This window comes from Conger conger, chromosome 9 (assembly GCF_963514075.1).
Source record: "Conger conger chromosome 9, fConCon1.1, whole genome shotgun sequence".
In the NCBI taxonomy this organism is placed as follows: domain Eukaryota; kingdom Metazoa; phylum Chordata; class Actinopteri; order Anguilliformes; family Congridae; genus Conger; species Conger conger.
This window is the reverse complement of record NC_083768.1, coordinates 26,206,981-26,351,159: the sequence shown is the minus strand read 5'-3', so window position 1 is coordinate 26,351,159 and position 144,179 is coordinate 26,206,981. Positions and strand designations below refer to the sequence as shown.

The 144,179-nt window shown below is 38.2% G+C and overlaps 3 protein-coding genes across 15 annotated transcripts in view; 1 reads left to right on the top strand and 2 right to left on the bottom strand.

Moving 5' to 3' along the window:
- The window catches only part of mapre2 (microtubule-associated protein, RP/EB family, member 2), a 32,763-nt gene extending 9,402 nt beyond the window's left edge, over positions 1 to 23,361 (bottom strand). Inside the window, exons 1-6 of one of the 3 annotated variants that reach the window (XM_061253692.1) lie at positions 23,138 to 23,361; positions 21,167 to 21,217; positions 7,763 to 7,841; positions 7,310 to 7,437; positions 1,131 to 1,276; positions 215 to 431 (exon numbers count right to left, since the gene is read on the bottom strand). In XM_061253692.1, the coding sequence (XP_061109676.1) occupies positions 215 to 431; positions 1,131 to 1,276; positions 7,310 to 7,437; positions 7,763 to 7,767 (496 nt within the window). In that variant the 5' untranslated portion in view covers positions 7,768 to 7,841; positions 21,167 to 21,217; positions 23,138 to 23,361. Of the gene's footprint in view, positions 1 to 214; positions 432 to 1,130; positions 1,277 to 7,309; positions 7,438 to 7,762; positions 7,842 to 15,164; positions 15,398 to 21,166; positions 21,218 to 23,137 lie in introns of those variants that run through there. The other 2 variants (XM_061253693.1, XM_061253691.1) reach the window with 2 other exon arrangements.
- Positions 23,362 to 27,498: 4,137 nt separating this feature from the next.
- dtna (dystrobrevin, alpha) lies at positions 27,499 to 102,162 on the bottom strand. Of its 11 annotated transcripts, XM_061253465.1 has the most exons (24): positions 93,872 to 94,051; positions 77,306 to 77,373; positions 76,211 to 76,291; positions 74,336 to 74,549; positions 74,064 to 74,149; positions 71,946 to 72,100; positions 69,436 to 69,541; positions 67,894 to 68,060; positions 66,543 to 66,667; positions 62,581 to 62,664; positions 61,019 to 61,105; positions 57,059 to 57,139; positions 53,134 to 53,226; positions 50,485 to 50,572; positions 49,706 to 49,809; positions 45,799 to 45,912; positions 45,352 to 45,448; positions 44,104 to 44,124; positions 39,954 to 40,119; positions 37,819 to 37,908; positions 37,161 to 37,284; positions 36,553 to 36,682; positions 36,201 to 36,239; positions 27,499 to 33,509 (listed from the first exon to the last, which is right to left on the bottom strand). In XM_061253465.1, exons 1-23 carry the CDS (start codon positions 93,886 to 93,888, stop codon positions 36,222 to 36,224), a joined length of 2,316 nt encoding a protein of 771 aa, XP_061109449.1. In that variant the 5' UTR covers positions 93,889 to 94,051; the 3' UTR covers positions 27,499 to 33,509; positions 36,201 to 36,221. The 11 variants fall into 11 exon arrangements, with proteins under 11 accessions (XP_061109449.1, XP_061109447.1, XP_061109446.1 ...); XM_061253463.1 differs by lacking the exons at positions 36,201 to 36,239; positions 93,872 to 94,051 and adding an exon at positions 102,000 to 102,162; XM_061253462.1 differs by lacking the exon at positions 36,201 to 36,239.
- An 8,806-nt stretch (positions 102,163 to 110,968) lies between these two features.
- LOC133137612 (nucleolar protein 4-like) lies at positions 110,969 to 134,673 on the top strand. The gene is made up of 10 exons (XM_061255955.1): positions 110,969 to 111,220; positions 119,041 to 119,190; positions 119,487 to 119,598; positions 122,448 to 122,560; positions 124,469 to 124,598; positions 125,694 to 125,950; positions 126,753 to 126,929; positions 130,048 to 130,161; positions 132,419 to 132,581; positions 134,480 to 134,673. Exons 1-10 carry the CDS (start codon positions 110,969 to 110,971, stop codon positions 134,671 to 134,673), a joined length of 1,662 nt encoding a protein of 553 aa, XP_061111939.1.
- The last annotated feature ends 9,506 nt before the right edge of the window (positions 134,674 to 144,179 follow it).

Below are 144,179 nucleotides of genomic sequence, written 5' to 3'. Positions count from 1 at the left end.
TGTGTCGCACTCACCTAGGTGTTGCATGGCAGCCATTATGCACCAGAGCAGTCTGCACATCAGCTGAGGTGGTGAGGGAGGGATTTACTCACCCAGTTCAACTGGGGGATGATTAAATGGCGAGATTGAGAAATCCCATTGGAGATGTATAAATGAAACAGCTCCCATGAGGAGCAAGCACTCGTACTAGCCAGCTGTAGCAGAGGCAGCTTACCTGCTGTGGGGGAGCTCGCTGCGTGGTGGGACTTCTTCGGCAGATTGAAGATCTGTTCACCGGGGTCTGGGGGAGGAATGGCATCTTGGCCTTGCCTGGCCTGAATTGGATTATACTCCTTGCCATCGTAGTTGGCGTCGAAAAACTTCTTGAACCACTGGATGAAATCTAGGTTATCCTGAAATCGGCCTTTGACCAGCTTCTCCACAGGGATAATCTGAAGGAAGCAGTGTCACAGGGTCAGTCTTTAATCACACCTTTCAATTTCCCCGATTGGCGCATACAAAAAATTCTGTACGCTGTTAGAATTCTAACTGGATTCAACATGATATTATCATGTTAATATGTCTACCTAAAGTAATGTGTCACATGCCGAGATTTTGGAGTTTTGTTCTCCAACAAACCCATTTTGGATGAGTAATCAATCCATTTTTATTTGTATAGCGCTTTTAACAAAGGGGCTTTGTCACAAAGCAGCTTTACAGAGAACCTGCCTCCAAGAGTAGACCTAGGGCAACAGTGGCAAGGAAAAACTCCCTAGCTAAGGAAGAAACCTTGAGCAGAACTCAGTGGGGGAACCCATCTGCCGCTTGGTTGACACCGGTTTGTTGTAGAAATGGTTGTAAATATAAAAATATGAATTATAGTACAAAAATCTACAATCTGAATTAATTGAGTCAAGGCAGAAATGACTCCGGTCAAGTGGAGAATATGAGCTCTATGTTTGTTTTGCATAGATTACTAAAATATTCACTGCATGCAAGCCCACAGTCAATGCCCTGTTTAACGCATTTCCAGAAACAGCGTATGTACAGTATATTAGCTGAACACCATGTTCCGTGCACTGCACTGTAATATAATGTGCAGTTGAGCACTTGCTAAACTGTATTGTGTATTTGGTAACTTATCCACTAACCTTATCCACATTCATCCTCTTGAAGGAAGCCTGCAGCAGCTTGAAGTTGTGAATGTACTCATGCTCCAGTTTGGCCTGAAACTTGACCTTCTTCAGACTGATGCAGCCAGGAAAAAGCATGTCCATGAACTGACAATAGGCTGCTCCTGTAAAATGAAATATCAGGCTCAGTCAATTGGTCTTTATGACCGGGACCTCTGCAGTGCACTGCTATGAACCATCACATGCATGGACACGTTACAGTTGGTCTTATCCACATTTTATGAATCCAGGCACAGTGCAGCCCAAATGAGTGAGCACTCAACCACTTTGCCAGACTACAGTACACAGCAGGGACAGTCCCCAATCCATCAACACCTGGATAACTTCAATCCGCCAACACAGTTCAGTTGGCTGCCTACCGAGTAAACATGCACAGGTTTCTGAGTGAGTGTACTAGCAAAATAATATAAAGCTACAATATAAAAATCTTCAAAATAAATTTAAGTAAATTAACGAGTGGCTCATACCACTAAAAGGCAGTAACAAAACGTACAATAACAAGGTTTCAGTATCTAGTCTTGAGGCTTCCTTGACTGTGAGGTGGAGGGGGGGGGGGGGGGGGAGAAGAAGAAAGAAAAAAGAAAAAGAAAAAAACAGTCGGAGACATAGGCCCAACAATAGGCTTGCTGAAACAAACTGGAATATCATGAAGAAGAACAGACTGCAGACAGTAATCACTGACACTACACTTGTTTGTGGATTTTTATTAATTATGGTGAGAATTCTTTGGTCATCAACTGTTGAGGTCTTCCTTGGCCTAACCAGCACCATTGCAATTACTGAGCTCACTAGTGCGATCTTTCTTCTTAATGATGATTTTTCCCATTTTATGATTTCATGTATAAAAGATAATAGTTATGAGGATAGACTTAAGATGCTTAATCTCTTTAAGTTTAATAAAAGGAGGATTTGATTGAGGCTTTTAAACTCATTAAAGGGACTAACAAAGTGAACTATAGGCGATTCTTCAGGGTGAGCTCGGTTAGCAGAACGAGGGCACAAATAGAAATTGCCAAAGGAGAAGTTCCTTACAGATATTAGGACTCCAAAGACAATCAAAAGCCTAGAATCAAGACAAGATACTTAAAGCTTTCTTATATCCCCACTAAGGAATGTAATTCCTACACTGATCATCCAAAATGGATTTTAAAACCCTCAAATTGAAGGCCATTTCTGGGACTGCCCTTTCTGGGTTTATGTCCTACCTAGCAGACAGGTCCTACCAGGTTACCCGGAGGGGGTCGGTCTCTGCTTCTTATCCCCTTCTCACAGGAGTCCCACAGGGCTCTGCTCTGGGGCCTCTGCTGTTTTCCCTTTACAATAAATCTCATGGCTCAATGATTGCCTCACATGTCTTTTCATATCACTGTTATGCTGCTGATACTCAACCTTTCCTGTCTGTTGGCCAGGCATCACCTGAAGCTCAACCTCAACGAGACGGAGCTGCTCATAGAGCATCCCTACTACAAGGACTCTCAGTATCTGTTGACGGTACTACATTGACTGCCTCCCGCTCTGCTTGGAACCAGTTGCTGCTAGGATCAGATTCAAAGTTCTGACCATTGCTGCAGCCAACAAGCCAGACTGCGCAGATTCTCCACCCTAGCTCCCCAGGGGTGGAACAACCTCCCAATCCCATAAGAACTGCTCACTCGCTGCCCATTATCCTCTGCAGTCTGAAGACTCATCTCTTTACACTGTACCTTAACTCCTCTGCAGGAGTTCCCTAACCCACTGTCACTTGTTTTTCACTGGTCTATCTTTACCCCCTTGTATTTTTTACCTTAACCTAGGACGTTTGAATTTGTACTTCTTGGTACTATATTTTGGCCTATCTATCTTGTGTACTAGACATATGTTCATAGCCTAAATCATATACGAATTGTACCTTATCTGGCGTGTTCGGTTATTTGTTGTATGACCTTAATATGGATGGTTTGTTATGTTAAATGTAAATGTACAGTAATGTAATGTAATGTAAACTGAAGTTGGCAGTTTGCCCTTTATTTCAAATCTAATGTGCCAGGGTACAGAGCTGAAACAACAGAAATTGTACCACTGTCCAAATACTTATGGACTTCCTTGCAGAAAGAAAAGAAAAGCACGATCTAAAACTACTTTCATTAACATAGTATCTGTACTTCCAGGGCCTTATTATTAGACAAGTCCTTGTCTAATAATACTTGTCTAATAATAACAACAAATGTGGAATTCATACCCTATTAGCACTACATGTTACATTAAAATAAAATTAAAAAAGAACACAAACACTTAATCCATTATGATGCATAACAGGGGAGCATAACCATTATTATGTGTAAACCTACCACTGAACCTTAATGAATATGAAATAACACTTTTGGTATGAGTAATACACTACCTTTCTCTTCTGTAACACAGACATACTGTATACACATGAAGGAGAATTTTTGAATGTTACAAATAGTGTTCAACTTTAACATTTCTCTCTATTAACACAAGCAAACCACCAGGCCTCTATAGAATTTCTGCTAAAAACTGATAATATGCAACATGAAGAAACAGGCCCACATTGCTTTGGGATATTGCTTGGGTAGTTTCTGTGAAACACATTGATGAAGGTTGAGCTGTAAATGAATAATCAATATATCAATAATCGTGCTTTTTAGATATTTATACAGAATGTATGAGTTGTGCATGTGAGTAAATTGGCTTTTAACATGGAAAATGTTTTGCTGAGATATCAGAACTGAGGAGCTATGCAGGAACTTAACATTCATGAGGAAAGGCAGGGGGCTTTAACAACACTGTTTAACAGTCATCACATAGTCTGTCAGTCATACTCACTGCTCATAGTCAACCTTTAGATAATAGGCACTTTTGTTTTGATGGGAAGACATCTCTCAGGCCAAAATGGCCCCAAGTACAACAGGAATGCTCAAAATGTTTAATGAATAAAGGAATATAGTCATTCAGTATAATTTTTATTATATCCATTTATTATTTTACTTTAAGCTGGGGTTTTTTGGGTCATAAGTCCTTCATGTATATAGCTTTGCAAAAGGTTTCTGATGGGCATCTTATTTGAAAAACAAACAGATTTGAATATAAACTGTTGAAAATGATTCAGTTGTGCTCTTTGTTTCAAGAAAGTAGTTCTGCAATATCTGGTTTCATAATCTTTATGAATCTATAATTAGGTCACTGTGGGTGCAGAAATCAATGCTGTAATGTTGGACAAGCCTGATCCCCACTGACGTTTAGGTAGTAAAAGAAACTCCAGCCTCTAGTGTTAAGCAATGGCATTTGCTTCCTTGCTTTGCTTATTTCCAAACCTCCCAGTTTTCATTGATTGCAGTGCATGAATCAATTATAAAACCTAAAATGCATGCCTGTGAGTAAAGAGATGGAAGGAACACAAGCAGTGGTCTATTGAGCAGTGGGTAAAAATGTAATATGGTCAGATGAGTCATCCTTCATCCTGTTCTCAACAAGCAAGTGCATGCGTGGTGCCCAACAAAACACCTACAGGCCTGAGTGCTTGTTGACCATTCGATAGGAACTTAATTATTATATTATGCAAATGTTCACTAGTGCAAAATAATCGTAAGCTTACTAGCTAAAGAATACTAGGTAGCCAATAGGTTGTCCAGACTGGCTGGTCATTTTGTTCACAATATAAAAATGTGACATGAATTAAGAACTGCATCAGTTGGGTCACTGCTCAAAAATCTAATGTCACAATGAATAATGAAAATGTGGACTTTTACAATTTAATGTAATCATACCTATTATTTATCTTCACTGACGCAATACATCTGGCAAAAAGCTGGCCAAAAAAATAATAATAATAATATCCCAGTGAACGTTTTTGTGGTGGCATGGCGGCAACACCATATCAGCATTCAGGTGAAAACCCGGCTAGATTTTGTTCAAAAGTGAAAGTTTCCCAGCAAACTAGGACACAGCCAGGTGAAACCGGAGCAATATTGGGGTTAAACTTTTATGTCAAACCTCTCTCCACCTAGACTTCCACCCCTCTGGATATCTAGAATCTGGCTTTTACTCACTGGGATAGTTTGTGGCCTGAGTACCACTTTGTAAAAATAATTGTGGGGAGAACCCTGAAAGCCAAGATGGAAGAACTACTCCTAATGCTTCCCCTTCAGCCATTTCATAAAAAAAATAAAGCAAATGTGCCTCATGAAAACACATTGTACAACTGCTTAAATATCCATCACAATGACAATTTCAAGTGATATCAAAATGAATGTGTCAGTGTGACACCTTCGCTGTTGTCTGTTCCTTCTCAACCTGTGCTGCAATGATTTTGCGCGATGGTATATTCTGGCTTCCATGGGGTCAATAAAACCCCTCTCTCAACTATGTAATGTTACTTTCTGTGTCTTTTTTCCCCTCACTATCCGTTTATTTTTTTCATAAGGACGTTACTTTCTCAATTATCCATTTAATTTTCTGATCTTATTCGGGAACGGTATATTTGTGATTCTGTGATTCATGAAATACAATTAAACATGTTAAATTTTCCAATAAATCATTGTCCACATACAATGTGTACCCTTAGCATCAAATGAAGATGCTGGAGGGTTTCTATTGAAGTCAATGGGGATATCGACGGCATCCAGAAGGCCCCTTTTTGCATCAATAGGGTAACATCTGCCCAAACGTCAATATTTCATAAGTTGGGAGTGAGGCTAGGCTATGCTTGCAGATGCAGGAATAAACCAATCACCTGTTATTCATAATTTAAACCCAGACTTATGTTACCTATTTATTATAAACTATTTATAACACTTGCAATGATGGATATTAAATGTAAGTTATGGTGCTTCAGCTGTTTCCATTAAAAGCTTCATACTTTTGATTAACTTAGATGCCCCAAGACTGAAAAAGCAGCAGCTCTGTTTTTGTTAAACATTCTTCAGCATTTCCTTTTCCAAAGCTCACACTTCTCACAGGGTAGAAAAGTAAGGATGTTACTTTCTCAATTATCCATTTAATTTTCTGATCTTATTCCTTGGTTTTTTCTCACTCCATTTCCCTCCTCTCTCTCTCTCTCTCTCTCTCTCTCTCTCTCTCTCTCTCTCTCTCTCTCTCTCTCTCTCTCCTCCCAACATGCAGGTAACCATGGAAACGATACATTTGGTACAATCTAGTCCCACCCTCCAGTTCCCACAGAGATCTATGCAAATGCAAAGAGATTTTTGCATCACTTGTACGACAACCTGAAAATATGATATCCAGATTCTGGTGATGTTGATAGGTCACAGACTTCAGGAACTCATGACATGCAAACAATATGCAACCAAATACAAAACATGACTATTTTATTTGACATTATGTTAATTTCTATTAAACACTGAAATGCTGGGCTATGCATAAAAACTACTGTAATTACTACATGGTGAAACCAATATGTACATAAATACCCTTTAATAAAAGCTAAGAATCTGCACTTCGACCACGTATGAATTGTTTGATTACAAACAGAGAAAATAAAACATTAATAGGAAAAAGCAGAAAAAGGCTAGGTGTTTCCAAACTGTATGTAGCTATATGTACTGTAAAAGATGTGAGACTTTTACATTTTGTTTGCATTTAATATTAAAAGTCTGATGAGCACATCTTAGTCAAAAGTTATATATTTGTCATAAAGTGCATTGTCCATCCATCCATCCATTATCTGAACCTGCTTATCCTGATCAGGGTCGCAGGGGGGCTGGAGCCTATCCCAGCATACATTGGGCGAAAGGCAGGAATACACCCTGGACAGGTCGCCAGTCTATCTCAGGGCACACACACCATTCACTCACACACTCATACCTACGGGCAATTTAGACTCTCCAATCAGCCTAACGTGCATGTCTTTGGACTGTGGGAGGAAACCGGAGTACCCGGAGGAAACCCACGCAGACACGGGGAGAACATGCAAACTCCGCACAGAGAGGCCCCGGCCGACGGGGATTCGAACCCAGGACCTCCTTGCTGTGAGGCGGCAGTGCTACCCACTGCACCATCCGTGCCGCCCATAAAGTGCATTGTGCAATATATTAATGGTAAATAATGTTCATTACAATCTTGCAAATATGTTAATTGTCAATATGCTAAAGTAAACCAAGGCAAAAGTCTTCTCTTACCCGAGGACAACTGCTCCACTTTAGTATAGTTTAGACAGACAATGTCATTGACCCAGGCCGTGATGTCATGTCTGCTCATAGTCTCCTGGGTTATTGAGGTAGAATACACGTTGACCGCCATCCCCCAGCTGCAAACAAGAACAAAGAAATATTAAGTGATGAAAAAGTCTCATACATGCACACTTGTAAAGGTATTACTGTCAATGCAACAACCACCCAGGTAAGTAAAGTGCAGTGAGAAAGAAGGTGATATGAATACACCACGTGGGAGATTGTAGAGTTCTGCTAAATATATAGTCTCTACAAGGAAGACTATTGTGTTTATAGACAGAGGCAGAAACAGACAGATAATAACAGTGCATTGCCATTACTGACAGCCAAGCTAAACCCTCTACAGCAGGGAGATGTAAGTGAACACATTCCCTAAGGATGGATACAGAGTTGAGTACTTGCATCATGCAGGAGGAATCCTTTACTGATTCCGATGACACTGCTACTGTTACTCAGGTCCCAAGACAGATCCATGGCTTGTCTGTGTACAAAGTGATAATGAGGACCAATAATTGGAGGAAGCTATCTCATCAAATTTTATAGTTCGCCTGGAGGAACTCGCCATTTTAAGTCTAAAGTCTGAAGACTATTTTTTGACCACTAATAATTTTGTAAATGCATGTACATAAATACTCTTAATCTGCATGTATTCCCTTAAATAAAATTTAACCTGCAACTATGTGTGTGATTGTGTGATAATGATAATGATTGTGTGTTTTCTGAGTGGCTCAGTCTGTACGGCGTTTGTTCCCAGAGCAGGCATAACCCTGCCTGTCCAGGTGTCCCCATAACATAGCCCTTTTGTAAGTATTTTAACAGGTGTGGCAATACTTCAAAATGTATCCTCATATTTTTCAGGCTGCATATAGCAAAATAATCACACAACGTGTGATTTAGGCAGGCATACATTGGCATCATATGAAAACAGGAATAGCCTCCAGGCTCATGACTTAACGTAACATTGCACACACACAAAAAAAAGGTATGAGCCAAAGTGACTCAATTATCCTGCTTTTTCAGCATCCTACTTAACCCATGTCATGACAGTGCTTTCCAGCACAGAACTTTCCAAGCATAGAAATTTTCAAGGGAGGCATAATTCTACATTAAGTGCACATATAAAAGAGTGTTTACAGCGCATTGTGTTATACAGAACATCTCATACCAGGATCTCAAAGCCTTTATCTCCTGACAGTCTTTGGATATGCAGCTGAAAAATGTATTCAATGAAATTCCCTTATTATTTATTACCTTTATAAGTACCACTTATCAATAAAAAAAAATCAAATCAATGCTCAATAAGAATAGTACATGACATTTTAAATGGGATTTAAGCTGCAGCCAACTGAACCTTGCACCTTTCAGTTAAGGACCTGCAATGCCCAAAATCTTCTTCATCTGTATGTCCCACTGTGAACGGTCTCTCAGTAAACACAGGAAAAAAAGTTGAGACTTTTTCTCATCGGTTTAAAGGTTGTAGTTTTAGAACTAAAATGGATTTTGCAATGCCTTGCAAGTTTAAACATTGTTGACTCCACAGCAGAGGAGATGGACTTGATCCCATTTTAGATTGGTGAATGTGTTTGATATATTGATGGGGGTGGGGTATGACCTCACATCAATCACTGGAACTCAATAAATGGATTAGTAAAGCAGATAGCGAAGGCTTTCATAATCTTTATGAATTAGGAAGGGTGACAGGAAGGGGAAGAGAAAGCTAATTTCCAATATAATATCCAACTAGTACCATAAATAAGTAATATAGCAAATATTTAGTTTTGATTACACTGCGTGGAAAAGGACTCTTCTCCCCAGTTTTAATTGGCACTCCGACTCAGCGGTTCTCAGTTAGAGATAACCCTGTGGGCTATGTGGTAGTAATGAACCTACGCCTAAAATGAACTTCAGATCATGCAAGTAGATGTTAAAGGAAAACTGCAATACACGCACATCCTTAATACACACAAATGTGTTGCAGAAATGTGAAATTCTGTTTATGGTTCAGTATCTGATTTTCGTAATATAATTTACTTTATTGCCAATTAAAAATATTCAGTTGCTATTCAGGCTTCTTCCAGATTGGCTTCAGTGTGTTAGTTATCCAGAACTACTTTTGCCACCTCCTTCATGATAAGGGGCAGGGCATACACAGCCAGCTAGACTGACATTAACATTCGCTGCAATCAGTTGCAATTATTCAACCCCCATTGCACATTAGGTTTATTGGCAAAATATACAATTACTCAGCTGTTTGCAATTAACAAATTACACAAGAACTGTTTAAGTAGTTCAATGAAACATAATATTACAAAATATTACAAGGGTTTTTATCCACATTCAACACAAAATGCTACTTTTAATCACTACTGCAGTCTCAAAATTATTAAATCCCCTGTCTCAAAATGATTCTACCCCCTGTCTCAAGCACACCTGGTGCAACTAATTAGTTCAGGTGTGCTTGAGATAAAACACATAAATACCTGGACTGGCTAGGGGTTTGTTGAGAGTGACGTTTGATTGCATGTTAGAAATATGGCTAAGTCAAAAGAATTGTCCAAAAAGTTCATAGAAGAGATTATTGCCTTGCACAAACAAGGAAAAGGATACAAAAAGATAGCAAAAGCACTGAATGTTCCTAGAGCTACAGTTGGAAGCATAGTTCGCAAGTTTAAAGTTAAAGGAACAGTGGCTACACTACCTGGACGTGGCAGAAAGAGGAAGCTATCAGCGGCTGCCACCAGATTCCTGAGGAGGCAAGTGGTCAAAAACCCTAGAGTGACTGCAAAACACCTGCAGCAAGACTTGGTGGCAGCAGGCACTGCGGTTTCAGTTTGCACAGTAAGACGCATACTGAACACTGAAGGGCGCCATGCCCGGACTGCAAGACGTACACCACTACTGACCCAAAATGACCCACAAGAAAAGTAGGCTCCAATATGCTCAAAACCATCTAAATAAGCCACAGAAGTTTTGAAATTCTGTTCTGTGGAGCGAACTTCCGGCCTATGGATCAGCGGTATGTCTGGAGGAAGAAGAATGAAGCATAAGCATATGATGTGATGCTCTGGGGCTGCTTTGCTGCCTCTGGCACTGGAAACCTGCAGCGTGTGGAGGGCATGATGGATTCAGTCAAGTATCAGGAAATCTTAGGGCCGCCTGTGATGAAGCTGAAGCTTGGGCGTCGTTGGACCTTCCAGCAGGACAATGATCCCAAGCATACCTCAAAGTCCACCAAGGCTCGGTTTCAGAAGAAGAAATGGAAGATTCTAGAGTGGCCGTCGCGACTGACTTGAACCCCATAGAAAATCTCTGGTGGGATTTGAGGAAGGCGGTTGCCAAACGCGTGCCAAACGCGTGGCGGCACGGATGGTGCAGTGGGTAGCACTGCCGCCTCACAGCAAGGAGGTCCTGGGTTCGAATCCCCGTCGGCCGAGGCCTCTCTGTGCGGAGTTTGCATGTTCTCCCCGTGTCTGCGTGGGTTTCCTCCGGGTACTCCGGTTTCCTCCCACAGTCCAAAGACATGCACGTTAGGCTGATTGGAGAGTCTAAATTGCCCGTAGGTATGAGTGTGTGAGTGAATGGTGTGTGTGCCCTGCAATAGACTGGCGACCTGTCCAGGGTGTATTCCTGCCTTTCGCCCAATGTATGCTGGGATAGGCTCCAGCCCCCCTGCGACCCTGATCAGGATAAGCGGGTTCAGATAATGGATGGATGGTTGCCAAACGCACACCCAAGAATATTACTGAACTGGAGGCCATTGCCCATGAGGAAAGGGCTAAGATTCCTCAGGAACGCTGTCAGAAGCTGGTGTCTGGCTATGCATCGCGTTTGCAGCAGGTCATAACAGCAAAAGGGTGCTCTACTAAGTACTGAAGATGCTTGTCATGAAGGGGTTGAATAATTTTGAGACTGCAGTAGTCATTAAAAGTAGCATTTTGTGTTGAATGTTGATAAAAACCCTTGTAATATTCTGTAATACTATGTTTCATTGAACTACTTAAACAGTTCTTGTGTAATTTGCTTATTGCAAACAGCTGAGAAATTGTATACTTTGCCAATAAACCTAATGTGCAATGGGGGTTGAATAATTTTGATTGCAACTGTAGACAAAGACTGAGGGAGACACTGGTTATGTAGCAATGTCAAGGTGCCGAATGTCGCAATCGGCAGCTAAATGTCACAATCCCCAGTTAAATTCAGCAGTATCCTTGTTTTTGTTGCGGTCCATTGATTTATTATTGCAAGTGTCATTTCCTTGAGTGTAGAATACCCCTTTCTTTAGTTTGACCATTGTAGTTAGACTAACAGACCGATGAAAACTACTTGTCAGGATGCATCTGAGCTTTGTAAAATGCTCAGTTTCTTGAACTCATCCTTTAAAATCAAAGAGTCTTGTGTCACGTTATACAGTCCACAATACTATAGACTGCTCTTCATGCACTATGGTGTTCATAAAAGGCCTGTATGAGACAATAGAGAATACATAGGAACTGGAGAGGGTAGGAGGGGGCAGGCGGCAAAGCCTAGGAAGCAAGAGGAAACAGCCTCTACTGTGAATGTTCAGTGCAGAAGAGCTTGTTACTCATTGAATTCAATGTAGAAAATCAAGGTCACCAAGGTGAACAACCAAAAAAAATATCATAGGTCAATTTTTGTGATCATAAGCTTCATTATGTGTAACAGCTTTTTTGGTTCAGTTTTGTGGAAATATTTATTGATTTAATTTGCATAATGTATATTATTTACAACGTATTACACATCTGCCTTTCATATGAAATGGAACAATCATTAACCACAATTCAAAATACCACTAGGGGAAATCTTGTTATGCCTTCAAAAGCATGATATTCACTTCAAAGGGAGCTCCAATGTTTTGCCCTACATGTGTAGTACAGGTTTACTTCTGGGGATTCACAAGCTTATGATAGCTCCAGGGTCCGCAACCTTGGTCCTAGAGTGCCGCAGGGTGTGCTGGATTTTATTTCTTAAAATAAGCAACCAATTCAGACCAAAGAAACAAGTTTATGTGAGTTAACTAATGAACTGTTTTCATTGATTCAATTAAGTTCTGAGTGTAAACAAAAGCCAGCACACCCTGCGGCTCTCCAGGACCTGGGTTGCTGAGCCCTGGGTTAGCTGAAGGTGCACTTGCCTGTTGAGTTAAATATGCATTTCTATTAGGGATGGGCATGGTTAATCGATTAACCGGTTAACCAAAGTGGACTCTTAACCAGTTAACCCTTTTTTTTTCTTTTTTTTTTTATTAAATCTGGCATTACAGATAGCAGTAGCTATAATTACTTTCAGTGGAAGAGGTATAAGTGTTAAGTTAGCCGCAATGACACAGCAAACCGGCCATGCTTAGGCACCAGATAAGCTGCTTTTTTAGCCAGGAAAAACCACTGCCATTGCCACCTGGGTACCTCAAAAAGGCAGGCCAAATCCCAATATTACCTGTCCAACAGCATGACTACTCCAAAATTGAAGACAGTACTTCCATTTAAGATGTATGAGATAATTGAACGAAAGCAAATCAGGGCCCCTGAAAGCATCCTGAGGGCAGGAGCTACATTCCATAAATGGCATCAGGCTAGCTTGATAGGTTTCTATTGACACAATTTACAAATGAAAGGTACTGAGATATGCCGCTAACATGATTACCATTACAGAGCAAAATGCATACAGTTTACCACTGTTACTTTTTTCCCCAGTGTGGTAATGAAATCAGGACCATGACATACCTAATCACTACTCAGTAAGAAGCAGTACTTAGTGGTCATTTTTAGAGAATGCTCAGTGTCAATGATACAGTACATGTGGAATTTACAAAGGGCATATGTGGGGAATTGCTACATTTGTATGGGATTCAAATAAAGATGGAAACTGATGACAGACTGTCATGTTACTGGTTTCTCTTTTGCTCACCTTTTTAAAGGTCAAATGACTTTAGCTTTACAAGATTGAGATTGGAACGCCTTTTTATCAATGGCATGGCACTCAGTCCATCATACTCGTTTTCTTCCAAGGAGCCCAAGTTATTTGCCGTTAAATGTATTTTAATTATTTTCATTAATAAATCGCTCTTCTTTCCACGAAAGTGAGAAATTCACACTTGCATTTTGCATTATCACTACCATCTGTGATGGTGGAAGCCACTGTTTCTCACATTGTGACATTAAAAGGGATGGTTTTTAAGCTTTCAAGGATGGAAACTTATGAAAATAAGGTCTGTTGTTGCATGCTGTGGATATCAGGATAGATGCTTCCCGACACCCAATCAAACTAATCCCATGATGCTCATGGCAATTAGCCCCACAGAAGGTACAGAAGGAATCCATTACAGTTGAATTCCTTCTGCACATTTTTCAGGCATTTCTGTTACATGTTGCTTAAATATCAAGGACACTGTGCAATTATTAATAACATGAACATGATTACGAATTAAATTAATCCCTATCTATACATATACAACGGGCATGATTCATAAAAGCAATGCAGTAAAACACAGAATTATATCTAGAGTTGTATTTTAAGTCAGTAAGAATCCAACAGAGCAGCATGCAGTAGAATGTATATCCAGAAGGTATTTACAAGTGGGGAAAGCCAACAGCAAGATCAACATTTACAAATAGTAACTATTGTACAACATTAAAAGTTGCAAGTTGTATAAACATTAAAAACACTGATCGGACAGCTGTTTTGCAGACATTACGTTTGAGACGACTGCAAAAAAAACACAGTAGGCCAACTCAACCATGGAAAGAATCATAGTCCTAACCTATTTAAACAAACAAACTGCTCTTTTAAATGTTAAAATGTATTAAGAACTAAACATGGGCACAAGCGATTACAATTTATTCACGTGCAGTAAAATTTGCAACAATATGGAGTACTAACAAAAGAATATTAACCATGCCGTGTGCCAAAAGCTTAACCTACGTGCTTTCCTCTTTCAACCTTGAAGACATTTAACGTGCACATCCTTCAGTACCAATTATTAGTATCGAGAAGGGAAATATTTCAACCGTTAGGCTGAACAGCATTTCCCATCCAACTGCATTTAGCAAACGTTATTCGTAAACATTGTGCACCGACCTTTTCAAACTCCAGAAACCGCTATGCTCTATGACTACTGAAGCTCTGTAGCCCACGACTAAAAAAAAGAAAGAAATACATCTCCCAGGCAAATGAAAGGAATAAAAATTACACGTATATTTGGATTAATATAATTAACCAAACCACAGTGGTTTCAGTGACCTCCACTGTCACAGAGGCGCACGCCTTACAAAAAACATCATTCTTTCAATTCAGGCCAATATCAAATCCTCTAATTCCTGAATACGTACAAGAACGATCCATTCTAGCCAGCTTGTCGTTTCAGCATGATACGAGAACATTGATTAAACGGATCAATATTTATTTATTTTCACAAAGACAAAAGCGAGTATTTTGCAATATCCCTGCATGAAAGGCCTTTCGGCGAATTGCGCCATTGAAATGGAATCAGAAGCTAATCGCCACATAGAGAAAAATGATGGGGACGTGCATCCGAATAACCATGTCAATAACGCCCACTGTACAATAAAACGAATTATGAGAAATATGATGGCAAACTGTGATACACATAGCCCTATTCTGGTGCACAATTTGACTAACAGTGCTAAATTATAACAAACAAAACCATAAATGTTATGTAATGACTGCATTTCCTGATTTCACTGCAGCCCTGTTTACGATAGCTAAACGAGCTAGCTGGTTAGCTTGCAAGCTAAACCGCACATAATGCAGCACTGCGCCCGTTTACCTGTAGGCGCGCTCCCCTCGCACTGTATTTTTTCTGTAGGGAATGATGTTGGTTCCGTTGTCCGGGATAATGTCGTTATTATTCTCTCCATTTGGGGACAGTGCTTGGGTGGGACCAGGCATTGGGGCTTTCCAAGCTGGACCGATTCCTGTTCACTCTGTGCGGAAAGTACGCTATGCTAAAGCACTGCTCGCTGTTTTACTGCTTATTCTTCACAAATCCTTGACGTCAAGCGCTGCCCCCAAAGCAGTAGCACAAGAGTCATGTGACTGTGGGGGTGGGGGTTCGCTATAGCAACCGGCGAATTCATCATCATCAAATGGAGGCTAGAATCCTGGGGCCTATTTGATACAGTGCATCAAACTCAACAACGGCTTGATTTAAAACAGACTTAAAACAAAACAAAAGTAATAGAAATAGCAAATGGAAAGTGTCGATGTAAAATAAGCGACCTGTTCTATAAAAAGTAATCTTTCTGGAATTTTCCGACGTCTACTTTTTAGGCATTTAGCACATGAGCGCATCCTGAGTGATACAGCTTACATTACTTTTACATACGAAATCAATGGTTACGTACTGAAGAGAATATAAGGGTACAATGGCACGGCTTCTCCTGGGAATCAAAACTATAAGCTATCCTTGGAGGTGCAAAGTGTACGCGTTTAGTGTTTTATTATCCCAGACAGTTTTTGTGTGCCATAATGGAAATTTAGATACAGAAGCTAATAATGGCTTGTGCATCTAGATGCTGTACACATTACGTGAATGTCAGTGTTTATTCACAATTATGAACATAAATAGGTTTTAAAATCCTGCTGGTGTAGCATCCTATGGTATACCATCCTGCTGCAATTTCTATGACATAAATTACACCTGTTATATCGCAACCATGAATTCATGTGCAAAACCCATTTGGAATAAATACATATATATATATATATGTATATATATACATAATACACATATACACACATTATGTATATATATACATAATGGTGTATATATAGTACAGACATGGTTCAAAGCTTGAAATAAAGAGCACATTGGTACCAAAACTCCCCTACAGGAGTCTCACTCAGGAAGCATACAAGACATATTTATTCTGAAAAAGAAATCCCAAAATAATTTGGGGTTTTCTGTATTCTGTAGCGATTACATGTACCATGTACTTCTGATCCTGGATAAAACCAGATTTCATTTTCCAATCATACCCTAGGATGCCAACATCAGGAAAAAGGTTTGTAGTCGAATAAACAAACAAAGCAGTAAAATAAGACATGTTCTACAGAAGGCGAGTCCAAAGTGTCCAAAACATCTCCAAATGGCAGCAGACCTCTCTAACCTCTCTCTTGTAACATGAATATCTTTCACCTCCAGAAGCTCATTTCAAATTAAGTGTGGCACCCTCTGGCACCACAGAAACCACATAACAATAATAATAATAATAATAATAATAATACAAATAATAATAGGAATAATAATGGTACTGAAGCTTATACAGGAATGCCAAAGGGAAGAGTGAAGTGAGATAGCTTGTGTCTGTTCCAAAATGCAACAGTTACATGCAGGCAGACACGTACGTGCACACGCACAAGCGAGCAGGCAGTGCTCTCTACATTATCTCAGTTGATTGGGCTGTAACCTGTCAATTGAAATAATAGACCGGTCCACGGTCCAGTATTGTAAAACCCTGCCAGTGGCATAGCTCATAGGGTTATAGAGGTATGCAAGCCTCCAAGTTACGCAGCCAAAACCAGGATGACTGTAATAATAAAACCATAAATCGCAGCTATGAACAAAGCAGGGTCCAAAAATTCTCACATGAAATGTGGATTCGCATTAGTATGAGCTTAATGAAAAATAATACATCAGTTTCTTCCAGTTCCTCTGTGAAAAAGACGGGAACATTTTTTTTTTGTTCCTTATTATGCGTGTTATGAGGCCACACTCAAAATACACGATTGCTACACGTCAGGCAAATAAAATCAATTAAAATAAATTAAGCATATGACCGATGTTTAACTTTTAACGCACATACTCACATATAAACGGATAATGGACTGGTTGAACCAGTTTTGGCCTTTCTAATGTTTTGCATTTCTGCATTATAATCTTTGTCCTCTGGTCTATAGATAAGTTCCAGGGTGTGCAAAATAAATGAAATATGTCAGTATGCAATGTACCAGCAAAATATTATTTTACTCTGCTGTTTGTCTTGACCTCCCTTGTAAGTTTCACTTCTACAGTTATGCAACAGGCTCATTTTATTCTTCTGCACTGATGAACACCATACTTGACAATTAGTCATGTACCCAGCAACAACATTATTAATGATTGCAAATGCTCAATTGTATTCAGAGACTGTAGAATAAGTACAATCGCTTTCATTAGAGAGAGCAGAAAAGCCTTCTTCAATGTATGTGAAGCAAGTTACCGCAGGGGTTTAGCCAACTATGAAGGATGCTTAACAGGGTTAAGCTTTGTAGTTTTTGCGCAACCTGGCTGCACAAAACCAAACAACAGCAACTGGCCTTAACCAATATCACAAAGGTGGTCATCAACTTGCTAAGTGAAGATGGGCTTGGTTAACCAGGAGCTGTGTGTCCCATGAAAGTGGTCTGCAAAAAACTGAAGCCTTGGACATATACAAAAAACATAAAACACTCCAAGGTCAAAGGCAAAAAAGTAACTTCTGCCACCAAGGGTTGGCAAAAATAGCAAATAAAGTTGGTTACTGTATTCTCTCCATTGAGAAACTGACCTAGGCTGTATAACCATGGAGAAAGCCGGCCTTGAATTTGGGCTCTGCCCAGCGAAAACACCTCCAAACTCTACAGGAACCTCCTAGAGAGATGCCCATTTTGAACAGCTTGATTGGTCAAAGGGCACTGTTTCTAGAAATTTCAATCTGAACCCCGTAATCTTGCTTCGCAGTGCAACCCCCACCTGAGGGGCACAGTCCTGCAGTTACTTGTGCAGGAAAACAACAGGCACCCGGTCGACTAGAAGGGTATTGTCACAGAATGAGAATGAGCCAATTACAGGCACGGTCAAGACTTTACTCCAGATAGTGGGCTGCATCACAAAAATTATGTACATCAATACAGAACCAGTGATTCAGCAAGAGGAACCATGCTGCGGCACAAAGTTTTCCAGCATCATAATAGTATGTTTTGAGAAATTTGTGCTAACAAACAGACAGTCCGAAAAGTCTCATTGCTTCAGTAAGCAGCGAGTCAGAGCCTTCCAGGCTGCAGTAGATTGGGCTCCTAATAAATATGTGCATTAGTTTATCTGTGTGTTCATGAATAAATACATGCAGGCATAAAACGTGCATTAGTGCCGCCGTGTGTATATAAAATGAAATGCACCAGAGAATAAATATAAACCTACTCAATGAGCAATTTATTAAGTAGACCTGTACACCAGCTTGTAAATGCAAATATTTAATCAGCCAATCACGTGGCTGCAACTAAAGAGTAAATGCACATGGTAAATGGTTGGCATTTATATAGCGCCTTTATCCAAAGTGCTGTACAATCGATGCTTTTCATTCACCCATTCATACACACACACACACCAACGGCGATTGGCTGCCATGCAAGGCACAAACCATCTCGTCAGGAGCATTTAGGGGTTAGGCGTCTTGCTTAGGGACACTTCGACACACCAAGGGCGGGATCGAACCAGCAACCCTCTGACTGCCAGACGACTGCTCTTACCACCTGAGCCAATGTTGCCTATAAATGCATAAATGCATAAAAGCATGCAGACGTGGTCAAGAGGTGCAGCTGTACAGAAATGTCAGAATGGGGAGGAAATGTGGTTTGAGTATCTCAGAGACTGCTGATCTCCCGTGATTTTCATACACAACAGTCTCTAGGGTTTGCAGAGAATGTTGTAAAAAAAAACACATAAAAAACACCCAGCGAGCAGCAGTTCTGCGGGCAAAAGAATGCTGTTAATGAGAGAGGTCAGTAGAGAATGGCCAGACTGGTCAAAGCTGACAGGAAGGTAACAGTAATGCAAATAATCATGCATTACAACAGTGGCACTGCAGGCAGAAGAGCATCTCAAAACACACAATGTGTCAAATCTCTAAGTGGATAAGCTACAGCAGCAGAAGACCAATAAGTAAAAAATAGGTCTCATAAATACCTAATAAAATGCATTTATATGCATTTTGAGTGTATATGCATCCAGAAAATATCTGTCCAGAAAACTCCACATATTTGAGAAGATACACTACCCTTCAAAAGTTTGGAATTAGATAAATTGATACTTTTATTCACCAATTGAAAAATGCATATAAAAATACAGCCAAGACATGAAGAATATTACAAGTTACTATTGCCGTTTGAAATATGCGTTTTTCAATCCAATCTTTACATATGATTACAAAGCCCCATTTCAAACAGTCATTACTCTAGTCTGTATAACAGACTAGATTACTTCAGTCAGTGTACCAACAACACTGTTGTTGGTACATTGTAGTTGGTACACTAGAGTAATGGTGATAACAAGATGACACTTGTACCGTGTTACCTCATCATGCTAAAGGTAATCATGCTACTGTGCCATGTGGTAATCTACCATTTCTATTAGAATTCTGGTATAAAAATAGCCAAAAAGAAACAGCCTTCTCTAGAAACGAATTTGTTGTTGTTTTGAGAGAAGAAGGCTATTCCAAGCATTAGACTGCAAAGAACCTGGAGATTTCAAACAAGATTGGCTTTAAAAGAAGAGCACAAATTGGATCAAACCAGGACAGAAAGAGAAGTGGAAAGTCCAGATGTACAACTGAGGTCTAATCCATCAGTCTCTAGTTTGAGAAATGGACACAGGTCCTCAGCTGGCAGCTTCATGGTCCAGTCCCCAACAAACATTAGTGTAATCTGCAAGAGTGAAGAGACAACTCCAGGATGCTGAATTTATGGCCTTATACCACCTTGTGTTATTTACCCCATTTTGCCCATTTTCTTCTTGTTTGCCAGTTTAGAAGCAGCTTTTCCTTTGAAACTGCCATTCCTTTTTGGCAATCTTTTTCAAAAATTGAACTTCAGAAAAGTGTACTAGACAGTGGAGTGTTGGCTGCTGAAAATGGGGCTTTGCAATTATTCATATGTAAAGATTGAACTAATAAAGTAATTTCAAACAAAAATTGTCATTTGTAACATTATCAATGTCTCAGCTGTATTTTTAAAATCTATTTAATGCTACCTTGGTGAGGGGGGGGGGATAAAAAATAAAAATAAAAATAATTCTCAGTGATTCAAAACTTTTGAATGATAGTGTAAAACAAACCTGCTTGAGCATCAACATGTATGACTATTACACACATAACTCACTAATAATGCATATACCTGCTCCATCGTATCATTGTAAAATTCAGATCCTAAGAATGGTTAGCTCCACCATTTTCTAACAATAAAGCAAGCTGGTAAGTGTTGCACTTAGCTATTGTGAAGTGGTCCATTTCAACGAACATGGATTATATTACTATGCTATTGGTACTCACTCTCAAATTAAGACTGCACAAAAAAAAAAATTAGCACCTGAGAGGACATGAAATTAGGATCTGATAGGATTAATGTCATTCTTATTGTCATTTGGACAGAATATTATTTAGATGGATTTGTACAACTACTCTGCCAAAGGGCCATGGGGTTCTACAAAACAGCCCAACTGAGGATATTTACTTCTTGGTGTTTTCTGGATTCATTCACAACATACCAAAATTCAAACTGACGTTTTTTTTAAAGTGCCATGCCACCAACCTCATTTTACCTCTATATACAGTATATACCTCACATAGCCTTGATTAACATATTCATCAATTCTACTGATGAGCTCCCAAATCTTGACATCATGTGAACAGTTCAACTTGAGTTTAGGTTATAGTTTAATATCTAGACTTGGGAACTCAGGATAAAATAACTCTGATCTTCTGTTTACTGTTAATCTCGAATGAAACGTCTATTTTAGAATATAGTTCCACTCACCCTTTTCACCTCTTCCACCCAATGCACTGTGGTTATGTGTCCTCCACGGATCTGAAAGAAATTATACAGCCCTTGATTTAACCAAGCATGAGAATGGTCCTGCATTTGGAATTGTAGAACTGGTACATGGCAGTGTGGACCCTAACAGAGGCCTCACTGACAGAAACAAACAATAGCAATCTGTTGCAGGAGTCTCTGTGGTCTCCAGATGTTCCTTCTGCCACTGAGTCTGAGGTGGTACCAGCAGCCCAGTTTACAACATTGTTCACCAGCCAACCACGAAAGGATACATTTGCAGAAGTTTCTGATGACCAGCTGGCTGTACAATGGCCATGAAAGTGGCATTCAGGGGGTTGTTGTCGAAAGCAAGAAAATAGAATTCAAGTAATATTCAAGATTACAGTCGTGTTTGTATGTCTCCATTATTCTTTAAAACAATCTGAGGGAAATGTCTCAGATGGCACATGAAACCTGATATTTATATTCATAATTGTGAATAAATGTAAAAAAAAAAAAAAATCTGTTGGAGGAGCATGGGCGTGGTTGTGCTCTCCTGGATTGATAGTGGAGGCTCCAGTAATGAGCACTGAACCTTCAAAAATACCCACCTGCTAACACTGTATTAGTGAATATTTTCTAATATTCCCTACATTCATGCATAACAACAATTTTGCATTCCAAAAACTATTGAGCTGGTAAAGTGGAGAGTACAGAAACTCAGTTCAGAGTACAGACATACAGACATGTACATACTTCATACAAAATTACTAAAATCTGTCAGCAAACCAGTATTAATTCTGAAATGACACCAACTAAACTTCCAAAATCATGATTCAAACTAAATGCTGTTCCAAAGCAATTATGCCCATGCCTTCAAACATGTTTTTTGATGTAACTTTATTATTTTTATTATTATTATGCAAGAACGGTGATCTTTCAAGCACAGAATGCGCTATGGTGTTAATGATAAGATTATGTATAGTTGACCCAATTGCACATAGTTCTTTTTAAAACTAGCAAGTAGGCTACATGAATGTCATTCTTCATATCTGAGCATGTCAAATTTTCAATAATATGTCATATGTAATATTCCAGGATTTCTAAGGTTGTAATCTGAAGCATCAATCAACATCAAAGCAATGTGTTACATATGATGTATCGTGGATTGGGCTAAAAGAAGTTTGTACAGGCCTACACTGGACTTTGGGATTTGTCTTTGATGTGACATTTGAAAAAAACGAACTGAGAGAAGATATGGCGAGATGAATTACAGGGCCCAGTTACATAATATAATGTTGCAAAACGTGAGTAACACTGCTTAGCAATAGTGCTTATTTCGTTTGTGGGAAATGTATCGGTGAATGTTTAGTTGTTTGCATTAATTTGGCAACAAGACTTAGGTTCGCAGGAAGATGAAAACTAATTTATTTCTTGACATTTTTTGAACATGATTTTTTATTCATCTTTATTCCGCAGGAAACATTTTTGTGGAAATGAACTATAACACTAGCTAAAGTAATACCTTGTTAACCAATTCGACAAAGGTGTAATACAGTCTTGAGGTTACTTTGTAAATAGCTTAGTTAGCTTGCAAGCCGGCTACGTTTGTAACGAGCTAGCAAGTTTATTTCCCCTGTGCACAAGTTGGATTTCAATGAAAATCACTTGAAATGGAAAGAATATACGAAGTAAAAATCCGATTAACGTTTGAAACTGCCAGAAATAATTCTCAGTAGCATCACTTGTAATAATTAGGTTTGTCCAACTTAGCTTAGCATGGTAGCAGCAATGATAAACCGAAACCAAAGCCCACGTTGACACACGGGACTTTTATCTTTGATTTGCTGCTTTAGAAACATTGAGGCAAACGTCAGCAGGATATATGCAATCACAACTGTCCGCTAAAAAGTAGCCGCTACTATTAATGCCAATATTAAAAATCATTGCTGATGCATCTTGGACTTCACTCACCAGTTCGCTCAGTTCACTGTTTCCTTGTGTACCAATAACGAGCAGCTGCTGCTTTTCTGATTTACTCCACCCTCACTCTCACTTAATCACGTGATACCGCGAATAAATACAGCAGGCGAATATTTTTAACACTTGACGTATAACCGACTATATTGACCTGCTTATACAGATGAAAAGGACCGAGCGTAGGCCAGGGCATTTCCGTGGTTTTAAGAAAATGGCCATGAACCGCTCAACATTGCACAATTTGCAGCATGCGGTTAGCTGCTTGTCTACGGTGCATTATGGTTCAATTTCCAAAAATGGGAAAAAGAATTCTGTCATTCTACGTTTCCAGCCGATAATTATCTATTTACATTTAATTTCACAGTCTGTTTAGAAAATCGATTCTACATGTTTTGAATAAGGGGGCTTTCATTATATTTTGGGTGGAGATCCATGAAGCCACGTGTCACCAAATTGTCATAACGTATTAAATGAAATGACTGTTCATTGGTGCACCTGCAACGTTTAATCAAGAAGAAAAGTACCCAGACAGCCAAGTCTAGAGCTCATGCTTTGACAGGTGCATTTGAGAGGATTAAAGAGAAATAATGCAATTTACTTTCCCAAGAGTGCTCCCATACAAGTACAAACAAAGCCAGCACTTTCTTAGCTTCTGGCATTTGGCAGGGTGCATGATGTTATGGCTGCAGCAGGATAATAGAAAGTAGAAGAATAGTTTGGTAATAATAATAATAATAATAATAATAATAATAATAATAATAATAATAATGATAATGATAATTTAGCAGTTTACCAGTGTTGTTCATTTTTAGTTCACGGTAATGTGTAGACATGTGTATCTACGCTCACCGAGCACTTTATTAGGTATTTATTAGACTTCTACTGCTGTAGCCTATCCACTTAATTATGATGCGTTGTGTGTTTAGAGATGCTCTTCTGCATACCACTGTTGTAATGTGCGATTATTTGTGTTACTGTCACCCTCCTGTCTGGCCATTATCCTTTGATCTGTCTGTCTGCTCACTTTTTTTGGCACCATTCTTAGCAAATTCTAGAGACTAGTTTGTGTGAAAATCCCAGGAATCATCTCTTGGAAGCAGAGTAACTAAAAATGTACAGAGATTGGTTAGACAATGTGTATATGGGGAGGTCCAACAATATTGGAGGAATATTGTTAAGCACTGGTGGATTTAACCCTATTCACTCTGCCCCCTTGTGGTTGAGTTGTCGATGTCTGAAATTATTGTTCATATGTATATTATACAAAAACAGCAACGTAATAAAATAGCAAAAATCACAGATTGTTAAAAAGACTCAGCAAGAGCAGCAGTTTAGATTCTTATCAACCTCTTATTTGCAAAGCACGGCAATAAAACATCATATATGCATAATTAATCACTGTTGTTAGTACTGTTATATATGTGTATGGTTGTGTATGGTGTATGGTAAATACTATTTTTAATTATATTTATCATTTGTGTTCACATAGCAATTATTGAGTATATTGTGTGTACATTTGAGAATTGCACAATGCACTCTTGCCTTGTTTATGTATTAATGTGTCATGTGTTAATACCAAGAGTGTCTGTAAAATTTTAGTTGCTGCTATAACTTTGATAATGTTTAATGCCCTCCATTGGGAGGTGGTTATTTGTGCAAGCAATTCATGTTACATACCTTGCTCAAAGGTACAGGGAACTGGGAATTGGTCCTACAACCTCACCAGTTCACAGTTTCCTAAGCATTATACTATACGACCACACTCAGGTGCTATGCATCATCCTGTCTCAGAGTAGGTGAGAGATTAATATTTTACAATAAATTAAATAAGTCTCCTACTGTCTGCTACTGTACCTATATGCTGGCCCAATGCAGCTGCAATGCTTACTACTGTACATAGCTCACTGGATTGTACATTCCAATACCAAATGTTATGGTCACTGGAGAGTGAAGCATGTATAATGTATAATCTAGTATGTTTCAAAAGGTACAATCCAGAATTATTGGCACCCTTGACTGCAGAATACAAATTACAAATTATTAAATGTATTAAAAGTGTATTTGGAAAACCACTGAATAAAGAAATTTAGAATTTGGAATGAAACCAAAATGATGTTTGGAAATCAAAAATGGGGCGGCCTGTAGCACAGTGGTTAAGGTAAATGACTGGGACACGCATGGTGGCTCTAATCCCGGTGTAGCCACAATAAGATCCGCACAGCTGTTGGGCCCTTGAGCAAGGCCCTTAACCCTGCATTGCTCCAGGGGAGGATTGTCTCCTGCTTAGTCGAATCAACTGTACGTGCTCTGGATAAGAGTGTCTGCCAAAATGCCAATAATGTAATGTAATGTAAAAATACTGATCAACATTCTTTTCTCTACAGACCAGGACCTTTGTCAGTACTTCTGAGATCTGTGAAATATATTACATGATACAGCCACATTAGAGATGTTCTTATTTAGATGGATGAAATCACTGAATAATAATTTGATTACCATTTTATCTGAGGTGCTTAATAACAACAAGTTCAATACTGTCAGTACCTGGATATTTTACATTTTGCATTGCTCTTATATGTTACGTAATTTTATCAATGGCCAGTGGCTCCTCCAAATGAGAACTAACATTGCTATTAATTTCAAGAGTGGAGTTTATAGATGAGAAATATGCATGTTTATCAGAGGTACAGGGAGCAATTTGCCCCAGATGTACAATAATGTTCAGTTTTAAACTCAGTCAATGGGAATTCATATGTTATGTCACTCATTTAGTGACCTCTGCTGGTTGATTGGGTGTTTACAGTATGTCTGTTGACCATGAAGTATCATGTCTGCACAATCTAGACTTGTAGATTGCAGTGTGAAGTGGTTGATATCACATGCTTTGGAGGGGAACACATGTCTGCACTCTCACAGAATCATAGTGGAACTTGCTGTGCCAAAGCATATGATTAGGATAAATTGGAACAGAATTAGCCAAAGAATAAAAAACACCGGACATTTTACTGTTTAATTTCTCATCTCCCCCTACTGGGTATCTTGGCTTGCATCAAATTCAAAATGTTGGTGCTGGCCTATCAAGCACCTAAAGGGACAGGGTTATGGGTTTGAGTTTTGTCGTTCTCTGGCGACCCCCACTGGTTGGCTCCTGTGGATGGCATGCCAAAGCCAAATGTCTTACTTCGACTTACCTCACATCACACTCAACATGAATATTCAGCCCATCTAAGGACTGTATTGTAATGTTCCACTTGGCTTATGCAAACATCAGTCAAACAGTATTCCAAACTGAGATTTACACTGAATTCATGCTCTATATATCTGTCTGTGTCTAGCCATTGGCCAATTTTATTCTTAATTACTATGAATGCCTAGTTCAATATTATTACCGTCAATTATGATGCACTATATTTTTATTGTATATGCTTGATAATAATTATCTTTCAAGATTCAAGATTCAAGAGGTTTATTGTTACATCCAAGTACAAAACTCTTAGGTTCCGACTCCACAACATTGAAGAGAGATAAAATTAATAGCAAGAATTCATATGTTTATGCATGTTTGTGCATGCTCCTGTGTATGTAATAGACTGAAGGCTATACAGTATGTGCATTGTGCACTTCCCTATGTAGGCACATCTTAATATTGCACCCTTAAAATAGCAAGAAAACTGCAACATGGTTTTGGTCTTAAATGTCATACCCCACATATGTACTAATCTACCCACCGCTGGGCATCTGGCACCTCCTTTCCACTTAACTGCACTTCCAGGAAACTTAAACACAGACTGCAGGGACTAACCCCCTCTTTCTCTCGATTTGGATAACATTATGTCTACATGTAATCACTGGTGACAATGCAAATTGTTGCTTGTTCGGTCAACATTACATTCACTGATTATAAATGGGCCTCTGTGTCTAGGTGATACTGCATTTGTGTTTTCCTGAAATTAACATCCTCCATTACTGTTCATTGCTTAGGATAATAGTATCTGCCTAATGATAGTACTGTACTGTAATGTGTTATTAACTGTTAGGCTAAGGGTGGCTATCATGTGGAACTTCAAACTACTTAATTTATTTTGAATGTAAAAAGCCCACTTGGTCAGCAGAGCTTCTCCCAACTCATTGTGTGAGAGAGAGACTCCTCTTGTGATCTCTACTGGCATCAGCAGCCCTCAGTGAGGCCCACTAGATACCATGACTGTACAAATCAGCTGGGAAAAGATGGGGCAGCTGAAGCACATTATCGGAGCTGGTTCTAGACGTAAGAGATTGCGTCTGTCTGTTTTATGGAAAGTAACCCATTCATGTTGTGTGTTCTGTTCTCATAGAAATGATTAAATTCCAGGACATTCACATTTAAATATTTTAATCACTTCAAAATGTAACATGTCCCAGTTGTTTCCAACACAAACAAACAAAGAAACCAAAAAAAAATACAACAATACAAAACAGACATCATTAATTCTATTACAATACCATGAAGTAGGCGTATTTAGTGCTTCCTTGTTCAGTGTATTATTTCTAAAGGTTTCAAGCACAGTAGTAGCATTTAAAGTATTCTTTTTTACAGTTAGTAGTGACAGCTGGACAAATTTACATTTTTGGTTCAAAATACAGTGCCCTTAAAGGGGAACTGCAGTCAAAAGCTATAACATTATATGATTTATGATACATATGGATATGTAGAAAATTATTCCTGAATTCTGCAGGTTGAGGGTGATTGTTTGTGCTCTGAACACTTAAATGCATACAGCTTGTGACATTCCATTACCACTGATGTATTTATGTGATGAGCAAACATTTTACAGTAAAGTATTAGTTGACTAGTTGACCTGGGAATGCTGATGGAGTTGATACGACTCTAGTGTCTGAGTACATGTGCTGTACTTCTAGAATGTAAGGAATTGCTTATCCATATCCATATCCACATGTATATAATATATTATTGATTATTTTACATATACATACATATGCACATGCACACACGCATGTCTGTGCGTGGCCGCGTGTGTGTCTGTGTGCACACGTTTAAAATAATCAATTACAGATTTTGACCAGTGTTCTCCTTACATATTCAGGGCATATTAGTGTCATATTTACAGCTGCTGAATGAACCTTTTTTGGGTCTTGTTTATTAATCAATATTTACATGGTAACACTACATTGTTGATTTGTAAAAACAGGGGAAACCATTGAAAATAAATCCCTTGGTCTTGTCATCAAATCTGTAGTTAAATGGCAGACATTTGTTTCCACTTCCCCCAACAACGGGAAGTGCTATACATTCTCTCCAAATGTCTGTGCTACCATGAATAAAATTGGGCACTTCATGCAAATAAGAAATATTATTTTTTACCAAAACAGTAGTCCCTTCAGTGGGAAATAACTCGAACTCTAAAGACAGTAGGCTGCACAATACATGTTTTGTGTTAGCTGGAGGGGATTGAACTGTTTAACTGAAAAATGGAGGCCAAACATTGGCTAACTGCTTGATTTGTCTGTTACTACATTTAACATCGCATAAACTTTAAAGAGTCATTTGTACAATATGAAAATGCACCCTTAGATATATGCAGTATATGCACACTATATACTGAACAAAGACAAAAGGGCAGTGTCGATGCCAACATTAGAAAAAGAAGAATTTTAAAGCATTGCTATTTTGAATGAAAGCCATTTAAATAAAAATGAAAAATGGGAGTTCAAGACAAAAGTATCAAAGAATGAACAGATGTTCCATATTCATGTTCAAATAGGAGAGGTGGCCCAGTCGGATGCAGCTGCTACTATTATAGTTGGGCAGACGATTCACTGAGTTCAGTCTTCACTGAGTCTTGCTTGCATATAATCAGTACTCTGTTGAACATAACACAACAACCATGCAGTGTGTAAAATTAGCATTGCTTTGTGCCAAATGCCATTGATGCAAACATAATACCTCTTATTACAAAACGTTTAATGATAGAAATGACGGACACATCACCAGCTTTTTTTCTTAATTAGACAAAAACCAGTACCAGTCAAATGTTTGGACCTTGGGGTACTCTTGCTTTTTCTGATTAATGTTTTATTCCCTCTGTAATCAAACAATTCAAATGTGGTCAAAGTGCTGATTATCAGCTTTTATGATAGGGTATTTATTATACATTTTGGTTTTACTGTGTACTAACCCTCACTTTTTATACATAGCCCCTCATTTCAATGTTTGAGAAAAATGAACACAGTGTTTTGAATTTGGTTGCATATTAAAATTATTTAGTCAACAAAGGTGTTCCATGCTGTATCAGCACTTGAATTGAGTTCCACCCACAAATTCTCATAGAGATCCATTCAAATTCAAAGAGGTTTTAGCATCACTTGTAAGACATCACTCTGGTGATGTTGACACTGTAGGTCACAGACTTCATGAAGTCATGGCATGCAAAGGATATGCAACCAAATCCAAAACATAACTCTTTTATTTGACATTATGTTAATTTGTCTCAAACATTGAAAATGAGGCCTACGCATAAAACATCCTGTAATTACATGGTGAAACCAAAATGTATAAAAATACCCTTTAATAAAAGCTGAGAATCTGCACTTTGACCACATGTGAATTGTTTGAGGTTTTATTTCCTCTGTCATCAATCAGAAAAAGCAGAAAAGGACAAGGTGTGTCCAGACATTTGACTGGTGTTGTAGATGGGCTTAGATTTCATTATTTGGAATAAACAAAAGCATAAATGAGTGTATATATCAGCAATGAGAACTGACATTGAATAAGTGATGAAATTCACTATATCTGCAATGAGACAGGAAGTTGTACATGTGCAATAAGAACTATGTTGATTAATAGGATGTCTGCATTAAGAACATATGTTTACTAATAATATACAATACAGCAAGAATGTATCAATAATTGATCTTGAATAAGCAATTGAGTATGGTAAATTGGTAATAATAAAATATTGTTGAATTAACAATTGTGCATGTATCCTAAGACTGTTGAACAAATGATGGAATATCAACGCAATCAGGCTGGATGTTCAATAAGCAATGATATATGAATATATTATGAATGGATTTTGAATAAGAAACGGTATACGTTGAATAAAATTAAGAGTGAGCTATGGACCCAAGTAGAAAAAAGTGGTCTGTTTCCAAATTCACTTTAGACAATGTTAGATGTTACAAATGTGGAGAAAATACCTGAACCAAATGCATTATAGCTGTTTGCTGGAAATTTTAAAAATGATACTTTAAACTGTAAATTATTTGGGCATTTCATGAGTAACTTCACAGTGTGTAAGGGAGGCTTTTGACTTCTGTTCAGTGCTGCCCTGCTTTGTATGGAGTCATGTGGCTCGGTCACATTGTATTTTGCCCAATAATAAAGTCACAAATGTGCAGTTTGGATGAAATCCAGGGTTTCACACCAGTATTCTGTGGTAATGTTAGACTACGTCTTTGGCCTTTCCAGGTTCCCTCATTAAGATGTTTTGCTGACTTCAACAAGCAAACCAGCGGAGGAGGTGAACAGTGAGGGGAGTAGAGAGGGTAAGAGATTCAAGATGATGGCTTTGGACATTCAATATGTTTCAACATTATCAAACAGTACATATACACAATCCTGGTAAATCTATTTAATCGAATTAGCTAAAAAACTGAAAAATAAACGAAGGAAGCCATTTCAATACATGGGTGGTGTGGATAAATTGATTTTCATCTTTACCATTTAGATAAGTTATCCAAGTTATCAAATTAGCTATATTACCTGGCAGCTAATTAGCTTGTTCAACCTACGGTCAACATTAGCCAGTAAACAAAATATTTATTTAATCTGATAGCCACCTTTCACAAAACAATTTGGTGCACAGACTTAATCAGCAAGCATTCTAATCAATACTAAATCTTACTAATGATTAGCCTAATGCAGAATTCACTCTAGTTAGCTGTCTATAAAATTGTCCGATCAGGCATTTTTCTACAAAAAGACACCATTATGTATACCATTATACCATGAAATAGTGTCTATTATGTTGCCTTTTCCCAATCCAGGATAAAGAACATAATGCTGGCTCTCTGGAAGGGAGTTAATGACGGGGCCACATCTCAACTAGCCTTTCTTAAATTGACCTCCTATTGTATTGGGACACACTCAACATGACAGAATACATACTCATGAGCAAGCAGATTTGGCAAATGGGCATAGAGAGCAGACTGAGAAGCAGCCAAAAAAGACACCCAGAAAGGAACTATTATAAAGCCCTTCCAAGCCTCCTGCAATAGAGGGCAGTAGTCATTGTTTTGGTGAGATTCACTGCGATCTAGCATTGTATAACAGAACTGCATAACCACAACACAAAATAACTGCCATTGGGGGAAAAAGCATGAAGTCAGAATAAGATATGAGTCACATTTGAATTTGATCCTGAACATCGGACTGGGACCAATATTATATTGTATACAACAGTGGGAGAAAATCACAGGACAGGTATATAATAATAAGCACATTGTGTGAAAGACAAACAATTTGGGTCAAAGCAAGCTATATTACTTCATTATACACAAACACCAATTAAATAAAAGGTATCATGCAATTCTCTGAATGACTACATAACAGCAGAAGTTCTAATTATTAATGTGAACAAATAAGAAAATATAGAATATTCCAATCAGTATTAACGTTAATCTATGGAACTGCAATGAACAATATTGGATATTATTTTCAATACCTGAAACGCCATGCTGTTTTTGCCCATGTCTTAAAGTGATGCCTCTGCAGAAAATCATGCTGATATACACAAATCAAAGTTTGTAACTACCTTTCAAATACAAATTTCAAGTTGGATGAATTGAATAGAGAACATAGCACTCCAAAACATCAGCTACAACAACTCAACTTATTTATCTTGTAGTATCCTACTTTTACAGCTACTTATACAATGTTGGGTGAGCTCACAAGAGCCTAACATCTGCACACATATTGAAATCAAAATCAAATAAAACCAAACCAGAAAAAAAAAACTATATTTCAATTCGAAACAATTCTCAAAAACACCTGAAGGCCTCTTGTGAGAACCCATATTGTTTATCTAGAACACATGCTCTGTTAATAACCAAACACAGAACACTAATAGAAAATCAACCAATATCTCTCATATTCCTCTGATTTTATGGCACCTGTGGTATTATAGACAGCTGTGTTATTGAGAATTCTCAAATCCCCAACTCACTTCACAGTATACACTTCCTTATGCTGTGGAGTAAAACTAGCTCTTTACATGTCATTTACTGCTTTATTTTACAGTATCACCAGTTTAATGTTGAAAAGTCTACTTCATGCAAAAAAATATATGTATATGTATGTGTATATATTATATATCTATATACTACACACACACACAGACACACACACATACAGATGCACGCACACACACACACACTCATATTTACACAAGCAATATGGCTGAGATATTTTGATTTAAAAAAAATTCACTTGAAATTCAAGTCAGTCCTTTGCTTACAGTTCCAACTATCTGAGGTTCAAAATCCTTAAAGGGTAACTGAAAAAGATCAATTTAATATGTTGTTCCTTAATATGTGGTTCCTGCATTGTCGCAGGTACAGTAAGTGTATTGCAAATAAAATACATTTGAAACTGAATTTATTCTTGATCCTGGTAAGATGGTACTGGGTAACAGACCAAAAACATTTTGAAGTTGCTTCTTTTCTAAATTATTTAAATGAGTTACTAGATGTAAAGGACCTTCAAATGTAAGGAACAACACAAGAATTTTGAGATTTTCAGTAAAGCTGCTGTGTCCTTTAAAATACAAACAAAAGCAAGAAGACTGTGATGATACATTTATGTTCAGCAGGATAAGACACGCAGAGTGAGGGCTATGACTCAAATTTTAGTGGCACTTGTACATTTCTGAAAATGAATACGCTAAATAAGCACAGTAAATCAAACACAAACCTAGCATTTTTCCCAGACTTTATGTGAAGAATATTTCATTGCTTAAATGAAGTGTAATAGTGAAAATCACAACACCAATGATAATACTGCTATTACGGCTATTTGGAAAATGCGGCAGTAAGCTGCCGTTTCCTGTCGTGGTAGAGGAAATGAATCATGGTAAGCAAAGATGCAGAAAAATAACTAAATATGGATATATTACTTTTTAAACCAATGACTAACTACAATCTTTCGGAAGCAGTTCCAGTGCTTTTGCTGAGGGTTTGGCTGCAGGCCTCATGCTCCTTCTGTTCCCCCGACTGCACGAGCTGAGCTCCCTCTTCCACTGCCGTCCCCCCGTCCTCAGCTCCACCCTCACAGGCCGTACCTCCCCCCTCCGGGCTGGGCACGGCTCATCTAGGGAAACACCACAGGCTCAGGCTTTCGCTTCTGACCTCTGACCTCTGACCTCTGACAGCTCACGAACGTTCAGGGATGGTGTGCTTTGCCAAAACCATCTACATGTTACTGGATAAATATATTGTGTTTCAAAGAGAACTGGAAATCATGAAACCCCATGTCAGTGAATATGCCACATTTCTATGGCAAAAATAAGTGCTCTTCAGAGCTAAAAGATGCAGCCACAAGGTGCATCTGCAATTTCATAGGAGCAGAGCATGCTTGGCAAGTAATGTCTGTCCAAAAAGTGTCATGTAAAGATACAGATGAAAGGCATAACGTAATAGATCATATCATTTCAAAGAGAGGACACAATGAATAATAATAAAACAACCATTTGGAAATCTAGAGATCAACTCCCATAATCTCAGAAATAAATATTTTTATAAAGCCAGTGAAATCTTGTAAGCACATACTCAAAAAATTAAAATTCAGGGACAGCAACAGGCTCACCAATTCAATCTGATCATAATCACCTATTATAATTATTACAACTATTATTATTAGATACTATTCTATTAGCATGTATTGCAGTATAATTATTTTTATTACAGTATAAAAGCTGACAGGATGGTGACAGTAACATTACAACAGTGGTATGTAGAAGAACATCTCAGAACTCATGACACATCAAATCTCTAAGTGGATAGGCTACAGCAGCAGAAGACCAATAAATATAAAAAATAAGTCTAATAAATACCCTAATGAAGTGCTCACTGAGTTTGTGTCTCAGGCAAGTTACTGTTGAATGTAATTCAATGTCTGTATACAATGGAATAGCAATTGCTGGTTTAACTCACACCCAGCAAAAAAAATGGCGTCAGCCTACATTATGTTCTTTATTATAACAACCATTGATATGCCCATTGAGTGCACAATCTAGCATTCTAGCATTTGGCTGGAGAGATAATAAATGTATTTTGAAAAATTACTTTGGGTGCGCCTTGATACACAGCTCCACGTTAAAGTTGCCCTTACGTGCAGATCAGATTTCCCAACCCCAATTCTAATTTGCAGCTTACAATGAAATGCTAAACTAATCCTCATCATCATTATTTGTTAAATGACAGTTATGGCACAGAATATTTTTGAATATTTCTAGTTTACTGTATCTTAAGATAGTATGCTAGTTTTGGATGAGCTCATGGACTGGTCTCGGCCTATTTTTGAAATATGACACTATGCTACCCCTACTGTTGGAACATTGCAAGTATTTCAGACAGCGATAGATTAGAGCGCTCACATTTGCCACCATCTAGTGGTGGTTGTGTGAACAACAAGTAGTTACTATGCAAATTTGCCACTGCCCAGCGGATCACCCAAGGCAGCACCGCCAAAAGAAACAAGAAACCACTGTACTACAGTTGAAGATGTTATGGACTGATGGCTGACAGTGGCATAATGTCCTCCTAGTCAATGTTTTGGAATGCATGTTTGGGAAGGCTGAATGGATTTGGGACAACAGGCAATAACAACGTATGCAAAGGACATAATGAACAGTCATATGTCAGATTAGTGGCAGAAAACATGCACTGTAAACACATACACATGAAATGAAGGATGAATTATGCCACTGCTCATTTAAAGGGAATATGGCAAGCACCCATGCTTAGCCTATGTGTGGCCATGCCTTTGCCATGCTCAGCTGCTGAACTATGAACATTGATTCAGACATGCCCTCTTCTCATCCGTGCTTGTTTTGGCCAGTTGCATTTGAGTCCTTAAAATATGGTCAGACAATTTTACATGGTATTTCATAGTCATTAGTCCTTCTATGTATATTTTAAGTATAATATCAGGAACCTGTTTTGTCCTTTTTTCGAACCAAATTTTAAATTTTCTCGCAATTTGCAATGTCTGGTCGCAGACTAAAGTCTGCCCTTGTCTAACATGCCTTCCTAGGCAATGCTTTAGGTAGCCCTACCTGTCAGGGTCATAACATCACTGCAAAACGTGACTGTCTTAACAAGAATTTTAGTCTGATAATAATACGTAAGATCTTATTTCTTTTTCTGTCAAGTAAAATTTTCTTATTCCACTGCCAAACCGTGAAATGAGTCTTACCTCATTGGTCTTATTTAGCAAAAAAGAAAGAGAGATATGACAAAAAAAAAGTAGTTTTTTGCAGTAATGATACAATGAGCTTAACCAGGTTGATTGATGAGATAAGACAAACAATCTTATCGGGATGTGCTTTGAAATCAAGCAATGGTCAGTTACTCCTTCTGATAAACCATTAAATGGTATAGATGAGGGTCCAATTGTAGATATCAAACTAAATCAAACCAAATCGAAGGCTGAGCCTATAAAGTGAAGATGGCAAGACTTGCAATGACCAATCAGTTTGATGGAAACAGACTGTGAGACTACGATTTGGCCAATTATATGCCAGTGTGGGAACCTCAGGCCACACTGTTGCCACACTGTTGCTAGCACAGTGAATTCAAATGCCTCAGTTTGGACATGCCAACCAACAGCCCTTTTTTCTTTTTTTATTTCAGTATGAAAATAATTGTTATATTGTGGTAACCTTCAAACCACATATTTACTACTAATATTCTTATAATAATGCATCACTGGAGATCTGAGAAAAAGGTGAGTGAGACAGAAGTTGAAAATCAAGCAGGAAGCATTTTTTAGAGCACTTACTTAGAAACGGATGGAATGCGCTCATTCCTGCAAAGTGACCTAGAGGCACAGGACAGCACCAGGAAAAAAGGCAGAATCAAAGAAATTAGGAAAATGACTGAAAAGGAGGGGGAAAAACCTCTTTTCACAGATTTTCCAACAGAGACAGTACACATGAACAGATAGAGAGCAGGTGCAAGCTTGAAGATATTATATACTTGCAGGCAGCCTGTTTTTCACACTAGCAGCAGAGATAAGCAGCTCAGATCACACACTTCTGCTCAGGCTCCAGCCAAGGATAAGTAGAGGATATTGCTGGAGTTACACGCAGTGGTCTGTTGATGTAGTTGTTTGGTGAAAAGTGAGTGCTCACCATGTACGTTTTCTCTTGCTGGTTCTGTTTCAGGAACTCCTCCATCTTCAACTCATTTTCAAGTTGTCGAACAGAGTCGTTTTCGTAGCTCTCGACATCCGTTCTCATGAAGTCTGCATCATCTGCTCCCCTGACACAATTTCATCATTTACAGCTTAGTTATTTTGTGTTATTTTTGTGACTTACAAAAGGTGGGTAATACAACAATTCACATCTTAGCAAGTAATATGCTGCATTGAAAAAAAACTGCTTCTAACAGCAGGTGAGGTTTGAATTCCCACCACTGGTGATGTAGAGGGAAGGTCAGGAATAGGGGATCCAAGGTGCGTTGGAAAGAAATGGGCTTTAATGTGACAGCACAAGATGGACAGAAAATTATTTCCTGATAGTGATAGCCATTTCACCACTGTGGTGCCCGGACAGAGATGGACACACTGACAAACACTGACACCAAATAACATGTTAACAGGCAAGCCATGGGCTGCTAATGCTACTTTGTGCATTTTAATTTTGTCACATACAGGACTTAATAAGTTTTATTTATCAAGTTGAAAAAGACGAGGGCATTTAAATGTTAGTGAGGATGCTGCTCAACACAGCGGTGGTACCCTGGTTTTCGGGCGTGGATTTGTGCAAGGAAAGCCTTCTCTGAAGTGGGCGACAGGACCAGGTCATCAAACTGAGGGCGGCCGAAGTCCGAGTCCACGTTGCTCTCCGTTTCACTGCCAGCCTCTAAGGAACACATTGAATAACACATTCAACAATGGTTATGAATGAAATATTCCAGGCATATGTTTATGAAAATTCAATGCCTTTTACATCTTTAATGACTTTTTAATTTAAAAAAAGTTAAAAAAAAAAAAGGAAATAAATGTAAAAAAAAAAAAAAAAAAAACTTTTTTTTGAATTGATTGAACTATTGAACTATTCTTTTTCAATAGTTTGAAATTGGTCCTTAGTGTGTGCAAAATATGGTCGCTTGAGGGTTAAGTCAAGATCAAATCTACCATTCATCTAAATTGCTAAATTCAAAACATGCTGGAAATATGTGAAATATGTAACATTGAGACTTCAACAGACATAAGAAATATCTTGGCCAAACATGATTCACTGTAATTGAGTTCCAAACATAACCTTTGCATGTTCAAACATGTTTGTCATTGATAACAAACTATAGCTAATAACAGGGTAAGGATGAAGTAAATATAATTGGTGAATCTTTCAGGTTCCTATTGGAGTTTTGTAGTGGTTGTGTACGCATCTCACCTGAATTGAGCTCCTTGACAAGTGATGACATGGTGTTTGTGATGGAATCTGCTGCCACCAGCAAGTCATTTCTCAAGTTCCTCCTGGAGCCTGTTGAACACAAACGGCCATTTAAAGAGAACAGGATCAGGAGAGCACACACTGCATTCCACTGTTGCCTGGCAACACCAAGGCAAAAAGCAAGCTTGTTCCATGGCTTGCATAAATAACCTTCTGAGAGCTGTTCCCTTCAACACACACTGTAAATATAACAGACTAAGAATATAGCCTGGCATCACAGACTGTGTGGGTTGTAGAAATATCCATAATCAGGGTGTCAGTGGAGAAATAATTAACTTAACAGCTCAAACGTCATCATTTAAACACTGTCAGAAGCCTGCTGGGACACACATCAAAGCATTATTTCAGGAGCTTTTTCTTCAAAATTAATTAGTCAAGTAGCACACACATGCATTATACAGTACTATGATAAATTATGTTAAAAAAAATATCCAGAAAGTAAAGATGGCTTCAAAAATAATGAAATCAACAGTTTTAAATATCAAGAAATGACTATATTACTATAATGAAAAACTAAATCAAATCAATATTTGTTGTGACCACTCGTCACCTTTAAATCTGCATAAATGTTCTTAGGTACACTGTTTTATAAGAAAATCAGCTGGTACTGTAGATTGTACCAAACATATTGCAGAACTCTGACTTTGGCTGTCATGCTTGCCTCTGACTATCCAGATAATCCCAAACTTTTATCTGAAAAGTGGTCTATTACTCAATATGTTCTATTACTTTATTTATTAAAATGCAAAAATGTCAGTGTACCATTTATTTTTTTGGTAAATTAATGTTAATCTCACATTTTCCCTTTTCTCCTGACACACTAATGCCGAAAACAAATCAAAATAAATAAATAAAAATATCTAAGACCAAATATATATGTAAAACCCAAACTCAAGAAGCCATACTGTAACTCACATAATGCTGAATGCCACTCCATAATTTTATTACAGTTATCATTATAGCCTTCTGTATAAGTTATGCCTCTGTTTGAACAGTAAATACAAGCTTTATCAAAGGTAATCCCTTCAAAGCAATATGTGCAGGCCCTATGACTGAACACAGGGGGGTGATGAACACCAACAAATGTTCTGGAACAGATGTATATGACGTCATTTCTTTGCAGAGACGATGACTCTGCTGTAATTCATGTTGGAGGCTACATAAACAATTTAATTTTCATAGCAGTCCAGTCACAGGCTGCGGGTGTAATGCAACAGACAGTTGCATTTTGTAAAATGATGTAATCATTATTGTCTTCCTATTACACAAAGAACTGAAGAATTTCTGTCTTAACATGCTGTGGACACAGGACACACTGATCTCTGTTGTATCAACCCAGGAACTGCCCCGTTAACCTCATTTCCACTTCGCTAAATCACCCAGCATTCTGAAGTCAGGTTGTGTTGTTCTTTGGTTCTGAGAGGAATAGAGCAGATAACCCCTTCACCAAGCAATAATGACAGCACAATACATCTAAACTGAAAGAATATATTTGACAGTTGTATGCATCTTACCATTCTAAATGGACAATATACATGCTGCTGGAGCTAGCTCAATTAGGTCCTACTAAGTGTCTGTGCAGGGAATGTTGATTTGGCAAACTCCATATTGATCTAAATCAGGAGACTGAGTTTGTTTGTGTACACACACAACATTCCCTATTCCTCTGCCTGGGCTTGCTGTCCTTGTTGTATCAGCATGTCTGCTGGTGCAGGATGTCCATTCCTTTCAGAATCCTCAGACCACTGTAGCCTGATGGGAATTCTCTGGCTAATCTGTTTAAAGGCCCACACACATCAGCGTTCTCTTCCTGGCTGTGACGTTTGCAGTTCAGCTCAAAAACATTAAAAACATGCTTGTAGGCCTTCAATGTATAAACAAGATTCTAATTCACTATATGATGTACTGGCTTTTAATAAACAACTTATACGAGCCAGGTGATACATTATCATTAATCGTGTGAGGCAAGGGGACTTGGCTTGCTTCAATAGCAGCGTCAATTTGAACACACCCCCAACTGTGAGTGAGGTCAACCTCGCTTGGCAGAAGGTAGTTGGGCATTCGGGGTGGCCTACCCTGAGCAAAAGCCTCTTGGACGTCACCTCCCACACCAGTGAGCGAATCCTGAGGCGTGTGGGTGGGTGTGGTGCAGGCGGAAGCTGGCCCGGAGCGGATGGGCATGGGGATTGGCCGGCTGATGGTGTGACTAGGGGAGGAACGAGGGGAACCCGCCCCCTGAGTCTGAAATAAAAGGAGAGGTAACGTCCACCGTGAGCCAAAATGGCCTCTTTTCTGGAACACTGTAACATGGCAATTACACATCATTCACAATAATGCACAAAGGGTTGGATATTTTAGCATGGCACAAATTAATACCATAGAAACGTATGACAAAGCATTTAGTTTCTTAGTCTCTTATGCTTTAAAACATTGCTTGTTCACCAGAAAGAACAGAATGGAATCCCTTGCTACCACTACTTCAAGACCAACAGCCAAGCATGCCACAATGCAATTTAAGTTCAGTTAGCAGCATTTCAGTAAATTCAAATCACAGCAAAAACATGACATGCGGTTAGTTTACAGCATTAACTGCATTTTCATGTTCATGAGCTATGCAACAAAAACACCCTCAAGTAAAAACAAAATGATAGGTAACAGAGCTTATTAGTCATGAATTCATAGAATCTTCATGAAAATTACTGCCAAAAAACATAAAATACCAACAAAAAAAAATGCAATCATGTTTTGGTGGAATTACACAATATTTTGCTATAATTGCTCTTTTATACTGCTATGATATCTTGTAGGAACACATTGTGAATGGTACCTACTCTGCAGCACTTGAAAAGCAAGTCTTGTTTAAAACAACAGCTGTAGTTGCAGCTAGAGGCAATTTATTTTACTGAAATAATGTGAAAAATGTGCTTGGCAGCACAGTGATAAGCTTCAATTGTTCTAAACTTTTGATTATTATTATTTTTTTCATCAACAGTTTTATTAAATTGTATTTGTTACAAAATTTGTTTTCACCATGTAGAAATGACATGAGTTTTCATACATAGTCCCCCATTTCAGGGCACTATAATGTTTGAGACAAATGGCTTCACAGGTGTTTCTGATTAATCAGGGGTGTTCAATTGCTTCCTAAATGCAAGTATAAGATAGCATTCAGGATCTAGTCTTAATTCTAGGTTTTTGTCTTTGTTGTTTGTTATTGCCGTTTGACATTAGGATCAGAGTTTTGCCAAGGAAGCCAGCAGAGAGAAAAAACACCCCAGAAATATAGGCCAAACCTTAGGCTATTTGGAACATCATTAAGAAGAAAGGGAGTACTCATAATCATAAAAGGCCTGGTAGGCCAAGGACGACCTCTACATGGCCATATTGAAGAAGATACATGGCCCCAAACACCTGTCTGACAGGTGTCTGAAATACTCTTTCGGAGTCAAGTGTGGATGGGTCAATGAACTGCTATCCTCAGAAGACATCACAAACAGACCTACACTGCAAGATGCGACTAGTTAGCTGCAGAAACAGGATGGCTAGGTTACAACTTACTAAGACGTACCTAAAAGAGCCTTCAGCATTCTGGAAAAAAGGTCTTGTGAACAAATATTCACTTATCACTTATTCAAATATAAGATCGATGGCAAGAGCAAAGTGTGGAGGCCAAAAGGAACTGCCCAACATCCAAAACTTTCACACCCCCTCCTCATCTGTGAAACATATCATTATGGTTTTGCCATGTATGACTACCACAGGTACTTGTCTTCATTGATGATGCGCTACCTGGAACTACTGATAGCAGCAGCAAAATATATTCTAAAGCGTACAGAAGCATCTTGTCTGCTCAAGTTCAACTAAATACCTCCAAACTCATAGGACAGTGCTTCATCCTACAGCAAGATAAAGATACCATACATACTGCTAAAGCAACAAAAGAGTTTTTCAAAGGCAAAAACTAGAAAACATTTTACTGGCCAAGTCTGATCGGAATCCAATTGAACATGCGTTTCATATGCTGAAGAGAAAACTTAAGGCAACTCGCCCCTGAAACAAGCACATAATGGCTGCAGTACAGGCCTGGCAGAACATCTCCAGAGAGAATACTCAGCACCCAGTGATGTATATGGGCCACAGACAACCAGTCACTGCATGCAAAGGATATGTGACATATGTTTCATTTACATAACATTAATATGTCCCAAATATTATATACATAAATTGTGCCATCCATAACCATTTGGACGATGACACTATTTTTGTTTTTTGGAATGTATTCTCCAGCACATTGAATTTGAAATGAAACAATTAATAATACGTTAAGGAACCACAACTCCCACAATCCCACAGGACTATTCCATATATATCCACATATATACCTGAATTGATTCGCCGTCTTTCGCGTATGCAATTAGAGTAAAACTACGCAAGTAGTCTCTCTTTCCCCAGCTAACACTAACACTCCCACTTTTACCTTTCCTTTGTTACAAGGACACACGCTTGCTCTACTAACTTCCCGTTAGTTTATCTGTTCTGTGTTTGTACATTTGTTTAATAAATATATTTTATTAAACCCGGTGTCTGTTTTGGCGTCACATAGACATGAGAGCCGAGTTAAAGCAGTCTTTCGAAGAACTTCCAACCTTCAGGTTATCGGTATGTTCAATCATATTGGTTATTTTAATTATTCATTAAAATACTAAATTTGTGGTTAGATATTTCTGATAACAGTAATTTTATGAGACTGATTACTTTTAGCAGTTATACTGCTACATAACATTAATTGGCGCCCCGGTTTCGTAGAGAGTAAAATTCCTACATTATTTGGCAGCCCGTGCGAGGACCCTACACTCTTATAGATAGTACCAAAATAATTGGACAATTGGCTGTCAGCTGTTTCTTGGCCAGCTGCATGTTGTAGTTCATGTACAAATAATTTTTTCATGCACAAAGGTCTAGAGTTGCATTTGGAGTCTGTTGCTGTTGTCTCTCATGAGTACCAATGAAGTGTCAATGCCAGTACAGCAGGCCATCAGAGGGTGGATCAGAGATACAGTAGCCAAAACATTGGATGTGTAAAAATCAAACTGTTTGGTACATTGTTAAGAAGCAAGAATGCACCTGTGAACTCAAACAACCTGATGGATAATGGAAGACCATTATAGTAGATGACTGAAGAATGAAGATAAGTTCTGTGGTGTACAGAAACATCTTATCTGTTCAAAATATACTGTTGACAGCCCGACACTCTGTACCAAAAGATTGTATAGCTGTACAATAATTCAAGCTCATTGGTTGAAAATGGTTGAAACTGCCACAGCCAATGGTTGAAACTGCCACAGCCAATAGCGTTTCAACGTCAGCACATTTACAGAGAAGGGGGAGGGATAACCGGTGTTGTGGTTTGAGGTTGTTTGTTGCTGCTATTCCTCTCTTGAGTCTGAAATTACCTATTGTACCTTTAAAGCTAAAGCTGACAGTCTGTACTTTAACCTCACATTATATAATTTCCAATCCAATGAGCTAGAGTACATTCATATTCAGAATTTATTCTGTGGATATTACATACAGTATATACAACAATTTGTATTTGTGTATTTGTAGGTTGTAAACCTTTCCAATGAACAGTTTGTACAGTAGTACCCAACTCAAAGTATAGCATTACTGATAGCCCCACAGCCTCTCAGAAATAGTGCTGCTGTACTATTTCTTGCCGGAAGCTAATTATAAGTATCAGTCACGTCTACATTAAGAGGAATGGCTGGTACATGAAGACTGATTGGCTGTTTCCATGGAGACTATTAGGATACTGTATAGACCATTTTACTAACCAGTGCAGGAAAACAAGGGGTCATTATTTACCTCACCACACAAGAAAATGAAATGCAAAAACTACAGCCATGGGCTTTTAGTATAAAGGAAAATAATGCACTTCCCTCAAAACATAAATTTGATGCATTCATATGAAGAGGACATGGGAGAAAAAGCAATTCACTTTTGACATTTTGAGTAATCGGGACTTATTGGTGAACTGCATATTCAATCACTTTCAAGTTAATGCAGTGATAAAATAGAATACATATATTTAGAATATTTTACATCAATATCATACAGGCCAGAATACAAACGCAAACAATTTTGGACTGAAAACCAGATGGTTGAATCCCAGTTCTCTTCATATTCAGTGAAAGCGGTGTTGGTTTGCTTATTTCACACACTTACTGCATTCTTCAGCTCTTCCTCCTGTTGAAAAAGGGTTAATAAAATGGAAAGCATCTTAGAAGGAGCACAGTATTGTGTACCCTTACAGTATTTTTGATCTTTTAAGCATCACTAATTAATATATCACTGCTGTCACCAATGAGAAAGATAAAAATGTGTACTACCCTTCATACCTTCATACCAACCTTCATGCACACAGCACCTCCTTAACACTTGTAAGGCCAGAGCTGACGTATTTTTTAGACTTAAAATATACTCCAACACTGTGAATGCAACACCCTCTTCCCACGACTTTTCATAAATGTGAAATGTGTTTCATGAATAGAATTTTTGAAATTCAATAAAATCGACTCAGTAAAGAAATACAGGCAGTCTGTACGATTTTCTTCACAAAACCCACCACCAGATGAAAAGCAGAAGGTGCTGGTACCTACAGTAGGTGTGAATGTTCTCTCCTTCATCACATGCTATTCAGCAACTGAAAGATCAAGGCTTTCTGTCCTTTATTTAGGAAATATTTTTGTAATATTGCATAAGTTGAAAAACAAAAGTCATCACTGCCACAAGAAATCTTTAACCACTGTTTACAGCTTTGCTTACAAAGATGACATTATGGGGTGTTGCCAAGCAGCTGCAACCAAGAGCAATAACGGTCATGAAGTACAGTCACATTGATAAGGCAGGTAGGCGGTCATAAATTTAAAAAAAAAATGCTTTGTGCTATATTTAATATGCATTTATGCAAACAAAGAAACATGAGAAATGACATGTCTATTTAAATCTGGTGTATTGATACAGTTTTTTATAGCTGTAAAGCGGTGAATTTTTAGCCCCCCCAATGTTACTTAGCTATTATTTGGCCAACTTTAGATATTATTTGGCTTTCTTTTGATATTACGCTAGTTTTGGAGAAGTTCATGGAATGCTCTTAAAACTCTTACAAGAAATACAACACTCCGGTGTCCCCTACATTGCATGTATTTCAGATATGCTCACATTTGCCACCTGGTGGTGGTTGTGCGAACAATAAGTAGTTACTGTGAAAAAAAGAAGAAGAAATTTGCCACCACCCTGCAGTCTCCCGAGACAGAAGCGCAAAATGAAACACGAAACCACTGTATACATATATACATGCAGGCATTTGTTCTGGATTGGTTTCACTGAACAACTGAGTTCCAAAAAGCTACAGCAGGCAGTGGTAATGAATGGAGACAGTCACCCTGTGTGGCAGGTGTGCAGAGTTCATACCTTCAGCAGTCTCATGAGACCCTCCAGTTGCACCATCAGTTCTCTGCGGCTCTCCTGAAGAGCAGACATCCTCTGCTCCAACTCATCCTTGCGTTGCCTGACAGGAGAGGAGTCCCAATATTACCGACAGAACCGTGCAACCTGTGCCAGTTTATAATCGACTCAGCATATATTACCCACATACCCATCAAAATAGTATTTGTTTTGGATTCAAATACTTTTCTTGACGAGGCTAGGAGCAGTTTGGAAATTGCCCTAAGTCACACCAATTGTATATTTCTGAGTAGTCAGCACTCCCATAATATCCAGTTAGTTAAACAACAATGATCTATGCTCCTGCAGGCCAATTGTCAGTGAGATATGTACCTCCTCTTCATTGGCTCTATACAGAAGTGCTATGCAGCCAGGAAGCTGTGTGCACGCGTATCTGGGTGTAAGTGCGGGTACCTGAGAAGTCGAAGCTCAGCCAGCAGGGTGGGGTTTTGCTGGGCCTTGTCAGGAGGCAGCTGAGAGGCCTGCTCATGTTCCAACCGCAACCGCTGAATCTCTTGCAGTATCTCTCTGTGACCCACATATGCACATGGTAAGACCATCGATTATTGACTAATTATTGCAGATTGATTGATAGCCAAGAAATAAATACATGCCAATAAAGCATTTTTTTCAATGAATGAATTTGAAGTTCAGTTAATCTTTCTCAATATGGACAGCATGCCATAATGCATTATTTCTTAGATGTGTATTTAGGACCACTGTTCGCTAACATGTTGGAATGTGACCAATATAGCAGATGTTTTGACACGGTTTCCTTGGTACATCTGGCCCTGACCTTTTTTTTTTTTTTCCAGACAAAAAAATGAAATTCCGAATCCAATTACATTTCAAAATTTTGGATTTTCATTGATTCTATTTCAAAAAGAATCAAAACTTCAACACACACTGGTGATACATGGATCAGCCCTGAAGTGTTCAGAAACCGCACGTATTCATAAATCACCCACCTGCCAACTAATGATTTCATCCCAGTTCTGAAATCCGCACCGAACCTGCATAATACCGCTATTTCTCATCGAAATACCGTACAAAAAGTGTTGGGGAAGCTACTCTGAAAATGTAGTGACACAACCTACCAAATACTTGACACGGAAAAAACAGAATGTAATTGTGACTCAACACGATAAATGGAGAACCGCCATGCAGCTAGAAATGAAAATGTAAGATCACAGCTACAAAATGAGGTATCATTTGTTGGGATTTTGGAGATATGGCTAGTATGTGTGTCTGACGTAAAAGACGTAGCTAGCCTATTAATTCACAAAGACACGGTTGGTTTGGTAGTTTATCGTTGAGTATAATAAGCTAGCTTTATAGTTTAGCCCCTGTTTTAAATATAATTTGGTAGTTGACTGAACTAAACTAACAAACGTGTTGTGAGACAATTTTATGTTAAACCAAACATAATGTTAGGTAAGGATGTTTTGTATCGTGTCAGACGATCAGACCTACACGCCTTTGTCACGCAAGACATACAAAAATCCAGGTGTACATACAAAATTGAGCTTGCTTCCCTTTAGTAAGCAGAACTACCTACTAAAACAGTGTTTCTTAACTGGTGGGTCGCGGCATGATTTTCATGCATTATTTTAAGGCAAAGCACGCCTTAGAGATGGATGAGTATAGCCAACCATGCGATTTTACTTGTATATGTGAGGCACGTTTGGGAGGGAGATATACAACAACAGTTTCTCTACAGTAGAGATCTGCCTACCACTACAACGGCAGACAAGATTTTCAGCTCTGTGGATTTGTACTTGGGTTCTGTGGGCCTGAGCTGGGACAATTGCGTTGGGATTACAACTGATGGTGCTGCCTGCATGACTGGCAGGCATTTGGGAGTGGTGAAAAGAATTCTTGAGAGGGCACCTAATGCAACCTGGAACCATTGCTTTCTCCATCGGGAGGCATTAGCCGCAAAAGACATGGTGCCAGTGCTTGATTGCTCATTGAAAGATGTTGTAAAAGTGGTGAATCACATTAAACACAGTGGCAAGAATAGCCGGTGTTTCAAAACACTTTGTAAAGACCTGGGCGCAGAGCACTTGCAGTTGTTATATCACTCGGAAGTTCGCTGGCTGTTGAGAGGAAAACTTTTGACTCGGTTTTACGAACTGAAAGAAGAAACAACAGCTTTCCTCTCCGAGACTAACTCGCTTTATGCTGAGCTGTTTGACAGTAAGTTCTGGCTGGCCCACATTGCCTTGTTGATGTGTTCGAGCACCTAAACACACTGAACTTATCTTTGCAAGGGAAGGGGAATGATCATTTTGAGCAGTCCGATAAAGTGAATGCGTTTAAGAAGAAGATCACACTGTGGGAAAACAGAGTGTTGAAAGACAAGCTGGACATGTTTCCCAACGCCCATCATGAAATACTTCAGCTGGACACTGTCGCGGACAAAAATGCCCTGAAGAGCAGCATTATGGCGCACCTCAGGAAACTGCAAACGCGGTTTCATGATAACTTCCCAGAGACATCGAGTGAAGATGAACAGTGGGTGCGTGATCCCTTTGGAATCGACCTCGAAAGCGTTGTGTTGCCATGTAATGAAGAGAATCAGCTGATTGAGCTTTCATGCGACCAGACACTGAAAGATAAATTTGGAGAAGTAAGCCTCTCTCACTTCTGGTGCAGTGTCATGGCTGAGTATTCCTCCTTGGCTATCCGTGCAATTAAATTCTTACTGCCCTTCAGCACTACTTATCTCTGTGAAAGTGGATTCTCCACTCTGGTCCAGCTCAAGTCCAAGCAAAGAAACAGGTTGGACACTGAACATGATCTACGTGTAGCTCTGTCTACCATAGTGCCTGATTTTGAGTCTCTGATCAGATCTAAAAAGCATCCCCAGTTCTCTCATTAATGATCCTAAAACAACCTAGGCTAATTTGCTGAATTGTTAAAACAGCCTGTTCTGGTCTTTTCATTGTAAATCTGGTCATTGTAAAAGGAGGTAGGCCCACCTCTTATTATTTGCAGTGTTCACATCCAGTTCATACAGATGTCAAATCTAAATGGATGAAATGTTTCAGTATTTTGCCAATGGATATTTTAATGCAAATGCCAATTTAATATCATATGTGCAGTAATATTTTCCCCAGTTCTCTCATTAATGATCCTAAAACAGCCTAGGCCTAATTTGCTGAATTGTTAAAACAGCCTGTTCTGGTCTTTTCATTGTAAATCTGGTCATTGTAAAAGGAGGTAGGCCCACCTTATATTATTTGCAGTGTTCACATCCAGTTCATACAGTGTGATGTCAAATCTAAATGGATGAAATGTTTGAGTATTTTGCCAATGATTTAATATTTTAATACAAATGCCAATGTAATATCATATGTGCAGTAATATTTTTGAGAAATAAAATAAGTTGTCTTGAATGTAACCTAACGACCTAATGACCATAGGGAATTGTGGGTCCCAAGGCCAGACCAGTTAAGAACCACTGTACTAAAAGATCTGTGAAGCAGCCAATTTAATTCACACAGACGAGGTTGGTTCTGCAGCTTATCTCTGACAATGATTAGCTAGGTTTATAGTTTAGCCTGTTTTGAATATAATTCAGAAGTTGGCTACATAGCTATCTGTGATTACAAACATGCTATGAGCCCATTTGACCTGAAACCAAACTGAATCTTCAAAGTTAGAAAATATTTCAGCGGCCACACAGCGTGAGTTGACGACTAAACCACAAGGGGGCAAAGTTGATAGGGTTAATGTCTGACACTTGACAATGTTAGCTTATTTGATTGTCTAGAACTAAAATATAAGCCCATATAAGCTTGTCAGCTAATGTTAGCTCCTCAGGTTGTTAAAGTAACAATAAGTAATTTCGGACTCTAACAGTGAAGAGAACTGCAGCAACGAACACACCACAAACAATGTTTATCCCTGCCTTCTCTGTGAACAGTGAACCCAATTAGAACCAATTTATGACCACAAATTATTGTACAGCTATACAATATCTTGGTACAGAGTGTTGGTCCATCAACTATATATTTTGCCACCCAAAGTTAAGGATTATAAACACAGGCAGAGGGTGAGTCAACATGTCAATGAATGAGTCTTTTCCAGTGATAGGAAGGGATTTACAATGGTCTTGTAACAATGTTTTACCACAACAATCTTACCTATTGTACCGTTAACGTTAACATTGGCGCTATACTAGATTAGCGCTATAGGACGACTTTCAACGTTTCGACTTTCAACGTTACCACCGTATGCGCCCCAGCTTGCTTGTTTTGATAATTTCCAGTCTAAAAGTGTCTAAAAAAACATTCCAACTGAATGAAATTCTCACCTGTTTTTGTTTTCTAGCTCTGCAATAAGTTGCCGCTGCTGCTTGTTGGCATCCAGAGAGAGTGCAATATCTGAAGTCCCTCGCTGCTGTTGAGCTGCTTGTTGCTATCAAAAAGAAATAAAGGAGAGAATGTCACACTGCTTGCAATCTTCATATATTTCTGGCAATAACAGGACCTTTGTTACATTACCTTAGTCCACAGCACTCATGCTGTAAAGATGGGCTGGATCCCCACGCTGCCATTTTAAACAACATTCTAATGCAGAGGTAACGAGTCATAGAGGTGTTTTCCACCTTCAACTACAACTGTGGAAACTACTGTTCCTATGCCATTTCCCCACAATGGAGAGAAAGGATTCAAAGGTGTGTTTATATGATTTAAGAAGACTCATCGATTATCATTACATGTAATTCGACAGAATAATATTGATCCCCCCCTTAAAATTTGTAATGCCCAGTGGCTTTTAAAAAGCTCGTTGCTGCAGCCTACTTTGTCAATTTTGTAGAGCTTGGACAAGTGTGAGCTTTGCTCCAAAACACATTACCTGTTGCTTCTTTTGTGGTTTGGATGCCAAACTCACAACTGAGAAGAGGAGGTTGCTATACTTTATGTAAATGGTGCTATACAAAAGAATCTTAATTCTTGAATTTTGAAATTAATTGGACCATTCGTCAAAAATCCATTTACTTTGGAACTGTCAAGTCCTCAGTTAGGACATAGATCTGTACATTTTTAACCCTTTTTGCCCACTGCACCACTACAGTTTCTGGTCTCTCACCACTGATGCAGCGTCAGCGGCGAGTCTGGCAGCATAGCGGGCGATGAGGCGGTGTTCTTCATCCAGGCGGCTACTGCTCTCCAGCATGCTGTGGGCCATATTGAGAGGAGTGAATCATGGGTCTTTTTCTAATTCACCAAAAGTAAAAACAATCGCTTCATTTACATTTCACACAATGAAAAACACTGGCATTCCTATATACAACACAAATCCCTTTGTACATATACTTGAGTAAAATACAAGCTTTCTTGCAAGAGTAAACCACAACCTACCTTTTCACTTAACAGTAAAACCACAAGCTTCCTTTACATTGTGAGATTAAATTGAAGGCTGCATCCATATTTTAGCTATGGTAAAATACAGGCTCCAGCTACACCGTGAACTACTGAAGTGTAAAACACAGACTCCCATGAAACAAATAAGTGTAAAACACAGGCTTCCTTTTTACTTTACCAGACTGAAATTCAGGTGTCCTTTACACTTGTACCTAGAGTAAAACCCAGGTTCCATTCATATGTTATTTTCACTACACTTTCCAAAAAATCCTGTATATTCTACTAGAGCAAAGCACGGGCCTCCTTTATACTTTACACCATACAAAAGTAAAATAGGCTTTCTTTACACCTCCTGGAATAAAACACTGGCTTTATGCACATTCTACCTGGGCAAAATACACACACAGGGTCCTTTTAGTAAAATGTGCCCTTCACATACTGTATTACAGGAACAAAACACATCATTCACACTTTAGGTATTTTTCTATATATTTGCTAGTACTATAAAGTAGTTTTACTTCCTAAATGTGAACACTGGCCTCAGTTACATCTTGCTAGAGTAAAACATAAGCTGACTGATGTTTTCCCAGGACTTCCCACGAGAGTAAAATACACATTTCACTTAAGTTATCTGTTTAAGTCACCCTGCATTCATATTGTGGTCATAATGTGTATAGGCTACAAAAGATGTTCCCGTGAATTATATGAAATACTTTTCTGTCATGCTTGGAAAAAACTACATTAAAGGTTGTTTTTACTTGAAATTTTTAATTTTATGTTTTTGTGTGCAATAAAGGATGTTGCAGTGTAACACTTTATTAGGTATTTATTAGACTTGCTGCTGCTGTCAAACTTACAGGTTTGATGCATTATGTATTCAGAGATGCTCTTCTGCATACCACTGTTGTAATGCATGATTATTTGCATTACTGTTAGCTTTCAACCAGTCTGGCCCTTCTCCTCAGAGCTCTCTCATTAGCAAAGGGTTTCTGCCTGCAGAACTGCTTCTCACTGGATGTTTATTGTTTTTCACAACAATGCAGTATAAGGGCTGTTGACGTGGCCCATACAGCAGCACACAACAAAATGCTCAAGACTCATTTATTCTCATTTACTGTATACAACTGGACACATGCATGCAGGTTCTAACAGTGTAGGCTACAAGCAATCAACTCAGGAGGATACCAACAGTCTAGATGTCTCAGTATTCAGTAAGTAGGATGACATTATGCATGGGCAATAAGCTAACAAAAGTCGGTTACCGATTCTCCCACGTCAAAACTCTGCTGCACGCTTATTAGCTTGAAGGGCCAACCGACGAGCTCCCAATTAATTTTTGGAATCAGTTACAGACACCTTCAGCAACGGCCAACCACAGCAAGAAAATACACTGAGGAACTCAGCAAAGCAATGCTCTGCAACATTCTCCTGTGATTGCTGTGCTCATGGAAAGATGTACTGGTATGATATTTTTGTTTATAATTGTGAAAAAAACACACCATAGAATTTATCTATTCACCTGTAAAGCTTGTACTGCACACTAAACTCTAATTCACGTCAAACATTTGACCAAGGTTTCATGGATATTATAGACAGAGAAGCAAGGAATTACAGAAGGCTGAGGCAAGAGAAACATGAAAATGGAAGGGTGCAAAACATAGCAATGTCACATTGACACACGTCTTGCATTAACTGAGAACAAATAACCACACATACAATAAAGATTAGTGATTTCTAAATTGCAAAGCTAATAGTGAGAGCATGAATGCCAACATACATGTACATGTACATACTGTATACTTTTTGTATTAAACAGAAGCCTTCCCACCAACGTCACCAGGAGTACTCTAACTCTTGAGTTGTCATATTGTCAAGAAGGCCATTTTGCCATACTCTTTGTAGCACCAAAAGTTGCCAAATTGGACAGTTTGAAATAACCACAACAAAAACATTCCAATTAACCTTTACCTTCAAATTATAGCTGACAGTCTGCAGTTTAACCTCATATTCACTGTTTTATTTTAAATCTAGAGCCAAATCAACAAAAAAAGCCAATTACTTTTACATGTACAATAAATGTACATTAGTCTATCTGACAGGATATTATAAAGAACATTGTTTGCTTTTTATTTTCTGTAAAACATCTAGTACTACCTAAACAGCCACAACTGACAGTTTGAAAAGAATGGTGGAAAAATGTTGTAGTCAACCCCTTAATTGTGACATTTCAACATGCTGACTCTAACACTTGCAGACTCTTTTAATGACTGGCACAAAATACGGACAGAGACGGAGTCTAAGTGTAGCTAAACTAAGCCGCCTGAGTGGATGGCTTCCATTGGAGCACGCTTTCCTCCAGGGGAACCACACTAACCATGTGGGGTTGCTGTGCAGTAGATTGACATAGAGCCCGATGAGCACATGTTCATCAGCAAGTCTATCCGCAACATCGAGGCTGTAGTTTAACCTGGAACAGTATGGAGTTTCAAAGAGACACAAAAAAAGACAAGTGAGAGCGGCATGGAGAAATTACACCATGAGAAAAAAGGAAAAAACTAAACCACTGCACACTATAAACTGGCCTTAAAATGCACATATAAGTATTTATACTTATATAAAGCACATAAGTGCAGAGCGGTCGTTGCATGAAAATGTATTTGATTTTGGTTCAATCTATTAATCCTGGTTTTCACTACTACTTTTGATTATTTCAATGTAATTGTTTTATGCAATAGTCTATAATACCCACAGCATACAATAAAATACTCCATATATTGCTAAATGCAGACAAGTATTGAAGCCTATTTTTTCTTAATTAATTTAATTCTTTGTTTGTTACCATCAACTTGTTTTAATTCTAATATTATTACATCCCCCATTGATATTGTACTTCATATGGGCAAACATTTCCACTACCCTGATGTTAATACCTTGATGTTAATTCCATTTATAGAATTGTATTGCCAATTTCACTTTGTTAGATTTTATTTACAATTGTTAGGGGTGTCAATAATTTTCAGAAAAAAATAGCTTGCTGTGTAAACATGGTGTAAGACATGGAATGCGTGTTTCATATATATACGTTAACATATATTGCACGTTTCATGTTATTTTTTGGAAGAACACTTCCAGGACATGCTATGGCCTCCTGCATTTTCTTGTCAGAACTTTCCCAGGCCCTGCAGACTTTTCATGGAAATTACTTCCTTATGCAAGAATAGAACAACATATAAGAATGTGTCAAGTTTAGATTGCCTGAACAGGATTTATGCCTGGTATTAGTTGCATACTGGAACATCAGTTTTATCTAAGCTTTCATTTCTCAGCAGAATTCATTTTTTTACTTCACATGCCTGCTATTTTGGGGATTCGGGTCTGGTGTTAGTGCTGTTCTGCTGCTCTGTAAAGCTCCCGTAAAAAGTGATATACAAATAAAATAGAATTTAATTGAGATTATTACAGTAGCCAAAATAACATGTAATTTCCTGTCCATCCTAAATCTTTATCCAATTTTACAAAGAAAGCAGACATGCTTCAATGTACAGTATCATTAGTCTGTATGAGCTTCACCATTTTGCTGCTGGTGATGATAATGAAGATGTTGTGAAGACGACAAAGATGATAGTGGCAATGACAATGCTTTGATGGTAATGCATTTTTCTGCTGAAAAATATACAGTAGCAGTTTAAGAGATGTTGTGTCCCAGAGATATCAGGCTTTCCAGATGGTGCTATTAGCATCCCCATTGGGTTTGGTTTCCTGGAAATACTATTCACACAGCATACTGTGCAAATATGTTCTTGTTTCTTCTCCTTCTCAGTAAGGTAACTACAGTCTCCAGACAGTCTTTGCTCTCAATATGGAGGAGTAGAGCAGCTGCAGGTAAGTTAAGACCTTTGGGAATCTTTTAAAGCTTTTACATCACATCATTAGGGAGGTAAATTACACTGAAATGCTTGTATTTAAGCAATGCATTTAAGAAATGCACATATCCAGAGTGACTTACACAGTTTACATTTTTTTCATTCATGAAATGATTTTTTAGAGCTGCATGTTTGCTGAATATTTGTACTCCAAACCAATTCAGGTTCAAGTGACAAAAGCAGTGTCCCCACTTGGGAATAGAACCTACAAACGTGGAGTGGCAACCCAGTTCCCTATTCATTATGTTACAATGCTGCACATTACCATATGTCTGATCGCTCAATTTAATGATTCAAGTGCCAGTGATGAAATTTGTGTACACTTCTTTTGGTTCCCAATGGGAAAAAAAGACTTCTACAATGTCAAATGCTACAGGAGCTTTTATGACGATGTAGATATGTAAACTTTACACAAAATCACAATACCAGGATTTGCATTTCAGGATTATTATTTTCAGGCATATTTTCTACCATATTTACTATGTATAGCGTTGGCAGTAGTACATATTAAATGCTTTAATCAGTGTATATTTGATCCCTCTATGGTACGCATTATGTTTATTATGTCATATTTTTTCTCATTTGTGTTTATGACATAAAATAGCTAATAGAAATTAGAAGAAATTTCTGAAAACCAAATTGGCTAGTATATAATACATTTCTCATTTTGGTATATTTATACACTTAGGACCCCCCTACCCAAAATAAGTGAATCATTACCATTTATCCCTCAATATTGTTTTTAAATGCATTAAAATACAGCACTGCTGGCACATGGAAGAGCTAATTCTGCACTCCTCTTCTTGCCCTTTCCATAACACAAGTAAATTATTATAAGCACTTCCAAATGAATACATATAATATATTAATACAATTCCAATGGAAATCTATTACTGCAATTCCATTCTAGTATAGAGGTGCCATATGGCAACATTCCCATTTTTCAATTGTGGCACAGAGTTTCCAGATGGAAATATTCATATGTTAGTCAAAGCTGATTTATGAACGACATTCATAGACTTTCCAAAGCAAGAATTTTATTTATTGAGAATAAATGCATCAGTAGTGAAATTTGTGGAGCACTTTGACATGTGACTTCCATGTGATGGTGACCATGGGAAACAAATGTCATGTGACTTAACAACAGCATATTATTGGCTACTTAAAGTATTATTTTCCTAGCTATTCAGAAAAAATTACCACATATTGCATTGTTGGAATTAAAGGGGCAGGCCTGAAGGGAGATTAAGAGGCGCCATATGGCAACACCGTAGCATAGAAGGATATCAATAAATAATTTAGAAAGGATTATTCCAATACTATATAGTGAAAACAACAAATACAGGTCAAACTCTTGTGTGCATTCACAAGAATTTGACTAGTTTGCTTCAAAGTTTTAAATTGTTCTCCCGAGAGCACCATAAATGTTTAGCTACATTATGTAACCTTTGGAATTTTTTGTTTATTATTCTTCTTTAGTCGATTGTTTCAACCAATGGAACAATAATAATTTTGGTTGCAAATGCATTACCCTTGAATAATAATACTTTTGTATTACTTTTTTGTATTAACCTTTCATTTTTTATATTAAGCAAAACACCAACATTTTGAGAAATATACCTGACGAGATGTTCAATTTCATTTTCATTTTTGTGCATTCACTGGCTCAATTTCCATGTTAGCAAAATCTGTTAGGCTTCAAGTCTTTAGGCTAAGCTATTGGAGTCAGTAGCCTACCTCCTAACTCCGAAGCTTATTTACACAAAGTATCATGTGTAAATGTGTATTTGAAATATACGCCACCATGACTGCTCTTGAAATATGATGAAATACAGTGCTTGTTTTGACTAATAATGTAAAAAAATGGCTCAGTTCACAAGCAGATTTGGAGGTACAGGAAAAGCAAGGTGGACTTTTTCTTTTTAAACTTAAATTAGAAGTACTTACATCATATAATGTTGTGTAAGGAGAACATCATGAACAAAAAAGAAAAGACTACTGTATCCCAGGTAGAAAGACATAATATGATGAAGAAATAATTTCTAAAATATATTCCTTAGAAATTGGACAATAAATTACAAAACAGTAAATTATGTAGTGAAGGATATAATGCAGGGTTATTTTAATTAAATGTTAAAATGAAAAACTTTCTCACGAATGAATAATACTGATCCCTGTTAATCCTAAATGCATGCATTTTCTGTCTACCAGCTAGAGTATTAGTGCTGAGTGTTAAAGCAAACAAAATAAATCCAGGTATAATGAGTGACTCGGTGTGAGAGAACAGCCATCTCTTAAACAGTACATCAGCTGGCTGTATGTCGCCTTGAATACGTGCAAAGCCACACTCACACACATCACCTTCACGTGACTTACCCCTTCCCTTTCAACAGAGATGGAGCAGCCCTAGCCAAGTCTTTGCTCTGCTCGACTTCATTATTCTTGGTGTTAGGCAAGCTTTTTACAACAATAGAGCAACACAGCAGAGAAGAGGGCAAAGAACATACATGTTTAATTTGAAAGCAAATATTATGTTATATAACAGTATAACAGAATGTAATCATTAACTTACTGCATTTTAATATGCAAGTTATTCAAACAGCTGACAATTGAGAACATATCCAGACTTAAAGCATACATAATGACAAGGATGAATACACTGCAAAAATGCATGTCTCATTAAAAGACTAAAAACTAACATTGTCATTTTAAAAACTATCATTTTTAGACTTGTAATAAAACTTAAGATCTTATATTTTTCTAGTTGAAAATAAAATTTGCTTATTTTAAGTTACTTTTTGAAATGGTCCACCATGAAGTGTTCTTATTCCATTGACAAATCTTGAGTCAAACTGTCTTACCTCATTGGCAATATTTTTGTCTTACTAAGTAAAAGAACTATGAAATATTTTATACTTTTTTTAATGTAATATTTTTTGTTTGTTAGTAGTGTAGAATTAAGAGACACTAATGTAGGAATGCCATTCCAGAATTGAAGCACACTGTGATTGATACAGAACTTGTCCGACAAGTGAACGTGTATGTCTACACAAATTTGTAGTAATATTACAGTAATATTACATGTGACACAAATGCTTCACATATTGCATTTGCACTGAACTGGTCTACAGTCAATGAACATGCCTATGCACATGTTCACAAAAGTGTGTAGAACATGTCAGGCCAACCATTCATCCCAGCAGAGAGCAGGGAATGCAAGATCATAGAGCTACAGACAAAAATTCCTCATAGAACCATATTCATAGAGCCATAAACAACATGATTATATTTTGAATCCATATATGGAACTCTCAGTGCTTTTATTTAATGTTAAAAGCAAATAAAAACAACTTCAAAATGAAGACAAATGACAAATGCCCTAAAGTGACAAATTCCATACCAAATAACACCATTTGAACAATCTGCTTCACTGAGAGAAACCTCATTACTGTTCCTACTGGACAGATATTCCCTCCCAGATTCAAAGCAGCACTCCTTCTATGGCCCATAACTGCGTTGGATGGAGATTTTTCCCTTTCTCGGACGGGGAGGGCAAATTCCTTGGAGACAGTCCAGTAAATGCTTTGCACCTCTAATGTCCCAACAACCTGCATATTTCTGTGCAGTATTGTTCATGGATTAGGAGACTGAATTCCCAGGCTGGTCTCACCAATCTGGTGAGTCACCAATGCAGCAGTAATTCAGAGAGTCAGATATTTGACCACGCTGCCCCGGCTGGTTGAGGCCTATTGTTGCTCGACAAAAGGGCTCAGTTGTGCCTACGGTGAGCATAACTCTGGCCTTTTAAAATGACTTTTTTTTTTCCTTCATTACTGTGGAAACAGCATAAAGAATTACACCCCTGTGTTCCAAGGGGTGGAGTGAAATGCAGCTATTAGTTAGCGTATGGCATTTTTACGTGGCAAATTGATACATTTTGTACAATATAGACAGTGCAGAATTATTGCCAGTTGCTAATGAAATTTCAGCTAAATATTGATTGCCATGCTGTAACAAAAAGATTCACATTTTGTTTGTCATGCTGTGTACCAGTTGTTACTATATTTCCACAGGTGATGGATAAAAAAACAAAAATAGTTGGCCACTGTGAGTTTTGAAGTGTTATGAGAACATGTGCAAATTGTATGGACAGTAATTATTATATCTTTGTATACAGTGCTACCTTTCACAGAAGATTTTGTTCTTTCACATTATTGTCAAAGAACCTGAACAACAGTTTCCAGTCTTCTGCATGGTACACACTACGGGACTTTTCACATCTTAACCAATATTGAAAATGTGAGACACCCCACATATAATGATCAATTTCACACATTTTTTGTCTTGCATACTAGACAATTTGGCGAAGATGGAGCATTACACCATTAAAGGTTGCCAGATTTAAATGTATTAGAACACGCAAATTCATTACAAACAACCTGAAGATTTCTTCCATTACTTGGGCCGAATATTTGCCTATATTAGCAGGGCTTCCATCCAATCTCTTCGATGTGAAATTTGATTGTCCACAGTAGAAAAAATTTAAAATAAAAAACACCAAAAATGTTTTTACGCTTGGCTGAGGTGTATTGATAGAGAGAAGGGTGATTGAAACATTTTCTTCTCAATGATGTTCCAAACTGTTTGTTTTGGTAAGCCGATTGTTTGGCTTATTTCTCTGACTGTTTTCTTCTTATTTCTGAGGCTCATAATGGCTTCCTAGAATATTATTGGCACAACTCTCATCCACATGATGACAAGCAATAACAGACTCCAGACTCCAAAAGGCAATCAAAAACCTAGAATCAAGACTAGATACTGAAAGCTTCCTTAAACTTGCACAAATGAAGCAATTGAATACACATGACAAACTAGAAACAGCTGAGAAGCCAACTGTCCTATTACTTTTGTTCCCTTAAAATGGGAGGACTACGTTTAAAAATGGATGTGATTCCTACACAGATCACTCAATAAGCATGTAAATACCCTCAAATTCCAAAATACAGTTCCAAAATTTGAGGGTAATAATTTGAATTGTTTTATTTAATCTGATGTGCTAGAGTTGAGAAACAAAAGAACAGAAATTGTACCACTGTTCAAATGGTAAATGGTAAATGGTTGGCATTTATATAGCGCCTTTATCCAAAGCGCTGTACAATTGATGCTTCTCATTCACCCATTCATACACACACTTGCACACCGACGGCGATTGGCTGCCATGCAAGGCACCGACCAGCTCGTCAGGAGCAAATGCTCAGGGACACTTCGACACAGCCCGGGCAGGGGATCGAACCGGCAACCCTCCGACTGCCAGACGACTGCTCTTACTGCCTGAGCCATGTCACCCCACATACTCATGGACTGCACTGTAATTGGTTCAGACCAGCCTCAAATTTTGGAACGCCACCAGGATTGTTTGGAGGGGGAAATCGGGCACAAAACAGAATATTCTGTAGTGCGCACCAGGTGGTAGCAATATCATGTTGCATTGTTACATGTGCCTGTAGTCCAGGTCAAGCATTTTCATCCAAAAGAAAGCCCTGACTGCAGACAGTTTACACCAAGAGTGTCAAACTTCAGTCCTGGAAGACTGCAGTGGGTTCCTTTCGATAATCAAGCAATTAAGGCCTTGGGAAAACAGTGTGTGGACTCTTGAGCCAATCAATGGCTTAAATTCATCACTTGCCCTTAAACACGCACTGAAGAACCAGCAGACACTGCTGCCCGGTGGACTGGAGTTTGAGAGCCCTGGTTTACACTCACAAGGCAGAATAGACACAAATCCACTGATGTCTTTCACGTTATCCATGCAAATGCCATTTGTGAAAAGTCACTTCAATCGTTTAAGTGTTTATTATTATTTTTATTATTATTATTGAACAGGATAGTAACTGATGAGATTTAAATTTTTGTAAGCATTTATGTTTTAAGTTCAAAGCCCTCAGGATTGGCACTTTCGTCATGATAAAGACAGCTTATTACATTTTATGAATTTAACAGATGCTCATATTGAGAGTGAGTTAATAAACAAAATAAAAATGTATCCGTTGCCCCAATAGACACAGACTGGGTTCATTTAGTAGCATCACCTCTAAAATGATTAGTCAAGATAAGGACAAACTGTTAAGTACTACAAACTAGTAAAAATGTCCTCAGATGTCACATGACTAAATACACATCACATGACAACTCAATATGTCACATGGTCACTCAACACAGGCAACCTAAGCTACAGTTTAAAGCTGAAGAGTTATTTGACAGAGCAGCTAGAGCTAGTAGGAGTTAGTGAATCCACTACTGATCTACAGCATCTAAAAATAATACTGACATACTGACCGTGGAGCTCCGTTAAGCTGACTTACAAACAGGTTTATTAGAACATGCTCATCGCCATCACATTTCTCAGAATCAGTCAGGGGACACCTGCACAATTCAAGCAGCAAGGTCACTGTTAAGACATGCACCGCTGTAGAACCAGTGTTCTAGAGACACATCATAGCTAAGAATAAGCGGTTGAAGATGCAAACAGAAAACAACTTCATTAACATATTTGAAACCCAAACCAGCCACATTAATCCGACAGAAAGCTGTTCAGTTCTGCATTTCTTATGTCTGTGGTCACCATCAGTTGAGTCTCTCACCTCATAAAACCAACCACCAAAACCAGACACTTCAGAAACTAAATTATTTTACACTTTCAACATAACCAGTGCATCTCATTTAGTCATCATGGTCATCTAGTTGTGATGCCATACTGCCACTGCCATACTTTTCTGCCCTAAAAATAACATGACACTGCCATACTGTTCTGCCCTTAATCTCCACATTATACTGCCACACTGTTCTGCCCTTAATCTCCACGTTATACTGCCATACTGTTCTGCCCTTATTCTCCAGAATATACTGCCATACTGTTCTGCCCTTAACCTCCACATTATACTGCCATACTGATCTGACCCTAATCTCCACATTATACTGCCATACTGTTCAGCCCTTAATCTCCACATTATACTGCCATACTGTTCTGCCCTTATTCTCCACATTGAAACAAATACAGGTCTAATATGTATTTAAATATGCCATATTGCAATGTGTGTACATATTCTTATTTGAAGGTTTATGCATATGCTGCAGCAGTTCTTCCAATACGGTCTTAAAATTCCACATATGACAAAAGAGGGACATTTAAATCAATGTGTGCTGTGTATATCTTTGTACATACACTCAGTGAGCACTTTATTAGGTTTTATTTTGTTTTTTTTTTTTGCTTATTGGCCTTCTGCTGCTGTAGCCTATCCACTTTTGTGTGTTCAGAGATGCTCTTCTGATCAGCAGTATCTGAGATACTCAAACCGCCCTGTCTGGCACCAACAATCATTCCATGGTCAAAGTCACTTAGATCACATTTCTTCCCCCTTCAGACATTTCGTCTGAATCTCTTGACCATGTCTGCATGCTTTTATGCATTAGTTGTTCCCACATGATCTACCTAATAAATTGATCACTGAGTGTAAATACTGTATTTCAATGTATTTTGAAGTATACTTGACCCTTATCATGTTTCAAACCAAACCAAATCTGTCCATTAATTTTTGAAAAGGAAAAAAGTAACAGTACCAAGCATACACAAAACTTCAATAAAAATCTTTCCTTTTCTTTACTAGCAAACAACACAATAGCCCTACTATACTCTCATAAATGGTATAATAACATAATATAATAAAGGAATCACACATTACTCCTCTTCATTCATGGGAGTGGTTTATATCCATGGCCTCCCTGGCCTGTGTCAATATTGAGTAACTGTTCACCTTTTTAATATAAGACTAATGCTTCCTGACCACCTGCATTCACCCCCACTCAGTGCTTTGCAGTCTTGTTATAACACAATTGCTCACCTCTTGTTCGTGAAAGGGCTTCCTGAGGAGGGCACTGAGTGGGAAAACAGGGACTCATTCATGCTGTTCACTGGTCTGGGAGGCCTAGGGAGAAGGTAGACATACTTGGTTAAACAGCATAGTTTAATATTATGCCCACAAATCTTCACTACAAATTGCTACTTCTTTCATTTTGGCCAACTATCTTCACTGTAGGTTGCTGCCATTTTGTGAGAGGCTGTGATATTCAACAGTTCTGCTTTGGGAACATGCTGTACTGTAAATCACAGTCTATAATGAGATGTCAGAATAAATGTATCAAGTTTAATGGAATATGGATAAAACAATACAATGCAATAAAGCAGGACTCACATGGTTTAATCAGAGTAGTATTCTAGGTAGCAACAAAAGGGTCAAGTGATGGGATTCAATTAAATGATTTTTCAGTACCATAGTGGACTGAAAATATTTTCAAATCATTGTTAGCATAAAAAGGTAGTTAGCTCAACATTATCTGAACAAGATTTGGTGTTAGTCTAGAGTGGATTATTATAAAGCAGTATTGTAGTTATATGCTACAATACAGTATGTTATAATACAGTTTGTGGGGTATCACTAATATGATGCATGCAGTATTTAATGCTGCTTTATTCCATTTGGATTCAATAAGGGAATAATGTAAAACATTTCCATTTATGAACTTTATAGTGCTCAAGGCAAAATTGACACAGTATAAATTAATAAAATAAACTATAGGAGTTACTACAGTAGACACTTAACACAAATTTATTTTTTAAATAAACACACTTACCAAGTATCTCTATTGTGCAGCACATAAAGAAACAATAACAAATTTCAATCACCACACAATCCACTTATTATAGAATGTACCCAAGAACGTTTTCCAAATAAACTTGGTGTTCAGCTCTTTATCCAGAGATGATCTGCCAATGTCCAGATATTACTTCCATTATCTTTTCAATTGCATTACATTACATTATACTGCATGACAGAAATACACTTAGTGAGCACTTTATTAGGTATATTATTAGGTATATTAGGCTTATTTGTTTTTACTTATTGGTCTTCTGGTGCTGTAGCCTATCAAGTCAGGCGCTTCTCCTCTGACCTCTCTCATTAACACACTGCTGCTGACTGGATGCTTTTTGTTTTTTGCACCATTCTCTGCAAACTCTAGAGACTGTTGTGCATGAAAATTCCAGGAGATGATCAGTTTTTGAGATACTCAAACCACCCTGTCTGGCACCAGCAATCATTCCAACATCAGTCACTTTCTGGTCTGAAAAACATCTGAACCACTTGACCATGTCTGCATGCTTGTATGCATTTAGTTTCTGCTACATGATTGGCTGATTAAATATTTGAATTAACAAGCTGGTGTACAGGTCTCCTTATAAAGTGCTCAGTGAGTGTAAATGCATTCATCTGATCAATTGAGCAATAGTACCAGGCAAACAATATTCCCAGACCAGGGAGTAAAGACTCAGCATCACTAAAGTTCAAGTTAACTTTGGTAGCCAAGAGCCAAATAAATAAAATAATAAATAAAAACACTGTGACTGGGACGAGTGATCGTGCAGAGGGGAGAGCCAGTTGCCTCAAGCTTGCAGAATGGAGAGATCTGGAACGTAGGGTTTGAAGATTAATTGGATGTATGGTGGAGCTGTTCCATTCAATTCCCTGAAGCCTAGTACTAAGGTTTTAAACTTGAAGCAAGCTGTAACCGATAGCTAGTAAAGTGAGATGACAGGTTTGCTGAGCATGCAGTAATTGGGAAGGTTGTAGACAAATCTTGTGGCTCTGACCTGTGTTAGCTGTAGGGGTTTAGCAGCAATAATGAAGTTGCCAGTTTAGCTTGTACAGAAAATGGTGAGGAATGGTTGAATTCTTCTGATGTTTCACAGAAAAAATCTGGACACCTGGCTCACTGCTACTACATGGAGAGAGGAGAACTGGTCATTCTCAGTTAGCCCTAGGATTCCTCTGTGTGAACTCTCCTGTTGCATCTACAGTAGTTTAAATAAAAGGGTAGGAATGTAGAGAGGAATTGGAGGGAATATAGAGCACCTCAGTCTTAGCCAGACAATGGTCCACTATCCAGCAAAGAGAGACCTGCACGTCAGACGGAGGGTAAGAGCAGAAAAGCTGAGGATTGTCAGCATAGCAATAGTATGAGAAACCACAAGACATCATAGACACAAGGGATATTGCACAGGAGGGGGCCAAGTATGGAGCCTTGGGTGACACCTGTACGAAGGTAGCGTAGTCACAATATCTCATTTTCATATCATTGATAAGCCTTTAAGAAAAATTTTGAGATGACATTTTATAGTTTTTTAATATTATAGTGTAATTATAATAACGTGAACAGAAGTAGTTGCTTCAAGTAGCCTGGTGGCAGCATTGAGCTGAACTTGCAGTAGCCTTTGCGCTGCTTACTTTAGCTAGCTAAAGTATAATCAACAGCAAATAATGACTCAGGCCAGAAGCTTAAGTTAAATAAGTGCTCTCTTGCAGTAAGATCATTGCTTGGGATCACAAGAATGGCCAGGGTGGACATGAGGAGTATGCGGTTTACAGCAGTGGTTCCCAAACTCGGTCCTGGAGGCTCCCTGTCTATGCTGGTTTTTGTTATGGTTGGAACGAAAGCCAGCATACACAAGGGGTCCGCAGGACCGAATTTGGGAACCACTGGCCTACAGTATCTAAATCAGAAAAAATGCCAAATACAAATAGAGCAGAAGAGAGGGAAGATGCTCTAGGCAACTGCAGTGCTTCGGCCAAAGAAATGGTCCCAGCAGAGTGACCACCACTGAAGCCAGACGGGAAGGGGCCAAGAAGGCTATTTTGTGATAAGAAGTATGAGAGTTGCAGATTCCAGAGTTTGGGGAAAAAAAGTGCAATAGAGAGACTGGCTGATAATTCTACACAGCAGAAGGGTCCAGAGTCCATTTCTTTAACATGGTGTGATTCAGGCCTACCTGTGGACAGTGATGAGTTGATCATGGAAGAAAATGTGTGAATGCTCGATTTCATGGCATCTTCCATTATTTATCATATTTCTATAAGCACATTACTTACTGCAGGAAGAAGGATGAGAACATTTCTCTGCCAGCCAAAACACTTGGTGAAAATAGAATTTGTATGGGTGTGTGTATCTGTTTATTGCTCAGGCCACAAATCAGATCTGTCTGACAGCACAGGTCTTTGTCATATGTATGTCTGTAAAATGTGAAACAGGGCAGGGGAGGTTGTTTTTAGTTATTATATTGTAAATATTTCAATATGTACCATGACTAAACATTTGGTTATTACAGAAACGAGGAGGAGGTGAGAGTTGCCTTGGTGAGGCAGAGGAGGTGGCAGATTCCGGGGACCAAAAATAAATGCTCTGCATGCATCCAAATTGAAATTCCAATTGCATTGCAAATTCAATAAAATGGCTGTTTGCTTTTTAAATAAGGGCTCTCAGATGATGCACACAGATAAATCCCGGGCTGTCATTGTACAGATGTACCACAATGGTCAATGAAATCAAGAGCATTCCAGTGCTGCGGACAATAGGACTCAATGTTACCCAAGGCAGGAAGGTGATAAGTCACATAATACCAACTTGTCCAGGGGATCTTGCACCTGCTATGTGCCAGTTGCATGGTCTAGTCCCCTCATACAAAAACTCTACACATAGCTGGACATGTGAGTGTGGGCCTTTATAAAACTGATGAAGGCAATGGAACAGGTATAAATTTGGGGAATGGGGAATTATTTTTAAACAAATATTTATTTTATTTAAGTTAAGAAAAATGAAACCGAAACTAAGCTCTAACTAACACGAAAATACAGAATCTCCACTTAGGTAAAATCTATAACCCAACATGAAACAATCCACTGACAGAAAAAGAACTTGAGCCACATTACAGCACCCCAGTGCTTTGAGAGGAGTGCATGTTTCCTGTACTTACACAATGTGAGCCAAGTTTAGTGGTTTCTCGGGCTGGTCTGGGAACATGGGATGCAAAGGTTCATGACTGGAAGCACAGCTGAGGGACTTGCTGAGTGCATTAGTTAATTTCTTAGCAGGAGATTTCTGGGGGGATAAAAACAAGGTGAGCCACAGCAGAAAAAGGATGATTTATATGATTTGAATGGGCTTTTACTATATTTTATTAGATGAAAGGCAAACTCAGGTTCGATGTTCTTAGAACACTTAGAATTTGATATTCTTCAAAAGTTTAGAATTTCATACAATTTATGCATGTCACACTATGAACAGACAGTGTTAGTTTTGTATTTAGTCTCACAGAAGGTATGCAATGCTATTCTTTTCTTACATTATTTTAAGAATGACACTACTGTTGTCTGAATTTAGAATTTCTTGTGTGGAGAAAAAAGCAATTTTCCTGCTCCACAGATCAAGACCATAATTCTCAGTGACACTTAAGCTACTGTAAAGATGTCTTATGCAGTTATTCACTTCACATAGTGGCTGGTGTGTGGTTTTCAACATTAAAACATCAATAACGAAGATTCAGGATGTGTGAGGGTAGACACCTCATTTAAAAATAATTCACAATCGCAATAACAGCTCAAGAAAGCAGCCCATACTATGAAGAAAAAAAGTATTCAGTAGTGGGAAGTAGGCACAGCAACCACACTAGAAATAGAATTGAAACATAATGACCACATGCAGTGCAACAGGAGTATTGGAGATGACACACGGCATTAGCATCTGAAAGATGCAGAATGAAAAAAAGCTGAATGATGAAAGCCGTGGCCCACAGCTGAATAATTTATGTTGTCTATCCTAATCTCTATCCCAGGGACAATTATATAATAAATTAATTGCTGAAATTGTACTTTACATTCAAAGTGCCTTTTAACCATCTCAAATCACCTGCAATTTTTACAATGGGGCTTTGATGCTCTTGCAATAATGTTTTAACTAATTTAAATTAGTATCTGTCAACCATACTAGAATGTACCATGAAGTAAAAATAGGTTTTTGGCTCAAGCATTGCAGGGGTCAAAGTAATCAGCAAATACAATGGTCACATGGATTTTTCTACTTGTGAATACCCTGAGGAACCAGTGAGTGACCAGGTTGGCTTTAATTGATGAACTAGGCTCAGTGCCCATTGAGTCCTATTGATCTCTGACCTTTAGTCTTACATTTTATTTCGGTTTCCTCTGCCACAGAACAGAGCATGCACAGCTTATTTCAAAACAAAGAACACTATCAGTTTGTTGCATGATAGAGAAGAGGATCATTGGGCGCAAACTGGTTTAATGCAGTCACAACCCCCTCCTTCTTACCCATGATGTGTACTCCTTCATTTGGTGCTGGTTGCTATGGGAACCACTGGCATGTCCCCTCCAGAAACAGTCCTGACAAAGCTGGTAATTATGACACTGCTGGCAGCGATAGCGAAATCCCATCATGCTCTCAGTGTGGCAGTGGGAGCACTCGACCGGGTGAAAGACTGGGGGAGGGAAGAGATCACAACATCAAAGTCCTGGTTATATGCCAGGAAATAGGAATCTTACTGGCCTGGATCTGTACACTAGGCTGCTCTGACAGAACATTTTGCTGATGTTCAAGATCACTCTTCTGATAGCTGTGGATTCATTTAACAGTGAAGCTCTCCTACAGGATTAATATTCATCTGCAGGCTGAGTGCATAGTACAGTATATCCTCTGTATCTTATCATTCTGAACAGAGGCGGTGTAAAATACTGAGCGGCTGAGGTTTTTTAGTACCCAGAACCACCAGGCCTGATGCCCAGAGGCGTCAGGCATGTCCAGCCGTACAGCATTGATTTCTGCATGCACAGTGACCTAATTTGATAACGATTATTAAACCAAATTTCGCAGAACTACTTTCTGGAAATGAAGGACATAACTGAATCCAACATTTTTTTTTTTGTTAGTTAGTTATGTTACACAGGAGAAAAAAGTGACAAAATTTGCGCAACAAGAACAAATGTGCACAACAAGACAAAACTATCTAAAAATTATCAGAAAAATTATCTAAAGAATTGAAAAGTGCAATAATTTTTACAACAAATTCAGCCTGTGCTCCTGCAATTCCATTCAGTGTCTCGCTCCTCTTACACATCAATTCCACAGAAAAAGCAGGGACTGCACACAATTTCATGCAGTTGTCTTTATGTATTGCCATCAGGTAGTTTATTCAGAACTCAAAGTTTCAGTTTTACTGAAAATTGAAAATAATGTCAGAGGTGTTATCTCTGTAGAGTTATAGGCTAAATGAAAAAGTCATTAAATGAAAAATAGCCTACATGCATTCCAAATATTCTCATACTAGCAGCTTATCCTTAATAAATGACAATGGTACAATATAGACACAAATATAAACACATTTCTGTAATGACTACCACTATAACAGTATTCATATTTTGGATAATTGTGAACGGTCCAGCTAATTAGCAATTTCTGACACATGGTCTCAAAGCAATGTAGTCATTGCATGCATAACTGAAGTGCAAACTGTTACCGTAGTTATTACTGTATTGGCAACATTTCAATCTTTTTATCGAAGATTTAGTATATTCATGATACTGTACATAATTAACATTAAAAAGAGAGAGAGATAGTATAAACAAGGCCAATGTATGTGGATACAATGCACATGTTATATTAAGTATGTATCTTCTACAACGATGACAACTATTATCTCTATTACTACTAATGGTCAATCAAAGAAACAGGGTGGGTATATATGGCATAAATATTTTTTATATGAGAATACGATGTGAATCTGAACGTAAAAGATTGTGGTAAACATTTCTACAGAAAATGTTCAGAAGTTGCCTTAATAACTGACAGTGGCTCACCATTCTCTACGTTGGCTAGTCGGTGCATTAGGGGTAACCAGACCAGACACTGAGGGGGGGGATCAGACATGAGTGTGTCCAGGAAGGTATTGAGGGAGACCTTCTTCTGTTAATTTCCATTGGAGGATGGAGAAAAACCATAGTTAGGCAAACAGAGCACAGTTTAAACATAAACATCACCACATTTAAAATGAACACGCTGTAGAAAATCAAGGTAGTGGTAGTTTAAGCCCCAGTGTAGCCATGATAAGATCTGCACGGCTATTGGGCCCTTGAGCAAGGCCCTTAACCCCTCCTTACTTCCAATTATTTATTAGTTGGCAAGGTGTCAGTGCTATTTTTGAGTAGTCTGGGAGTGTGCTGTTTGTGCTGTGTCAGTGCTGATTATAAATATTCGATTTTTTCTCAGTGCAACAAAACTGCCTTTTGTTCATGTTCATTCTGTTGATGTTACCTGGTAGGCAGACTTTGCCACATCATATGTGTGCTCCTCTACTCCTATTACTTGTTACGCCCCCCAGGGATCCATTTTAGGACCTGATTTTCTGACTTTCTACTTACAGTACAAGTTGCCTAGCAGACACATTTTAGCTGCCATGGAATGCCATTCTACTGTTAAATATTTATAGCAATAAAGTATTTGACAATATCTAAAGATGTGCTACCTCGGCTTACACTCTACACCTGCCAACTTCAAATGTGTGGGCCTGAGCACAAACTGTAGATTACCTTTATTTTACTTAATTGAATAAACTTTCTCTCAAAAGTTTATACATGAATACATTTTAACAACATGAAATTAAATATCCATGACTACCATCTTTGATAATTGTGCTTTCCCACAATATTACAATATTAGCAAATATTATAGCTAAGAGGTTACTGAGTGCTGCAATGGTTATGGAAATAACCCTGATCCAAACTGTTTATCTTCCAAGGCATAGATCCTTGTTATACTATATCTCCAAGTATTCAGAAACTTTGCAGTGATAAACTGTAGACTTTTGTCAATTATTTAGGAAAATATAAAACCAAATTTACTTCAGTGATATTTTCATTTTGTATCAGAAGACAGTTCTGAATAGGAACAAAGTCACCTTCACCTCTTCACACATGGCATTGATATTTCAGTTTATTAAATAAATAATTAAGATCCAAGTATTTGGTTCTTCATGTGTAACATTAAAGGTTTTTTGATTGCACATCTTTTTTAATGAAAATTCTAATATGGAAATATGCTGAAGGGAAATGTATCTGTATAAATAATCATGATGAAAATTTCTGACAATGCAGCAGCACACATCTCACACAATTTGAATTGACTGGAGTTTTTCGCCAAATGGACTGCATTAAGTATTCATTTAAAAATGGACAAATTATTCTCCAAATAGCCGTTTCTCAATACAGTCGTCCCAAAATGAGGACTCTTCCCACTTGACACCATGGCACTCTTGACCATGTCATAGTCCAAAGTCTCATCAAAGTCCATAGCGACATACAGTACGCTTCACACACCTTACCTGTTAAGAAGGGTAAAAGCACCCAGTCTTCGCCACTGACAGGCTGTAGCTATGTACTCAAACTTGGTCAAATAATTTAACAATGTCCTTTCTCATGGAAAGGCTGCATTTTGGGGCCTTCCCACCCCTGAAATGCTGACCGTCCAGATATCGGCAAAGTAGGAGTTTGTTCAGAAGATGCCATTGTAGAAGCGTGCAGAGCTGGGTCTACAGAGCGCTCCGACCCCACTGTCTGCTCAGCCCTCCTGACGCTCTCGCTGAACTTCCTCCTGCAGCAGCCCAAACTGGTGGGAGAGCTCTCTGTTCTGGTCATCTCTGTCCGTGATGCTGTGCTTCCTGCTCCAGTCACTCCTCACACAGTTTCTGGGCCTGCGTGAAGTGACGCAGCGTGGTGCAGAGCTCTGCCACACTCTGCTGCCTGGCCCTTCACTTGTCCTCTCCAGGACGGGACCTGCACATCCATTTCCTGTGGTACTGTGGGCATCCTGCAGTTCACACACTGCACCCCCTACTGGCCTGGTATCCCATTTCTGACACCAAAGTCCACATTCTGCAAGGACTGTATTGAGCCAATATTTGAATAAAATGTATTTTTAAATGAATACGTATTGCGATCTGATTGGCAACAAACACCAGCGCAACCATTTCAAGTGCTGCTGCATTGTCACAGAATCGATTCATTAATTGCTGATGGGGTGTATTTTGACACATGAATGCCACTATATAATTAAATATACTAAATCTGCATAATATAAGGAGGATTTAGTACGAATGAGGCATCATCGTTTGTCTTATATTCAAGAAACAATGACAAGTAAAACAGAACATTTTTTTCTCTTGCTCTCCCTCACACACACACACACACACACACACACACACACAAAGACTATATGCTGGCCTGGCTTAGCGTCTAAGCTATTGATATGGTTATGATTTTCTATCATAAATAACCATTCAATAAATAATCATATTGTTTTTCTTAGAACTCACCTGCTGGGCAAAGCACGACCTTGTGACTTGTTCAGTGTAACCAAAGGAAGGGCCCTCAAAAACGGTTGTTGGCAGTTTCAGAACCTCCCGCAAGAACTGATCAAATTTGGAGTAAATCATTATGCCACCAGAGTCCGATATCTGTGAAAAAATATCTGGTAGAACAAAGCAAAAACATTACTTCATGAAAATAAAACTTTAAGCAGGTACTGGCTTGCTTACCACTTGCTTGGGAGACTGCCAGAAAAATCTATTTACTGCCAGAAGAGGTGCTGGCATGCCAGTAGGGGGCAGTCTTTCCTCTGGACCAAATATAATTACTATGGCCCAGCACAGCGATAGAGAGCATTGCGCTGTACCATCCTGCTGATAAAACTTTTAACTGATCTGATCCACTAATAAAAATATATTTATATACTTATATATTTTAAAGAATAGGATGTAAGCTCCGGTTTCTTGGCCACCAAATGACCCCTTATATCTGATTGGCTACACAATCACTTTGATGACCTACACACATTAATTCCCCATGTCACTGCAAAAGAGAGTTGAGTTCTCAGTTGACAGTCTTCAGACTGATGCCCTTATCCTTTTCCCATCCAACACCTACATTGTTTAAATAGCAAATGAATGTGTTGGTCTTAAAATTAGGTGTGGTCAGGCACATTGCTGGGGTATTGCTGATGTAGCTGACCAACACAAATCTGGTCTTACTCTAAGTCATGTTGCAGTTGTTTCATCATTATTTTAAGGGCACAATATTAACATAGTAACATATGGTGTGCAATGCACCCTCCTGTCTGAAACATGCATAACAATATCAAGATTACAATTTGAATTATTATTAGTGTGTATATCAAAAATGTGAAATGGTTAGTCATAACCAGATCAAACATTATTTGATCATCCATTACAAGACCGTGAAAGTTGATCAAAACATTAGTTATTGAACTTGTTAAATATGTGTGCATTTGCACATACTATTCTTGATTCACATCGTCACAGGGAGTATGATAAAGGCAGAGGATCCTGTACCTCAGTGAAGGGGAATGCCACCCTAAATTGTGCTTATCCCTTCAGGCTGTAACAAACATCTGTCATCTCCTGGCAGATGAGCTGGAGATGAATGCCTGCTGTCCCTATGCACTCCCTGTTACTGTGAAAGTCACAGCTGCGATACATTGTTTAAGAGTGAGTCATTCCAGCATCCCTGAAGTTCAACTGGAGGCATATCCCAATCAAACCTAGTCCGATGTGCCAATGGATATGCTCCATTCGCCATTACACCTGCCCGGCAAGATACTAGCCAGCACCCTCATTCCTGCAGTCTTCTAGGGGATCCCCCACTAATGACACTGTATATCATGGCTTCAACAGTGCATGAATCACATTCAATTGAAAACATGCACTGCAATAGAGGACATTGCAGTGCATGTAATCACTGCAATGTTTTCACTATTTGTAATCACATTTTTAAATCATAGTGACTCGGTTTCCATACTTTCAGCAATTCCATCCCCGTCAATTTCATCCATGAGCAGATCTGATTAGTCAGAAATAAATCTGTCTTTTCTTGCTAAATATACCATTATATTAGCAATCCACCAAAGGTGAAAACACAGGTGGCATTTAAAGGGAATGGAAGATGTCACAGATGTTTGATTTATTGCATGTTACACCCAAGACACAGCTATTATTAATTAAGTTCAGCCAATTAGAAACTCAAACTGTCTGCCGTTAAACTAGCAAAAGTGGATATGGACATGCCCTAAATGTGCTTTAAACCACGCATTAAGCCCTATGTGTTTTAGGGAGTTATTTGTCTTTTATTGAGCATAGATACCATACTCAATAGAACATTTATTCTCATGGATAACATTTTATTTGCTGGATTGTGGAGTTTTGTGAACTGAGTTGATTTTGAATTATTATAAATATCTGTCATCCAGTAATGTGGGGGAAAGGGTACTCTTGTCTGGATTATTATTATTTTTTATTCATGCTTGCTGTTAATTACACTATACCAGGCATGTACTCACACATTTGGGGGAATACAAGGCATTAATAGAGTAAGACTATACAGTCCATACCAAAGAAACTAATAATACTACAACTTACATCTTAATTTGTCTAAAATCTTTCCTCCACAGATTGTTGCCAGGGCCATCTTCACAACAAAGACTGAGATTTTACCAAGGCCTTCCCTGCAAGAAAACACAGAAAAATCACAAAACGGAAACACAGTCTGCGTCCTCACAGTACCAGGGCTCAGAAAACAGCACAAAAGGGGGCAGCTGGTGAAACCGGTTTTTCTAGCTTTAATGAACAGATATGAGGAATTTAGCATGCATATGGGACTTGGCTGGGTGATGGTAACAGGGAGGACTTACGGATCATAGGCTGCCAGTAGGAAGTTAAGCAGAAGGCTGATTGACTGCTCAACGTTGATCTGGTGGGTGGTGGGCATACGCTTGTTTAGCTGATAGAAAATAGTGGAGAGTATTGCTTCCAGACGAGTCACAGAGAACTCAGTGTTGAGGTCCATGGTGTTCAGACCATTCTCCCGAAAAGCCTCAATAACATTCCAGATGTCCACCAGATGCACTGCACAAGACAACATGAATAATAATAGCATGACTCATTATTTTGGTTTTGACTGATCTTGATAAACATGGAGAGGATAGAGGAAAAACTATCACAAGACATAAAGCATTGTCATCTATATGATTTGAAATATTATGAAGACGCTCAAATGCCAGCTAACTCAGGGCCAACAATTTTAAAATAGTCTTAATTTCATCCAGCATTTCACACATCTGCTTAACTAGAAAATATTCTCCCTGGTTTGCCCTTGTTTGGATTATGGGACAGACTGACCACCTTCTTTCCGTTCACAATGTTTTGGTTTTTGTGGGGTGTTTTTTTTTTTTTTCCTTTACAAATTCTTCCTCCTCTGAACTTTCAATAAGTTAATAGAGCACCAGCGTTTCACAAATGTAAACAAATGGTCAGGAGTTCGGCAGCTCGTTATCATAAATTTGTGTGATTTTTTTTTTGAATAAATGAGCCTATAAGACATTTTGACAAGGCTTTACACTTCTATTTCCAGTAAATCAAAAGTTGGGGTACATTCACTCTAACCGAAGGGAAAAACTGCATTGTGACAGTACCTTCAATGGGATGCAGGACAGATGCTCATGAATCAGGTCCGGTCACAATACCACCTCGTATCAAATTTACAGATCCAAATCTGGCTGGTCTTGAAAATAGTGAGGCTTACAGTAATATGATTGGCTGGTGGAGTTCTCTGCTGCTACTCCTGGCTGGCTGTACTGGTATATCATTTCACAGCCACCCCAGAGACTTTGTGCTTATCCGTCCCCTAACTTGTACTATCGTGGACGGTGATCGAGTTTGTAACAACAGGAACTGGGTAACAACGTAGAACATAGTTCTAATCGTAGAATTGGCTCATGGCATAACATGTGTAATATTACCATTTGAAAGAAATGATGTGTCAATGTGAGATGAGCATCTGTGTAGCATTCACTGTGAGCTCTGTAACTACTATTCCTTGATGTACTAGCTACTGATCGTTGTGGATGCGTCTCACGTTATGTCTCACATAGTATTGAACTGCCATTATCTTAGTTTGTGATGTGATATTCACTTTTTAATTCTATCTTGGATTGTAACAGTTATTTGTCTGTGTCTAAAACTAGCTAATGTTCTTATTGCTTGCCCTATCACTGGTGTTACTTGAAGCCCTGTGTGAGTCTGTAATGCATGAACAGAATACTAATTGTAGATTAAATGTAGCAAGAGAAGGTTACATGAATGCCTGCATTACTTGGCCTTAGACTCAAGGCTTCCTATTTCTATTAAAACCAATCCTATATTTGCTGTTCATATCCAAGTCTTCTTGCTACCAACACTTAGCCAGTCAGTCATTCAATGGTACAACTTGCCTGCTGTGCTTTATTCTGTTTTAATTGTTCATTGCTCTATAATAGAACTTTCATTAAGTGTATAAAAGTTTGATGCTTTGTGTATTTTGGGATCATAAAGAAACCTGGGTGTTGCCAGCAAGTTAAGAAGCAAAGTTTCTTAAGTCTTACGCAACTCGCGACATTCAGCATCTTGTTCTTCCTAAATACCATGCTGGTCTTTTTGGTAATGGTAATGGTTACCTCATGCAGATGCTATTTATGACATACAGTAGAAGGCATGAGTCTGCCATCAACCACTGAATGCCTTATACTCACAGTTGCATTTCTTCTGAACAAATCTGAGTTTGCAAGCTGTTCTGTAGGTTGATAATCTAATACGATCCAAGTCTTGAGCCCCTGTGAAAAATTGCAAGCACAAGAGGATTAGCAAACACCTCTTCCTTTTAAAAAAATACAGTAAACAAGCACAAGTGTGAGTATGCTATAACAGCATTCTGCTTGCCGGTGATGTGGAGCCAGCAGGAGGATATCCTTGTGACAGACCACATACTGGGTGGTTTAAGTGGGTGCATATTTCAATGCTAAATCTATCCATCATTATGAGTGACACAGTCAGCTGGTGTCCTGCAAGAGTGCACTGTCCTGGTAAGACCCACATTTTAACAGGAACCTTTTTTCCTACAACAAACATACTGCTAGGCTCCATTATTATGGCTTCTTTAAAGACAGTGGTGTTTTTTCACATGCTCCTACCTTTAGTTTTCTGTTGCCTTTCCCCCTTTGGAGTACTTTGTTGACCATTTCATTATTTGTGTTTGAAGATTTGGGTTTTGTTTTAATTTGGCACCGAGCCTGCCCTTATTTTGCGTTAACCCTTAAACACATAACTGAAAAAATATACACTATTCTATAATGGAATACATGCATTTCACCCTTGGGAGGGTATATAATGTGATTTATATGACATATTTTACTCATAAGAAAGCCTCATATGTTTTAATTAATACTTTTAAGACAATTTTACAATATAAAAATATGTGATTAGGGATATTTGTCTGAAATTACTTGGAAGAATAAATTAAATTAAATTAAATTAGCCAAACAATTTTATTTGGTTGTCTGTCAGCACATTTCTAATATTGGGAGCTCAAAGGGTGCAAGTTTATGTTTTTACTGCCTTTGCCATTTTGTGAGCCTTTACACCTTGGTTTTGGTTGTGTGTATAACCTTGATTGTGCTTATTTTGTGCCATATTATATAATGCTATGCCATTTAAAATGTAATGTTTTGTGTATGTTTATGTGAGTTAACATCATTTACCATGACAAACATATATTAAGAATGCGGCCCTTTCAGAGAAAAATACAAGACAGTATATAAATATGTTAAAACTCAGCTGTCAGTACTTACGCATCTCTGCAAACAGTTGTCTTCTCTCTGCCATGGTATCCCCACCTCTCCCACTACCTTCAATCATTCTGTAGTGGAAGAGAGAGATGAGATCACATTAACAAACAATAGCAAGTTTTGGGAGCTTATAGATTTAGATTAATTTTGAAAGGCTGAAGTGGAATATTTACTGTGATGATGGTCAGTGCAGAGGTAAATGCTGAAGTGTAACATTTACTGTGATGTTGTTCAGTGCAGAGGAAAATGCTGAAGTGTAATATCAACTATTGTGCTGGTCGGTGCAGAGGTAAATGCTGAAATGTATTATTAACTATGGAGCTGTTAGTGCAGTTAACTGTGGTGCTGGTAGCTAGTAGCTAGATTTATGAAAGAAAGGCTTTCATAAATCTACATTTTCCTAATGCAGGCCTTGGAAATGTCTGCTTTTGACCAATTTCATCTGCATTAAAAATGCAGTGCATATAGGTATCCATTAATAAATCAGAAATATGACATGGTTCACAAAAGAGCTCAATAAGCCTTTTCAATAACACAAATGCATGGCAAAACTAAATAATGTGGTTACTTTAATGCAAGCCACAACATTTCATCTTTTCTCCAGGGGATGTCCACTATTACAAAATTGCAACCTGCTTTGAAATGAATGCCATAATCAGTGAAGAGTGTTGTGTACACACAGCACATTGTTTTAATTGCCTTTCATTTTTTTTCTATGGAAAAAAAAAGAAATAAAATCCACCTTAATGTGACCTGTGATTATTAGTCATAAGAATATATTTGAATACTTTTTTAGTCACTTTTTAAAATCTAGTATAGATAGAAATGCATCAGCAAACTTATAATGGGACATGAAAGCACACCAAAAATGTGATTTTGGTTGGATTTGTATACTGTATTGTATACAGATTTTTACTTAATCAGGTAGAATCCCAAAATGCATGGATGACAGCCCATATACTCTCACTTCATAAGAGAGGTGATCTCTGTTACCTTAAGAACTAGTGCCCTCTCAGCTTACCTGCCTACTGAGTCCTGATAAATAATGTGCTTCATAACTACCTGGACAAGAAATGTACCTTGTACCATTTATCTACAGTAGATATAGAACTGGACATAGCACAACTTACCTCTAAGGCAGTATTTTAACATTTTTTTCAATTGCTGCCTTAGGAAACAACATTGTTCCGTTCTATTTATTGTGCTAAAATTGGTCTTGAATGCAAGAAAGATTAACTACATGCTTTTCACCAAGGCTTACAATATACATGCTATTAATTTGACCAGCTCAGATATTTACACTTTGAATGGAGCCCAAACTGAGCTAATGCCTTCATATAAATATCTGGGCAACATGCCCTTCATAACAGCATAGAAAAAGAATTAGGTTGACCCTCCTGCCAGTTTTCAATTATGGGGATATTATAATATACAGTACATGTATTCTCCCCTACAATAAAGCCTCTTGACTCTATTTGTGAAATTGCGTGTACCTCTTCAGATCTAGAGAGAACAGCTTTTAGCTTCCAAGCACCACATTCTTGGAATGACTTCCAAATGAAGTGAAGCTGGAATTCCATTTCAAAACCATATAACAAGGCCGTGTCCCAAACAGCTGACTTGTTTACTATTGCATATGCAAATTGAGAACACTGGAAAGTCGTCAAGTCACCTAATGTGTGGTTATTTGTGGTACTGTCCCCTTCCTGTCAGCTTCGTCCAGTCTGGCCCTTCTCCTCTGACCTCTCTCATTAACAACGCGAGTCTGCCTGTAGAACTGCTGCTCACTGGATGTGAACTGCTGCTCACCATTCTCTGTAGACTCCAGAGACCGTTGTGCATGACCAAGATCACATTTCTTCCCCGTTCTGACATTTGGTCTGAAAAACAGCTGGACCTCTTGACCATGTCTGCATGCTTTTATGAATTTAGTTCCTGTCACATGATTGGCTGATTAAATACTTGTATTAAAAAGCTGGTGTACAGGTCTACCTAATAAAGTGAGTGTATCCCCCATGTTGTTTCGCCAGTGAACACAGGTAATGCTTCAGGTACATGCTTTGCAAGGGAGGTGCTAACGGTCTATGGGTGGGCATGAGACAATGCCAGTCACAAGTTTTCATATCTACCTGAATATGGGCCTTACTACTGGGCCTGGAATATGCTCTTCTACTTGCTAGCAAACTAGCAACTAAAGAAAGAAAATCTAGATTTATATTATTCAGATAAATGTACTTTCATGTTCAAGTACTGAATGGAAAATACCTCTTGCTTCGCAGTCATGTGACAAATTGTAAGGGTTGAACATCAGCGGAGGAAATATTTCCATATGAGGGTGACTAGAAATATTTGTACATGGCTGAGACAATTGCTGACTACAATTGTCTCAGCCATGTACTGTGAATGGCATGAATCACACTTCCTTCCCGCACAACAAGCCCAGCCGCAACACCTGCTAATTGTAGTTCAAAAATGACGCATACCAAATTCAACATTTCTATGCAGAAATTGCTTTGGCCAGCCACTATGAGAGACTTAATCAGTTATGCTTTGGTCAATTAAATAAACAGACCTGGTCAGCTGGATAAAGGAGGACTGGTTGGAACTATATTCATAGATCTGAAGAAAGCTCTTGACACAGTCAATCATAAGGTACTGTTCTCTAAATTGTCAGCTCATATCAGTAAACACAGTAAACAATTAAATGGATGACATCATATTTGAGTTTAAAGACAACACTAAACAAATGATTTGATTTCAATCTTTAGTTACAGAGAGTTCTATTGGGGTCCCTCAGGGTTCTATTTTAGGCCCACTTTTATTTAGCATAAATTATCTATCAATGATCCGTTGAGAGGTTATCATGCAAATATATGCAGATTACACAGCTGTATATGTATGAATATGCTAAACCTGAACATCAAGCTTCATCCTTACTTACAGTAGCAATGGAGAAAACATTGCAACCCCTCCATAAACTCTATGAACAAACACTGAAGGTACAGGATAAATCAATTCCCTACCACTATTGCAATAGTGTTAAGAAGCATACTCTAATGTTTTGACAGAAAATTATTGGTTTATTGTACAATATCTTCCATGGCCTTGCCCCACCACTGCTTAAACAATTTGTGTGAAACTGCAACATTGGCACAGCTACATCTCCAGAATTGTGTGACTTGGATCATGTGTTTGATCATCCAGCAAACGATATGTCAATGAAACACAGCAGAACCTCACCGGTATGAAATAACTTAGTTTGAAACTGGAAGTAGCATACGTGACAAAAGGCATACCAGAGGTGGAAAATCCAGGTTCAGAAATTAAAAGACCACCCCGGTATTTTGTTCCAATCATCTAGATTAGCTAATTAGCATGATTAGTCAGCCAGGAGGTAGAACTAATCAAGCCAGAGTTTTAAGGTTGAAAAAACACATGGCAGGACTATTTACAACCCCTATACCTGAAAATGATAATTTACAAAGATAGGCATACACTATCTTTGTAAATTTCATCTCCATTGCAAGAGCTGAATATTAAATGTAAATAAGTCAATTGATTAATATCCATACACTAAAAACAGGAAATATGCCTCCCCTTCTATATCTGTGTGACCATCTAAAATTAAGGAGCTTTTTGGTGGAGAAAGCTTCCTAGGGAGTTGCATAACAGAACAATGATACCTTATGTACAATACAATATGCATATTAATTCTTTGTTTGACAGATGCATTTCGTCCTCAACAGTATTTTAAAAGTACAGCTGGGTGGTAACAAGCTGCCTGCTTCTGTAATGTTCCCTGATGCTGTGTCTTCTAAGACACAGTAAAAATCTTTTCCATGTACATTATGCAGCTAGAGATTTTCTTGGTTTGTAGCCTTTTGTTTTCTCTGTACTTCCCTGAAACACATAAGAGCATGGCTCATTTTAAGAATGCATATAATCAGCTATACTTAGTACCTATGAGGAACTTTTGAGGATTTTTTCATTTTCTATTTTGCTTTCCAAAATAATATAAGCAGGAGAACATACATTTTAAGGACTACAGCTTACTTACTTGCATTGGGCTGCAGGGTTGCCTGTCTTAAGATACTGTTCTAGTGCATGGATGGACCTCATAGCCTGCTTTTTGAATCAAATGCCAATTATGCCCCACGTGATGATGCAATTGGCTCAAGCATTGCCCGGGCATGGGCAATGCATATAATATACATGATCGGACATTCCAAAAAAGAAGAAAAATATAAGCATATATATTTAGCATATAAAACATAAAATAATTGTACTGAGGTCATAAGGTCATACCATGTTACTATTTTGGCACAGTTTAGCATGTGATGCTGGGCCCTGGACAAAGTTTGACCTTCAACCAGACATCCTAGCAAAGGCCAAATTGTGCCAAAACTGTAATATGAGGGCTAGACCCAAAAAGAATCACTGAAAAAATCTAAACATGCAATTTAACAAGTCCATACAAGCCTCCTGTAGAAATAATTTTGTCCTAAATGTAAAACTTGCTGGGAAGCACAACTATCTTTATTTTGCCATATGGATCCATTGTAGTTTCAGCTTCCTTTTGTTTTTAAGTATGCCATTCCTTATATTGTCTGGAAGCTATTGTAATGGTAAAGTTACTTCAACAAAAGCCTGGTTTTTGTTTGGGTTAAATGCCTGCACAAAGGGAAACTCCTTCTACTCAGAACCTGAGAACAATGAATGATCACACTGAAAATGCATCCAATCCAAGTTGCACTTTCTAATAATAAACATGAGGGACAGGAGGGACAATCACATCGTCTTCTACCTGTAAGTGAATATTGCTTCCTGTTGTATTCTATTTGTAAATCTGTGGGCCCCTAGTAATTTACTCAAAACCCAACAAGCTCCTCCCCTTTCCCCCTCTACAAATATTTTCAAAGCATACATTCCAGGGAGAGACAAAGTGAGAAAAATGGAGAGGAGAGAGGACCCTAGCTACCAGCACCACAGTTAACTGCACTAACAGCTCCATAGTTAATAATACATTTCAGCATTTACCTCTGCACCGACCAGCACAATAGTTAATATTACACTTCAGCATTTACCTCTGCACTGAACAACATCACAGTAAATGTTACACTTCAGCATTTACCTCTGCACTGACCATCATCACAGTAAATATTCCACTTCAGCATTTACCTCTGCCCTGAACAACATCACAGTAAATATTCCACTTCAGCATTTACCTCTGCCCTGAACAACATCACAGTAAATGTTCCACTTCAGCATTTACCTCTGCACTGACCATCATCACAGTAAATGTTGCATTTCAGCATTTAGCTCTGCACTGACCAACATTACAGTAAATGTTACACTTCAGCCTTTTCCTCTGCACAGAAACATTTACCTCTGTATTGTAGCTTAGCAAAAGGCTACAGGTCTTAAGCAATGAGACCTAAACTACAAAGATGTGCTTACACTAGCACAACTGGAGGATGACAGACTTTTTAATCTCTCAATGGAGCGGTCAAATACAAAAAAACAGACAGGACATCCCCAGCACATGTCTACATTCAGACATGACACAGTTTGAACCCCAAAATAGAATCTGAACACCACACGTTAAGTAAAACTGTTTAAAAAGGAAACGGCTTACCTGCAGATTGCAGACACAGTTTGGCAAAAGAAAGAGCGAGCAAAGTTATGTAGAGGAATTTACTCCCAGTCCATTGAAAAAGTTGCACAGAACTGGGATGATCCTTTCACTTGAGCAAGGGAGTGAACACATTCTCCCCCACTATGCCTCACTGCACACTGTCCCAGGCAATCTAATACACCTCATCATGTGGTGTGTTGCCATGGCAGCTGTGAACCCAGAAGCTCTGTGAGTAAAAGGCAGGGTGAAAGCCTTTTCTTGGCCTGTATTTGCAGTAACCAGCTTCTCACCAAACTGTAATTTCACAGACTTGCTGCTTTCAGTGGTTGAATGAAGTTTAAGTTAGTGGGCAAGCAAAGCCTTCATGAAATGAACTGAGACAAAATGTCCACTTCATTTACAGTTTACAAGAGGTATGCTACTGAAACAAACATTCCCCATGAATGCCACTGTGATATCAACACATTGCATTCTTAGTCTCTATTCCACGAATGACCAAAGGTAATTTTGAATTGGAATGCCAATATTTCTTCATTTCAATCATTATTGAAACAAAACTCTCCTGAGTACAACTGCACTGCCACCTGCCTGTTTGTGCCTGCTAAAAACCTATGAGTAGATCCCTCTTAGTGTAGTGTCTATAATACATTTTATATTGTATTTATGGTTCTAAATTATGTTAAATAATGCAAACAGTACAATTTGCAGTGAGAATGGAACCACAAAATGCTTGTGAGCTTTTCAGATTTGCTAAAGTAAAGGTAATACATATTACATTTACAATTCTCTGTGAATTTACCAATTGCGAATCATAATTAATAATGTCTTAAATGAAATAATTCTGTATAAGAAATATGAAGCACTATCACTATTTATTTATTAAGCAATCGATTTCTGATAAAGTTGCTGTAAAGCAGATGTGTGAAATATGAGTCCTCATCATGCTGTACATCCCACATGGCACATCAGGATAGTGTTATTTTTATTGTAGTAATAGGAAATTTATGCTTGATTAAATGTATGAAATTGCCCTCAAGGAGCAGAGGCTTCTGAAAATTATACAGACTACAAATTAAAATGAACAGATTGCATTATTGAGGCAGAATGCTGCATAGCAGATGTCAGCTCAGGACAACTAGTCAGCAGCAATGAGAGTTGCAAACCACAAGATACAAAACAAATAATGTAAATGTATTGCATCTGCATATAAAATTGCACCTAAAGTGTGCTGGATGGATCAAAGACTTTGTTCCTTGTAAAAGTAATCATGACTAACTACGCTGAAGTCAACTGAACAAATTTGGTGACATGGAAGTCAAGTGTATGCATATGCAACACTTTGTAGACACTTTTAAAACAATGTTCATGCTAGCACATTGAATGATTGATGCTGTTAATTAGAGCTCACAGTGAGAGCAGGGACCATTGAGGGCTTGTAAATGATAAGATGCTCATTACCCTCTCCTAAGAGCAGATTGATGCTTGGCAAAGGTTAAAAAGCCCCCTTGTTGTAGTAATAGCTTGACCTTTATGCATTATGTGACAGTGGCCCAGTGCAGATGATGACATTGAAGCTATCTGTGAGCCAAAAATAAAAGTTCATTTGTGTGAGAGAGGCATGACAGCTGGAATCTGAAGTTTGAAATTGTATATGTGTGCATGCGTGTGTGTGTATCTATACGGACACACACACACACAATCATGCATGCGTGTGTTTATGCACCTGTAGTGTCGTGAAATAGTATTTCTTCCGTTATTGCATATTTTTCACATTGAATGGTTTCAGATCTTTAGACAAAATTAAATGGTAAATGGTAAATTGATTTAATTAAGTTATCAAACATCCATGTCACCCCTGTGAAAAAAGAATTGCCTCTTAAATTTTATACCTGGTTTCACCACCTTTAGAAGTAATAATTGCAACCAAACACTTCCTATAATTCAACATCGCTGTGGAGGAATTTTAACACACTCTTTTGTTTTAATAAAGACAGATTGGTAGGTTTTTGAGAATTAACTGCTTTTTTCAGGTTCTGCCACAGCGTCTTTATTTAAGTGAAGGCAGGACTGAAAAGACCACTCCAGAACTTTAATATTAAATCTTCCGTCAATTAGACGTGGACTTGCTTTTGGGTTTTAGATTATTGTCCTGTTACATAACCAAGTTATGCTTCAGCTTTAGTTCATAGACATTGTCCTTAATAATTTTCTGCAAGAATTCATGGTTAATGACAAGTTGTCCAGGTCCCGAGGTAGCAAAGTTTGACTTTCGGATTCCCTTTTCACAGCGGTCCATTTTAAATAAAAAAAGGGTTTACTCAGGTTCCCCTCAGGTTCTAATATTACATTTTGTCTGAACACATCAGGAACGAAGATGTTCGGAAAAGCTCAGTTTATTTTGAGTCATAATAAAGCAATAACCTCAATGGAATTTGTCTAAAAGTTGAACTGCAATCAAATAACCAACAATAGGCTAAAATGACAAACTTCTAAAATAGCCAAATCAGATACAAAACCATATACAGTAGTGACGTTGGCAAAGCAACAAGGTTTTGCAATCCTTGTGGATGGATACAAATGGCCGTAACCATCAGTGTGACACAATCTTCCATCCAACAGCAGATTTTGCCCTGGTCCTTTTTATGTCAATATGGTATTTTCTTTGTATGCAATGTCTTAGCAACCGTTAACTTCACTCCCATGTCTAATTTTGTCTAATTTTTTAATTGAAAGCTTTTCTCAATTAATAGTGTTACTCGTTTGCATTTTGCAGTCGTACTTTTGTATTAATGTCGTACTTCTGATTCCACACCTTGTTCAGGCAGACAGACTTTTCGGTTTTCTGATTTTAGGATCTCTGAGATTCTATTGTACTTTGAAAGATTAGGCTAAAACTGAGAACTGTTTTTACCCACATAGACAAGCCTGAGGTCTCAAGCTTCAATAATTGTAGATCAGAAACAAATAGCAAGTTTAAATCCTGATCTTGGCACCCAGCCCCATTCAGTTGGAAAGAGAATAATTCATTATGTCTCCACTTGCCCTTGAGTATTATATTTGTAATAATGCATTTGCTACTTCACAAAAATGGGACACAGTTCTCGGGAAACAAAGACATCTTTGATGCACACCACTACAGCAGAGAGCAAGATATGCCCTAGAAAAAAATTATTCAGCTGTGAAGCAAACAAAATGCTACACTGTTGGGAGTACCAGGTCTCTACATGCAAACAGAAATGTTAGGCACAACAGCAGGTTCAAGTGCTTCACCTTACTGATCATTGTATACATTCTCCCCACTTCTGGCCCACAGGGGGATCCTTTCAATGTTCTTCCTTTCAAAATATGGGGAAATAGCTGTAAATTAGCTAATTTTCCCATGGTGGATTGTCTGTTTGGTTTATGAGACACAAGGAGGTCTATTTTGAGTATGCAAAAGCATTTGGCAATGGGTAGGGCAAACACTGGCACAGTTCAAAAAGAGCCATGCCTGACTCACTTTTTGTATTTTCAGGACAGTAACATAAGCCACATAGCTTCAAGGCAGTGTTGCTGAAGTAATGTATTGGCTAATCAAGACATTTTCCATATTCTCTATGAATGAATAGCTGTTTATTTCAAACAACCAAAATAATAATAATAATAATAATAATAATAATAATAATACGGATCTCACTCTACGTACCTACATACATACATATTATTATTAAAGAAATTATACTCTTGTATATTCAACAATGTCTTTAAATGTATTTTCTGTCATCACAAGCATATGCAGCTATTTTTAATTTGAAGGTCATATATTTTACATACCACCAAAATGTCCTGACATCTCATAAGCATGTTTTCAATGTTCTTTCAATAACACAATGTGCCACTGACAGCTAATGATTTACAGTTTTGATGTTGTCTGTCACATCACCTACCAAGCAACAAAAGATTGTCTCTGGAAAACAATAATGTTTATCCATTCTGTTTAAGGCCAGCTGTCAAATTCAGTAGAGATGGTGAGAATTAAGGAGGCATAGGAGTTAGGAGATATTTTTTCTTCGGAATCCATCTATAGTGTGTAGAATGGACCCTTTTTATTTTTATTTTTTCTAAAGAAATTCAACAAGTTACAAGCAACTTACCAGAAACCATATCAAGGAGCAGTTTTATGGTCCCCTTAAATATGTTAAAAAACCACAGTGCCAGTGCCAATCGTGAAAACATTAATGAAAATACTAATATAGGAATTGAGCCTTTCTGTGCAGTTCTGAAATAACCAAATGAACCCATGCAACAGGCATCCCAAAGGCACATGCAAAATACCTCCCATAATGACATTTTTATAAGCAAGCCACAAAGAAGCTGAAGCACCTGTGCTCCTCTTCGAAACAGTCACATGTGAGTGAGAGTCCAAAACGAATACCACACATACATGTTCCACAGCCTTCTGGAACAGCAAGCGCACAGCACATTCAGCACACACACACACATACTCACAGAACCAGAATTATGCAACTATGTGAACAATAAATAGCCATTCTAGACACAATGCTAGAGTATGGTCATTTTCTCAATGGTAAGAGAGGGTGCCTACTCATGACTGCTTGAAAGAACACTTCATAATCATGGTCTTTATGAAAGTATTGTTTACTCAATAGTACATTTGCTGAAGGCTGCATAAAGGTCTACAGAATTTGACCAAAACCTTTTATAATAAGGCACATAGCTAATGATATATCAAACCAGAGAAATTTAAGGGGCTTATTTCCAAGGGAACATGAAGGGGCAATGGCATGAATATTAAATATACAAATGTTATTTTGTGCACTGAAGTACTTTTTAGAGTCAAAATGACTATACCCAATGATGAGAAACAGTGATGCCAGGCCAGAGTTTCAGCCCTGTTGATAATGAGATATAACAGCGTGTCAGCAAAAACCACAGGAAAGAATGTGTGTGTTATTACAGTGGATATAAACAATGACAGTACTATAATCCCAGAGAAAACAGACTGCACATTCACTTATAATCTACAGTACCTGTATCATTCTCTCTTGCAACAGTCAAACAAAAACAGCTGCACAATAAGATGAAAGAGATTCCTCAATTACAGGAGCACTGTCTTATGTGGGAATCTGAATATTAACTGGAACAATCCAAAGAACATCATCCCTCAATTATGAAAGTGTAAAATATCATTCCCACATACATTAATATTATAATCTGCTACCTGTTTGACTGAGGTTTCTAGCCTGATTTTTCTCAACAACAGGAGACCATTGGCATGTGATTCCAGGAGGTGGTAGTGGGCATATCCACTGAAAGAACTGGCTGTTGTGGGTGTATCCAACTAAAGAACTGGCTGCCAGTGCAGTGATCCACAACACAGTTCAGAACCAAACCATGGCCATGTATTTCCCCACTGTGGCTCAGAAAACAGAAGAGTGAAATTAGGTTAAAAATTACTAAGCACTCTTAACCCATTAACCCAAGCCAACCCAAGTGTTCTGGAACAGTGAGCCTCAGCAGTACCGGGTGTTCCAAATACTACTGTCACTGCAATGCCAAAACAATATGGCGGCAATTGCATTGGATTATTTATTATTTATTCATTCATCACTCTTGGAAAGTCGCACATCCGCCGGGACCAGTCTTATGAGTTCTGCCCACTGCTCATTAGCTTTTGACAGTGACTGGGTTTAAAACTCAGCCAATTCCTTCTGGTGAGTTCATTTTCACTAAGTCTAGCTAGCAAACCTAGTAAAATGTCGACCCAAATTTTTTTTTTCATTTCATTTAAATGACTTTTGACCATTGCACATCATCTACAAAGTGAATTCCTAGCAAAGAGGTTGGGTCAGAGTTTGCCTGAAGAAGACCAAACAACATCGAACCAAATACACTGAACCAAACACACTGAACAACACCGATCTTCAAGTGGATATAGCTTTCAAGGCAATGGGGACTGGCGACTCAAATGGCTAAGTAGTGAAATACAGACCCATTTCATGCAATTCTTTTCACTTCTTATCAAAGTCCACAGCCTTGAATTAATAATATCCCTTGTCAAACGAACATCCAGGACTGCATATTTAAGCATCCAGACTGGCAGCAAATGAGAAGTGAAGGAACTACAGCCATGGAATGAACGAGAGGCAGCATACGAATGACAGCCAACGAGCAAGATATGGACAAACTAATAAACTAATAAAAATAGTAATAATAGTTCCAGGGCAAGGCCTTTTATTTCTGAATAAAAAACAGTTCATTTTTTCCAATTTTTCTACAGTCTATGGTGCAAACCCCACTGGCAGTTCAAGGGTGCTTCGACATCTGTGATTCTCCTCCAAAACATGTGGGGTCACCAGCTGCTTCTTTCCACATCACAGACTACAACCAAGCTCACCTACGGTGGATTCGAAGGGAGGACTTTCATATTTGGCTCTGACATGTAGGCAACGGGCGCCCGATCAACCAGTGGGGACCAAGCTAGAGAGGGATGAAACGCAGACCTCCCATATCCAGGGCGATGCAATCACCAATTCCATGTCACCCAATTGATCTACCAGCCCAAGTCGACACCGGCACGGTCTGGATCCGAGACTGTGGGGCTCATCCATGCATCACAGCATGGTGAAGGGGATTTGGTTTTATATGCCCTAAAGTTGTGGACACCAAAATGATATGCCGCATCAGTTAGCAACTGAAAACATAGCTATATCATATATATAGCAATAGCTTTCAATTTCATACATAACATAATTTATAATAGTTTTAGATGCATTTTTAAATTTTAAACTTAAAATTTTACTTCTCTTATTGTGCATTACGTTTGATCACTGTGTTGGTTTTCATTTTATTTTCAATATTAAACTGTTTGTACATACACTCAGTGAGGACTTTCTTAGGTATTCATTACTTATTTTTTAGACTTCTACTGCTGTAGCCTATCCACTTAAGAGTTATGATGCGTTATGTGTTCAGAGATGCTCTTCTGCATACCACTAATGCGTGGTTATTTGCATTACTGCCACCTTCCCGTCAGCTTTGACCAGCTAATGATCTCTCATTAACAAGGCTTTTCTGTCTGCAGAACTACTGCTCATTGGATTTTTTGGGTTTTAACACCATTCTCTGCAAACTCTATTATTATTATTATTATTATTATTCTCTAGGTGTTTGCATTATCATAGGTGCAAAAAAAAATATTTTGATGTGTTGATTTTCTTTTAAATTCTTCAGCTTCATATGACCAAAATAAAATGATGAAACTGGCATTCAGCAGACCCACTCTTTTTATGTCCTTGGTTTAACTAAAATTAGAATCTATGTTTGTTTTTCCAAGCAAACACAAAAAGGGGGAGGGGGATACAGTGATGTTGGGATGGAGTGAGCTGAGCAGTGAAGGGTCGGGGGAGGGTCTGTGAGGTGGGGAGTATTCTTCTTAATGTTAATATTGTTGATGTTAATGTAAATATTCTCAAAGCTGCTTTAAAAGTTGAAAATGAATCTAATTTTACCATAATCTGTGTACAGTCATAGTTAAAATATACTGTCTACATGTTCCCTTTGTGATGTAATTCCATACATCTCCGTACATTTTGTTTTACATGGCTTATGTCCTGTGGAATGCCAAGGCATTTATTTGGTCCTTTGTATCTTCCTTCAGCACCAAGCCCCAGAGAGCTATAAAATAAAATAGCAACAAAGGAAGGCAGTGGGTTGTGAACAGTGTAATTGACTGCCTGGTCACATAGCGGTGAGAAGTTACATTCAAAAGCAAAGAAGTGAGCAGAATAATTATTAGCACTAACAATAGAGCATGTGTTGTTTCTAGATAGCAAATTTGGTTTTGAAATGGCTGTAAAACCAGACATTTCAGACATTATGACGAAGACAGCGTTTAACTATAAAGCAGCCACACAGAAAAAGATAGATGATGTAGCGCATTGGCCTGCATTCAAGTTTTATATGTGTTGCGATTGAATTGCAATTGATCTTGTACATATCAGATCTTACAACCCATTTCACTTGGGAATATGTAAGGTTAACCATTCACCTAATGGCTAAAATGCTTTGGTGGATGTGACTCACCATGTCGTCTTTGGCCTGGACACCAGCGATGTCATTAGAATGACTCATTTAAGTAGGTTCAGCTTTCACGAAATGCACGACTGTAGAAAGCAGCAATATCATTGGTTTCGTCAGTCTATTCCATGCAGTAGCAGGAAGGAAGCATTAATGAAAAAATCCATCTCACGTGGAGTTTGAAATCTGTACCAGCAGATTTCTGGGGGTGGATTTGGCTGGCTGAGGCAGTTTATCATTTAATATGCTCACCTCAAAGACTCTGTGCCCTACCATCCCCTCCTCTTGTCTTTTCCAAGCGATGTAACTATGTAGTTTTTTTTGCTGCAAGCTGACTACCTGTAATTGAAGGAATGCTCTTTAGAATCGTGGGGCTCGTCATTTTAATTTCTGCCCTGGATGCTCAGTTTTGATGGACAGCCTAATCTAAGCAGTTTTGAGGTGGCACAATACACCTATCCACTTCCGTATGATTAACTTGAGCATGCTCAAAGGAATACTCCTTTCTAAGTTCTCATCATGTTCTTCTGAACAGTGCCATTCAGTCTTCAGGTTCATCAGCCTTTCTTGTGGAATACTTGCTTAAATTCTGCTAGCTGACTGAGGGACCTGATAAATAAACAAAACACATCTGTTGTTTATTTCAAATCAGGTGATCAACTATTGCTGCATCCAATTATGTGGCAGCAACTAAATGCATAAAAGCATGCAGATGTGGTCAAGAGGTTCAGCTGTTGTTCAGACTAAATGTCAGAATGGGGAAGAAATGTGATCTAAGTGACCGTGGAATTATTGTTGGTGCCAGACATATGGTTTAAGTATCTCAGAAACTGCTGATCTCCTGTGATTTTGCAGAGAATGGTGCAAAAAGCAAAAAAAACATCCAGTGAGCAGTAGTTCTGTGGCCAAAAATGTGTTGTTAATGAGAGGTCAGAGGAGAAGGGCCAGGCTGGTCGAAGCTGACGTCACAGCAGTAACGCAAATAACCACACATTACAACAGTGGTATGCAGAAGAGCATCTCTGAACAATTTGTCAAACCTCTAAATGGATAGGCTACAGCACAATAACTCTAAAAAATAAGTCTAATAAATACCTAATAAAGTGCACACTGAGTTTACGTACAGGTACAGTATTCAGCTTTGGTTTAATCGTAAGCAATCACGAACAAATAATGTTTCGTGAAAAAGGTTCATGAATCAGCCATGCTATCAAATTGCCATGGTTTAAAATACATTTATGATGCTGTTAAATTCTTGGAGCATTATTCTTACTGAAGCCATAGCATTGAAACTTAATCCCTGAGGTGGCCAAAAATAACCTGCTAGGCACATACTTAAAGGGCTAGTACATTGTGGTCTTTGAAATCCACAACCACTCTAAGTAGACAACAAAAATAAATATCAACAAAGTTAACACTAATAAAGGTCTTAATCACAACTTTACCATGTTCCTAATTCCTACCATAAACAATAAGAGAAAACATTTCTAACATTTACTATGGCCTTTTAGTCTGGAAGATTTTTAGAAAAATATATATTGTAGCTACTGCATGCATTGCTCTTGCTTATGCTTCTTAGTATGCAGGGTATGTTACAAGTCCAGAGAAAGATATTAATTTACTGGATAGAAATCTCAAAGGATTCACACGAAAACAGACAGGAGAGTGGGCACCAAACTGCTTATGATTACAGCATGAGCAGGTACCACACAACAATGCAGTTATATTATTGAAGCAAAACGGAACAAGACTACTACTGCATTGTGGTCATTTCGGGTTTTGTGGGCTGATGACACTAATCAAACTTTTCATAATCTTGTAATTTATAAATCTGATGCTGTGGTAGGGGAAATGATCATTAGACAAATGAATGCAGCATAGGTGCTTGGTGCATGAATGGAAAAGCTCTCTATATTTTAGGCATAACACCACAATACCACTGATACATCAATCATCTCAGCTTTCTTAAGACTCAGGGCTGTATGAATAGTCAGTGGGTAAAATGTGGCTCCATCTCCCCAGAAACAGGAGATATGGAAAACAAGATGGGCAACAGTTAAGAGGTGGTAATTCTTTACAATATTTATGATGCCATTTATCTCCTTAACAAACATTATTATGAAGGAGTACTTACATTGCGATAGCCCTGCACACAGATTTTTCACTTTTGCACAATCATGTGAATTAGCCAAGAGCAAGACAGTTCCTTGCCCCCTATGTCTGCAGTCGGCAGGTCTCTCCGATCTAAAGCACACTTTTCCTCACTTAATGCACACATGCCTGCTTTAAGTGCTTATTTTGTAACCTTGAAAAGATCTTAATGCAGAATTTAAATAATAATCTTTAATGTCCCTGAATTAATAATGTTCCTGTATTTACAGGCATAACAACAAACAAAAATCCCTAAAAAACAACAACATGACAAAAGTAAGCATCTGACATCATTGCTTGGTATTGTTCAGAATATAGAAGCATGCAGTTAGTTTCATATGTCCCATGATTCATTGGCATTTCATGTTTTGGGACCTATTAGTCTTTGAGCAGCTGCAACTTATGGTGCATCCATCCATAATACTACTACGCCCTTGACAACAACAAGATAAATGCCGCTCCCCAGACTTTTAAGTCACCCATACTTCCCTTGCTTATTATAATGTAAAAATATTCTGAATTCTGTTTACAGCCGTTAACACAAGTACAAAGCAATTCTTAACCTTATTTCACACAGTCAAGCTGGTAAACAGCCTAGAAATTCAAAAACATAATCGACATAGGCATAGCTTATTATCGCTTTCACCATCAGTGCAACTACAGGAACAGGTTTCTCACTTTCCCCCCCTTCAATTTAAACATACCCTTCAGTGTGTACCATCGTCCTTCTGCGTTTATCTGTGTGTCGCTGAATAAATGTGAAAGCGTGTCCTCTCCCAAACAGCTGCGCATGCAAACCCTTCCCTCAGCAAATCCAACCAGCCGCGCGGGTGGAGGAGACTGGCAGGTATCTGAAATTGGAAACTGACTTGAACACGTCTGGCTCTGCCTCTATCTTTAACTTCAAATGAGCGGGCTGTGCATTCCTACACAGTGCTGTTGACACACAGCTTCTCTGCCTCCTCAAATCAGAGCGGAGCTATTCTCCAGCCCTTCGACTACCTCCACCAATCACAGCATGGTTCTTCTCCTGTCTATCTGCTGCCTCCACCAGTCACAGTGCCGTTCCTCTCATGCCTCTCTGTTGGCTCCTACACTAAAAGCCTGGTATCAATCATCCCGTGTGTCAGTCTGAATTTATTGCAGGAAAAGTATTTTTTTATTTATGAATCTAGACATTTTAAAAGCTTAACAAAGAACCATAAAAAGCATTTCACAACATGTTGTACTGTCGTTTTTGAACTTGCCCAGACATAATTCACCATTGAGGGTTGTATAACCTGAAATCTCCAACAGGAAAAATATACAGCACAGTTTCTCAGCATGATTGGCACATTAATTTGTTTTGGAATAAATTACCTACCATATCATACGTACTTACTGAATATGGCATTTCTGGAAGGTAACAACCTAGCCCTTATTTGTCTTTTATTCACATGTTTCTTTTTTGTTTTTTTTACAGTGGAATACAAGGGACACGATTGTCTTCTGTATCGAGCATTTACTAATCCTAGATGAATATTATATTTTCTTATGCAGTTATGGTCATATTTTAATATCACTGTTATACACAGTCATAGCTATGCAAAATATCCACACCTGCAACACCCCAATCTGGAAAAGGTGCTAGTGCTTGGGGATGCTCCAATGTATTGGTTCTTTGACCTGGTACTATGGCAACTATTTTAGAAAGAAAAGGAAAAAAAAAGAAATAGAAAGATTTCAGATTTTCCAATTACATTGGAATATAAGTTGCAAGCTGGCTAATAAGTATGAAGTCATGCATCATACTGTCGCAATTTCTACATATTTCTTGAATAATACAAATATTCTTCCTTCATAGGCTAAACATATACTCATTATGGATTGCTGCTTATTTACTTGCACAAGAATGTCTTGCCCTAGAATTCTTCACCAAATTTAAAGGTTTCTAAATGTCTGGCATTCAAGCACAGTAACAAAAACAAAACAGAGAGGTTTTTTAAACAAAATGTCCTAGTTTATAGATATCATATAAGTTTAACTGAGAGTGCCCTTGAAAATTATTCACACCCCTCATAAAGGCTGCATAAAATAAACAGTACAGTGAATGAGCTAAGTTGTATGCCCAAATTTTTTTTTTCCAAGTATATTATATTAGCAATCAATATAGCAATTAAACAAGTAACATGTTTCCCCGAAAAGATAGCAGAAAAATAAAAGCATATAACTTTCCCAAATTTTATATTACTTATTATAACATTTTCTGTATTGTTTATCGTATACAGGCGTCTTTGTTCATCTTTAGCAAGCACATCAATAATATTGGAGAACACTATATACATGATTGGTGAAGGTCGAAACTGCACTAAACACTAAATGGTATTTACCATCTTCACAATGAAATTACCAAAATACAAACATAGGATGAATGATTACAAGATTCATTCCACTTTCAAACACAAATATATAGCTGCATGGGAAGTGCCACTAAGTTAAAATTATGGACGGACCTTGTTGGATATTTGATTGTTCCAAATTTAACCCAAGTTATATGGCAATGGATCCCAACATGGAGTTTTGGATAAATAAATAAAAAATCAGCAATAAATCTGTACTCTTGTCTATGGGAACGCAAAACAATCTTAACGCAATGACGTGTTGTTAATCTCCCACTGAAGGCTTAAGGGTGAACTGTTTTAGGAAGAAAAGTAAGAAGAAATGCTGGCACAATTATTTAGACACAATTCAATTAATTAGTCACCTCTTATTCAATCCACTGTAATCAAGTATTAATTCAATAACTATAATATACTATTTACATTATGCAATGTACCAGATACCAGATTCCCTTGGTACGATTCAATTTTAAGTAGGACGTACTCTCAGAGTTCGTTCATTCATTGGACAGAAATTTGCAGGTGGAAAATGTACCAAAGCCTTTTGTAGGTGAACATAGAAATCACAGAAATCAACCAAATATGGGGATAATTCCAACGCTGATCAGTATGAATGACTTATTAGGTCAAGGTTTGTCAACAATGTGTTGATTCACATGTTGAAATGACATGCTGCAATCAGACACAACTTTTATACAGGACAAAGTTTGCTCTCAAAGTTGTTGTTTTTTTACTTTTACACAGCAGCACTCTATTGTGCACACAAACCCCTTTTCCCCCAGTTTACCACTGAATAATTTTAAAAATGTCCGCATTTTCATGGACTTTATCAAGCATTTGTTTTATGTCATCTCCGGCCCATATATCCAGAAGACAACAGACTTTTGCAGCACTCCATGTCTGTCCTCTGCCTCTCATTTTGCCACCTACTGCCAGCCAGCTTGTGTTATGTCAAAAATTGCCCGCTGACAACCCATACATACCAATTTTGGATCACTTCCTGCTATTGGGTCAGATTGCATTCTCACTGTGAGTGGTTGTTTGGTGTGTGTCCATTACACACATTCTCAAATGGCCAAACATGCTGATCTACTGTAAAGGACTAACCGGTCCAGGGTTCGATTAAACCGCTTCAAACATGGCAGGTGAGGAAGCAACCTTAGAGAAGTCTCTTAGCCATTTTGACTGCATGTAATGGGTGATATATTGATGTTGATTACATTACATTAATGGCATTTGGCAGATGCTCTTATCCAGAGTGACGTACAGTTGATTAGACTAAGCAGGAGACAATCCTCCCCTGGAGCAATGCAGGGTTAAGGGCCTTGCTCAAGGGCCCAATGGCTGTGCGGATCTTATTGTGGCTACACCGGGGATCAAACCACCAACCTTGCGGTTCCCAGTCATGTACCTTAACCACTACGCTACAGGCTGTTATGATGACACAGTTCAGCCCTATTCCAAGCTTGTCCAGAATCTTGCTGCTCACTGCTCACTGGCCATCTTGGATCTTGCATGCATACTTAGAAATAAACATTAGAAATAAACAAGAAGGCTAATTTCACTAGGCCAAGAAATCCTGACCACTTTGATAGAGTTCCAGAAAAATCACTTTTGGTTTTATGAAGGTGTAGTGTCAAACAGGCATAACAGGCATTGATGAATATTTCCAGTAAGTAGGTTAAGGTAAGTACCAGAGCAGTACAGTTGAAATGGACAGAAGCAGGAGCAATAGTTGCATGGCAGCCCTGTTATCGAAGACTTGAAAGTTATGGCATAGATACGAAAAGTGTAGGCCGTATGGATTTTTGTCCCAAAATATGTCTGTGGAGAAATGTTGTGATTCTCTGCAAAAATGTTTATCATTAAAGAACGTACTATCACCTATTGAGTGGTCCACAAAAGATCCTTAGAATTCAACCCAACTTTCATTTTTCAGAGGTTATGAAGCAAATTTAAAACTGAATTAGGGAATTGATCACAATTGCATAAATAATCTAATTGAACATTTCTAAATATCAAAAAGTTACTATAAAGAGCAGTAAACATTTAAAAACTAGATGAAATCAATATTTGTTGTGACCAACCTTCCTCTTTAAAACTATATCAATTCTCTTTGGTGCACTGCCCTGCAGTTTTATGAGAAAATCAGCGGGTAGATTGTTCCAGACATATAGGAGAACTTGCCACAGTTCTTCTGAATACTTTGGCTGAATCCCAGGCAGCCCCAATCAAGTTTTTATCTGAAAAGTAGCCTATTACTTTATAATTTAACAAAATACATAAACATTTTTGTAACATTTGATTTTTTGGAAATCTAAAATTAATTCAAATGCTTACTGGATTTGCACACATGATGAGTGATTGACTGTAATATTTTGAATGCGTCAATACTGTGTCTCAATTCTTGCAAGCCATTGAAAGGCTATAGAACTTATTTTGAAGACACAAGATAGTTTCAGTTCATTGTCTATTCTGTGGCTACATTGTCTCAACTGTGGATAAACATTATTTTGAACTTCAAGTAACTAAAGCTGTCTGTATCTTGAATGTGAAGCCTACTATTATGTCGATTAGGTGAGGAAGTGATACTGTCGATATTGGCACTGCTTTATGGGTTACTAGTGGCTGTTTGATACAGTAGCCTATTTAATGAGGTAAGCCTACTTCTACCTGTTACATTTATGTGGATATGAATAAAGTGGTTATAATCTTCCACCAAGTTAGCTAATGTTTACTAATGTTAGCTACACACTTGCATAGGCTACTCCACTAGTAGGCTATATTATTTCCAGCATCTAGATGGCAAAGCTATATCCCGACTGTGATATGCAATATTATTTCGATAAAAGTCTTCATGGATCTAACCTCTTCATTTTGGATTTGACTGTTCAAATGTAGAAAAATGTATCCCATATGTCTTAAATTCCCCTCACCACAGCAGCCTAAAATCCTGTGTCAGGGACCAAGAACCCAACGGTCACTCTAACAGAGCTTTGGAAGTCCTCTGCAGAGGGGAGAACCTGTTGGAAGGACAACCATCTCAGCAGCATGCCATCAATCAGGCCGGAAGCCATTCTTGTGTAAAAGGCATATGACAGCCGCTTTGAGTTTGCCAAACAGCATTTAAAGACTCTGTGACCCCAGACAGGGGCGACAGTTCACCTTTAGGCATGACAATGACCCGAACCATACAGCCAAGACAACGCTGAAGTGGGACAAGTTTCTGACTGTCCTTGAGTGGCTCAGCCAAAGCCCAGACTTAAACCCCATAGAACATCTGTGAAGAGACCTGAGGATGGCAGTTCACAGATGCTTCCCATCCAATCTGAGTTTGAGAGGATCTGCCAGGAATAATGGGATAAACCATTAATCCAGGTGTTCAAAGCTTGTACAGACTTACCCAAGAAGACTCAAAGCTGTAATTGCTGCCAAAGGGGCTTGCACAAAGTACTGAATTAAGGGTCTGAATACTTATATAAATGAGAATTTCAGTTTTAGATTTTTAGTGAATTTGCATTATTTTGCAAGATTTCTAAAAGCATGTTTTTACTTTGTCATAATAGTCTATTGAGTATATATTAATGCGCAAACATGGCAATTCTATCCATTTAAAATTAAATCGACAACACAATGAAGGGGCCTTAATATGTTTTGAAGTCACTGTACATGTGCAAAGTCAACTAGGTATCCAGCTAATTAGGTAACGGAGTGGTAAGCTAGCAACTTATAGCTTGGCTAGCTACTGTTGGCAAGTATTGAGGTGTTTCAGAAACTTGAAATTGAAATTGAAATGAAATTGAAGTGTGCAATAGCTAACATTCACTACTTAGAAATGATTGTGTCTAACATTAGCTAACTAGCTAACATGGCACCACCAACAGACTAGCTAGGATTACTAAATTTGTTCTAGTATGACTAGACAATTGTGCCCTGTGATGGACTGGCGACCTGTCCAGGGTGTATTCCTGCCTTTCGCCCAATGTATGCTGGGATAGGCTCCAGCAACCTTGCAACCCTGTTCAGGATAAGCAGGTTAAGATAATGGATGGATGGATGGATGACTAGACAATGCTAATAGGTCAAAATTTCAGAATGCTAACTAGCTTGCTTATGGTTCAGTTGCACTGTCAGAATAAACTTTCAGAGTTTAGATAGGAGTTTGATAACGTTACACTCAAGATTGACTGCCCTCAGTGGAAGCCAAGGTGGTTACTAACAACTCAGTAATATTACTCATGACTTGTTTGATCCTCATTAAACTACTTTTCTTGAAAATGTGCTTTCTCTGTTGCTCTTGCTTTTTCAATTGATTACCCTTAAGTATTCAACAAAACCACCTCCCCCAACCCGCCCCCCACCCCACTCCACTCCACTCACTCTTCCACTGCTGGTCTTCATTCCATTCTCCCAGGCTACTACTCATCTCCTGGTGATCTGGCTTTCACAAGCTTTACACAATCACTCATATAGCCTGGCTATTCTATTGTTTCTTGCACCTAGTACATAATTATTGTCTTTCATGGTTTCTCCTTTTCTGGCACAACTCACATTTACAGTCCCTGATATACGCCATCACATTTACCAAGTTTTAAGTACAGTTCCATCCCTATGTGTAATACACAGTTATTAATACATACTTTTCAATACCATGTAAGATGGCCTTTGTAGTGCAGAAAGGCATAATGTGACAAAATGTATTTTTCTATCATTACTACACAGCATGGTGTCTCATAATGTATAAATACCATATACCAATACAAATACCATATGATAATACAATTAAACAATTACTTTATGTTATTATGAAAATAAATAGCACAGTCTGATAATATATGCAATTTTGAATATAAAGTGTGGTCACTTTACTGTACATAAACATGGAAAGACAAACATTGTAGTCGAATACAGTGTATTCAATTGGAAAAGTAAGTGAGTAACAGAGTTACTGTACATTACATTACATGTTATTTAGCTGAGGCTTTTATCCAAAGCGACTTACAGTTGATTCGACTAAGCAGGGAACAATCCCCCCTGGAGCAATGTGGGGTGTTAAGGGCTTTGCTCAATGGCCCAGCAGCAGTGGGTGGCTACAACAAGGCTTGAACCACCAACCTTGAGGGTTCCAGTCATGTACCTTAACCACTACGCTACAACCGTACAGGTTAAATAATTACACTTCATTTAATGCGGTACTGCATTTAAATATAGAAAGGAACATAGTGTGTGTTAAAATGGAAAGTAAAAAAAAGACCGCATGGAAAAGTGTACAGGTAATGGTAGTAGGCAGCGATATATTTGTAGCCTACCTCAAATTGGGCAAATGTGCCTTTTTCAGTTCTAAAAGGCTCAAGTAGCCCAAACAGTAGCCATTACAATGAAAGGGAATAAATATTTTTTCTATTACAACCAGCCTACACCTTTACAGAAATATGATTCTAAAGCAATTATCTTACTCTAACTTACCAGTACGAGAGATTGCATAGTTTTTTTCACAGCACAGTATTTGCTTATATGGTGCGTTATTATATTGATGTATGATATCTGGCCGAAATAAAGCCTGAAGTTTCAAGCGCGCGATGACGTAATTGGAGAAGTGGCATTCTTATACAAGCGTTTCATTTTGAATTACATGTAAATGCAATAAATACAAATGTATCGGGTTTTACTCAACATCTGTTTTTTAATAGTATCAGTATCTGTAAATTATTTCTATTGAAAACGTTCTTCAGACCATTCGTATTGTAAATTGAAAGCACTGTATAAGCACGAGCGACGTAGGCTAGAGAACCTAATTTGACGTACTGTATGCAGGCATGGTGATTTCTGTTTGATATGTGAATGCTTTCCAAGGAATACAAAGGCAATATGTCCTTCATGCCCTAGAAGAAATCAATAAGGCTATTCGTTGGTGACTTATTCTGCAATCAATTTGACTCTGCATGTTGTTTAAATAAAACGCTTCACTATTGCTCTTCATAGCTTTACGCTCTGAGGATAGGCTACTTGGTCGTGCTTCCGTGTGTAAGAGATGACAGATCGTAGTAGTGTAATGCACAACCGTTAGTCTACCCAGTGCAAGCATATCCGACACGTTGTATCTCCATTTTCATCACCCTATATATTTATAACATTCACTATTACACGCGTGAAGAGAAGATAGGCCACAGAGACAATACGGTTTCTAGATTCTCACCGCAGTACCCTGCATCGTTACTCATGTCAAAGACAACTACAGAAGAGCAAAATGCCTGAATATGTCAGTTATTTCTGACATTCAGCCCAATCGTCTGTTAGCCTATATAAATAATCATAGCCTATTTTTTCAAGCTAGGGCGGTAAAGAGCGTATAGTATTTTCATGTACTGGTAAGCAGCATCAGCTGATTTTACCTGTGAGGTAATGCTCTAAGGTCATTTAACCCCAAATATCGCAGTGCTCTTGTTCTACTCACCAGGGTCTCAAAGGGTAACGTCAAGGATTGTATCATGCACATGCTTCGCGTCGTTTTTTCCAAGCGAAATCCAAGCACAACGTTACTCGACATACATTTTTAAGATTCTGTTTTGCTTTTTCGTTGCCCTCCCTGCTGCTTTCTCTGCGTCTCCTGGCGCTGATGCTTGTACGTAGCCAATGTTAATGAGCACAGCCGCACCTTTCCATTCAACTGGGCGCCACGGCCAGTGACGTATGGCGGAATCTCTCTGGCTGATTCAATACATCACGCAGATTGTTTTTTTATTTTATATATTTTTTCAACGAAACAACACCTAATAGCCACTGGTCACACAAACTATTACAAATGTATATGGGTTATTGTAGCAGATGTAATTTATCGTAAATACAAATTATGCATATTCATCTCTCGCGTTTCCACTGTCCCCGCCTTTTAAGATGGGTACACAGACACTGACAAGCGGAATCTTAGCATCCCGCAATGAAATGTATTTCTTCCTATGGAGGACAACTGGGCACAGAGCTGTCAGGCCGACAAGATACTGCTGTATTGTAACTGGAAGCACTTAAACTTGACAACATATTGCACAAACATTATAATGATTATATCTATATTATATCCATATCTATTTATATAGGGCCTTTCATGAAGGGTTTTACAGTAATGGGAGAGGTCATTGTAACCACTTACAGGGGGTGATGACAATAACAGTGTCAACTTAAGGTGTCGATGTATACTGTAAATAGCCATTAAAATAACAAAAGTGCTGACATGACAAAATAATAAGAATAATAGGTAGCTGGTGATACAGTGCCCTGGACTGTCTTGCTGGTCCTTTTTCGTACTGCCTGCAGGAGCTGATGGGGTATTGGCGGCAGTAGCCCCAGTTGAACCTCTCCATGAGTCTGTGGAAATATTAGGGACTGTGTTTTGGCTTGATATTGATTACTTGCCAACAGCATGGAATAGCAAATCCAGATATTCAGTGTTACAGGCTACTAATATTTTGGACTTGACTCGTTGTCCAGGTCAACTTCCTCAGTGCTGACTTCGGGACAGAATCGGAGCAGATCCAGTCTAGAGTCACTTGCTCTATGGGACTGCAGCAGTAGCAAAGCACAACTAGCATTAAGATAACATTAGTCACATTGTGTGTGTTTTATTACAATGTGGAATCAAAAATGGTGAAGCTAATTACCTCTACCAAATGTGCACCTTTTGCTGCTGAGATCTCTGCACAGAGATTGCTTTAGCCAGTTACACAGAGAGAATTAATCAGTTACGCTTTGATCTATGAAATAAGAAACATTTTCTTTTGTAGTAGGATTCCCCTTTAATTTCTGGCTATTTTAGTAAGCCTAGCCATGCCACTTTTCAGTAGCCTAGGTTACTGTAAACAGTAGAGAGGCTTAAAGCCATGCCAGACATTTAGATTTAACAAGACTAAGCATGCCTAATTAACCAGATGCTGGATACAGCCTATGGGGAACATTGACTGAAACATTTGACCCACGATTTTGTCCATAAATGGTACTGGACCTTTTTTCATGTAGGTTCCAGAAGATACTTCCTTACTACTAAAAGTAAAAGAGATATAGGCTTTGGGGCAATGCCCTGTGTCCTAAAATTGGTGGTGTGGCATGAAATATATCATGGAACATGGATTGGAATTCTCTGAATCTATGGACTTACAGTTGCAGTATTTATAGTTATCTGAGTGGATTATCAGGATATCCAGTTATCCAGCTTTCAAATTCAAGTATTGCCAGCCATTTAGAGTGCTTAGGATGAGTTAGTTACACTGTAACCTAAGTATTGCTAGTTGTGGTGGTAACGCTGCTTAATAAGAGGAAAGAGAAGCTAGCTGGCTATGCTCTTTCCAAAACATTATATGCATATTTCAGAGTTTTATGTAGCCATAATTGACCAGCTGCAGCAATGTATGTGTATCTGATTTACACATCTTTGATCATGGCTAAGGCTGGGTGTATGCCACAGAAGCAGGCCTGGGTTAAAATAGTCTTTGTTTTAGATTCAACTACGTTTCTGCATTTGACTAAGCATTCCTGGTATATTGGAACAAATAAAATGATGCCCCTGTCAACAATGTTGATGGCCAGCACTCCTTCCTGCATTACAGTAACATTCAAAATGTTATGTTAAATTAAAAGAAAAATAGCGTGCTCTTTCTTTGCCTGATGGACCAAATTATTGATTTTAAGTGCACCAGTCCCTTTTGTAGTCCAATACTTTTAGCTCGGGTGGACAACCAGAGAAGTGCCGCCCCCATACATGATGCTTACGTTGGGAGGGGCCCTTGCTAATTTTCAAATTGCCCTGCTCTGGAAATCATGCAAAATCTGGCCTGCTGACTGGCTCATTCTGCATGCTAAAGCCATAACGCTGCCTGGGTCGTTCTCCTTGTGATGGCGAGACAATGCTTCTTGAACCGTTGAAGCTTTCAAACCAATTGTGTAACAAATTGTTTAATTTCTCATGGTCTCAAGTGCACACTAGTGACACCTGCTGGTAAAATAATGTACAGCTTCCAAATAATCATGTGCCTCATGCTACCTTCAGTAATTTGTGTTTTTTAGTCTATTGCTCCAAGTTAATTACTTTTAGTTAAAGTTTGCTACAATTGGTAATTTCGGACTTCTAAAGGTCAAGAGAAGAATTTCAGCAACAAACACCCTCAAACCACAAGCAATTAATGCTTTATTAACGAAACACAATTAAAGGTACAATAGGTAAGAATTCTTTGTTAAACAATTGTTACAAGACTATTGTAAATCCCTTCCTACCATTGAAAAAGGTTCACTGACATGTTGACTCACCCTCTGGCTGTGTTTATGGTCCTTAAATATGGGTTTCATAGGGTGCATTTGTCAGACCGTCACTCTGTATCAATACATTGTACAGCTGTACAACAATTCAAGCTCATTGGTTGAAAATTGGTTATAACTGCCACAGCCAATGGCGTGGGGGCTTATTCTGACTGTTCGTGTAACTGCCCAAATTGCACTCCAGACAAGCGATCACTGAAACTCTGTATGCTATTGCTTATTATCCAAGCGAAGACTACATATCTAATGATAAAACTGTGGTGAGTGAACACACAATGTTAAGAATGACATAATTCACATAACCTGTGGCCACTGTGTCTTTTAAGTGTCGCAGCATTTGATGACGTGTTTTGAGGCGTGTCTATTATTCCTGTTTAATCATAGACTATATACGCCAACGCTTACCAACTGTTTTCAGCTACAGAATTGTTTATTTACGTGGGATTAAAATAAATCGCTGCAGTTTTCTCACAAACCCCGACGTGGTTTATTTTCGCACTCACTACAAAACCATACCTGTTTATCATGTGTGGTGGACTATAATATCTTAGTTATATAGGCAACTAGTTACATAGCCAAATAACTTGCTTGCTCACAATATATTTGGTTAGCTGGTGAAAACTTCAAAAAGACAAGAAAAAACTAAAAAAGTGTTGTGTAGCACGCCAAAGTCAAAATTTCATAAAGTCTCCTGTTCAGTGAACATTTTCTTACAAGAACACTACGAAAAGACGGCAGGCTCTATTGCGTTTGTTACTTTCAGCTTTCCAAAACAGTGTATGAGAACACTGAACTGGGATGCGTTTCCCAATAACGGTGTCTCTTAGCGCTTTACGATGACTCTCTAAGGTATACTTTACTAAAGTCGTTTACTTTTCTACTTGTGTTCCCCGAACTATCACTTCGGCGGTTGCTTAAGGGATTGCTTCTACATGCGACGTTACTAGGCCCATCAACTTGCTATAAGATCGATTATACACTCCATGCAGCGACTGTTTGACTGCATTATGAGATAAAGCAGTGTTATTTATTAATAAAACACTGCAGTAATACTTCAGTCCAAATCTTCAATTTGTCGAAAAAAGACATCTTCACGAGGGAAAGACGACACCACGGCAGCAAGTTCTTCAGGAAAATCAGACTTTATTAGCACACGTGCATAAAGCCGGATCAGTTCTCCAGAACTGAACCCCGACTGTCATTTTTACACCCATTTTATACACAGTTACTCCACCTACAACTCCTCCTCAAACCTCATTGTGGCAAATCACCCACTGTTCTTATCTTAACTCCTCCCAAAGCTTCTCCCACAACATCATTGTGGCAAATTGCCAAAGGTTCTTATGCTCTGCCAGCTCTGTAGAAAGTTCAGGGCGTTCTGCCAACTACGAACAAAGTTCAGGACTCCCCCCGTCCTCACTTCACCCCGCACCTGCTCTTGGAAAACTACCAGACCTCATAAAGTTCTGGATGCCCCCCCTCTAACACACACGTCATCCATTCACGTCACTCGTATCTTTCACTTTTATAAGACAAACTAAGCAGCAGTAATATACAATAATTGAAAATATACAGACATACTAAACACTTGATTAATATTATCTTCTAATATTCATTTCTAATATACAGACATACTAACCATTTGATTAATTATTCTCTTCTAAGTGAGTAAATGTACGTTGCATTCTTTGCTCTCATTTCAACAGTTTTCACTGTGGTTTCTTGCGTTTTCATAAGCTCAGCTATAATTAATGTTCTAGGTTCATTTGATTTGATAACAAGCAGCGTACATGTGATATATTGATTATAAGTCACTTGCATATAGATACACTTCTGGCATAAATCATCGAGAGTCCCGGAGAAATCAGCTGTACAGTCATATCTCGCTCTGTGTCCTTGACTACACAGTTCGAGTCGCCTCCCCCGCCAGCTGGCTGCTTTTAAACTCCAGTTACATATGGGTCACTGTGTAATTCTAGCACAATTTAGCAGTTAATCAATTTGAAACTATACAGGGTACATATCATACTTTAATATGGATATATTGATACACTTTTAGCATATATCGTTGAGAGTTTTGGAGGAACCAGCCTGCTCACTAAGGTGGAGTCTGATTTTCACTTGTGATTGTTTATCATGCTTTTAGGAGGGAGATCTTTTGTTCTGTGAATTTTCCCCTATAGTATTAATAGAATTCAAAACTTACAAACGAAATGATCTCATCGTAGCCCATATATAATTTTCGCCAAATTATATATACGGTTAGTGATACGGTTTGTGGCTACGCCATCTAGCAATACGCATTCTTTGGCACTTTATGTTTTATTTACATGATTTTTATATCTTTTGTCGTAGTACCTTAAATGATTTTGCAATCAGGGTTGATTTGGCAGAAGCACCGTCACATTACTGGTGTAATTCACTATTTTCTCTAATTAGCTGACGTTTTCAATAAAAGCGTACCAACAAGCGAAACGCACCATAAGATACGATGGAAAAAAAATGAAGAAATAAGCGGTCCCACAGCTTCACAGTGGAGATATTGTTAAATGTGGCGCTGAATAAAGAAACATTATTTTTTGCATGAAAACAGTGCCATTAATGTGGTATTTTAGTAATATTATTATCCAACTACAACTGTAGAATTATAAGTGTACATATTGCTTAACAGATTGAGATGTAACTAAGACCAACAGCTGATTTCACAGGCTTGCAGTCGTAACAGTGGTGGCCACTAGCGGAGTGAGCTGACAACATCGCTAAGGTATAGCTAAGAGTGGTCCAGACCAACCATACGAAAGTACGACGTACAGAAGATATACTTAGCTAAGAATGTTTCGGGAAACAAGCTGAAACGTTAAGGTAGAGCTTAAGGTACAACTTACGAACGACATAATGTTAAGAAGGCTTCGGGTAATGCACCCCTGTATAATAACGCTTTATATTACGCGTTATATTCACAGAGTGTGGGAAGCTTAAACAGTGTTGTGATCTGAGGTTGTTTGTTGTTGCAATTCCTCTCTTGACCGTTATGAGTCCAAAATTACCTATTGTACCTGTTAAATTCAATTTAATACACTGTCGTTCCATATCATATTCAAATAAAGTCTTTATGGGTAGGCTATACATTTTATTTTCTTATGCTATTTACTCTTAATATAGGCTACATGAAAAAGAATAGTGAAAAGCTAAATAGTATCTTGCACCGTATCAAGCCTGGTCTGGAAAACCCCAAGTGTTTCTGCTTCCATTACAGTGACCACTCTGTGTGAATAAATACTTCCTAAATATCTTAATATCTGTGTGGAATCCTTTGCCTTGATGTCCTCTCCTTCTGCTAACCACACTCACCCTGAAGAATCACCTGTATTTCACTTAAATCCTTTAAATTTAAAAGCCTCAATCAAATCCCCATAAGTCTCCATTTACTAAATTTAAAGAGATTAAGCATCTTTCCTCATAACCTTTACTACATTTTTGGCATTCGGCAGATGCTCTTATCCAGAGAGATGTACAGTTGATTAGACTAAGCAGGAGACAATCCTCCCCTGGAGCAATACAGGGTTAAGGGCCTTGTTCAAGGGCCCAATGGCTGTGTGGATCTTATTGTGGCTACACCGGGATTAGAACCACCGACCTGTGTCCCAGTCCCAGAGGTGTTAAGAATAGGTTTCTTTAGTAGGGGGTGAAATTAGCCAAATTTAAGGATGAAAAGGAGTTCAACATGGAGGTGATCAATGGAAGTGATTGCATGAAAAGAGATGGCCAGGTCCAGGAGTCGCTGACAAATCCACGCCTGCCTCCTGAAGTGTGTTTTCTGATTTGTCGGACATGTGTTTGGGGATTTTTCTTTATCGTGGTGAGAATTCTTCAGTCATCAACTGTAGAGGCCTACCAGTCCCTTTCCAATTCCTGATTCTTGCCAGTGCCCTCTTGATGTTCCAAACAGTTTATTTTGTTATGCCTGTTGTTTGGGCTCTGACGGTTTTATTTTTCTTCTTATGTCTCAGGCTTATAATGGCTTGCTTGACTGTTATTGGCATAACTCTGGTCTTCATGATGACAAATGCCAATAAGAGGCTCCTACAGCAATCAAAAGCCTAGAATCAAGACTATATACTGAAAGGTTTCTTATGCCTGCACTAAGGAAGTGACTGAATACACATGATATGACTAATCGGAAACAACTTTCCAATTTCCTTTTGGTCCACTAAAATGGGAGGACTATCCATCATTCCTATACAGATCACCCAATATAAATAACTTAAATAAAAAATGAAAGTTAAATGAAAAAAAATAAAGGTGGCACTATGTCAAATCCAATGTGCTGGAGCACAGAGCCAAAATAACATAAATTGTACCACTGTCCAAATACTTATGGACTACACTGTACGTTTTTTTGGTTGTTGTTGCTGACAACATTTTTGTTGAAAAATTATTCTAATTTACAAAACCAGTAAATACTTATTTTAATGTTGCCTGATGCACCCTGCAAACATAACGATTGAGAGTTTTCGTTCTGCTATTACAGACATCTTTGGAGGCATGGTAAATTCGTACATAATCAGTTTTGGATGGCATAATGCTTTTAAAAAGTTCCAAAATTGTCTGAATGTTTAAAACCGCCAATTTCTGGAACACATTAAAATTGAAATGAGGAGAAGCATGCGCCTTTCTCCGATCCCTAAATGGGACAATTCTTCATGTGACGCCACGCCTCAGTCAACTCCACAGAAACTTTTGTCCCTGTAGCCAATCAGAAGGCCGATAGAGACTTTGGGAAAGAGACTTTGGGTGGAGCATTTGCTATATGTTATAGGATTCTCCTGTTATAAATGTTATTAAGCTATATAGCATATGATCCATTGACGAATTTATGGAGACCGAAGGCAGATCTTGCGCTACAACTGGTCTATGATAGAATGGTTGCCGCGGTGACGGATTAACCAGAGTGCAGTATCACCATCTTCAATGGCACATTACGTCGATAAAGATTTTTTTTGAAGAACACTAAGACGGGAAATTTGATGAAGACAAACTCAACCTCAGCAAATGAAAATAGACGAAATGCATCAATTTAGGATTCAACACGGAACAGAAACTGAACGGCACAGAAGCGATTTCATTTCTCTTCTTTAAAATTAACTGAACAAAAATCAGAAAGCAATTAATAGAATCCGTGGAAGTGGTGTGGGGATTGAGTGTCGCCATGTATCATTTCTCAAGAAGGATATTCCTGCTGGGATCATATTTGTTTTCGGACATATGAAACGGCGTAGCCTACTACTGATATTATGATTAGGTAGCATACTGTATTTAGTTGATTATAAATTAAGCCTATACGATTTATGGTAAAGACATCATTATCGTAGCCCATTAATGTTTCCATTAACGTTGCCAATATTTGTTGCCTTATGTAGGCTAACATTATTTTTGCCAGTTATTTTATTGTGCGCATTACTCGAACTATCCGCAAATGCACGGAATTTGGCCTGATTTGGTGCTTATTATGCGTAGTATACGCTATTATCTATGATGTAAAGGTTACACAGCATTCGGTCTTAAATGTTGAATAAACACATTTATCCTAAACAATTGTCCTATCTCACATTTCATCACAGTCGAAGGCAGAGTCACGAGGTAGAACAAAACAGAGCCAGTCCGACGAAATTCGAATCTATAAATTCTTCATCCTGTTTAATTATGTCAATGAGAGGTAGTGAGAGCTATTTGAGGGAAATACAATAGAAAAACAGAGGGTACGCATCTGCACGGGTAACCTGACAGAACGGAAAAGCCTGAGGGAAGTGGTGGTCCGTTTGAAACACCGTTATGCAGAGACGAGGAAAAAATCCAGTTATGCGATGAACTCATGAGACGGAAATGAATTCATATACATCAAAATGATGTTCAGTTAACAAGACACTGGATCATGACATTGAGCTAATGCAACGTTTGCATATACATTTTAAACCTGTTAAATTTGGAATTAAGCCTTGTAATATGCGTTTTAAATAATTACCATCTAGCAAACAGGTGTCTACAAAGTAATCAAATATCCTAATCATAAAAGACGAAGAGGAAGACGTCAAGAAGCATTCCAGTACCCGGTTAAGGATTATGGAAGTAGATCGGGACATGTACCGCCAATTTCAGGACTGGTGTCTCAGGACATATGGGGATTCGGGAAAGACAAAGACCGTGACTCGTAAAAAATACGAAAGAATTGTCCAGCTCCTGAATGGATCTGAGTCCAACTCATCAGACAATGCAAAGTTCAAATTTTGGGTAAAATCTAAAGGATTCCAGCTCGGGGTTCCAGAAGACAACAGTGAAGAAAAACAAGTGCTCTATGTTCCAGTGAAAACAACGGTTAGTAGGCTAAATAGATAGTACCTTATCGTCATTAGTGAGAAAACGTGAAACTGTAACCTGCTAAATCAGGCAATTCCCATTTAGGACGGGTTATCGTGAGTCTGCATCGGGCAATTCACTCGTTTTAAAATATAGTTCCCATATGAATGCTGAAGTATGCATTTGTGTTATTTTATAATATGATTCAGTTAGTCCAAATGGTAGCATGATGTAGGAGATGCATTAATTCAGAGAGGCGACAAAGCTTCCGTTAAATTATTAGCTTTTATAGATGAACGTCTAAATGCTCCCATATTTTAGGCTATTTGTTCGTTGATTCGGAAGCAAACGTAGGGAACATAATGTTACGCTAATATTCACGTGTGTCTTAAATGTTCAATCTAACCTAACATTTTGATTAAACCAGCATGTGATTTTAGTCCCACCATTGTTTTAGCTGCATGCAAATGTTTGACTCCATAATGAGGATTGCAACAAAGGCGTCTTTATTGCTATAGCCTACGTTATTGCGTCTTTGACGAAATAGCTTTAATCGCCATAGTCTCTGACATCTGTTCTTGGTCCCATTTTGTTTAACCAGGTGTATCATAGCCTAGCCTATACATACAGGCACCAACAACTCTCGCATAGGATGCCAGAAGTCAAAGAAGAATTCTAAACAAAATACTCTCACATTTTGTACAGAACCATTTTGTCTTACATATGGGTAGCTATGTCGCAGATAGCAGTGTTTTTATTCCATGACTATTACTTCGGGACTGACTGGCTTGAAAGTTATTACTGTAGTATTATTACATATTTGACGATTGTCTATAATCGGAATAAAGGTAGGCTACAATAGGCACATTTCGGATTACTTTTATGCCGCTGTTTTTTAATTTATTATTATTATTATTATTATTATTATTATTATTATTATTATTATTATTATTAAACTTTAACATATTAACATTTTGGACTTTTACTACTTTAACTACAATGATTACATGATTACAAAGTTACATGTTCATGTTACCATGTTATCGAGACATTGCTACCTTTGTCTAGTTAACTTCCATCCAAAAAATGTCAGACAACAGATTCAATGGTGGAACAATGTTCTTATATTTAACTCATTCTTAATCTGTCTACAAATTATCAGCAGGGTAAATTATGTCATGAAAACATTTTCAATGAAGGCCTGATTTAACTGTTACCTTTTATGCATTTAGCAAATGCTTTCATTCAGAGTGACTTACAGAGCAGTCATTTCAGGTTAAGTACCTTGCTCAAGGGTACAATGGCAGTACCTTGTCTGGGAAGTGATCTTGTAACCTTATACTGAGTTACAGTATAATCTAGGTTTACATGTCCTAACCATTATGTTATACACTGCTATAAAAACACAAACCTCAAGCTCTGTTTTGAGGACGTGTGTAACAAGGTCAGTTTTATAGTTTGAAGCATCATATAGGGGCAAGGATTGTTTGTGCCTTGGTTGGGATTTTATACCTTGTTTCCTTTTTAGAACATAATTGTACCATTTGGTGTACAATTACAATTAAACAAACACATGGTGACAAATTTATGCAGCACATGATTTTCTTATTTTTAACTTATAACGCTGTTACATTTCATTGTCCCCAGCAAATAAACAAATACATTGTTTCAGCTGCAGTGGAATTTTAACAGACTCAAGGGCTCTGAAGTCTCTCCTACCAGAAATGAGAATCGAACATGTGCCAGCAATAAAGGTACAATAGGTAATTTTTGGGCTTCTAATGGTCAAGAGAGGAATTGCAGCAACAAACACCCTCAAACCACAACACTGTTTATCCATCCCCCTTCTATGTGAACGTGCTGGTTGAGCTGTGGCAATTAGAACCAATTTTCAACCAATGAGCTTGAATTATTGTCCAGCTATACGATGTGTTGGTACAGAGTGTCGGTTCGTCAACTGTACATTTTGAAACCCGAATTTAAGGACTATAAACACAGGCAGAGGGTGAGTCAATGTGTCAGTGAGCCTTTCAATGATAGGAAGGGATTTACAATGGCCTTGTAACAATGTTTTAACACAGAAATCTTACCTATGGTACCTTTAATGGAGACATTCACACATAGATGCTACTACAGTAACATGCTACTACAGTAACATGTCATATCTATAGCAATTACAGGAAATTAAATAACAGTGTCCTAATTTTTAATGGGAACTTCTGTATTACATTTTAGCCAATGACAGAATTAATTTCGCTCAAACAATGGCAACTGCTGGCTAATCGTAGCATCCTTTCCCCTTTAAAGGGACCTCACAGAAATTGACTCTGCATTATATTATGTTTCAGCATAAGGATAATATCTGAGCTATGTCTAAAAATGAAGTCTAATAAATACCTAATAAAGTGCTCACTGAGTGTATATAGCTGTGGTGATGGTTGTTCATAGGTCAAGACTAATTATGTTTGGCTGGGTATGTAGAATACTCTATTTTCACCCCACCTGTTGCCTACAAGCTTTTTGATTTTGTTCTGGCTTTCCTTCATATCGAACACATGACTTCTCCTCTATGTGTTTAGTATTTTGGGTTTCTATCAATGGCTTGTGCCTTTGATTGGCCCTCATGTTGGCTCTGTAGCAATGTATTATTATTATTTTTTGTTGCATACTTTGGTCCAAACCACAAATATTCCAAATTACACAAATTATATCCAAATTATGCTGTATTTTATGTAAAACTGATGACAACTCTCCACATTTATTAAATAGCATATTTCATTTATGTATTCTTCGGATGCCTATCTTAGTTAATAAAATAAATGGTGCTGTTATGCTGGCGAAAAAAGACTCACTTGTGATTCTTATTCAGAGCTCATTGAGTAGGCTTAGTCAGCAACTAATGTGTATCCTGTAGCATAATGTCATTAAATGCTTTTGCACAATAATTACGTTTAAAAATATGGTTGGTTGGAGAGTAGATACTCATTCATTGAGTAGGCTTTATCATTTGCAAACTGCAACACACAGACGCAGCTTCCTGAAAGAGTCGTGTGTTCGTTCAGTGGAGTGAAAGAGTAGCTCCCCAATCGATTAATGGTAAATGGAAAATGGTTGGCATTTATATAGCGCCTTTATCCAAAGCGCTGTACAATTGATGCTTCTCATTCACCCATTCATACACACACTCACACACCAACGGCGATTGGCTGCCATGCAAGGCGCCAACCAGCTCGTCAGGAGCATTTGGGGGTTGGGTGTCTTGCTCAGGGACACTTCTACACAGCCCGGGCAGGGGATCGAACTGGCAACCCTCTGACTGCCAGACCACTGCTCTTACTGCCTGAACCATGTCGCCCATTAGTTCAGAGACACTCATTCGTTCAGTGTGAGAGTAGGCTTGCGAACTGCCAGCAGCTAATGTGTTTGCATTTTGGGTTTACAACATTATGTCCTGCAATATCAAGTCATTTGTGCTTTTTCACAATGCGATTATATTAAAAAAATATTTGGTTGGAGAGTAGATGATCTCATTGTCGAGACTAGACTATCATTTGTGAACTGCAACACCACTCCCCCAGACACTCATTCGTTCAGTGGTGGGCAACTCGGTAGTAATAGTGCGAACTGCAAACTCTTCACATATCAGAAGGCTTTCAAAGATCAATAGGCTAAACATGACAATTCCTTTATTATTCCCTTGTAAATTGCTTTGGGAAAAATTACCAAATTACATACATTGCACTGCCAAACAGAGATTAACATTTAAAAACTTTGTGCAGATAACTGTAGCTTTAAAGACAAGCTCTCACTTCCTTGGTTGCACATATATACAAGTGAAACAGAAACTTTGGTGGAATTTCTGAAGGACGGTGAGTTGATTTGAGGAGGCGGACGTCAAATGCGGATAAGTGAAAAGAATATTATTTTGTAAAACCTCATTTTCTAGGAAGTGGATGGAAACAAACTTTGTATTATAAAGTACCTTAACCAATTTTTTTGGGAATAAATTGAGACATTGTTATGAAGAATTGACTAAATTGTGGAAAAAGTGAATTTTGATTTCAGCTTGTCTTGAATGTACATACTTATTCTAATTCAGACCATCCATTGTTGCTGGATTAATCAACAAAGAAACATGTTACATTGAAAGCATGGGGTCATCTCACATTGATATCTGTAATTCCTAAGAGGAAAAGATGGCCTATGATTCAGCTCCTCTGGAATAGAAGTCATGCTACAAGTACCCATCATTCCCACACTAGGCTCTACTACAAGGCGGCAAAAATGCCAAAACTGTGTGCTACCAAAAAAACATTATTTGTACCAGCCCCAGTTCTAGACTGTTCTGATTGGGGGGGCACTCACTGATTTTAGAGGGGCAACTGTTCGTGTTTGAAAGTGAGGAAGCGAAAGTGATTACAATTGGCCATTATAGCAAAAATCTGACCCCCACCCCCTGTGCCCCCACCATCCCCTTGATCCGGCTTTGAAACTTTTAAAATTCTGTTTAGTCCCTTCGGAAAATCGTGAGGCATTTCTAAACACATTTGCATTACGGTAAATTAGTTGAACCACTAATCCATGACAGGATGAATTGCAGTTGACTTGTTTCCGTGCTGCAGCAGGTCTTTGAGAGGGCTCTGCCTTAAACTGCTTCAGAATTGTGCCAGGCTGCCCTGTCCTGTGGGGTCAGCAGAGAGTGCTGTCCGTACTTATAACTGGGGTTGCCTCTAACCCTACCCTGAGGCAGGCTGCCATTGCACCTGTGACAGGAGAGAGATGCTCTTCCTCTCACCGTTATCATTATGCACAATTTGCTGTGCCTTTTGGGGACGAAAGGGGGATTAAGGAATTTTGTGAGGGATTAAAATAGACACTTGCTGCAAAATTGTCATTAATGGCCTCATATTTTATAGTTTACTGCTGCCCAGTTTGTTCAGAGCACCAGCTGGGGTGAGTTTTTGGCTTCTTTAGTTTTCTTTTTCTTTGCTTTTTACACAAATAATGGAATAAAATAGCCACTCCTTCATGCTTTTTTGATGTGTCCTGTGTAATCATTACCCTGGACTTAGACATTACAGTGTGTCGTGCACAGTAAATGAAGCGCAAGCTATGCAGTGCAGAGTGTGTGTGACAGATCAGGTCTTGCCCGAGGCGGCCGCTTACCCTCTCCTCGGGACTGTGTGGTTACTCTGGAGCAAGGGGCTGGGAATTCTATCTGTGTTGCCATGGAGACAATTTATTATGCTTGCCTGTGGTCTGTGTTCCATACCAACAGCTTCACAAGTAAAAAAAAGGAAAAAAAAAAAGAAGGGGGGGGGGGTACCAAAGAGGATTACAGGCTGTGTAGCAACACCATGCACATTAGGCTGAAAATGTTGTAATTATTATGCAGTTCTTGCTCATTCTGCTTCTATGCAGCTAACTAGGCAATGCAAATCATCAGGCCTCAAAAAGGCAGGTTTACTGACCATTTAGCAGAATGCTGCTGAAAAAAACTGGAGCAGCTGATAAATGATGATAAATGCATGTTGAGCACAACGGTGTCATAAAACAGATGGAATTATTATGTATTAACACAATAATGTTAATGTTTTTCAACATTCAAAAAAAGTAACAGAAAAGCTCAATGAATACCAATGCCTTCAGTTGATTCATGGTTCAGCTCACAAATTTGAGAATGCTGTCTGGATTTCTGACTCAAAACGACAGTAATTTGCAGTCTGTAAGAAGACTCCCACTTGATTCTATTCCAGGCTTGTGAATATGTCGAGGAAAATGCACAAATGTTTTTGGATCAATTTTTAAATTGGCATTATACAGGGAAAAATTCCCAGTTAAGCAGGTGAAATGCTATCGTAATTATACACTCAGTGAGCACTTTATTGGGTATTTATTAGACATATTTTTTTGATTATTGGTTTTCTGCTGCTGTAGCCTATCCACTTAGAGGTTTGACATGTTTCAGAGATGCTCTCCTGCATACGTCTGTTGTAATGTTTGATTATTTGCGTTACTGTCACCTTCCTATCAGCTTTGACCAGTCTCCTTCTCCTCCTTCTCCTCTGACCATACTCATCATTCTCTGCAAACTCTAGAGACTGTTGTGCGTGAAAATCCCAGGAGAACAGCATTTTCTGAGATACCAAACCAATCTGTCTAGCAACAACATCCATTCCACAATGTAGAATGTTTGGCGATATTGTCATCGAATTTTAATTTTCAGAATTTGTCCAGTGTTGTGGCAGTTCATTGTGTTTCTAAGCACACCAGCCACAGCTACAATAATCAGAATCCAGTCAAAAACAGAAAACATTTTCAATGAGAAAATAAGTTTCCACTTCCACTGTGTTTGAGCTTCTATAACTTTGTTATAGTAAGAGTAATTCTGACTCTTGTAAAACAAACCCCAAAGGGTTACCTTTCAGAAGAGAACTCATGCCTGTAGTTAAAAGGGTCCAAGAATATTTCAATATTGTCATTTTCAAGCTTGTGTCAAGATACTTAAGGGATTATCTATTATTGTTACTCTTTCTCAAACAATATACTGTAACAGTGTGTTTGTGTGCGTGCCTAGGTTGTGTGTGTGTGTGTGTGTGTGTGTGTGTGCGTGTGTGAGTGAATATGACTACCCATGTAGTGTGACTACCGGGATACACCTGTCTGTTTTCCTTTTTCATTGCCTAGGCATGCTTAGAAATAAATACATGCCAAAAACAGAGTTTCAGTTACAATAAAGTGTCACAACCATACCCAATCCAGGGTATCCATTACATAGCTGGCTATTTTGGCATGTGGGTTTGAACCTAGCATGCATTTGTGAAGCATCACATTTATTACTACCATGGAAGTTAAACCATTTTACTAATAAAATGTGACTGCTAAATAAAAAATATATGAGATAAGAATTATTATGTTTGTACCTCAAAATGATGGCTTAATAAACCCAATATTTCTCCTGTGATCTACATTACCTCAATTCATCCCTTGTTGGTCAAATTGATGGTGTTACAACTAACCCATTTCAACCATGCCTTGTCTTTCCTACTCCTGCATGACTCACAGTTTCTGCTTGCTGGTGACAGATTTGTTAATAACTCTTGATGCAGTTTTCAAATTGTACTGCCACTCACACGTGAGAAGCACTTTGCAATAATACATAAGTGAAAACAAACCCATAATTCTTGTGCGAATGCAGCAATGCAAAATCCCCATGTTTCAACATGCCCCTTGTTAGATTATAACCCGGTCTCCCCTACATGACATATGTACTACAATTGAACAATGAATAAAATTGTCACAATTTGCAAATTTTCACACCAAAGTTTTTTTCCATCCACTTCCTGGAAAACGATTTGAATTGAGATTTTATATCATTGTGTACCAGTGTGAGCAAATATCAATCAAATGTCTGTTCCCCTCCAATCAATATCCAATATACTCAGATATAAACCTCCAAATGCTCATTATTTGGTAATAATGATAAGAAATAGTTGAAAATACTTTGAATGCACTTGGAATTTCTGGGCAACTACTCTCTTTTACTCATTGATAAAACACTACAATGAATTTGGTGGTGTGATGAGTCTATTGATTGCCACAACATACAGTAGTCTACATTACAGAAGTGGTTTATTGTGGGATATTACAAAGTTAACTAAAATGACATAATATGAACATGTCAACATCTGCCTGCACACTTTGTGTATACGTTCATTTTATTGTCTTAATTTGATGTGAAATAAATTTCTGGACAACCTGCTCTTGTCACATCACAATGTAACATTTCTGTTTTTTCACTAGGTACTGTACATAATGTACATTTCTTTATTTCACAGGATGGTGCTGGAATGGACGAAAAAGTGTCCTTGAGGCAAGTTGCTGTGGTGGAGGATTTCTTTGACATAATTTACTCCATGCATGTTGAGCATGGAGCCAATGGGGAGAAAATACGCAAACACGCAGGGCAGAAAAGAACATACAAAGCGGTGAGTAGCCTGGACTGCTACCAGATAACAGGTAATGCACTTACGTATGACATAGGCTCTTGTATAGAAGATTTGGTAACAAGATGCCTGTAATACGTCTATTTAGTTGTTAAATATTTATTTGTAGTTAATGGTTGGCCAGCTAGACCTAAACACTAGCTCTGCACTCTGCTGCTAAAGAGCTTGCCCTGTGGCAAAAAATGTTAAACTGCTGTGCTGGTCATCCAATAGTGATTTCCTTCTGGTCCACTGTGCAATTTCTTTGGCAATTTCTTTTGTTTTTGATGCCTTTTTAGATTTCAGAGACCTATGCATTTCTACCACGAGAGGCAGTTACACGGTTTTTGATGAATTGTTCTGAATGCCAGAAGAGAATGCATTTGAGCCAAGATGGTGGGGAACATAAAGGTGAGTTTCCAGGGTTAGCATCTGTCATTCATTCCTAATTTGAATTAATTCTTGTTACATACTTCAATTCCAGTAAGTCTGTACTCTATGTAGGTGCCAAGTGGCAAAGATCATCTGAAATCTATAGGTATTAGGACTATATAATGATCTGGCTGCATGAGGAGTCTGTTAGCCTCTCATAACATAACTTCATCAAATGTTAAAAAGGCCTTTGATTTCTAAGAGTGGAATTTTAGAAATGTGTTCCCATCCCCAACCCCTCATCACACCATTAACCACATCAAATTTTTTAAATGCTTTCTACAGTTATCTTGTCTTGTACAGAGCCGTGGAAAGCCCCCTTCTTCATTTCCTCTATGACTGCATATTTATCAGACTGAATGATTCCAGATCTTTAGACAAAAGTTAATATTACACAAAGGGGTAAAACTTTACAATAAGGTTACATGAACTAATGTAGTTAACTAATTACCAACTGCAAATCACATGTGGTTTAAGTGCACATTGTCAGATTTTAATAAAGGGCATTTCTATACATTTTGGTTTCACTATGTATAAAATTGCAGCAGTGTTTATACATAGTCCCCACATTTCAGGGCACGATAATGTTTGGAACACAGCCATGTTATATAAGTTTTCATATTTAGTATTTTGTTGCATATTTTCTTTTCTTGCCATGACTTCCTAATGTCTGTGACCTACATCATCAGAGTGTGGATATCTTATTTTCAGGCTGTCCTACAAGTGATACTAAAACTTGCATTTGAATGGCTCTGTATGGGAATTTGGGGGTGGGACTAGATTCAGCTGTAAATTATGCTGATACAGTATGGAACACATTTGTTGGCTAAATGGCTTTAGGTCATCAAGGGTCCAAGGTATCAAATGAGCTTGAAACCAATGTTCTGCTGCCAGATATGTAGAACATCCTAAAAAAGTTCTTCCTGTTGAACTCCTGTGGAAAATATTAAGGAGAAACAATTATTTTTGTATCTACTGTATATCTGGATCTGAATCATGCACAATTAAATTAGAGAATGGTTGCACATTTTCTTACATTTTATACCGTTACAGAGGGTCAAAATAAGACTGCTCAACACATCTGTATGCCAAGTTGGTACAGGACTTTGCATAGCATTATGTTTATTGCTTGTTTACTATATTTAATCCCACAAAAAAGAAAATTAGAAAAATAATACAGTATCAGTATAAAAAAGGGTTAACTGGTTTTTAAGATATGTCAAACGCTGAATGGGGTCAAATTGATGTAGATGGCAAAATCATTGTGAATTGTTTTGTGAAATTGTCATTTAAATAAAATTAATTTAAATTAATTTAAAAACAAAAATCTAAAATCATAAAATCAACAACTAATGGCTATATACTGTATAAACACTCAGTGAGCACTTTATTAGGTATTTATTAGACTTACTTTTTAGATGTATTGGTCTTCTGCTGCTGTAGCCCATCCACTTCAAGGTTTCATGTGTTGTGTGTTCAGAGATGCTCTTCTGCATTCCACTGTGGTAATGAGCGGTTATTTGAGTTTCTGTCACCTTCCTGTCAGTTTGAACCAGTCTGGCCATTCTCCTCTGACCTCTCTCATTAACAAGGCGTTTTTGTCCACAGGACTCACTGGATGTTTTTTTTTACACTATTCTCTGTTATCCCGAGAGACAGTTGTACATGAAAATCTCAGTTTCTGAGTTACTTAAATCACGCCACCTGGCACCAAAAATCACTCCATGGTCAATGTCACTTTGATTACATTTCTTCCCCATTCTTTTGTTTGGTCTGGGCAACAACTGAATCACTTAACCATGTCTGCATGCTTTGGCTGATTAGATATCTAGATTAACGAGCTGGTATACAGGTCTACTAATAAAGTGGTTACTGAGTGTTTACTTTAAATGCACCATGACTGCCACCAAGACAGCAACACCTTATAATGGCATGTATTCCTAGGTGCCAGAGTAGGGTAGCATTCTGCAGCTGTGTGTAGTGAGTTAATGAATTTTGTTTTAAGCTTATTTTGTTGTTACCAGGTTTTTGGTATTTTAATTTTTTAGGATAGACTGTATAAAGTTTGGCAGCTCTCTTATTTTTTAAAAGAAAATATTATTTTCTTGGGAGCCCATTTGTCCTGCCTGCTCTATCCACTGCATGACCACTAGGTAGTCATTCAGTGCCATCCTGGAACCTGAGGTTAGCTGCCATTTAAATCTCCATAATGAATCATTATGACATATTTTTTATTTACAGGGGGCTATAAATTATTATTATTTTAAAAATATATATGTATAATAAAATGTATATACATTTCATAATATAATAATATATATAAAAATATAGGACTTTGGTTGATTCCATTGAATCATTAATAAAGCGTACTACTTTACTCATGTTTGAAAATATTGCATGTCAATAACTGTATTATTTTTTAGTTTACAGTGCTTTTTGTGCATATTCATCAAGGGTGCCAATAATTCTGGACCCCAATTTATTGTTCATTAGATTGCTCAGCATCTAATTAATTGCCATGAATGTCAATATTGTTTTGTAACTGGTTTCATAATGTACTGTGTTTGTCCTGAGAAAGTCAGAGAAAGGAATTATCTAACTATAGATCAATTTAATTATAATCAGGTTACTGTGAAATTTGAGAAATCCTATGGGACATTTACATAAGGGTCAATAAGAGATGGTGTTGTTTTTTAAAGTTATTGGCTTAGATACCGAATATGAAGACTAATTATTTAAGATTATTATTATTCTTAATTATTATTAAGACTATTATTTAACAATGGCATCAGACAATTTTCTGGCATTGTAACATTCTGTCGTTTCAGAGAATGGAAAGCCACCTACGTTAGTCACCAGCATAATTGACTACAACATGCCAATTACCATGGCCTACATGAAGCACATGAAGCTGCAGCTATTGAATTCCCATAATGATGAGGTAAAGATCTTGAGGCTATTGTTGTTTGTATTTTTTCCCCAACACAAAAAAATTACAACAATTGGCGCTCTGTTGAAAATTGACAAAACTTTGTTGGAGATGGGGGATATGGCAGATAGACCATACACCAAGGACAATATTTATTTGACCCTTTCTTGACTTATACATTATACAGTACATTGTATGAAGTTTAGAATGAGAGCTCTGCAGAACACAGTTACATACTCGTAATTGTGTCTGTGCAAGGTGGGATAATCGTGGCATATACATGCTCATGAATACAACAGCACATATCTAACAGGTGGGCAGAGCATTCAGTAACTCTAGTACAGTTATTGTTAATTGAATGTGGAGGGACTGGGAGTGAGTAGGCTTACCAGTTTAGTTAGATGCAGATATATAGCTAGCCAGCCAACTTCTTAATCTATCTAACTAGCTAGTTATCTTGCTACAGAAAATGACTTAAAGTTAATAACTAGCTATGAGGTATTTATATTTCCACCAATTTATTAGGTAGTTAAAATAATGAAAATTATGAAAGTATCTAATCAGCCAATCATGTAGCAGTGTAAACAAGCCATGCAGACATGGTCAAGAGGTTCAGTTTTTGTTCGACCAAACATCAGAATGGGGACGGAATGTGATCAAAGCAACTTTGACCGTGAAAAGTTTGTTAGTGCCAGATGGGGTGGGTTGAGTATGTCAGAAACTGCTGATCTCCTTGGATTTTCATGCACAACAGCGTCTCGAGCAGTGGTCAGAAACTCATCGCCATAGAGGACTGTGTGTATTCATTCCAACCTATTAATGCTGTCTTAATTGATTACAGTTACAATTTTTATGCAGGAGCCAATCTGAAAATAGTTCCTTCTACATCCAACCAGAACCTGAAAACAGCTTATCGTCTGATCATTAGATGTTAGTACTCTCATTTATCAATCTATTCACCTCCATAGTTAATTTTTGCTTTAAAACTATTCATTTAATTCAATGAACTATTAACTATTAAATTAAATTAATTATTTATTAATGTCCCGAAAATGAATGGGAGCGAATGGGAGCTGGAAAACCAGGAGGAACGGTGATGTTGTTAACGGTCAGCTGGGCCAACTGATGTTGCTCGTACTCAATGCTCCACAAAATTACTTCTGTTATACCGAACTGAAATATCCCTTTAAAGAGATTTTTAATCTCAACGAGACGTTACCTGGTTAAATAAAAGTTAATTAACAAAAAAAGCAAAGGTGTCAAACTCTGTATGCTGGTTTTCCTACATGTTCTGGGCACCAGTGGCTCATTTAAGTCTTTGATTGGCTAAAGAATCAACACGACTTGTTCTTGAGGCCTTAATTGGAACATGATTGAACGGAAGCCACAAAAACCAGCAGACAGTAGCCCCCTGGAATTTAGTTTGACACCCCTGTCATCAAAACAGTTAACTTCCTGGTACAATAAGTGTTCATGTGTTCTGTATGCTGTATGATGTATGTGTTTTACCAATTGAAAGTCATTTGAAGCATGACAATATGAAAATGATATTTCTTTCATTGGTTAACTATTGATAAGCCCTGCACTGTAGCAAATCATACAGCAGAGGGAGCCCTGTTGTACACAAGTGTAGGAGCTGTGTACTGTTAGCGGTATTATGTCATTCACATATTTAACATCTTTGGATGAAACAAGGAGTTTAAGCACAGCACAGGCAAATGTGGTCAGGGAATGTATCCATTTAAATTTAGAATATGTTGAATGGTAGAGTAAAATCTACCAGAAAATCCACAGATGATTTCAGATGACTTGTGTTTCCCTTTATCTTTAATGAAAAGAAAAACTAAATGTGCATATTTTCATGATGACATGCTTATGTACAAATTGAGATTATAATTCTTTGCCAATGGTATTTTTTAGGACAGCTCTCTGGATAGTCATGAATTTGACATGAGTGACTCTACCAGGATGTCAGCGATGAACTCTGACCTGAGCTCCAACATGGAGGATAGGATGAACAGTCCGCAGAACCTGCAGTTGCATAAGGATGGTAAGAAGGAAGCAAGCCTTTTCTGTACCAGCAGCATTGATACCGAAATAACAGGCCACTTACAGGTCAAATTCTCAACAAAATAGAAATATTCCCACAATGTTTTGGATGGCACATAGAAGTTCTTCAATTATCTTACTGAACAGCAGGGGGAAGACTGCTGGGAGGGGCCAGAAAGCAGACAGCCTCATTAGATATCACAGAGATAAACACTGTTAGCCATCTCTGATAATGTACTGGCAATAGAAAAGCCAGGGCATGGATCTGTGTCCTCTTTTGTGGCTCATCTTTGCAGTTCTTCAGCCAGAATGGGCTCTGTTTCCATGACAACCGCCACCTCCCTGTTTCATATAGGGAAGATTAGTTCTTATTGTTTAACAGGGAAAGGGAAGTCAGGCTAATCCCTGAGTGCACTTCAAGAGGAAGGTTGAGTAGTGCCAGTGAGGTGCTGTGGCTGTATTGATAGTAGTGATCTGCCACAGACAGTGATGTATGAAGTGTCAGCTTCAACTGTTTCTATTGATGATTAACTGCTTTATCCTGACCCTCATACAGCATTATCAGTGTCGGGTGGAGGCAATTTTTCAGGGGATTATACTTTTTCTGTTTCTGGAGTACAGTAGGTGGAATTCTGGCAGATTTGTGCACAAATATAAAGAAGTTCTGAGGTAGTCCTCGATCTACAAATTTAGATATTTAGTGCTAAATTAGAAAAAAAGGCGCTTTATAATCTTTTTGTATTTTAGTGAATTTTTTAGTGTCACTATAATGTGTTTCAGTGACCAGTGTAGTGTATGCTAACACATATAGTGAATAGCCCCATTGGAACACGTTACAACAGTGCCTCATAGGAATATAGTACTTTGCTTTTTAATTTATGTGAGTAAGCAATGAAAGTCAAACATATGCCGACTTCGAGCCAGGGGATAAATTATCAAAATGGTATGTGATTTGGTTTAATGAGCACAATCATCGCAGAGCAAACAAAAATAAATTGGTGAAAAACAGTTGCTCAGAGTTTAATGCACAGCATTAGCATTACAATCTCCCCTGAAGCAAAGCATGTTTGATTTCTTAAAATCTTCATTTTTTAAGATGACTCCGCGGTGGACACGGTCACTGGCAGTGAAAGTGTGACTTGTATCCCAGCAATGGCAAAAGCAGACCAGTGTCAGGAACATCCCAACAACCACTGCAGAGCAACCATGGACCGGGACGAGCAGCCGTTGAGTCCCCATAACTGCCCCTTAGTGGCCACATGCCATACAGATGGCCATATTGTCAATGGAAGCAGAAAATACAAGGTTATTTCTGTTGACAGCCAGGAGATTAAGATAACGGAAAATGCCAAGGTAAGAGGCAAACCTGCTGCCACAACACTGGTATAATCAGTTTGGTAATTAAGAAATTACAAAAGTATTTTTATCTTTTTGACTTGTTTTGAGTAATCACCATGGTCTAATGAAGACTGTGTGCAAGCAGCTGTACAACAACTGTGCTGTACTGTACGTGTAGTATATGCTGACATACAGGGCTTTTTTACAAGTTGATAATCCTAAATGATATACTTTTTAAATAGTGTAGAATTTTAAGAAATGGTGGAAAAACTTTTGCTGTAATGTACCAGGCAGCCTGCTGTATTGTGTACATACACACAATACAGTATTGTTTTAACACTGCTGCTGGAATCCACGATTTGAATGGTACTGTTCTTTCAAACATTAATTACAAAGTATTGGCACATGAATAAGACACTGGATGGACACCCAGGGAGTCTGGGACAGAGGCGGAAAAATCTTTCCAAAATTTGGACTGATGGTGAAATTATACTTGTTTGTTCCATTGATGCATGTCTTCCAATGAACATTTTAAGCACCACTTCATCTGTTTTGGCCTTTCATTTTCTATAAGCTTACCACTGCAAATTATGTCACTGTTACATATTTTTCTTTTTATCTTTTTTATATCTACTTCCCATTGCTTAGGTTCAGCACTATAAGAAAATGTCAGCAGTTCTATGCATGAAAAGCAGCATGTGACAGTGTGGAAACATTGCTGTCAATCATCATCTGCACAGCAGTGCAGTGTCAGTAATGCTAGAGGGAGCATCCATATTTGCCAATTGGAACACACTGTGTCGACTCTGTTTTTCAGTCTCCCACACACAGCCACTCTAGCTATGACTTTGAGAAGGATGAGATCGGAGGAATGCTGCCACCATCTCTCAGCCAAAGAGTAGATGATGATGACTGTGACCATGACAACCAAGATGACTGTGATAAATCCATGGATGCTGAGGGCCTGCAGGCAGAACAGCTTAAAATCTTCAATGTAAGTCAACCCAACAAGGTAACCCTACTAACCTGGCTGTCAAAGAACTTTTTTTTTAACTTTTAACTTTTCCTAAAATGAATAACCCAAGTACTCAGCTATACAGTCATATGTAAAACCTTGGGCCCCCATGGTCAAAAAGCCTTTTACAATTAATATCTTGATGAACATAAGCGAACCTGACCTCTAAATGGTACAAAGTTACACATGACATATTTCTTGCTTTTGTAATTTTTCCCCACTGTTCCTGGCAGAACACCTCTAGCTTAGAAATACTCTTTGGCCTCCTTGGATGTACAGCATGTTTGAGATCTCTCAATAATATTTGTTTCAATAATATTAAAGTCTGAGGACTGTGGTAGCCATTCCAAAACCTTCATACGCCTTTCCTGGAGGTACTTCATGGCTGATTTTGAGGTATGCTTTAGATCGTTGTCTTCCTGGAATACCCAACCTCAATGTCTGGACTGACCTGCGAACATTAGCCTCTAGAAGTTCTTGATATTTGGTGGAATCCTTTCTTCCTTCCACTCGCACAATATTTCCTGTGCCCCCAGCTGCCACATAACCACAAAGGATTATGGATCCACCTCCATGCTTAACAGTTGGCAAGGTGTTCTTCCCTACAAAGGCTTCACCCTTTTTCTCCAAAGCATACCTTCTTTGGTGGTGGCCAAAAAGTTCCAAAGCACATTGTTCCAAAAGGCTTCAGGTTTCTCAATGCTTTTTTTCATACTTCAGATGCTTCATTTTGTGTTGAGGTCCTAGGAAAGGCTTCTTTATGGCAACTCTGCCATGTAGATCTTTGTTGTTTAAAGTATGTTGTTGTCCTGTGAACAGCTAGACCTGTGTCTGCTACTCTTTTTTGATGTGTTCGTTCTTCTGAGCATTTCTCACTAGGTCTCAGGCCATTCTATCAGAATTTTTTCTTGGTATTTCAGACCTTGCCTTCAACTGTTCAATTTGTCTCCCATTTTCTAATAAAGTTTGAAATTAGTTTTTTTTTGCCCATGGTTGTTAACACCAGACAGGACAGCCACTGCAGTATGGAGTTACTTCAGAATAAGAATTTCATGTGGGTGGCAAAACAATCATGGGGGAATATTTAAAATGGTATCTAATCCTATATCAGTTTCACCCTTCTTCATAGACAAGTGTTCATAGACAAGTTTATACAGTTAAAGCATTTTTAATCATGAAAAAATGTTTTGGTTTTTACATTGTGGCTGATCGGTGTATGGTTTACATACAGTATATGGGGGACCATTGTGGGAGTTCTTTGACCATTCATTCATTCAAAAACTTTCAGGAGCCTTTGGTTCTCTTCAGTTCAAAACACACATTTATGATGGGGCTGGAGCCTGGAGGACTAGATGACCACTGCAAAACAGTGTGGTCATTTAACAACATATTTTGTGGTGTGCTTGGGATCACCATCTTTCTGAAATATCATTGGGTATTAAGTGTTGTTCTGCACAAACTGAATATAAACTACAGGGCTGTAGCATGTTGTCAAAGATCTGTACTGGAACACCTTAGTGGAGAGCTGGCTAATGTTAGCGTTGGGGCTGATCAATTTAATTTCCTGTTTTTTATGGCTTTCAGCAAATGCAAAGATTTAACTTAAAACTTACATTTTTGTAATTAATTTCCTTCATTTTTACAGGTTCAATTAATACTTAATAAGTCATTATGAATATGCATTAAAATGAAACCCTTGGCTGGAACTTAGCTCACATTCAATATTTTATTCGGCCCACTTGCCAACGTTAACTAGAGTCTTGCAAGCCCTTCCTCCGTATTTCTTATACATAGATGCCATCTACTGCCAAAAAGTGGTATTTTGCCATTCATTGATTATAAATTCTTATTGAATTGAGTTCTTAACAAAAGGTTTTGTTTTTATAGCTAGCATGCATAACAATGGATGACTTAAAAGTATAGTTAGCATCATTCTTTTCTATTTAAACAATAATTCTGCTGTCTGAAAATATTTTCTTCAGTCAAATATTAAGGAGATGACAGCTTTCTGCTGGAATTTGCATATTAAGTTATATCTTTCTAGCAAGATGGCATGAGCTCTGATCTGTAATGAGAACTATCCTGTAGCAGCCAGTCAGCTAGGTAGCTGGCTAGCAAGGTATTAGTACTTTTAAAAGCCTAACTATAGACTAGCTTGCTAGTTAATTAGCTGGAGTTAACACTATCACTGCTATTTTTCAGTGTAACTAGAGCTATCTGGCTAACCTAGTGAACTCACTTTAGGGTTGCCACCTGTCCTGGATTCTCTGGGACTGTCCCGGATTTTTGTTGTCTGTCCTGGAAAAAATACTGAAACTAAATGTCCCAGAATCTAAGTATTTTCGAGTGTTGCATACATTAGTATTGCTTTGCTTAATGAAATGTAGACAGCATATCCAGTGTTCATTCCTAAATATAATGTAACAAATGGTGCAGAGATGTTATTAACCTTCATGAATTACACTCTTTATTTGGGTAATGAAAGAGGAATTGGCACAAAGCACAAGGTAGTTGCGCACCACATTCCTTCAGGCTCATGCACCATTGAGAGCGATTGACAGTCCGGTTTACTCAATTTGCTATGTGTTCAGGATTTTTACAGGACTGAGGTGGCACCCTAACTCACTTTGTTGGTGTTTATGACTAATGTTCACCTCAGAAACTAAAATAACTGCGGATTTAGTTGTAAGTTTTCTGTTTTTGTATGCTGTTCTAGCTGGTCTCTTTTTGGCCACCCTCGCTTTATTGTATCCGACTCGTTTTCACAAATTGAATGCTTGCTACTTTGGACAGTCAGTGGCTGCTGCTAATCTGTTGGTGTGCAATAATGGTAATCTAGCTACTAACATTAAAACTAATTACATGCAGGTGACAACATTGCTGAACATAGCAGTCTCATGTTTTTTAGAACTTATTAGCCTGATCTATGTTAGCATTGTGTCTCCCCATGTTACGTCTGTGGACAATTAATCGTTGACATTTAATTCAAATGTAATAAATGTCTATCAACATTAACTTTTGCTTTAGATTTTGTGTTAATCTATGCACACCTATTTTAGGTGTTATTATTTTAAAAGAATATGTTGTGTTCTTACAGCCACAGTCAGTTCCTTCAAATCCATCCTCTGTGGCTGCAGAAAACATCCTGGTTAGTGCCTGTGAGAGTGAAAGCAGGAATGCAACCAAGAAGATGCGCCTACAGGGACCACAGGTACTACTACCATACAGTGGGCTCCAGAATTATTGGCATCCTTAGTAAAAATGTTGAAAAAAATCTGCATATAATGAACAAAATGGGTAATGATCTATATTTTATGTTACAGGAAATACAGGAAAACTGTATATTTTAATTTCAATACATTTACTCTCATGTTTCTGAGCTTTTTATTTTGTAATCTCATTTTGTCTGAAAATCACAGGTGCCAAAGTTAAAACCGAACAATGAGATAAAACCGAACAATGTCATTATCCTTGGACCTTTTTAAAGTTTATAACACTTCTTCAAGTTAATAAAAAATGATAACAAAAAATGATATGGTCATAACAAGTGGTAGAAATGACAGTGCATCCGAAAAGTATTCACAGCGCTTCACTTTTCCCACATTTTGTTATGTTACAGCCTTATTCCAAAATGGAATAAATTCTTTTTTTTCCTCAAAATTCTGCACACAACACATAATGACAACATGAAAGAAGTATTTTTGAAATTTTTGCACATTTATTAAAAATAAAAAACTAAGAAATACTTCTAAAAAATACTAAAAAATACTTCTGTAGACCGCCGAGACAGGATTGCCTTGAGGCACAAATCTGGGGAAGGGAACAGAAAAAATCCTGCTGCTTTGAAGGTCCCAATGAGCACAGTGGCCTCCATCATCCATAAATGGAAGAAGTTCGGAACCACCAGGACTCTTCCTAGAGCTGGCCGCCCGTCTAAACTGAGCAATCGGGGGAGAAGGGCCTTAGTCAGGGAGGTGACCAAGAACCCGATGGTCACTCTGTCAGAGCTCCAGCGTTCCTCTGTGGAGAGAGGAGAACCTTCGAGAAGGACAACCATCTCTGCAGCAATCCATCAATCAGGCCTGTATGGTAGAGTGGCCAGACGGAAGCCACTCCTTAGTAAAAGGCACATGGCAGCCCGCCTGGAGTTTGGCAAAAGGCACCTGAAGGACTCTCAGACCATGAGAAACAAAATTCTCTGGTCTGATGAGACAAAGATTGAACTCGTTAGCGTGAATGCCAGGCGTCATGTTTGGAGGAAACCAGGCACCGCTCATCACCTGGCCAATACCATCCCTACAGTGAAGCATGGTGGTGGCAGCATCATGCTGTGGGGATGTTTTTCAGCAGCAGGAACTGGGAGACAAGTCAGGATTGAGGGAAAGATGAATGCAGCAATGTACAGAGACATCCTGGATGAAAACCAGACTGGGGCGACGGTTCATCTTTCAGCAGGACAATGACCCTAAGCACACAGCCAAGATATCAAAGGAATGGCTTCAGGACAACTCTGTGAATGTCCTTGAGTGGCCCAGCCAGAGCCCAGACTTGAATCCGATTGAACATCTCTGGAGAGATCTGAAAATGGCTGTGCACCGACGCTCCCCATCCAACCTGATGGAGCTTGAGAGGTGCTGCAAAGAGGAATGGGCCAAACTGCCCAAAGATAGGTGTGCCAAGCTTGTGGCATCATATTCAAAAAGACTTGAGGTTGTAATTGCTGCCAAAGGTGCATCAACAAACTATTGAGCAAAGGCTGTGAATACTTATGTACATGTGATTTCTTTGTTTTTTATTTTTAATAAATTTGCAAAAATGTCAAAAAAACTGTGTGTAGAATTTTGAGGAAAAAAATGAATTTATTCCGTTTTGGAATAAGGCTGTAACATAACAAAATGTTGGAAAGGTGAAGTGCTGTGAATACTTTCCGGATGCACTGTATGTCTCAGAATGCTGTACTAGTTAGCAGTAGCATGCAAGTTCCCGTCTTTACAGAAAAGTTTTCTTCAAAGAGTGATTTAAAAAATGCCAAGTTTAAGTCCCATCCAGAAAGCCAAAAAAATGGAGAGAAATGGGAGAAACTCTTCAGCAGTGAACTGTTTCTTCTGCAGTTCACAGATATGGCCTCTCTCTTTGGATGAATGATTAGACAGAAGCCGCTTCTCAGAAAGGCTAACATTAAGCCATGACAGGAGTTTCTCAAAGTCGTGTGACAGATCCTATGACCTGGGCAATTTTGTGGTCTGACTAACATTGGCCTGAAAGTAAAGCGCTATGTTGTTGCAAACCAAACACTGTCCCAAGCATCAAGCATTCTGCATGAAGCAAAGATTTCAGATCAGAGCCATACTGTGAAGCTGCCTGAAGGAAGTAAAAATTACGTAAGATTTATTGAAACGTACAGTTATTGGATGAATTAACAACTTTGCATATTTTAATTTTCTCCCTTCTATGCATTGTCTCCATAGGATCAAGAGTTTTCTAATGAAAAACAGTGTACAGAAGAAAAAGCCCCGGCTGATACTGCTACACAGGAGGTGCTGTATATCAATGGTAATGGAACCTACTGTTGCCATAGTTACACCGGGTTAGGGGGAGGACCAATGAACCTCACTGAAGCTGCTTGCAGTGGTGAGTTCACTTATAGCATGGCATGAATCTGGGCAGCTTGGGATAAACTTAACCCTTATGGGTTTTGGGGGCACATTCAACTAATGAATGTCTAATTTCCTTTTTGGTTCTTTATGTCTATTTGTGCTGCACTTGTTCAAAATAAGGATTTGGTTTTAAATCATTGGAGCCTGAAAGGCACTGGATGTCAAATCACATGACTTCTTTTGAATATTTTGAAGGAAACCTCCTTTGTAAAAACCATGAACTGACAGAATAAGGTAAGAATATGACAGAAAATAAAGTGCAAAAAGATTAGAATTAAAGAACACATTGAATCTAACATATCTGAATTTTTAACCTATGAAATTAATTCATCCAATTTTTTAAACCGTGAATTTTTCAGTGTGTCAGATTCCATTTTCCAATGCCCCAATTTTTTCATTTCTAAATGTGCTTAGAGAATCTGGAGACTCTGGAAAAGGAGTAGAATTTGGATGCAAGCGATTTTACCTGTGGCCAATCATCCACATTGATTTATATTAATTGACATTCAAAAGCTGTCGAGAGAATTGTGTGTGTGTGTGTGTGTGTGTGTGTGTTTAAGGGAGGGGGGGTGGGGGGTTATAAAAAAGGTTTACGGTCAAACTTTTCAAACCCATATTGACATGATAGCATCACACAGTTGTTTATGCTGTGAATCTCCCGTTCCACCACATCCCAAAGGTGCCTTATTGGATTGAGATCTGGTGACAGGATGCCATTGGAGTACACTGAACTCATTGTCATGTTTGTGGAACTGACTTGAGATGATTTACTTAGCTGACAGGAGTGGAAGGCTGCTGCCATTTAGTTTTCTCCTGCTGTCACCCATCCACCTCAATGTTTAACATGCTGTGTGTTCAGATATGCTCTTTTGCATACCACTGTTGCAATGTGTGGTTCTTTGAGTTACTGTCACCTTCCTGACAGCTTGAACCAGTCACCCACAGAACTGCCCAGACTGGATTTTTTTTGCACCATTCTTTGTGAAATCTAGAGCCTGTTGTGCATGAAAATCCCAGCAGATCAGTAGTTTCTGAGACAATCTGACACTAACAATCATTCCATGGTCACATTTTTTTCTATATAGCCTAACATTTTAGCTCCAACTTGTATACTTTCCAATGGCCATCACTACATGTAAATGTCCTATATAGCCTAGAACATACAGTGCAGTGATACAATATCTGTTCTTTTGGATCTCTGTTCCAGCACATTCGATTTGAAATGAAAAAATTAGGTTAAATGCAGACTGTAAGTTTTAATTTGAGGATATTTACATTGCATGATCAGTTGAGGAATTACATCCCTTTTTATACAAAGTCCCTCCATTTTAGGGGACCAAAACTAATTTGACACTTGGCTTCTCAGCAGTTTCTGATTAGTGAGGTGTAATCAATTGCTTCCTTAGTGCAGATATAAGGACATTTAAAGTATCTAGTCTTGATTCTCGGCTTTTGAGTCTGTTATTGGCATTTGTCAACATGAGGACCAGAGTTCTGCCAATAACCTGGGAGCACACACAACAGTTACATTTGGAGCAAATGTGATTTGTGTCACCACTTCGTTACAGGTAACATTACTTATTTTACAACATAAGCTTATCATTATAATTTAATCAGACCATGAAAAGAGCCCCTGATCTACGAAGGCATTATCTGTGAGTTATTTGTTGGACCACTTTTTTTTATAGTGGACCTCCTGGGTGTTTTTGGTAGTACCACAATGTGTTTTATTCCTCAGACTAACACAGACATTCTCCTTTTGTAAGTCACTCTGGAAAATAGTGCCTAAGTAATTGCAGTGTAATTTAATTAATACAGAAACCCCAGAGTCAGTGTTGCAACAAAAACATTACTGGTGTGCCCTTTCTGCAGGCCCCACAGATCTCAGCATGAAGAAACAATTGACACCCAGCACTGGTTCATCCAGCAATGGCAGCCTTCAGCCCCAACTCAACTCCAGTGAAATTAGCACTGTCAGGCAGCTCATAGCTGGTTACCGGGAATCTGCAGCCTTCCTGCTCCGCTCAGCCGATGAACTTGAGAGTCTCATATTACAGCAAAACTGATGACTTTGGCAAAGAGGAATTACATTCCACATCTCCCTTTAGTGTCACTCAATGCTTTATTGTTTTTGGAGATTTTATCCTACTTTGTCTGCCATAGCTGCTTTTGAAAAAATAGTGACTTGTCACAGGCTGTCCTGGAACACATGGCAAACCATCAGGTGAGGGTTACAGGTTCAACCATAATGTACTTTGTTCAAAAAGGTGTGGTATGCATGTGCAATATTTCGAAGGGTGCTTTTGTGTTTTTTTCCATAATGCCCTTATTTGCTAACTTTTTTCAGATTCTGTGCTTGTTGTGTAACAGTGGTGTGACTTTTTTTTTAGTTGTCCTGTCAGTGGGACCACTAACTATGTTGAATATTTTTGTAAAAAAAGAAAAGAATTCAGAGGAAATTGCATGAAGGGAAAATTTCTGAATTGCATACACCACTATTCAATACAAATACGATCATGTATTAACAACACTGACATGTCTATTTTAAGTCCCATCAACTACTCTTTCAGAAAGCTTAACAATTGCTAACCAACTAGAATTCAGCTAACCAAGTAGCATAGTTACAATGTGCATAGCTATCATTTGTTTTCTGGAACTGGTGATTAAATTGGAATATTAAATTATTTTGAGATATAATTTAAATGAAACTAGAACAGCAATGATATCTACTAATCACAGCCAAATGTTCAGTGTTAAATCAACTATTACAGAGTACACATGGTCCCTATTGGACTCATATGTACTCTGTTAGAGTTAAATGAACACTGGACATTTTACTGGGATCACAGTGAATGACAGTGGATTAACAGGTCCATTAAAGGGCTACATGGTTGGCCATTGCTAATGCTATTTCTGTTTGCAATGTCAAATTGGATTATGCTATTGTGGTACACAATACGGTCAGTTTTACTTAGCTGAGTAGCACAGAATTGTTGCTATAGCAGGGACAGGTTGGGCAATGTATGACTGCAGCAAATTAGTGCAGGGTATCTTTCAGGTGTCTTGAAAAGCAACAGTATTGCTCTCATGCCTGATCCAAAGTTCTAGGTATGGGAAGCAGGATCTGCTATATTTACTTGACAAATGTGCTTTTAAATGTGCAATCTGAATGTTTAAAATATTATATCAGTAGGGTTTTGTTTTTTTATCACCGTTTACCAAACCATAATGAACTGACTAATGAACACAGGTATGTTGCACATTCTTTGATTCCTTCGCGTATATTATTATTACTGTCCTATCCATGTCTCCCAGTTGACAGCCAAGATGACTGTGGGCCTTCACCAAATGGCACATTGATATTATAATTATATAGTGAGGGGAATCATTTGTAAAACCAGTGCTGAAACAACACTTTTAAAAGGATACCACTGCCAAAAGGGTCAGACTTCTTTAAAATAAGAGCAGCATTGACTTTAAATAATGTATTTTTTATTGCAAAGGCAAAGAAATTGAAGAATATATTAATGGTAAAATTATATTAATATATTTTAAAAAGCACAGATTGATTTTGGCATTTTGACAGTAGCTTGTTAACAGTACCTGCTGTCGCTGACTAAGCAAGTGTAACATTAGATAGTGAAGGCATGGGGTGTCGGATTGAAATGATTCCAACCCTTTTCATTCATAACAATGTTAAAAATGCAATATTCATTACTGAAATAGACAATTTGACTATGAAATTTACTGTGGTTTAATTATGACTCAGAAACTGAATAGATTTCTGATGAACCGTGATGCATATTTTATTGAGGGGGAAGCGTATCGCTTCTATTTTTGCTGCCATCTTTGATTAATCAATGTAAAACAGTGTCAGTTTCGCAATGTTTTATTTTTTGTGAAAATAATATTTAATATCTAGTCTGCATGCTGAATGAGCATGGGACCTAATAGATTTCACTGCTTAAATTAGCTTCACCAGGTAGTAGTGAGCTTTCCCATGTCTTAGCTTAGAGGTACATCAAAATGAAACTTGAAAGCTGTGCAGTGAATTATTGGGGCATTTGGGTATTTACATTTACATTCCATTTAAAGTCTTTATAGGCATCCTTATGCATGGCATCCAAGGTCATAGCACTTTTTACAGTATAAGCATGCATAAGCATGTAGAGTTTACAGTTATCTAGAAATACAAATGGATGGCTGTACTCAAATGTCTTGTTGAGAAGATGATGCCACTTATAATCAATCATAATTCAGATCAGTTCAGATGTTCAGATGTCATACATGTGTATGAATGCACATAACCCTATATAAAGCATAAAGGGCAACAACCTTTTCACCTAGTGATGTATTCCATGTACACCCCAGTTACTTGGATGTGTGTTGCCTGTTACCAGGTGTTCAGAGCTGATACATCTGTGAACAACTGAGCCACATTCTTATTGTTGTGGACTGAAACTGTCAAAATGGAGATTTACATACCAAGGAACTTACATTTGAAATGACAAGGATCCGCTGAAAATAAAAATAATTTAGTAGGTCAGTTTTAACTGATAACTGCAATCAGTTACTCAGTTGCTAAACAAATGTAACAAATTGCAATCCCCTATTACTTTTATGAAATCAACAAATGTGACTACTTTTGGAATTGTGCCTGTTTACATTTCATTGTTTTCCTCAAGCAGTAGTAAAGAAAACACTTTTAAGCACACAAACATGAAACTGGAAGTGTAACAAAGGTTCCAGTCTTCTGATCAACAGCTGCTGACTTTAGACATATCATATTTATAGCAATGTGTAAGTGTATATTTGTGAATGCATGTGTGCATGTGTGTACTGTGTTAAGCTGCAGTTTCATAATTTTTCTTGTTTCCCATCTGTGGGCATATTGAGATGAGCTAATTCATGTGCAATCATGCATATCATGTGCACACAGATTTCAGCTTAGAATATGTGTAATTAAAGTAGTATTTTATATTGTTTTATATTCTAATCAGAATTTGGCCTTATATATTTGTCTACCAATCCATCCATAAGGCTACATTCCTTAAAGGAAAGACTTTTAGATATGTGTGTATCCTTAAAGACCCTGGATGATCAAAATCAATATATTTTTAATAAATAAAATAGTTACAAAATAAGAAATAAATGTATCAATTGCTGGATATGGAGCACCTGCTAAAAGCACAAAGTGTTCATATACTGCCCACTGCTGGAGAACTTGGTATTGGTTATTGAAGACCTTGTTTCTGACATCACTCGGGTTTTTTGAAAAAGTAGCTCCCCATTTTTAATTGAATGTGTTTGTACCGACTGTACTATACGTTCTCACTGCACCGTACTGTACCCGAATCATGGCTTGTTAAAAGTGTAAAAGTGACTGCATGAGCATGCCAGGGTAAAAGTAAAATGCAGCTGTACAGGCAGGAACACATCATTGCTTGCATTGGAATATTTGCCTACAGTAGTGTGTAAACATATGTGCACCCCTGGTCAAAAATCCTTTTACACTTAATATCTAAGTGAACAGAAGTGAACCTTACGTCTAAATGTTACAACATTAAACATTTCTTCAATAGATTTGCATAAAGGTAACTCAGTACCATTTAGAGCTCAGCTTTCTTTTCAATCAATTACAGATTCATTGTAACAGACATTTAAACCAGCAGTGCCCAAATTTTTGCACCCCACTGTAGGTTAGTTGGCTAATGCTGTGCTGTGCCTATATAGGTTGACCAACAAAATAACATCAATAACATTATCATCTATGATACATGATATTGTATCACTTCATTATCAGAGGAAATGACTCAATAGCTTGTCAATAGCTTGCTGAAGTCTATACCGTAGATATCCATACAGTGAACCTTTGTAACCATTCAGATTTGCTAAACTGACAGCATCAGACTTCTGAGGCACTGGCCTATAACTGGGATTTAATGAATTAGCTTGTACATATATAGTATGGCTGAATTACTTCCCACTGCTGATTCTGTTGCTTACAGTGTTACATTGTCAGAGTGTGATTTTATGTACAGTTCTCCATGTTGTGCTAGCTACCAAACTAAATGGTAGTGTCCATTTACTGTCTGTTTATCAAAAATGAACTTGTGAATATTCACTAGAGAAGGAACATGCCCCCTCTGTACTCCAGTTGTCCTACATCAAATGGAATTTAAGAAGTTATTTTCCAGTTTAGATCTTCATTGCAAGTATAAATATTTTTCTAATGGCTGAGTGGTCACTTAAAAGGTTAAAAGGTGATTGCACAGGGTATTAAAGGTTAAAGGGATACTTCACGTTCTTTTAATATTATTTCAGTTTTAGTGTATGCTTTTGATTGGCTCAGACAGGTTTTATATCTCTATTGAATGATATTTTAGAACTATACAGAGGTATAACCAGCAGACTTTACTAATACATGGGTTGTAATACATTTGTCTAAAGCACGAAAATACACTTAAAGTAACTATAAAGCAGCCTGTTCAGTAGTGCTGTGTTACCAGAGGCTGAACAGAAGAGATCATGAACAAGTCATCAGTTATGTTGTGCTGGCACTTCTTTCCTCTGGTGTAGTGGTTGCATTTCCCACAATAAATAGTCCCATACAAGAACAAGATTAAACGTCAGATTTCTGAAGAATATTTCAGCATATTTATTTTTCGAGTCTCTGGCTTGGAGTTTTGGATGGATTTTTCTTTAGACCTCAAACTCCCAAATGCCCCTGCAGTCATTGTAAAGCTGGAAAGTCATCAGACATCATTATAAGTATATAAAATATCCTTCATCACATACAAAAAAAAGAAATGGGCCAATTAAAAACATACAATTTAAAAAAATATAAAAACCATGAAATGAATTATCCCTTTAGGTCCTCTGAGAGCACACTAATGTATTTTTTATCTTACTGAAGTAAACATTTTATGAATGCTAGTTTGCTCTCTTTGTAGATTTTGTAGAAAAGTATAGATGTTTTCCATGAGGTGCAATGTGTTGAATTACAGAATAGTGACTGACGAGGAATAAGAATGCATCAGTCCTGAAAACTAATACTCTTGCCCTCTCACTCACACTTACCGACACAATGGGACATTTGTGTGCAGGTAATTATTTTTGCAGTGCGATTAAATCTGCTTTGATAATGGTACATGTATTTTCCTTGTTGGTGGTGTCATATACAATTTTGTGAACAGGATGTAAAATAATGAATGTTGTAAGAATGCAGTTGACAATCTAAAAACTTTGCACTGTATATTTTTACAATTTTTAAAACTGCAATTTCATTCTGACTGTTTTTAATACTTCTTGAAAACTGCTGTTGGTTCATATCTGTTGCAATTTGATTAAGTTCTTTTTTGTAGATGTTTTTGGACTGTGAACATCATTTTGTAATACCATTTCAGTATTTATTGATACTAAATTTGAGTTCAGTATTAAAATGTAAGGTGTTGTGATAGTACTTTTGTTCTGCTTTTTGTGATGCAAAAGGTATGTTTTGAGAGCTTGGTTTTAAAGTGATGTTAAATTGAGATTGTGCATATCAAATTTGCCTTATTACATGTTAAGAGCTATTCAATTTTTTGTACAAATGTTTTTATGCTTTATATGACTAAATTTACTGTTTCCATCTATTCATACCTGACAAAGATTGTGGGTATATGCACTGACTATTGTTGTATTACAGATACAGTATTGCTCATACATTTTATAGTGTTTTCTTACATTTGTTGCTGTGATACTGTTGAACCCATTAAAAGTAAGAAGATTCATGTATTTGATTTAAAATACTCATCTGAATACAATAGAAAAAAAGAAACTTCCTCATTGGATAGCGACTGTGTTGTGACACATCAGCATGATTTCATGAGATCTCTTAATCTTAACATACAACTGCTTGCATGCAAGTGATGTTCCTGCAAATATTTAGCATGAGTCACTCAGTATGCCTGTTGCGTCATGTTTAAACCCTTGATACATGAAATATGAAATCCTTAGCCTAACTAAAAAACAATTTCAAAAAATGTTTTTGAGAAAAGGGAAATTCGCCCTCTTCTAAAATGTCTTTTTACCTTTGTTCAAGAGTTCTCAAAATTGTCTTTTTACCTTTATTGTTCAAGAGTTCTTTTAAAGTGGTTTTGCAAACAAAGAGACAGCAGTTTCCCTGTGTGTTTGCTGGTACCCAAAGGCTGAAAATCCTATTCTCACACTAATTTGGTACAGTCTATTTGCAATCTACAACTGCATCCCTTCATGCATGATCCATACTGCTGTTTGGTGAAGTGGCGACACCTACGGTTCTCCTGTGAAACATGTGGCCATGGTAATGAAAGCCACTTAAATGTCCTAGTTGGCCTATTCAATATTGACATCTGACATGCATATATAAACACGGTTGTCTATAGCTGAAATATGTACTCAGTGAGCACTTTATTAACTATGAAGTAATGACCGCGCATTACAACAGTGGTATGCAGAAGAGCATCTCTGAACACACAATGTGTCAAACTAAACCTCGAAGTGGATAGGCTACAGCAGCAGATGACCAATAAGTGAAAAAATAAGTCTAATAAATACCTAATAAAGTGCTCACTCAGTGTATTCATACAGTATTAACAGGAATTTAGCTGCTTATCATGGGCGAGCCAGTGCAGCTGCTCCATTTTATCATTCAGCCACATTAAATATGTCACAAGAAATAAAAAAAAATCAAACTTAAGATTCTGTGGCACACAGATGGGACATTTCAGCACATTTGATCAACATAGAGCAGTGAAAACACTCCTCAAATTCGCTTTTAATAAAGAAACCATCACTTTAGTGATACAAAGCAGGTGAGCATTACCATTTGCCTGGATGGTGTTGGTGAGGAGCGGAAATACTTGCATTACTGTTTGCCTATGTGATATGGACAAGCATTACAGATGGTATGTTGTGATAGGGTGAGCAGCTTGTCTTTGAACAGGGGAATATGGAACATATGGTGCAATGCTGCCATCTGCTGTTACATAATCACCTGTGCGCATGTGATCCATCCATCCATCCATCCATTACCTTAACCTGCTTATCCTGAACAGGGTCGCAGGGGGGCTGGAGCCTATCCCAGCATACATTGGGCAAAAGCCCGGAATACACCCTGGACAGGTCGCCAGTCCATCGCAGGGCATGCACACCATTCACTCACACACTCATACCCACGGGCAATTTTAGACTCTCCAACCTGCATGTCATTGGACTGTGGGAGGAAACCAGAGTACCCGGAGGAAACCCACACGAACACGGGGAGAACATGCAAACACCACACAGAGAGGCCCCGGCCGACCGGGATTCAAACCCAGGACCTCCTTGATGTGAGGCGGCAGTGCTCACAGCAAGGATAAATGTAATTATAGTGCATGAAGTTTGGTACTGATTAAAGCAAAACTTTAACATTCATGCACTATAATTACATTTATAAGATGTATATCTCAAAATCTTTCCATTTAAAAAATTATATCCCCATTTCCTTCTGACCTTTCTGCTAAAGTGACTGAAAAGCTAAATCCATGAATGTATATTGTATGGGGTTATTATTGTATCTATGAACTCAAATCTATTTTGTAAAATGCATCATTAACAATACAGCAGATATACAGTACAGTATACCACATTAAAGGTAATACATGATATCATATTTAAAGTACATTTATATGATGCTTGTGTTTTGTTACCCCCAACCCGACCCCCCCACCCCCCCTTCTATGTTCAGGGAACCGGTCTGTTTAATGACACCCATCCCTCTCTGGCTGGGGGGCCACTCAGGACGGATGTATGGTCAATGGGATGCGGGCCACATCAATCACATCTAAATTATATGGATTGCTCTCAAATATCTTCTTCCCTGTCTACAAAAGAAAAAACTTGGTGAGGGCATATTTCCACCTATTTTGTACTAGCTCTATAAAAGTGTCAATATCTCGAAAACTATTTACTGCACACACATGGTTGAAGACTTAAATTAAACAAGAGGCTTGTACCATTCAGAAATTTAAGTCAACACATTTATGTCAGAGCATGTACATACAGTGTACATTCAAAATCCACATGAGTTCTCAAAACTGCAACTTCCCAAAACAGTTGTCCCCAAATCTCTCCAAATACAAAACATCTGAATATATTTTTGCGCAGACATATGAATGACCAGAAGAAAGCATATTTTTATATTAAGACTGATTTGTTGATACAAAATGTAAAAAAATGTTTTGCCTTCACGTGTGTTTTATTCACATACACTCACTGAGCACTTTATTAAGAATACTGGGTAGGGCCTCACTTTGCTCTCAAAACAGCCTCAATTCTTTGTGGAATTGATTCCAAAAGATATTAATTCCTTTGAGATTCTGTTCCATATTGCACAATCATGCTGCAAATCCCCTGTTCTACCACATCACAGTGTTCTATTGGATTCAGATCCAGTGACTGGGAAGGCCACTGAAGAACATTGAACACATTGTCATGTTCATGAAACCAGCCTGAGATTACTTTTGCTTTGTGACATGGTGCATTATCATGCTGGAAGTAGCCACTAGAAAATGACTACACTGTCAGCAACAATACTCAAATAGGCTGTGGCATTGAAGCGATGACTTATTGGTGTTAACAACCCAAACTGTTCCAAGAAAACATTCCCCATACCCTTACACCACCTCCAACGGCCTGGACTGTTGACACAAGGCAGGTTGGGTCCATAGATTCATGCTGTTGGCTCCAATTTTGACCCTACCATCTGTATGCCCTAGCATACCTATATCTCACCTGTATCAAAACCAATCTCAATGCCATTTCGCAGGTCTACTACAAAGGCAACGGGCTCGCCAACTGCCGATTTTGCTACCTCGCGCCATTTCTGAGTTATGGATTGGGTTGCCACACGTTCTGTTTTTTCTGGGATTGTTCTCTTTTTTGAGCGACTGCCGCGGAAAATTACTATTCTTTCCCGGGACACGAATTGTCCCGGTTTTTTGTACTTCTGAATATCCAAATAATGTTCCAAATAATGTTCCAAATAAAACCGGATTCTTCTACTGCTATTCTGTTTTTTCCTCTTTACGTTTAGACAACCAATCCCGTGTCTGCAAACAGGTAAAAATGAGTAAAACACAGCGACGATTCGCCATATGCCTATACTTCATTTTAATTGGTAGCAGAAATACGAAACTTTACCTTATCACTTAGCCACTGCTGCACGGGCTGTCAGTCTAGCGCGTGCATTCACTTCAACGGCCCTACCGTGGGAAAGTTCAGCTAGCTACTAGGCTAGAGGTAATCGCCGAATACTTATGATTTATTATTTATTTATTTATTTATTTATTATTTGTTTATGTTTAAACATCGTCCTATAGATGGATTTCGAACATGACATTACAAAAATAACTTTAGTGTTACTTCATTGTCATAACGCCAGTTCTCTGAAACATTGAGTAGACAGATCTGCTAGAGATGTGGTCTAATTCTTTAAAATTCATATCCTCCTGCACTTCCTATAGCCACTTCCACATGGGAATCCCTTTAGAAACTGAAAGTTGCGCATTTA

What these genes read in the sequence shown, in the direction of transcription:
- LOC133137612 (XM_061255955.1), top strand. Translation starts at nt 110,969, where the DNA reads ATGGAAGTAGATCGGGACATGTACCGCCAATTTCAGGACTGGTGTCTC. An exon ending in ATGTTCCAGTGAAAACAACG is followed by an intron (nt 111,221 to 119,040) that starts GTTAGTAGGCTA and finishes TTTATTTCACAG; the next exon opens with GATGGTGCTGGAATGGACGA. An exon ending in AGAAAAGAACATACAAAGCG is followed by an intron (nt 119,191 to 119,486) that starts GTGAGTAGCCTG and finishes ATGCCTTTTTAG; the next exon opens with ATTTCAGAGACCTATGCATT.
- dtna (XM_061253462.1), bottom strand. An exon ending in GGTCGTGCTTTGCCCAGCAG is followed by an intron (nt 69,542 to 71,945) that starts GTGAGTTCTAAG and finishes GGAAATTAACAG; the next exon opens with AAGAAGGTCTCCCTCAATAC. An exon ending in GCTGAGCTTCGACTTCTCAG is followed by an intron (nt 45,449 to 45,798) that starts GTACCCGCACTT and finishes CTCTCCTGTCAG; the next exon opens with GCAACGCAAGGATGAGTTGG.